The sequence below is a fragment of the Diaporthe citri genome, assembly GCF_014595645.1.
Source record: "Diaporthe citri strain NFHF-8-4 chromosome Unknown scaffold_9, whole genome shotgun sequence".
In the NCBI taxonomy this organism is placed as follows: domain Eukaryota; kingdom Fungi; phylum Ascomycota; class Sordariomycetes; order Diaporthales; family Diaporthaceae; genus Diaporthe; species Diaporthe citri.
In genome coordinates, this window is record NW_025064854.1 from 450,969 (window position 1) to 556,769 (window position 105,801).

At 43.5% G+C, this 105,801-nt stretch overlaps 16 protein-coding genes across 16 annotated transcripts; 6 read left to right on the plus strand and 10 right to left on the minus strand.

Annotated features, from left to right (window-relative positions):
- Positions 1–8,553: 8,553 nt before the first annotated feature.
- On the minus strand, positions 8,554–14,478 carry INS49_015285 (uncharacterized protein; the record flags this gene model as incomplete). The annotated part of the gene is made up of 6 exons (XM_043175967.1): positions 8,554–8,559; positions 11,204–11,224; positions 11,300–11,354; positions 12,580–12,836; positions 12,894–13,337; positions 13,414–14,478. The coding sequence occupies 6 exons, from the start codon at positions 14,476–14,478 to the stop codon at positions 8,554–8,556; spliced, it is 1,848 nt and encodes a 615-aa protein (XP_043019422.1).
- Positions 14,479–15,558: 1,080 nt separating this feature from the next.
- Positions 15,559–17,263, minus strand: INS49_015286 (uncharacterized protein; the record flags this gene model as incomplete). The annotated part of the gene is made up of 2 exons (XM_043175968.1): positions 15,559–16,424; positions 16,504–17,263. 2 exons carry the CDS (start codon positions 17,261–17,263, stop codon positions 15,559–15,561), a joined length of 1,626 nt encoding a protein of 541 aa, XP_043019423.1.
- A 3,616-nt stretch (positions 17,264–20,879) lies between these two features.
- INS49_015287 (uncharacterized protein) lies at positions 20,880–26,707 on the plus strand (the record flags this gene model as incomplete). The annotated part of the gene is made up of 2 exons (XM_043175969.1): positions 20,880–24,014; positions 24,071–26,707. 2 exons carry the CDS (start codon positions 20,880–20,882, stop codon positions 26,705–26,707), a joined length of 5,772 nt encoding a protein of 1,923 aa, XP_043019424.1.
- A 2,583-nt stretch (positions 26,708–29,290) lies between these two features.
- On the plus strand, positions 29,291–29,662 carry INS49_015288 (uncharacterized protein; the record flags this gene model as incomplete). The annotated part of the gene is made up of 2 exons (XM_043175970.1): positions 29,291–29,397; positions 29,449–29,662. The coding sequence occupies 2 exons, from the start codon at positions 29,291–29,293 to the stop codon at positions 29,660–29,662; spliced, it is 321 nt and encodes a 106-aa protein (XP_043019425.1).
- Positions 29,663–33,057: 3,395 nt separating this feature from the next.
- INS49_015289 (uncharacterized protein) lies at positions 33,058–33,687 on the plus strand (the record flags this gene model as incomplete). The annotated part of the gene is made up of 2 exons (XM_043175971.1): positions 33,058–33,226; positions 33,506–33,687. 2 exons carry the CDS (start codon positions 33,058–33,060, stop codon positions 33,685–33,687), a joined length of 351 nt encoding a protein of 116 aa, XP_043019426.1.
- A 6,106-nt stretch (positions 33,688–39,793) lies between these two features.
- Positions 39,794–41,735, plus strand: INS49_015290 (uncharacterized protein; the record flags this gene model as incomplete). Its single annotated transcript, XM_043175972.1, has 5 exons — positions 39,794–39,828; positions 39,889–40,254; positions 40,316–40,543; positions 40,608–40,644; positions 40,701–41,735. The coding sequence occupies 5 exons, from the start codon at positions 39,794–39,796 to the stop codon at positions 41,733–41,735; spliced, it is 1,701 nt and encodes a 566-aa protein (XP_043019427.1).
- A 5,536-nt stretch (positions 41,736–47,271) lies between these two features.
- On the minus strand, positions 47,272–48,663 carry INS49_015291 (uncharacterized protein; the record flags this gene model as incomplete). Its single annotated transcript, XM_043175973.1, has 1 exon — positions 47,272–48,663. The coding sequence occupies one exon, from the start codon at positions 48,661–48,663 to the stop codon at positions 47,272–47,274; it is 1,392 nt and encodes a 463-aa protein (XP_043019428.1).
- Positions 48,664–51,891: 3,228 nt separating this feature from the next.
- Positions 51,892–52,185, minus strand: INS49_015292 (uncharacterized protein; the record flags this gene model as incomplete). The annotated part of the gene is made up of 1 exon (XM_043175974.1): positions 51,892–52,185. The coding sequence occupies one exon, from the start codon at positions 52,183–52,185 to the stop codon at positions 51,892–51,894; it is 294 nt and encodes a 97-aa protein (XP_043019429.1).
- A 1,244-nt stretch (positions 52,186–53,429) lies between these two features.
- INS49_015293 (uncharacterized protein) lies at positions 53,430–55,809 on the minus strand (the record flags this gene model as incomplete). The annotated part of the gene is made up of 3 exons (XM_043175975.1): positions 53,430–53,460; positions 53,522–53,541; positions 53,611–55,809. The coding sequence occupies 3 exons, from the start codon at positions 55,807–55,809 to the stop codon at positions 53,430–53,432; spliced, it is 2,250 nt and encodes a 749-aa protein (XP_043019430.1).
- A 3,313-nt stretch (positions 55,810–59,122) lies between these two features.
- INS49_015294 (uncharacterized protein) lies at positions 59,123–60,062 on the minus strand (the record flags this gene model as incomplete). Its single annotated transcript, XM_043175976.1, has 2 exons — positions 59,123–59,895; positions 59,957–60,062. 2 exons carry the CDS (start codon positions 60,060–60,062, stop codon positions 59,123–59,125), a joined length of 879 nt encoding a protein of 292 aa, XP_043019431.1.
- A 12,173-nt stretch (positions 60,063–72,235) lies between these two features.
- Positions 72,236–73,012, minus strand: INS49_015295 (uncharacterized protein; the record flags this gene model as incomplete). Its single annotated transcript, XM_043175977.1, has 7 exons — positions 72,236–72,284; positions 72,335–72,490; positions 72,568–72,610; positions 72,676–72,756; positions 72,812–72,818; positions 72,887–72,907; positions 72,962–73,012. The coding sequence occupies 7 exons, from the start codon at positions 73,010–73,012 to the stop codon at positions 72,236–72,238; spliced, it is 408 nt and encodes a 135-aa protein (XP_043019432.1).
- Positions 73,013–73,324: 312 nt separating this feature from the next.
- INS49_015296 (uncharacterized protein) lies at positions 73,325–74,914 on the plus strand (the record flags this gene model as incomplete). Its single annotated transcript, XM_043175978.1, has 1 exon — positions 73,325–74,914. The coding sequence occupies one exon, from the start codon at positions 73,325–73,327 to the stop codon at positions 74,912–74,914; it is 1,590 nt and encodes a 529-aa protein (XP_043019433.1).
- A 451-nt stretch (positions 74,915–75,365) lies between these two features.
- INS49_015297 (uncharacterized protein) lies at positions 75,366–77,283 on the minus strand (the record flags this gene model as incomplete). Its single annotated transcript, XM_043175979.1, has 4 exons — positions 75,366–76,294; positions 76,484–76,816; positions 76,879–76,981; positions 77,047–77,283. The coding sequence occupies 4 exons, from the start codon at positions 77,281–77,283 to the stop codon at positions 75,366–75,368; spliced, it is 1,602 nt and encodes a 533-aa protein (XP_043019434.1).
- A 3,545-nt stretch (positions 77,284–80,828) lies between these two features.
- Positions 80,829–82,489, plus strand: INS49_015298 (uncharacterized protein; the record flags this gene model as incomplete). Its single annotated transcript, XM_043175980.1, has 4 exons — positions 80,829–81,179; positions 81,243–81,401; positions 81,454–81,700; positions 82,347–82,489. 4 exons carry the CDS (start codon positions 80,829–80,831, stop codon positions 82,487–82,489), a joined length of 900 nt encoding a protein of 299 aa, XP_043019435.1.
- Positions 82,490–92,204: 9,715 nt separating this feature from the next.
- INS49_015299 (uncharacterized protein) lies at positions 92,205–95,131 on the minus strand (the record flags this gene model as incomplete). Its single annotated transcript, XM_043175981.1, has 3 exons — positions 92,205–93,226; positions 93,264–94,557; positions 94,613–95,131. The coding sequence occupies 3 exons, from the start codon at positions 95,129–95,131 to the stop codon at positions 92,205–92,207; spliced, it is 2,835 nt and encodes a 944-aa protein (XP_043019436.1).
- Positions 95,132–96,178: 1,047 nt separating this feature from the next.
- Positions 96,179–98,809, minus strand: INS49_015300 (uncharacterized protein; the record flags this gene model as incomplete). The annotated part of the gene is made up of 5 exons (XM_043175982.1): positions 96,179–96,654; positions 96,745–97,252; positions 97,403–98,098; positions 98,328–98,523; positions 98,580–98,809. The coding sequence occupies 5 exons, from the start codon at positions 98,807–98,809 to the stop codon at positions 96,179–96,181; spliced, it is 2,106 nt and encodes a 701-aa protein (XP_043019437.1).
- Positions 98,810–105,801: the final 6,992 nt, after the last annotated feature.

Sequence of the window (105,801 nt, forward strand, 5' to 3'; positions counted from 1 at the left end):
GGTGCATGATGGGAGAGCGATGATGGTGACGAGCACGGACGACGGCAGGTTTATCTGATGGCTTGATAAGCCTGTCGAGTGCGGCAGCTGGGTGGAGCGGCCTCGCCAATTGCGCGTATGACAAAACCCCGTGATAGGCTTTCGGCCTGGGGTGGGAGAGTGAAACGAGCGAGAGGAGAGACGTGAGTGAGGACTCGCAGGGTGCAGGCTAGGTGCAGTTGCAGGTAGTTGCAGCTAGTTGCAGCTAGTTGCAGCTAGTTGCAGCTTGGTGCCGGTGCTGTGTGTGTGATGATGTGAGACAAGAGAGCAGCTCCGTCGTAGCTGCTGTGGCACACCACCCCCAACGCCCGTGGCGTTCCCTGCTTGCTGCCAGTTTCTCCCGGCAGGCATGAGGCCGATGATCATCACTCGCTAACCACAACACCACATGACCAGCCAGCACACCATCACCACCACCTAAGGGTGCCGCTTTATCTCTTGTTTCCGCGCAAGCCGTCCGCGAGAGGCGTCGTATTCTGACTCAAGGTTGCACACTTCGTCCAGCTTCGTCACAGTGCGGGTGCCAAAATGCAGGATGCGAACCTGCCCTCCCAGAGACACTCTGCTGTCCACCTGGCCATTGGACTCACCGGGCAGATCGGCAGGGTTCGGCGGAATCGTACCTGCATTATGCGTCTTCCGTGGCGCATCGGGCGAGTGACTCTTTCCCTCTGTCCTCGAGGCCCGTTTCGCCTCTGCCTGCCGGCTTCTCGGTGAGGACACATGCACCAACCACGAAGCTGTTGGTAGGACTCGAATCCCTCCAACCACTAACGCAGGGTGGCGTTCTGGCGTATGACAAGTCCAGCTTCCAACCAGCCATAATCTCGTCTGCCTGCCGCCTGCCTGCCCGTTCGCACGCTGGCGAGTCATACCTCGTCGCGTTGAGCCTCAGAAGCAGGTACGATGTGCATAAGACCGCATCCTGTGATGGTTGTGTCGCGAGAACGCCTCCATTTCGACTCGACGAGCCTCATCGGCCATGCTCGAAAGGGAATGCCGAGCCAGAGGCCTGGCGGCTGTCGAGGTTATTGAATAATTCCCAACAGCAACAGCGTCATGGTTCGTGGGGGTCTCGGTCTTGGTCCTGATCTTCGCGGGGTGCATGAGAAGTGGAATTGCCAGAACGGGAGATGTGCCTTGGGCTTGCACCTGGGCACGCTGCTCGAGCCTCGGGAGATGCCCAGGGCTCCACTGCCCCGGGTCCCGCCTTGATCGCCGACCCGGTCCGGCGGCGACCCACTTCGGCAGTCGACGCTTTCAGGACTCAGGCTGGTGGGACAGACAGAATACCAGTGGGCCTGTCTGGTCAAGATACAACTGACATAGAGAACCGGAGCCAACACCTTTCGTTTTCCGATCGTCTTTTCGTCGTACTCCATCCATCCAGATTACCATTTGGAATCGGCGCCATCGAAGAAGGATTCGACGAGAAGTCGGTGGCTAGACGTATGTAGTCGGCCCGTACTCTGCTGCTCACCTTCGGCCTTCGGACCGGCCGCCATGTGCGGCTCCCACCATGTCAAGTGCCCCAATCTCAAAAGTTGGTGCTGCCGTCAGCACAGCAACGCACACATTACATATCTGACATATACCTCCTAGCCACCCCTTTCTGGAAATTGGCGCATCCTCCCGTCATCTTGTGCTACGGTCAGCAGGTGAGCCTCCAAGCGCCGCCCGCAGTGTTGGCAAGTACGACCCTCATCACTTGGAAGGCTACTTTAGTTATCCCCTCCGGGACATATAGCCTCTCAGAACTTAGATAGAACAACACCAATACATAATTGCTTCCCATATAATTATCATATATACAAGAGATTTATTAATATTAATTAATAGTTATAAGTATTATAAATTAATAAGGTAAAAGAGGCAACTTTATAAGGATTTCCCTAACCTAAAAATTATATCCTCTTTATTAATAAGCGCTATATAGTAATAATTACTTTTTTAAGCCTTCTTATATTATTAAATTCCCTAAGTAAATATTGCAAAGATTAAATAAATTAAATAGCATTCCCTATAATATCTATATATATATTTATTATTATTTAAGAAATATATATTTATTATATATAAGACTTTATTAAAAATAAACCTATTTTTAAATCCTTTTTAAAACTTAATAAAACTTAATAAAGCTTTATTTTATTAAATAAATAAAGCTTATAATTATTATAATTATTAAATAAATAAAGCTTATAATTATTATAATTATTAAAGCTAATATAATATTATATTATAAATAAGCATAAGTTATATATTATACTTTTAGCTAATATAAAAAAACTTAATAATAAAAAAAAGCCTTAGCTTTTAAAACTTAAAGGAATTAATAACTTTTTCCTCTTAATAATTATAACTTACTTATTATTAAATTACCATTATTAATTTACTCTTAAATATTACCTATTTTATTAATAGCTTATTCCTTATAATATTTATTATAAAAACTTATAAATATAGCTAATAATGCTAAGAAATTACTAACTTTTATTAAAAGGTATATAATTAATAAAATGCTTATTTAAACTTTAATTAACTTAGCTTATTATAAATATATTAACTTAAAACTATAATTTATAGCCCTTATATAAAAAACATTAATAAAATACCTAATTACCTACTTAATAAGTATTTTAATAAGCTATATATAATAAAACCTTTATAATAATAATCTTTTTATTATTTATTATAAGAACTATATAATATAAATATAAATAATATTTAAAGCATTGCTAAATCCTTATTAATAATGCTTAAAAGTCTTTTTTTAAATGCAAAGCATTTATATAAAATATAATAATTAACTTATAGTATTATAATTAATTATTATAATTTAAGCTAAGGAAAGATTAAAATAAATTAATAATAAGCTTTATAATGCCTTATTAACCCCAAAATTAAGCATAAATAAATATTATATATAACTTTAAAAATAGTAATTATAAATATAGCCCTTATAAGCATTATAGGCAAGCTTTAAATAATAATAATTATTAAAAGGATAATCCTTAAGGCAATATTTATTATTATTATTAGCTTTAAGCATGCAATTATAAAACTTAAACTTAATAATATAATTTATTAAAAATTAATATAGCTAGCAAGGCTCATTATTATTAGCAAAAAGATAAAGATAAAGCTTATATTAAAGATATATATTATACTTAGCATAACCTTAAGCTATTTTAAGAATATCTTTGCTAAATAAAAAGTATAACCCATATAAAACTCTTTTTTTATAATATATTTTTAATAAATACTTAAATTTAATAAAGTTAATATAATTTATAAAAACCTTTAATAACTTTTATAAGTATATTAAGGACTTATATAATTTATTAAATAATAAGATAAAGATATTTTTTAATATTTATTATTATGCTAAAATTTAATTAAATTAATTTTATATAGTTTTTCCTTAAATGCTTAAAAATTAAGCTAAGGCTTATTACCTTTATTTTATAAATTAAACTAATATATTTATAATAACATACCTTAAAATTAAAATACATTTTAATATAAACCTTAATTATTAGCATTATTATATAAATTAAATAATAATAATATTTGCAAAAATAAGAATATAAAACTTAAATAAAAACCTATATAAGATTTTATATTTAATGCTTAATAAGCTATAACTTTATTAATAAATATTAAGTTAAAATTATATTAAAAAGGATAATTTAAGAATAATAATAATTAAAGCTTATAAAGGAGTTCTTAAGCTAAAAATAGCTCTTTTTAAATTAGCTTAATTATATAAAGAGTTATTTTTAAACTTAAAATTTATAGTAAAAATATAGCTTAGCTATATAATTATAATTTATATTATAAATAAAGTCTTAAATTAATATTATATTAATTATAAATATAATGGCTAAAAATTAAAAGGAAAATAATAATTATAATTTTAAGCATTTTAAGGAAATTAAAGGTTTAGCTAACTAAACTTAAGCTATTTAAGCTTTAGGCAGCTAAGATCCTATAATATTAGCTATAAAGCTTAAAGTAATAATGCTTATAAAGAAAGAAAAAAATAACCTTAAAAGAAAAGATATTATATTTATAAAAAGAAGAAATATTAATTAATTAAACATTTAGCTAATAAATAATATTTAATAAGAAAAAGCTATTTAATATAATATAAATATAAAGGTTATAATAATAACTTTAATACTTTTTTAAATAAATTTAAAAAATATAAAATAAATAATAAAGATAAATTTTATAAATATAAAGATAAATAAAATTAAAATAATAATTATAACGGCAATATTTATATTATAAAGATAGGATTTAATAAAGAGGTTTATTATATAAATATTAATTTCCTAGCCAATAAAGCGTTTATATATTAAATTATGGGAAATAATATCTTTTAAATAAAAATAATTATTATAGCTAATTAATTTATCTTAAAGAATAAATATAATTAAATTTATTTTTAAGGAATCCTACTAAATATAAAAGTATTATTAATATTTATAACTAAATATAAGCAATTTCTTATATTGCAATAAAAAAACCTAAAATATTAAATTAATATAACCATTATAAGAAAAGCTAAAGTTAAATTTAATAATGGGATAATTATTAATTTACTTAACATAATGAAAATTTCCACCCCAATTAATTATATTAACTTCCATATTATTTAAACATAAACCCCATTCTTACTTTACCTAATAAATATAAATAAGCTTTAAATATATTATAATAATATTATAAATAAAATAATTTCCTTTAATAATATAATTATTATATTAATACTTAGAAAATAAGGTTATTTATAGTTTTTTTTAAATTAAACTATTAATACTATATATTTCTTTTTAAAGATAAAAATAAAGAAACTTTATTATTGCTTTAAATACCTATTAATAAATTAATTATACTAAATACTTAAAAAAGCCAGTAATTTAAATATTAATAAATAAATAATAATAAAGATTAAAAAGATATATTATCATTATTAAATAAGCAAACCCATGCTTAGGTATTTTAAGTTTACGTTATATAATAATTATAAATTTAACTATAAAATCTTAATTAATATAATATATTTAAGCAAATATTTAATTCTTTACGTTATAAATTAAGCTATTGCTTTTTAAGGAGCGAAATTCTTAAAATTTATATTTATAAAGATTATATAGCAAATATTATAAATGCTTTAAATTAATATATATTAAGAATTATTAAATATCATTAAACATAATATAGGAATAAACTTTGCATCCTTAGAATTTTATTTAAAGGCATAAATAATAGAAATTAAATATAAATAAGTCCCCATAAAGATATATTAATTTATTAAGAAAGTTAAAAAATATCATTAAGCCCTTAAATAAGCATATAAAATCCTATACACTAAACTATATAATAGTATAAATAATAATGCTATTTTATAAATAGCTATAAAAGCTATTAATAATATTATTAAACTAAATAAATTAATTTTTATGCTTTTAATCTTTAATGCCTACTTATAAATATTATATAAATTACCATTATTACTATTAATATAAAAGTAAGTAAAAACTATTTTAAAGGCTATAAAGATGCTATAAAAAACTATAGCTAAATAATAAGTATAAAATATATTAAATATTAAGGTTAAACCTATCTCCAATATAAAATATTTACTATAATGCAAAGTTTATATATAGAAAGAAAGAAAGGAATAAAAGGGTTTATATAAGGTTATTATCATAAATAGCCATAATATAACCTTAAATATGCTAAATAAAGCCATAATATTTAAGTTAATAATTATTTAATTATATTATTAAGATAATAATAAAGAAATGCAACCCTTATAAATAAAAAACTTAACCATAAAACCTTAAATATAACTTATTATATAATTATCATTATTAAAAATAAAAAACTATATTATTATATTATATATCTTAAAAAAAGAAAATAAAAACTATAACTTAGCAATTAAACTAAAATAAAATAAAGTTATTATAATATTAAGCTTATTATTTAAAGAGTTTAATAAAATAGAAATTAATAATTTTATTATTAAAGGTGTTTTTTAAACTAAGAAATAGTTAGCAAAGCAATATAATAAATATTATTTCTTTAAATTTTATATAATATAAAAGGTAAAAAGTAAAATTATAAAACCTTATAAGAAATCTTAATTTATTATTTAAGGTTATAATAATAATAAAAAGAAATTAATTTTAATATAAAGCTTAATTATTTAAAGAATAAGCTAATAAATAATTCTTGCATTTACCCTTTTATTAATTTAAGAAAAAGGCATGATTTTTATACTTTAAAATATTACTTAAGCTTACCTTTAAATAAAGTTAAAATTATATAAGATAATCTTTATAAAGCTATTAAAGGAATTAAAGAATAAATACTCTTTAAGCATAATTATTTATATTATTTAACTCTTATATAGCATAGCAAAATCCAGCATTTATTAATTTAATATATATTAAAAATATTATTAATAAAAGCTTAAGATAAATTACTTTATATATAATCCTTGCTTAATAATTATAAAGCTTGCATAACTCTTTAAGATAATAAGTATATAAATAAATAATATATTAATTTTATTTATACTAAAATTTTAAGATAAAAAGAAAATTAAGATAAAGATTATAAAACTATAAAGAAAATTAAAATAAAAACTAATGCTTAAAAACTTAATAAATTATAATAAGGCTTATATAATTATAAATACTACCAGCTTAATTATTACTTAATAAAAGGAATAAGCTAATAAACTTACCCTTATTAATATAATAATTAAAGACGCTCCTTAAAAATACCTTAAATAAAGAGCTTGCAAAGCATATATAGCTTTAATTTATTAATTAAAAGCTTTATATAATCTTTTAATAGCTATATAAATATAAAACCTAAAGGCAAAAAATTATAAAAGCTTAAATATATAATTATTATAGCAAATAAATAACGCTATGCAAGGAATTAAGTATATACCTTTAAATCTTAAAATAGCGAAACTTTTTATATTTATAAATAAATTATTTATAAATAATTAAAACTTAATATTTTAACTTAAATATATTATTATTCTTATAAATAAAACTTATAAGAAAACTAAGGTATTTATAATAATAAGTAATATTCTTTATTAATTATTAATAAAGTATAAATATATTATTTAAAGCATATTAATAAGCAAAATTTATAGCATAATAAATAAAGTAAATATTAAAATTTCTTTAGCTATAATAATTAAGATAGCTATAAAATAACTTTTATTATTAAATATACTTTTAATTATTTATATAAATTTATATAGCTTATATAAATACCTTATAAAGCTAAGAATAATAAAGAAAAAGCACCTTATAATTAATATTATATTATTATAAAAATTATATAAGATAAAAAAGATTATTAAAGTAAGGTAAATAAATAGGAAAGATAACCCTGCTAATATAATAATAAAACTAACTTTAAATACTACATTATAAAAGCTTATTAATAATAATAAGCTTTATATATAGGTAAATAAATTAATTAAAAAACTTAAAGTAGCCCCTTCCTGCTAAGGAAGAAACAACTTGCTATTAATACCCTTTTCCTTTTAACCTTGCCATTACTAGCTATAAAACTTTATACCTTTTAAACTTAAACCCTTAATATAAACTTTAACCTTTTATATTTTAACTAAGACCTTCTTAATACCTTATTATATATAAGGATAACCTTATAATTATTAATATTATTAATAATTATTATTTTAAAGTTAATTTTATTATTATTATTACCTTTTGCTGCTATTTATTAGCAATAATATTAAAACTAACTTTTATTAAATTTATTTGCAACTTATTAACTTTTCTTATAATTAAAGAATAAATTAATAATTATTATATAATAATTATAAAGTTTTATATTATAAATATTTATTTTAATTACTAAATTCCTATAAAATCTTTTTCCTTTTTATTATAATAAAAAACATTAATAATAACTTATAAAAGTTATTTAATACTTTTATTAATATGCTTTATAAGAATAATAATGATAAGTAAAATTATTTAGCGAATATTGCATTTGCTTTTCGCATTAAAAATATACTTAATATAATCATTATTATAGCTGCCGTTAATATAGCTAGCATTAAAGGTAGCCTTATTATAATTCTTAATTAAAATTAAGATTTCCTTGCAAATATTATAATTACAACCTTAATTAATAAAATAAGCTTTGCAATTATAACCCTAATTAATAAAATAAGCTTTATAATTATAACCTTAATTAATAAAATAAATATTGCAATTATAACTTTAACTAATAAAATAAATATTGCAATTATATTCTTATTAAGCAATAAGATAAAGATTAAAATTATTATTAAGGTTATAAGAAGAGTTAAAATTACCTTAATTAATAAAGATAAAGATAAGCTTATTGATTTTGCTAATTCTTATAGCAAGGTTATTATTAATAATGCTTATTTAATAAATATTAATAAGGATATTAATAATAATAATTCTTATCCACTTAATACTAATAGTAATTTAATTATTGCTAATAATAAAAATAATTAAAATTAAGTTAATAAAACTTTAATAAAGATTGCAAAGATTGCCTTTAACTTTATTTTTATGCTAAGCATTAAAAAGAGTAAGCTGCTTATTAAGGTTAACTTCCATAAAATTATTAAAATTAATAAACTAAAGGCTATAGCTATAATTTAAGCTAAAACACTTTTCTTAAATAATGTTATTATAATAGCTATTATTTAAATTATTAATAACTTTTAATATTAAAATAAGTAAATATTTTTTAATAATATAATTAAAAAACTATATATTTATATTAAAAGCATTAAAACTCTTAATATAAGATTATATAGCATTCTTAATAATAAAAATTACTAAGGTAATTATTATCTTAAATATTAAATTATTATAATCTTTATAATAAATAACTTAATAAGAGTTTTAATTTTAAGTATTTTTTATATATATTAAATTAAAAAGATTTAGTTATTAAAGGATTAAATTGCTATGCTAACTTAACTTTAAAACTTTTTATATTAAATTATTAATAAATGCATATAAAGCTTATATATAAAGGAACTTATTAAGAAATATGCATTATTACTTAAGCAACTTAAGCAAAAGATAATTATTAAAAAGATTAAAAAAAATAATAAAAAGCAAGAGAAAAATTTAATAAATAATTAAGCTACTTGCAATGCTTAGTTTTAAGAAAATAAAAAGTAGCTAAAGGAAAATAATTTAAAGCAATATTAAGTGCGTTTTAATAATAAAAGTAAGAATAAAAATAATAATATTTATATTATAAAGGTATATAATAAAAATAAATATAAGCTAAAAGGTTTAGCATTAACTTTATAAGTATTAACTTCTCTTATAAAGAAGAGATTTAAAATTAAGGCCCTTATATAAAAGTTAATAATTTTTATAAAGAAATAACCTTAAAAGCTAAGTATTAAGAATAATAAGTATAATATTAAAAAATAATATAATAATAAAGGTTATAAGTTTAAAAAATAATATAATAATAAGGGTTGCTAAGACTTATTTTAAAACTTATAAGTTATAATTTTAAGCCTTTTTAATAATGCTTTTTTATAATAAAGGTTATATATACTTAATATATAATAAATTATAATTTTAAGGCTAATTATAATAAGAATTATATATACTTATTAAAAGAAAAGAAAAACTATAAGTATTAATAAGTATAATTCTTATTACTTAAAAGGCTACTTTAGTTATCCCCTCCGGGACACATAGCCTCTCAGAACTTAGATAGAATAACACTAATACATGATTGCTTCCCATATGATTATCATACGTACAAGAGACCTACCAACATGCAGGGTGCTGTATAATAACTGGTTCCATCGACGGCGCCGTTACACCGCCTCACAAGTCGACGGCATTCCAGATGCAGTTCAGGGTGTGCAACCTGAGTAATCGGGAAATTGACTTTCCGACAATTTGCGGAGCCCCCGAAAATCCACGGCGCCGAGGATAGACGCAATTGAGTGAAAATGTGACGAGTCGGCTTAATCCCTTCCAAAATTGGAAATATAGATCCAGGGTAGTTTCATACGTCGCCTTCAGGCTCTCAACGAAGGGGACATCGACACCTCAGACCTAATGGGCCACATACCAGGATTGGCCAAGAATAAGATGAGCGGAAGAAAGAGCCGCAATGCCATTATGACCGCACGGCAATTCGCCAAGTGGAACCTGTAACATCCCGGAAGCCAGAATCGTTAGCTGGATTATGCCATGATACCAGAGATTATTGATATTTCTGGGGAATTCGGCAAGTACTTGGATGAATTGTATCAAAGAAATTCTCTTGAGCAGCTGGCTCGTGAACGATGGGACCATTGGTAAACATCGAGGCAGGATGATGTCACTGATGTATCCTTCAAGTCTCCATAGTGGGTCTAGCGTCGTAAATGCTTTACTTTTGAGACGTTTGGTATGGCCGGAGACTTGCCGAACGCAATCGCCGTCCTTCCCTCAACCAAGCAGGTTCTGAAGCTGGCGGAAAAGGTAATTATTGTGCAGTTGAGACTACCAGCCTTTTTTACTGGGTCATTTAGCTTCAGCTGAAGGTGGGGTAGCGGCCTAATGTATTCTCATCTCCGTTTTCTGTGCACCGCATTCAACTTCTACAAAGTAGTGCGATGTCGTGATGCAAACCAAAGCTGTTTTGCTCTTGTGATGTACCTGCCCACTGTTTTCCAAATTGTCTCAGTGACTGACTTCATTCTTAGTCCAGTAGAGTGCCTATATGCTTGGCAGTTCTGGCACTACAGTCATTCGCCAAGCGAATGACTGTATGGGTAGGTATTAGTGAGTTTCGTATAGCACGTCCTTGTTTGCCTTTCCTATCATTCTAGCTAGTAATAGATGTCTTGTGCTATTCTATGAGCGAGCTTTTGTAATCGTTGAGCGTAGGGCGTGTTCCCCGTGTTAGTGCAACGGGACATGGGATGTCGGTCTACGACGTTGTCTATAGGCTCCGACGGAGGCTATCCTGGACGGAGCTATCTCAAGAATTCCAGACCCAGAGGACTCGAGGAGTCTATCCCAAGAAGACTTAAGTAAGTTATCCGAACGAAGAATCCGGAAAGACGAAGAAAATCCGAGAAACTTACCTTGACGAGTGCAGCTGCGTCCTACGGCCGGCAGTGTCAAGCACGAAGCTGTCAGAATCTGGAATTTGCTGGAAATCAGGTTTTGTTTTCTCATACGCCAATTCTGAATGGTGAATTGATGGGTTGCACCGGCGCTTTGGAACCAATCAAGCTGCTGAAAGGTGTCAGCTTTTACCTTCCGTCCGTGGTAAGCGACCTGTAGGCTTTACCTGTTTCGTAGCGGAGATGACGACGGCACACATAGTGCACTTTCCTACGTCACCGCATGAGATGTGCATGTTAATATTTTAAGATGGCCGTGTTACTCTATGAAGTTCGATTAATCAACAGCTTAGAACGAAACCATAACATTAACACTGCTCTCCCTCGCCACTACGTTGACCATCTAGCAGGTTGAAAATTGCTAAACACAGCGGCTGAGGACTAGTTTTAGCGGAAAATGTGCTTCGGTGTAAGTCACACCAAATCATGTCAAGCTTGATTCTTAGGCGCCGTTACTAACTCTCTGGCTGCCATTTGCATAGCGACTAGCAGTCTTATTGACACCTCGTAGGAAGCCAGGCTCTTTCTCAAGACCACCAGGTGAAGAAGCGGTTTCCCCTTCTACTCCAGGCACAGCGGACGGCGAGGGCGGCAAAGGGAAGAAGCACCGCCGTAAGCCTGGATGGTATCAAGCGAACACCATGGCGACCAATCTCAGCGGCGTGAACCCCTATGATAGGTCTAGGGACCCGGATAGACCTCAACACCACTACGGCGGAGGGTGTGGTCATGAAGGCCCACGCACCAGTTGCCCGGTCCACGGGGACAACTGCTGCTGGGGAGGAAACGAGAACACTCGGGTTGGTAAAAGCGATCATTGAGCGTCTGTATATAAGTGGACATGTCTTGAATGCTTTCTGTGACTCAGATGTTTGCTTTATTCAAGATGTCACGGTATTTGCGGCATGGAACAGCACCAGGAAATGATCGACTAAGTTCTGAGTTTGTTCAGGTGCGCAGCTTCTACATTTCCTCTGGCGAAATTCCATGGGCGGCGCATTCTATTGTCCATAGTGCTCCGAGATCAAGCTTTGCATGCAAGACGTAGAAGCAAGAATACAATCTCGATTCGAACACCTCAAAATGCCCTGTAATCGGTTACAAGCTCCAAATGACAGTACTATTGAGGTCAGTCCATTTTCTAATAGTCTATCTATCACCTTAATTCTGTATGGGCTCCCAGCCGCAATATGAACAGTATAAAGAAAGTTGTAAAAAGAGAGAGTGGCGCAAAGAGCGGCACAAATATTGAACCTAGGACCATTATAACGACAACCCAGCTCAGGATCTTGGGTATAGATAGGATTTGGCTGACATGAAAACCCCAACCGTACTAATTCAGCGCTTCCTTCTCGACGCCGACAGGTGTCCTCAGTTTCGGAATACCATCAAGTAAAGTCCTGGAACCGCGACCGATTTCGGGATATCGAAACCCCTCCAACAGTATGTGGGCGTATACACGCATGTGGATATCTATTGCTGCGCCCTCTGGGCACTTGTACTCGTATCCACCACAGAAATCTCGGAGGTCTGGCAGGCTGCTTATGTCTGTTTCTTCCACTTTGCCACTGTTACTGGATGGGAAACGGAACTATGCTGTAGTCAGTATTTCTGAACGCCGATCCGGATGTGTGGTCTCGAGACATACTCTGGCCAACACGTCTCGATGGTAAGACCATGGTAACAACTGGCGTATCCAACTTCCCTGTGCTTCGCCTAGGATGCGTCGAGCCTGGACAAATAGCTCGGAGTCATCCTGCATGCGCTCCAGGAATCTAAGGGTCAAAAGCTCGGTATCGTGCTTTGATGATGGGTGTTTCTCGATGCACAGATGGCTTTCCAACCGCCGTGCTGTGTCACTGTCATCGGGAGTGTTATGCGACCGACTATTTCTGAGACTTCCCGGACTTTGCCAAGACAAGGCCAGAATCCGAGCCCAAGCTGCGGCAAATGAGCTAGCTTTTCTGGCATAAACAATGGCCGGATTCCCTGAACGAAGCATAGGCTTGTTGGCCCTAGGTCTTCCGTGGACGTCTTCGAGATACCCACTGCATCGCTGTGTTTCGTCTTCGTTAAGGTAGACCGACATTGGCTATCCGTTATACTGTATCGAAGTCAGTTGCGGGCTTTTCTGTTCACTGCAATGAATGGATTTGCAATATACTCACCGTCCATACCAGCCGGGATTGCGAAAGCCTCACGGGTTGCTTGATTGGAGGCAAAGGATACCAATCAAGCTCCATCTCAAGTGCTCTCTCTAGCCAAAGTCGGATCTCATCAAAGGGTTCAGTTTTATAGTCCGGTCCTCTGACAATGGACATGGCCAGATCATCAAGAGCATGATCCTGATCACCCTGACTATGACTACGGAGCTCTGTCTCTTCTTCTGCATGAGGGTTCTCTTTATCCGACTTGTCTTCTCGTAGTATTGGGGCCGACTCTGCAATACTCGGACTGCTGACGGACTCGATCTCAATATCAGGTCTCGGGGGCTCAGGCGCGGCAATCATGGGAGCAGACCCGGTCGATGCAAACCTGCTTGCCGAGTGGGAAGAAGATCGGCCGGGCAAGATCAGCGGCGGCGGCGGCGGCGGCGGGGCACGCCTCGGGGCCCGGGGAGCAGAGACCTGAAGAGGCTGGATCCCAAGGGGTTCTTTGGAAAAGCTGAGATGGATGCCACCCATCTTGCTGTTCTTGAGCGGCCACCCATACAAATTCCGGAGCGCCTTCGCCGCGCTTGTGACGTCGTCGAACTCGACAAAGCACGAGGGCCCGTTTGCCCTCGCACGCAGGCTCATTCGTCTGTAGCCGGGCTGCGAGGAGGATATGCTCTCTAGCTCGTCCTCGGAGGTCTCCATGGGTAGGTTGCTAACATAGAGGACGTTGCAGCGCGGGTTATCGTCGCGGAGGATGGCTGGCAGAACATTCGCTCGTTGTGGGACGGCCCATGTGCCGTTTCGCCTCTCAGCATCTCTGAGAAACTTTGGAGATCTGGATGAAAACGTGTCGTATGTATAAGCTGAATGTGGTAGTCTTTCATAGGGGCTTTCATATTGTGGCGAGCGTGTATTATCGATTGGGCCAGTGGTCAGCGAGAGTGGAGGTCTGGTAGTTTTGGCGCTTCGTATTTCCAGAGGCATTGGGGCGGGGACCTTCCTGCGAGACTGTAACGGGGCTGAATCCCAGCCGCTGGCTTCAAAAGGTAACAAGTCGCCGGTCTGATGGATGTCCATCTTCGGATGAATTGTAGCCCCATCTGTCCTGTTGAAAGTTGCTGTCGTAGACATTTCTCTAGGAGACCTGAAGACGATCAAAGTTCAGATGATGAGGGATGTCGTCCGAAACTACAGGCGACAAGACAATTAATTTCAAAGTGTGAAATGGAGAAAGGCAAGATTGGAAGCTCACGGCCATAACTTGTACGATGCTTCAAACGTCTGATAAACGAGGTAGAGCACAGACCCAGTGCCAGAATCTCCGTCCCGTGGAGATTTGAGCCCGAAATGCCTGAGCCACGCTCACCCGGGTCGCCCATGTCGATACATGCACAAGAGTTGCTGATGCGAGCCTCTTGGTAGAATGTTGTTCACCTGGGTCGATGAACACCCATAAGCTCTATGCCAGGAGTTGCAGCTAATATAGACGCTATTTAGACAGGACGCATCTAGGTGCCAGAACCATCGGTACAGGTCATGTGTTCACCTGTGACTATGCGCGCTGCACTCTATTTGCAAAGAGCAGAAGAGAAGGGCAAAAGAGGATGAAGAGCGAATAATAATATTGATGTAGTCCTGTGACGTGATTTGATTTCTTATTAACAAACTGAACTTCTTTTTGAAATCATGCGTTGGCCCTACGTTACACACGCATTTTCAACACTTCAAGATACAATGATTTTTGCCACTGGTAGATTAATTTTGCCTCCTCGCTATCTCGCTTGTGAGTGCGTCCAAGCAATGTGCTGGGGTACTCGCACAGCAGCCTGGGGTCGGTGTTATTCCATGCGGTTGCAATCTGGCCGTGCAGTCTTCTCCCTTTTTCCGGCATCCTTTTTGCCCTGCCACAAACTAATCAGATCATGTCGAATTTATAGCTTCTTGAAGCTAGATAGTAAAAGAGGTGGTGGAGTTAAAGGACCTTGAATTCTTCAAGGTATATTTCCTTCAATTCATCATTTGCATTGATTCACTGATGGAACCAGACCGTACAATTTGGTTGTGAAAAACAAATTCTCACATATGCCTATGCCCAGGGCCTTCCATCAGAGGAAAGCTAAGAAATATAATCTACAAGAATTGCGCGATGTGCGCTACCTAGACACACTCGAACGAGGCAGCATCATCCGGGTCAGTGCCGACAAAGGTCAGCACCTTGGGGTACAAGCACAGGTTGACCGTCCTGGTGTCGGTGGCGTTCTTGGTCGCCGGCCCAGTGCCGGGCAGGAACTCAGGAGCGGTGCCGTTCTCGACCCAGTTGATCAGCGCGTTCAGGACCTCGCTGTTGGGGTCAAACCCGGGCCCGCCGCGGCAGTGGCCGACTCCAGGAGCGAGGAAGAAGCGGTAGTAGTCCTGGACATCCGGGTCCCAGGCCATGACGCGGTCATAGTAGTCGACGGTGCCGTTGTAAGGGATGAGGCCGTCGTGGGTCCCGTGCCAGGTGATGACCTTTGTGCCGCGGGCCTTGAGGTCCGTGAGGTCGACGTTGTTGGTGCCGATGGCGGACGTGTACTGGTCGACGGCCATGCGGTTCAGCCGGTCGAAGCGCTCCTGCGTCAGCCCGGCCGTCGAGAGCTTCCACGTCGAATTGCGCTCCAGGAACGCGCCGTACCAGTCGTCGGCGGCGGAGAAGGGCGTGTAGGTGCAGTCGTCGACCGTCGTGCAGTTGGGCTGGAACACGCTCGTGAAGGGGCCCTCGTGCCCGAAGCCGTACCAGACGAAGTCGCCCGCCCCCGTGCGGGGACCGTCCCAGAAGCCCTGTACGAACTGCGCCATCTTATCCGTGATGGTGACGGTGCCGTTCGGGTTGGTGCAGGCCACGTCCTGGCCGACTATGTCTGAGGCGTTGAAGGTGCACGAGCCCGGGAGGGCGATGATGCTGTCCTTGACGCCGTCTAGCTCGTCGCAGGCGTCGAGAGCGGCGTCGGAGAAGGCGTCGAGGACGCACTGGGGAGGCACAACATCTAAGTAGTCTCGGGTCAGTGATTGCTCATGTCTATCTGCTGTGCCAGATCGATGACCACGGAGTGATGATTAACTTACCTAGCAACTGGGCCAAGAAACTCGCGTAGCCCGAAGCCGCCTGGAGCTCCGGCCAGTTGAAGGCCGAGCACGACGCCAGGATGCCGTCAAAGTGCTCGGGGAACCGTTGAGCCATCATATGTCCCTGCCGGCCACCGGTGGAGCAGCCGTTCCAGTACGAGTAGACGGGGTCCTTCCCGTAATACAGCTTCGTCGCGGCCTTGCCCAGCTTGGCCGCCTCGTCGAGGGCCACGGACGCAAAGTCATTGAGGGCGGGCCAGTTGGTGTTGCCCTCGCTCACGAGGCCCCACTGCGCCTGTGTCGTGGTGGCATTGTGGCCGCCGTCGGTGGACGAGCTCGTGTAGCCCGACGCGACGGGCGCGAGGATCGAGCTGTCGCTGCCGGCCGTCCAGCCGCCGCCGCCCGTCATCATGAAGCGCGAGTTCCACGCCGTCGGGTCGAGGGGCAGGCCGACCCAGGTGTTGACGTTGTCGCCCTGCCCCGGGTGGGTGTACTGGATCGAGATCTTGCACAGGTCCACGGCCGAGACGGCCTCGCCGGTAGAGGCGGAGATGATCCCCACCCCGACGCCGGTGCTCCCGGATGAGCCCTCGGTCAGGGACTGGTTCCGGAAGGGGGTGACATCGAGGGAGAGGATGTTGATGTTGCCCAGCGTGAGGGCCGCGAAGGTATCGGCGTTGCAGGCGGTCGAGTTTGCGGCGGAGGCGGCGGTGGCGGCGCCGAGCACCAGAAGAGCTAATGGTGAAAGAGTGGCTGCCATGGTCGTGAATGTCTCCAGACCAGACTCGAAAGAATGAATGAACAAGTAGAGAGAGAGAGAGAGAGAGAGAGAGAGAGAGAGAGCGTGTGTGCGTGGCGCTGTGCTACAACATGATTCCCATCGCCGTTGAAGCCGGCGAGGGGCCTCACTTATATATCAGCATGGGCTTTTCGAGCCTAGATGCTTCCGCCCCCGGAGCCATTCTACCCCGTAGTCGATATCTGCTTGTGTATACGCGTAAAGGGGAGATCATTCCCACTTGCAATTTCCGCCCTGGGGCGATGCGGCCCTATTTTGAGGGCTGCCACTATGTGGGGAAGAGCATTTACCCAGCCCGTCTGCCCGTTTGGTAGACTGCGGAACTGTGTATTCCGAAAGATGGAGCCCGAGCGTTGATCGAGGAGATACAAGTGGATGGGGCCGCGCAATGCGTCTGTAGATGGAAGGGGCCCGTTCACTGCGAGTCAATAGTCATGCGACCTTTTAATACCTTTGGCACTATATATGGCCAGTTCGAGTGTTTATTTGGGAGAGCGATGCCGTCGTGCTTATAGGATGCTCCCTGTGCTCCTAGAACTGCTGTCCAGCAGGATGGACAGAAGCGCTCAGTATTGCAGGCTCGGCACATTTATGGATCGTATTTACCTACTCTAGAAGCTGAACAGTCGATCCTTTGACATTTTCCCTGGAGGACACCTGAGAGGTGCATTGTGGCCTCGAAAGTGGCAGGCTGATACCATCAAGTACGCATTCTCCTGATTGAACGAGCATCGTGAGGTCTGAAACAACTTCTTCCTATAATCGTTACCGCCGAGGTATTATACTCGATGGATTGTTGGACTTGTTCCCGTCATTGAGCGTCGTCTCTTTTCATGTCTAAATGAGACGAGTTGAGATCCCCTTCAACGCCTGTGCGGAAGCGGAAATGTTATTTATTGGGGTTGAACAATGTTGCCCTCTTGAACAACTCAATTCTTTTTCATTGGTAGCAGCCCATAACGCCCGCGGATAAATGTTTGCAAGTGGAATTGCCCAGGTGTACTGTACAATAGTAGAAAAGCTTGTCTTGCCCCTTTAAATGTTTGTCGGTCGTGGTGCTCGTTAGATCAGACCATTACCAAGAAAATCTTGTGGGGCTGATATATCGACTGGAGTCATTCCAGTACTTGTTTGCCAAAAGGGCAAAGGAAAAAGAGGCTGATCTTGAGGCTGGACCACAAGGGTTGGGACGCCTAATCATTTAAGCATACATAGGCACAGCAGGACCTGCGTATGGGTCCTGTCACCGGTCGTCACGCCCCACTTGATCTTCTGCCACGCTTATCTTATCTCTACTTGCCGTGGTTATATAAGGGGAGTCGTTGTCCCAACATGAGCCAGGACAATTCCTTTAATGTAAGTTCTGAAACATGGACGACCAGCAAGCATCGGAAAGCTAGGAAGCAGGGTGGTTAGAGATGACCGCGAGCTGTCTTGCCAGTGCTCCCTTATGCGGCCCGCGACTATTTGCATGCACAGGCGGGCCTCGATAGGAAGGTCGAGGGGGAGGGGCCTCTGAGAGCACTATTGTACAAATTTCAGCCATGGAAGCGATGGTGCCCCGACAAGCGCCATCGCAAATCATTGTCCGGCCTTGGAGGTGCTTACGCAGTGCAATGCGTGGTCCTACATAGTCAAAAGCCATTGGGGCGTGACCGGTCAGGAAAGGGTGCAGACGGCTCAGCCGCTCTTTTGCCAAGACGTGCTAATGCTGACTGACGATAAATGAATGGGCTTATCCTCTGCAGGAGGCGCTCGCAATGGTGGCCTGGGCAGGATATTCCAGGTTTTGCTATTGTCATGAGGGTGGGCGGACGGACAACGAAGTTGGCAGAACGCGACGACAATACGGTATGGTATTGCCAGGTTCGAAACATTATAGCGGCAAAGTGGAGAGGCTGGCTGGTTGTGGGCGACGAGGATGGCTTGTCCAAGGTCGAGGGCGGTTGTCCGGGCTTTATGCTTTCGCCGTACCAGACAAATGGATGCATGCATAACCCAACAACATTCGCATACCAAGGCAGCGTAGCACCCATAGGATGTCAGCTGTTGAGAACGGACTGAGCTGGCCTCATTGGAACATGGAAAAGCCTGCGACGGGTAGTCGCATCGCATCCCGCGCGCGCTGTGAAACCACAGATGCACTCGTCCTCGGACTGCCGGGAGGAGAGGGGAGGGAAGGAGTTGGAAGCAGAGAAGAGAAGGATGGGGGAGGGATGATGAATGAGGGGAGAGAGGATATGACAGCTCATCTCGTATTACTGTGCACAACAACAGGATGGCAGAGCATCACATCAGCATGGCAGACTGGCCGTCAGGATGGAGGACTCGACTATTCGGAAGGTTCCAAGATTGATATCTTGATAGAATCTCCCATGTCAAGCAAGCTTTGGGCTAGGTGATAAGCTTGGGATCATCGCCAGAAGTGCAAGCAGGGTTATGCCCTGGCCTAGCTGGGCATGCCGCGCAGGGCTGCTGCAACTTGGCCTGGATAAAATAGAGGCTGGTAGTGGAGCTGGGGCCAACTTTGGCATGTGTGGAAGCCCAGCTCTGGCCGGCGGGGCCCAGAATCGGATCTTTTGATGGAGCTACTGTAGGGATTGGCAGGGGCCACCCGGGCTCCATTTGTTTATTTTGCTGCCGTCTGCAGCCTGCACCGCGCCTCGTCATTGGCCAAAGCTCCCTCTGGAGTTGTTGTTTTGGGGACGCTGCCCTGCCAGCGGCCTGCCTAGCCTCCATTTTCAGGTTGCTGCAGCTGCAGCTGCCCTGTGCCAGGTTCGGGCCCGTCTGGCTTGGATCGCCCCGTCCAGGCTTCTCCTCCAACATGCGTCCACACCCTCGCACTCGCACTTGTACATACTCCTCGAGTCCGTCGCACCGTGTCGGATGGCATCTATTCGCTTGCCGTGAGCCGAGGACAGAGTGCGAGGTCGTTTCGTTCCCTCCTTCGCTCGTTCATTGGAGTATCGCTCGATCTGCTGTTCCTGCGATCTGCGCTGTCAAGTCCCGGCCTGGGCTGTCTGGCTGCCGGTCTCTCTCTGCCTGTCATTCTCGACAATCATTTTGTTACACACGTGCTGTGCCCACTTCGCAGCAGCCAATCGACCTATCCTTTTTGTTTGTCGGCTCCTGTCCCTGTCACGCTTTCTTCCGCCTGTCGATCCATTCCCTACCCCTTCGAGCATCGAAGTGGTAGACGGACGGACAGAGGGACAGACAGAAAGACACACTTGTTGATACCAGTACGCGGTAGTCTAGAGACTCCCTAGACCTTCACATGCAAGGCTGTCACCATAATTCCCTTCACTCTGCCCTTTACTGTTGTGGCCTCCGTTGCTCTGCCGCCCCGTTATGACAGCATGTGGTTCTTCTAGGTTCGTACAACCCTCAGAGTCCCTTCTAGATTAATTTCGGTGGGCCGACCCTCAACGTCATAACGCCCTGCTCAGCCGGTCCACTTCTCTCTCTTCACCGCGCATGCCGACCTCCCAAACGGGACATTGACGGCCCAAGGCATACATATACACTGCGAAGCAATGGGGGATCCAGGCGGTGCTGACAAGTTCAACTGTAGAAGATGGCCCCTGCGAAACCGTCAGCCGACGAGGGCAGCAAAGACAAGGACAAACAGCCCTTCACTCCGCGCCGCGCCTCAGCTGCCAGGAATCCGTCCCCAGGCAACAAACGATCCGGAAACAATGGCGTCGCCACTCCCCCAAACCGCAGAAACTCCGCCCAGACCCCGAAGAGTGCTCCTGCTGCGACTGGCGCCGCAGGTGGTACTGGGGGAGTCCGTAAGCCCTCTGTCAAGAAACCTGTCGAGCCCACTCTGCTGGGTGACTTCCTCCTCGGACGACCCTCGGCCGCCCGTGTCGCTGCTTCGAAGCGGAAGAGTCTCGACGCCGCTGCGGTGAGGGCCGAGTTGCACCAGCAGATGCGCCAAGATGCCGTTCGCCGCGTCCAACAGCCTGGTAAGGTTCAGGCTCGGGTCAAGGCATGGCAGAAGGCCAATGCTACCGCCATGGTGCAAGGAAACCCCGACGAGGCTGCCAGCGAGCCGACCGAGGTTGCTGTACATGTGGACGCCGACAGCGTGACCGAGGAAGATCGTGTGCGCATCAAATCCCGGCAAAAGCCCCGGCGGAAATCTGCAACCTCGCCCAAGGCGTCTCCTCTTGGGAAGGTTGAGAATAGGAAGGAGACAGCCGCAGAGCCGAAGGAAAAGGCGATACCCAAGGTGGCGATACCGGACGATCCTCGCATCAAAGGCCCTCCGAAGAAGAGAATAGTTAGCGATGAGCACTGGATGAAAAGAAATAGCGGTAACAACAATTCCAAGGCCACTGCAGCTGGCAACAAAGCGGGAGCAGCGGTGGGCCTGGGCCCGAGCCCGATCCCTAAGGACTTCCTGCAGAGGACGGCCGTACCGCCAAAAAAGCAGAACAAAATCAAGGATTGGGCAAGCAAAGTTGAGCTACCGGCTTCCCCGGAGCCTCCCGAGATTCCCAAGGTCGAGATTCCAAAAGCCTCCAGGCCGACGCAAAAGTACAACACCAGGTGTGGAGAGACAATCACAGTCGAGGAAGCTGCCAGCGGGCTATCAGGCACCACGAAGACCCAGAGCAGTAGGACAGAAGACGATGGAATCAGAATCAAGCCAATGCGTACGGCCAGTCCCCGAGCTGGCGGCGACGATGGAATCCGAGTCAGGCCCGTCAAGACGGCGGCGCAATTACCGGATGACGGGATCAGAGTGCGCCCCGTTGAATCAGATGGTGCGCCTGCTCAGTCAGCTTCTTCAAGGACAGCATCAAGAGAGAAGAGGGCTAGGGTTCCTAGCACAAGACGGGACCGAACGCCGTCAGCCAGGATCGAAGTTATCGAAGAGCCGGAAACAGATATTGAGACTACTCCTACGAGGAAGTCAAAGTCTCGAGTACCACCCAGAAGGATGCGTAGCGCTTCGGGCCCAGCTCTGACTGTGAACGAAACAGCCACCACACAGACTGGGAGCTTGTCCGAGGATGATCAGTCTTGGACAAGTGAGGATTCAGCGTCGCAGGATGACTCCGATCGGCCATCCAGTGCTCCCGCAAAATCTCTCGCAGAAGTGCCATTCGGCTACTCAGCCTTTAGCGAGCTTGACTTGCCGGTAGGGGCAGATCACCACCACATCAGGCGGCCAAAGGCGCAAAGGACCTCAAGCTTCAAGGCTGTGCCCAAGGCGTTCAAAAAGATTGTGACAGGGGCCAAGGAGATCGTACATGAGAGGGTCGACCCGCCTAAGCCGGTCACAAACCAGCCACCGAGCATCGAAAGCTGGCTCAATGGGACGGTTGACCCGTTCGTGGACAAATCTGCTCAGCCAGCGTCGGTCGAAAAGCCCGTCGAGAAGCCGGCACGGAGACAAGCATCTGCGGAGTTGCAGCCTAAGAAAGAAGCCGGCACGCCTCCGTCACAACAGACAATTCCCGAGGATCCGAGCAGGGACGACGACGACAGCCAAACTGAGGTGCCAGAGAAGCCCGCAGAGTCACGTTTTAGTCCCTCGGCAGGCCTGAAGAGGAGCAAGGCTACTAGGGGTGGTTCTTCTCCTTTGAAGCAAAGCCCTGTCAAGAGGCCTTTGCGCGAGACCCTGAACAACCTTTTCAGAGGAGAGTCCAGCGGACATAAACTCCCCACGAAGGCTTATTCCAGCTATCAGGACATGGGAACTGAATCGGACGTCAGCTATATGGATGAGGTTGACGAAAATGACGAGCACACAGGACATGATAGCCGCCATTATCCTGAGGAAAGCCGGAGGCGTTCCTTGTCGCCGGAATCATCGTACGTTTCCACAGATGTCAGCAGCAACACCGAGGGCCCATACATGACACCAGCTGTTCCCCGACGAAAACCACCACCGACAAGTGGGTTGCATGAGCTGTCAACTATCGCCTCAGAGGCGTCAGCGAGCACAGTCGGGTCCGAGACCATGTCGATGCTGTCAGAAACCACCGTAACGCAGACGACAGGACTTACTAGGTCCACTGCGGCCTCACGAAGAAGCAAAGGCTCGGGGTTGAAACGCCGTCTCACGAAGCACTCTGATCTCGTCTCGGTCCTATCTCTACCGGAGGAAGAAGATGTTCCGATACGGGCCAGAAGTATCAGATCTACGAGCAGCCTGCGGAGGCGGACAAGCAGGCTGGGAAAGGGTACCGTGGACGACCTCTTGAGAGAGTTTGCCGTCGACGAAGACTTCTATCAGCGGGAGTTAAAAACCCTGGTGGATGGAGCTATCCCAGTCCTCTTGAATCAAGTAGTCCATGGAAAGCAAGACTACGCCACCGATCTGTTCGGACCTTCAACAGATGGACAGGTGGACTCTGTGGGGAAGACAGTGGTCAACATGGGTATTGCCCTGGAGAAGCTCAGGAACCTGCACAAGTGGGCACCTCAGCACGATGTCAACAAAATCCTCAGCTGGCTCCTGACCGCTTACCCTGTATACGATAAATACCTGGATGTCTGGCGTCTTGGCTTTGAGGGGATTGTTGTGAATCTTGCCCTAGCCCCAGGGAGAGCTGACGACGAGGACTCCCTGGTCAATGCTATGCCTCGCAACGAGGATGGAGACGTCGTGGACACCAAGGGACAGCCTGTCGATCTTCAACATCTCCTGACCAGACCGGTGACACGGATCAGGGGCCTCTTGAAGCTCCTCAAGGTAACGTACTCTTGCAGTGGCATTCGTGGATGTGACGGAAACTGACAGTTGAACAGAGCGCGGAAGCTTTCGGGAATCAACATCCAGATCTACCAGCGGTGATCGATGACTTCTCAGCCCTCCAGGAAAAGGCACGCAGACGCCATCGTGAGGAGGTTGCTCGCAAGACGGACGAGGATGCAAACAATACTGACACAAGCCGATGCTGCGACCTGCGAACATTGAACGTCATGGACCGCATTCTCATTGATCCAAGCAGGCAAGTCAACGCCAAGGACTACTTCTCGTTGGATCTCACCCATTCTCATGGACAGAGACTTGAATGTCGGGTTGAGGTGATATACCGAGACAAGCCAAAAGACCCGCTCGACCGGGGCGACATCCTTATACGGGATCTTGGCCACGCACGATGCTGCCTCATGTTCCCTCCCATCCCAAAGACCGCGATCTCAGCTCGTCGGGGCGGGGAGCCTGGCGCTCTAGTTGTTATGGTCCGTGGCAGACACAATGGAAAAGAGTGGTATGAAGTGTTCACGCTATCCACCGATCTCGAAGACCAGGTCTTGGACTGGCTCGATATACTAGGCACAAACCCCTTGCCACCGGCCACAAACCGCACTCTGATCGAAGACGTCACCCCTGTCCCGTCGCCCAAATCAAATGTCTCTGTTCCATGGGGAGAGCGAACAGGCACGGGGCAGGCCGGACGGCGCAAGTCTCATGAGCCTCGCTTGACCTCATCGCAGGCATCTAATGAGACTGGGGATCGGCCAAAGGCCAAAACACCGAGCCGCTATCACTCACGCCACGCAAGCTCGCCTACTACTCCGACTACTCCGACATCAGTGGCATCGAACCCTCTGGGCAGCGAGTCCCCAGAGAGGACCCCGACTCGGAATTCTCTTCCTGCGAACACTCGGCCCCATTCTCTTCCAACGACACCGCTGCGGGAGGACATGCGACCTGAGCCCAGGAAACTTACCAAGTCGCCCCCGAATAACAAGCCGTTCCGTGAAGACGGGGCCCCTCCACCTCCGGTTCACCGCACTTTCTCTTCCGAGAAGTCTCCAACCCTGAGTCCGCCAGTGGACCTCAACCCCCCTGCGTCGAAGATCAGGCGCCGTGGCTCGTCGCCTCTTAAACACGAGTACCGCCCATCCGACGTCTCTTCTGACTCGTCGGAGACTGAGAGCGACTCGGCTTCGGAAGTCGAATCCTCCGGCGACGAACTTGATGAGGCCGACGTGCCAGACACTCAGCCGGCTATCAGTATCAAGCAAGAATCGGATATAACAGGCGCTGAAACCGTCGTCTCTGACAATAGCATCGCCCCTTCCCAATCGGCCTCTCAAGTTGGTCTGTATGGGCGACTTGGCCCAGGAGGTGCCAAGGATCCCGAGTACATTATCAAGACTATTGCGACCATCTCGTACTGGTCCAACAAGAAGGGCCAGTGGACAGAGGCACTGGATGAGCCGTGCTCCATCAACATCACCCCGGGCTTGATTGAGGCCTACCCGCTCGCTGTGCACTCAATCTCTGGCCCAGGAGCTCTCAATTCGTCCGGCTCATCTGAGCTAAATGATTCCGATCCTGCTCGCACGCAGCCTTTGATCGCCCTTGAGTTGACACCCATTGTGATGATACGCCAGAGTACGATTCTTGACCTCGAGATTCGCTCACCGGTTAGGCCATACTGCAAGCTCTCCAAGATCGACGGCAAGATCTTCCGCTTCCGTGCACCCTCTGCCAACGAGGGCACGGAACTTTACATGGCTGTACACAAAGCCCGCCTCAACAACGCGAAATACAGAGCTTTGGAAGAAGAATCCCGGTTCCGTGCCTTTGGACAACCCCAGGCAGTCCAGCAAGGTCCGGAGTCGCAGTCAAGCAGCAGTAACCGCCGTGGCTTGTTTGGTAGGAAGAACAGCTACCGTGCTTCGACTCGCGCTCCGTCTCAGTCCTTGTCTCAATCTCAGGGTACATCATCCAGTATCTCGGCGCCGTCCCTGCTCAAGCGCCTGACCGGCACCGGCAATCTTTCTTTCAACATCAACAAGTCATATGTCGACCGTTACAGCCGCCCCAACTCAGCGATGGGTGGGGCAGGAGGTTCCCTGTACACCAGCAGCTCCTCTTCAGCTGACGGTATCACGACCCCGCGATCCCCATCAGTGTCTCTGGCAGAGGCAAGCGGCCGCACCCAAGTCCTGGGCAGTGACAATCTACGAATCCGTTGCCATCTGCTCGTCACGTCCTCGAAATGGGAGGATCACGGCAACTGCAACCTACAAATCACACGGCCACCTCCTGGGATGAGGCAGGAACTGAGAATCAGGCACGGCATGGAGAAGCGCGTGATCGTAACCAAAATCCCTAAGAAGTCGTTTGGTTTCGGATCATCCAACCCGGAGAAAGACAAGCCCTTGATCGTGCTGGACGTCGTGCTGGGGTCCAAGTGCTTCAGCCGACTAGGAAGCCGGGGTATCATCCTCAACGTGTGGGAGGAGGTGCGCGACGAGGAAAACAACGTCGGCCTCGCGCCGAAGACGGGTGGCCTGTCCGGAAAGGTCACCAAGTGGTGCTTCCAGTGCAGCAGCGCGATGGAGGCGAACTGGATATTTGGGCTGGTGGCTCAGGAGGTAAACATCGGCCTCGGCGAACCTCTGCTCCCGGAAGGCCCGATGTGGTAAATAAGACACGCTCACGATACGCGGGTCTCCCTTTTCCTTTTCATATGTTTATTGGCTGCTTGTGTCTGTTTCAACGGTATAAGGGTCCGCATGGCGAGGTGTTTACAGGATGTTATGCATGGCAATGCATTGGTATTTCTTTGGTCCCTTCACTTGGAGGACAGGGGCTGTTCTGAGACAGCCAGCTGGGCCGAGAGATTCCTTCTACGTTCATCCTTTCTTTCTGTGCATTTAGACAACAGGCTAGACGGATGGCCGGCCGTCTTGTACGGGCGTGCTTCTTCGAAATAGGAGAGATGGAAGGAAAGCTGGTTGGTTGGTAGGTTGGTCGGTCGGTTGGGACAGCGAGGGTCTTTTGGGATGGAAAGACACGGGATCGGGACGGGCACGCGTTAATGCGTGATTTTGTACAAGACATGATATCCCAACGTTCATGAAGCTGGAGAAGAAGCCGTAGCGAGCAATACACGAAGCAAGCACACGCCGGATTAGCTGGGTTGGTGGGTGGTGATGTATTGATATTTTTGACTAGCGAGCGACTTTTTGGTCTTGCGAACAGAATAAAGTAACACCTACCACACAAAGCTGTCCGCTTCTTCCCGTTGGAACTGTTCGTGATGTTCATTTCGACACAGTGATATATGTTCGTTGCCGGTAATGCTCTTCCCACCACACCTGGCTCCATCCGGGGTTCTCGCATCCCTCTATCCTGAACACCCATTCTGAAGAACGCCATGGAGAAAGAGAACCGACATAACTCGGCTCTGACCTACACGCGAAGTACCGGGGCCTCGCCACCCGGGAGCAGCGAAAGCTGAGAGAACTGTGTGTCCAGGCACAAGCCCATGGTAAGTCCAGCCCTCCTCAGGTACAGCAAGAGAGACGAAGAAGCCCACCGTAGGAAGAAGCACCGTGGGGGTCAGCATGACACCCAAAGCCCGCCTCGGACAACGCATGTCCCCGTCCCCGTCCCCGTCCCCGTCTCTGGCCTCAATGATCCCTTTGTAACGGCATCGACGCCATCTCGATGCTGATCTGCGTCTGCTCCCTACCCCCGCCCCCCTCTCTCGCCTTCTTTCAGGATACAGGCTCACCGCAACCAACGGGGAGACCGCCACATTCTGCAGCAGGAGGATCGTCGCAGTGAGGAGGAGGAGGAGGAGCGCTCTCTCGACGGAGACATCGACACCACGTAGCATTCAAGGGATCAATCACGCACGTGGTGATGTTTCATTCACGCCTCGCCGGCTTACTGACCTGTCATCCAGGGACTAGGATAGCATGGCCAGCAGCTGCTTATGGCGCTATGGTATGACTGAGGCTCCTCTTAAGATCAGTCGACTATACCGATCAGTTAGGCTTGCCTCGATCAATCATGCCTCTAGTGACTAGGAGATGGGGACATCAATCTACGGATGACTGTAGCCAGCTGCACAATGTCAGCCAGTGTCTCAACAACATCAACAACAACAACACATGGGATTCACTTCATCGGCCAAAAGTAACGTTCTACGGATTCTGTAGATTCCCATATGGGACCATGGATCATATTCCCTGGCACCACACCTATATTCCAGTGTCTCTCGATGCCTCACGACACTCCACGTAGCCGGCCGAGCCACAACGTGAGCACGGAGCCGTCTGACCACTGGGTGGCTGACCACATAACAGATCCCAATCAGGAGGAGCACGCTCGTCCAACCCGCCCCAGCCAATCGGCCCGTAGGCGGCGTAACCTTGATTGGCACAAGCAGCGAGCTGAAACCCTTTGCACGAGGGGCCGGGAATGGAATCACACCCCAAATCGTCCAGGTTCAAGCTTCCTCGAGATGACGCCGGGGCGAGCAAAAGCGGTGAGAAGACGAAAGAAGGAAAGGACAGCAATTAAGACGTAGCCCGTTTGGGCGAACACGGCCACCCCCCCTCGTGCGCATGAAGTGCCGTCCGGCGGGCGAATAAGCACTCATTCCTGAGGATAACTTATCCGTCTGACATGCAGGCCAACTAAGGTGCCTGACGATCCGGATCCCGCATCCAGTGGGGCCAGTGCGAGCAACCTACCCAAATATAGAGCACACAGCTTTTGACAGGCAAACGTCGTTCATGCCCTTGGCGTACGAACTCCCTTGTCCGCCAGCGGCGGGCGGCGCCCCCAAGTTCCAATATGACGGTATACTATTGTGCGGTGAGAGGGAGGCACGACCCGATAGGACGGCAGCCCGGGGGGAAATGGCAAAAAGAAGCAAAACAATAAAAAAAGGGGGTTCTGACCAACCGGGCAAAAAAGAAAACTGACGGCATCAAAAGTACGCCGCAACGAACACCACACATTCCTGTGATGGGTTGGGTGACTTGTTTCCCCCCTCCGGTTGTCGAACCCGCGCGGGCCAGTTGAACGTGTGCTCCCGGATGACGCGGTCAGCTCAGCCGCGTCGTGGCTACGTTCTCGTCATGCCCCGATCTGGAAAGGTGCGAAGAATGCAATGCGACCACACGCTGGTGAAGGAGGGAGAGGGCAGGAATGCGGTTGTCAGCTTGGCTACCTTGGTAGCCTCGCAGGGCTGAGCCACCCAAGGGACCCCGATGTTGGACATATTGGACATATTGGACATGGGCCTGGGGTGGATGGGTGTCTCGCTGCCACGCTGTGAGCCGTTCGAGCAAACATCTGACAGTCACGCCGCAACAGAGTGAGTCACTATGAGTCTCCGAGAGAAACCCAGGAGGACTGACTGATCGAGGGGCGGGAATAGCCATCTCATCCCCACCCCGAACCCTCGGCGAAGCAGCCTGGCTGGCGCGCTCAACGGTCTGCCAAGGGTGCTTCTGGGGTCATATCCTGGGAGCAATGACATCGCCCGCGACTATGTCATGAAAAGCTTCCCAGAGAGAAAAACGGAAAGCAGAATCGAGGAGCAGGCGGCGGCGGCTTCCGTGCTACGTGGACCTGAGTGAAGTATGCGGCGGCAGCCCACGTCGGAGAATTCCTATCGTGTCGCGCTGCTTACCGGCGGCGCTTGCACAGAGATATTGGAAGCAGCTGTCCGCTTTGCGGAGGGAGAGGGGGCGAGGGTGGTGGATGCTCGAGATCAACCACGTTAATCTGCCGCGTCCCCACGAGAATGCCCAAGTCCACATGCGGGCGGTCTTTCAGCTTCGCTCTGCCTGCTGTTCATTGCCGCACGAGGTACGTGGGGAGAGAAGGGGGGTGCTGTACCTCACAGGGTGTCACCCGAAGAACGCCAGGAACAAACGGCGTGCTACTCAACAACCCAAAAGGTCACCCAACTCACCCTGGTATAGGTGGTTGGTTGTCCAATGGATCAACCCCTCCTCCTCCCCCCCCCCCTACTGGACCTGAAAGCTGCTGTGAAATGGTGATCGTAATATAGGCCACAGGAAAAGCGGTCAGTTCGTGGGCCTCTTTGTCTCACTATTGCGTCCCTTTGCTTGCGGGCAGCAGGCCGGCGGCTTCAACCTAGCGATAACGTCCTTGCAGTGCAGGCGGAAGGTTCCCTGGGGCCTGACCTGCCTGACCTGCCTGCCCTGACTGCCCGTCCTGCTGCCCGTCCACCTGTCCGTCGGGGACCGGAAACTCCAACCGAAGGGAAGGGAAGCAATCGTCGACACCGTAGATCTTTGACCAGAGGGCCATTACGCTAAGGATGCTGGCCCTCGTTGTGGTTTGCCCGATCCCCGGCCGCGTGATCAATCAATGCACATGAACCCGCATGAAAAGCTTAGATAGCCTCGGTGCTATGCTGCAGTGTCGTGGAAGTTGCATGCTCGCTGGCGTTCGGGTTCCTGAAGCTGGGCCGCTAATTGGACTGACACAAGGTTTGTCGTGCCTTTGATCCACAACCTTACTGAGGTCGGACGAGGGGCTTGCTGTCCGTCATGGACAGCCTGACAGGAGAGAGCCCAAGGGCAGTAGTGCGAAATGCGTGGCTGCGTGGCGGTCGTCCACAGCATACTGTGTGCTGTGCTCCTCTATCCCAGGAGTGGTGAAGGGCCACTGACCACCAGACTACCTGTGCGGTCAGCAAAAAAGCTGTCTGCGTGGGTCGGCTGCGGATGGCCAGCTTGGAAGTGCACGCTGATGCTGCTATATTTAGTAATCGGCTAACCACAGTTGCCATGAGCGAAGTTGGTCCCTGGTAGGATGGGGGGCTGGTTCGTCCATTGTTTCTTGGGAGTGGGGCGACCGCTCGCAGCACTCCGGTCCCTTTCCTAGGGCCTGTCGGTGCGGAGAGCGAGAGTCGAGTACGCCGAGAGGCGAAGGGTCTGGCGATGATCACTACTCGTCCAGGTTCCCGAGATTACTGTCGCAATAGATCTCACGATGTGCCCCCGTTGAGCCCGCGCCTCGTGGAAGGTGAAGGCGACCGATAGCCCGGGGATGTTCAAGCTTCCGCGACACCCACCGAGGCGAGGCGTCCGTGCCAGGTGCGCCATGTCCAATTAGCAGCCGCGCCGGTGTGCGAGACAGGTCTTGCGGACCCCTCTAATTTGGTGTGTCATGGCATGCTCTGCTTTAGCTGGGCGGCGCGATGCCATGCCATGCCCATGCCATCATGCTCGCCGGCCACGAGGTGACTCGGTACCGTCGGTAATAATTCTGTTTCGGGTGGATCGCCGCCGCACTCCAGTCGAGAGCAGCCACTTGCAAATGTGAAGCATGCCAGGCAAGGCGCCTCACCGCCCTTGGCTTGCAAGAGCGGCTCCCGCCGGCTGCGTCCATCCCCAAATCCCCAGACAAGAGCAGAATCAGGAAATCTGACATGCACAGGTGGCACGGCGCACAGCATTTGTTGTCGGATTTACCGGTGATGCTGCGAGGCTAATGCTTGTGATCTGCTGGTAAAGGGATTGGCGATGCTCATCCTCCTTCAACATGTTCGTCTCGCCCGTCGCCACTGAACGGCCGGTCCTGGGATCGTTACCACCGATCGTCACATCGACTGACGAGCTTATTGTGGCCAGGAAGGGCCCGGGCTTGGCTGTCGCTCTGTGGACTATGTGACATCGCCACGAAGTGAGATCACTTCAGGCAGACTAGGGCAGAAGCACAGTAGCTTAGTGCTTGACGGGCGCTACCAGGTTCAGCGATCAGATCCCGCAGCAACTCGCACCGCGCGTTGATATAGTCATCCTCAAAAAGCGCGAAAACAAACCCGCCGCGGATATCGCAAAGCACCAAACAGACGGTCTTGTTGTCCGTCGGGTCAGACGGCGCCGAGACAAAAGTCAACAAACACCAGCTCGCCTCACAACAACCTCGGCCCAAGACCTTAGAAGGCTGAGATCTTCAGTGACTGAGGTCATGGGATCAGCGAGCAGAGCTGCAAAACAGCAATTGCTCCGAGAGGTTGGCCGGCGCAAAGAAGGACCTGTCCTAGTCGGAACTCGGCCGATATTGACTGCGGTAGATCATGGATTGGTAATTAGTGCTGCTCGACAGTTGTTGCTGGACCTACCAGGCAGGCAATACCTGCCGTGCGCGAAAGGACGGTCTGTCGTTCGTTCGTCATTGTTCCCTGATGTTGAATGCCTCCGTCAATCGCTCTGACGAGAGAAGATGGCGATCGAGCGACCAGCAGGCTGACCCAAGGGCGTCATTTACACGCTGGTTGGCTGGTAAACGCGCTCGGCGCAAAAATGTCTGTCGAGAGACACCTGAATCAGCCCGTGCACCGCACCGCACGGTGACCATGAGGCGATAACCAGGACAAACCAGCACACCCAGGTACACAAGTACATGAAATACAATTCAGCGTCAATGCCAAGACGTCATCTGCAAGACACACCTCTGCTGCTGTTCTCAAGGACTGTGGCTGCAAGAGGCATGGAACGTTGCTTTTCGAGGGCGTGCCGGAGTTTCGGGCGGCACGGCCACAAACAAATGCCAGTGAAACGGGAGGAAAAGGGGACAGGGGGCAGGGCAGCCGCAGGGCAGAGCGAAATCAATCGGCCGACGGTGCAGTGGGAGGGAAAAGTGGAAAAGAGGAAACAGGACGCTAAAAAAGCAACCCAAAGAAGGTTAAGTTAAGAATAGAAACAAATTTTCCCCCAAGAGGCATAGCGTTGGAGCATCGCGGCATTGATTCCACAGCGAGCTGCTGGGATCTGCGAGTTGCCCCGAATGCCTGGCAGCACTGGAGTCCAGAAGTACACAGTGTGTATCTCGGCTGGGAGGGCTGCCCATGACATCTCGCGCCCGTCTCAGGCTTCAGGGCTTTCTTCCCCGTGGATGAGCTCCTTGCTCCTCTGCTAGCCGCCCGCTAGTCCCACGAGATCATCATCATAGTGCCCATGTCCACTACTGGACACAGCCCATACACCCACACAATATGACGAGCATTGCAAGCTTGGTGAATGCCTTGGACGGGCCGGTTGCTGGTGGAGATGGTTCCTCGTGGCTTGGACAAGGAAACCCGAGCAACACCACGTTGGACTCGGACAACAACCAGATGGAGAACCTCGGTCCTCTCGACAATTCCATTTCGGGCGACCGCGGCAGTGGGTATTTTTCCACACCCGCAAAAATTGGACTTTGGCAGGAGTTCGGGGTCCTCGGACGGACATTTGCATAATGAAATCATTGAACCCAGCGTGCGGTTTCCCTCTGCTGTCGCGGTCTTCGTGGGCTCCCTCTTGCCATAAGTCAACGGTGTCAATACCCAGTCACCGCACCGGGGAAAGTCGAAATTGCACTGCATTAGCCATGAGTCGCGCTGGCGAGCGGGCAATGCCAACGTGGGCACGAGGAGGGGAGCATCTTGATCCTTCTCCACGCAGTCGTTCGGTGGACAATTTTCCAGGACAACGATTTGGGGTTGCAGCAGCTGCCAGTTGTGGAACCCGATGAGGCCTCGCAAGACTCAGCGGCGGCCCAGAAGGCTCGCGGCATGTTTGAGGCTCGTCGGCGGCAATGGCACGTCTTAAACCTAATCCGACTACATCTCATCTCCGCTGAGTAAGGCTGGCACGATGCGGCACGCCCGGCCATTCCAGATCGGGCCAAGATTAGGCTCTTAGTCGTACGTAGTGGTCCAACTTTGGCGATGAGATCGAATCTCGCGGGGCTGCTGAAAAGTACCATGATGATCTTGAGGTCCCAGCGAAACCGATCCCGATGCGGATTCTCTGGTCCTGACCCACAAGGACAACCAGTGCAAAGTGCGTCAGTCTCAACTCATCCTTGCCCACATTGTCCTTGTCGACAAAACCAACGCCGTTGCTCGAAACCGCCGTCATGAATGGACACGAGAAATGAGTGTTTCACATCCCCTAACACCTACCCAGCCAGCCAGCAGACAACGGAGCCCCTTCTCCTTGACAAGGGACTGGAAGCCTGAAACAGGGCACCCTTGCGTGCCCGAGAACATCATAGCACACCGGGCGGAGTTGTTGAACGACCCGCGGCGACGAACTCGGCATCTGCCCCGTGAGGTAAGGGACTGGAAAATCTCCATCACCAAGTGCCAAAAACACATCTCGCTTGCTAAAAAGGGTCAAAAATCGAAGCTGAACCTCTGGCAGCTCCGGCAATAATGGCGACTTTATCGGGTCCCATAATCTCAAGGCAAGGCCCACCTGATGGCCATGGTAACGGAACCATAAATCTTTGGAACTCTGTCAGTCAGCTTGGACGCGCACATTACTGGAGTCAAGAAATAGCTATCGGGTAGCCAAAGATCGGCACCGGCCAAGCATTAAGCTTTTGGCTCCGGAGCTTTTTTACCCCAGGGCTTGAATTTTGGTACTCGCGGCCACCGCGGTGTCCTTGGAATAGACGACGAGGTCCCCTCCTGAGATTGATATATCATCGGAGTCAGAATCCTTGTCCCATTAATAGTCAAGGAGTTTTCAACATGGTAGCCACTTGTCAACGGCTCGGGTCTCCACAGCCGCTGTGGCTTCGTCGCCTGATGGCTCGCGTGGAAATGAATAGACTCCACGGCGCGTGGACCGCGGCTGCCCCTCGAAGGTTTGCCGCGCAGACCTTGGCTTGGGTTGCGCTGCGGCTTAGGTGCGCCCGGGCTTTGCCGGGTACTACTGTCGTGCCCCGTACTTCCTGGTCGACCCCCATACAGTTTGCTTCGATACTCTAAACCGGCGGATCATATCATGCCTCGCATCCCTGAATATTATATCTGTTCTGAGTTGGATTGACAGATTCCTGAACTATGGCCGAGGTCTGTCCGCAATGCCTCAACGCCAAAGGAGAGGGCGGGGGGGCTACCCCTTTTCCCGCCGGCTTGGTGTTGCTGGCATCGTTCGCTTGTCTTCGCACGCTTGACTCCGTCAATCTCAACTGTGGAACCATGAGCAAGTCGTAGTAACCATACGTAATCTGTGTCTGCGGAACGACAGAACAGTGACACGGAGAGGTCGTCGGATCAAACACAGTGGTATCGAATCCTTGCCGTCAAGTACACAATCAGGCGGCATGTGCAGTCACCACTCCACCGAATACAAGTTGGCTCGATGACGGATTGTGAGCTGGTCTCACGGCCACTTGATGCTCTGCATGACATGCCTCCCGAAGCTGCTGGTGTCCAAGCTGGAGCTAGGCACCCGGTTGGCCGTGACGCTATGTAGTGCAGTCATTTTCAAACGCTTACATTATGGACCGTTCGGTTGCCTCGAGGGGCTATCTCTAGAAGTCATGCTCCAAACATTGTATTTGGCAAGAATCTGCGGCTGGGAGCCACACGCGTGAAGGTCTTGTTCGGGTGGTTGCTCGCGCTGTTAAGGAGACAAGAGACGGGCACTGCTTTCTTTCAAACTGCTGCTTGTACCGAGGGTTTCGCACTCGGCTGGCTGTGTGATGGCTCGGGTGGATTAATACAGGCTTTGGATGCGAAGGGGTCGTAGCAGCTTGTCCAATCTCCGGTGATTGCGAGGTACCTGCCCAGAGACTCGCCGTTGCCGCGATTGGCTTGGTCCGAGTTAGGGTTGAAATCATTCAATAGGCGCATACCACCACACCAGTAGTAGTGGAGTCGGTGAAGCCATGCAAGGTGCTTAATGGGCATTGCCTGATGATCCAGGACAGGTACTCACCCAAAACGCGCGCGGACTGGGGTGGCATCTCAATGAGCTTTCCGCCGTGAGCGGCCGAAGGGGTGCAGACAGAGCATCGAGGATGTGACGTCGACAAATTCGTCAGGCCGGGCACCACCAGACGAGTGGAAGCTTGCCTCTCTCGGACACGATAGGGCTGGGAGCGAAAGGTGGCTGGAATGATTCCACTGCTGTCCTCTGCCGGGGTTGCTGGGATTCCCGTCTGCATGTTCGTTGATTTAAACGGAGGTAACGAGCCATCGAAAGTTGACGCCTTTGGGATGCTGCGCCTGTTTCCCATATGATGATTATGAGACGCTTGATGCTGCATTTTACACGGTACCATGTAAGCAAGCTGCGAGGCGGGTGACATGCTTGTGGTGTGAGTAGGCGATGCTCAGGCACCACGTCGACCAAGCGACAGGAGCTGGGTTGGCCTTGCACTGTGTACAGTGGAGCCAGCGTGCAGATGTCATGCAGGAAGAAGCGTTCCAGTAACGGTGAGTGGAGTTGGGCTTTTCTGCCTCTTCCACTTGGAGTTCTGTGCTTTTCTTTTCCTTTCTCTTGTTTGGGACAGGATTTTCAGGATCTGCCCACCCCTTTCCACAGGAGACTAGGATTCGAAACAACAAAATAATCCGAAGTGAGATCTTGTACTTGTAACGATGGGGTCGTTCGGAAACAAAGTTCGGGGAGGTGGCCGTCAGGCCTCAGGGGGAGGACGGGGATCGTGGGACTGCACAGCCTCAATTACCGGTCTCTGGAAGTGTGTGTGTGTGTCCGTGTGTGCGTAGGTGTGTGTGTGTATGTGCGCGCGTGGACGACGCTGCTGCGGGCGTGGTGTAAGCTTGGACGGCGTGACGCTGCTCTCCCCATTTCGTCTCGTGGCAGACACGATAGGGCGCCACCACGACTCGATTGGTGCTGATTCAATTCCATTGCTGTTCTGGGAGTCGGGTCACCGGCCATCTGTTGGTCTTTCCAGCCACATGGGCTTAGTTGAAAATGCAACCGAAGCCTGAGGTCTTTCTGGAAACTAGCCGGTTGAGTCAGTCAGTCAGCACGCTGGCTGGCTACTTGTATAGGGGGTGGGAGAAATACCTTGTCTGGGTACATTGCACGGTTCAGTCCAGTCCAGTGCATCTTGCTCATCGGCAGCATGACCAGACTGCTGCTCGGCCCTGTGCAGCTTGGCCCCCTGGGTGGGCAGGTGGAGTGGTGGATAGGCTGGCAGTCTGCAAAATAAGCCGACCGGGACCCCGTATCCCACCAAAACCCTTCACATTGCAACCCGAATTTCTCAACAACCAAATAGTGTGTGCTCGGTTCTAATTATATTCAAATGTTCAGAATCGGCGTCTGATTCTAATGATATAAAGACATTAGATAAGGTCCAGGGTTGTGGTTGATAAATAAATGGAAGTACTGAGAGGTATGTTTTCTGGTACTGAGGTACGGTCGGTTTATTTTGTAGACTGCCAGATAGGACGCTCGCCTGGTCTCGGGCGATGGTCAAGTCTGGGTGAGATGGAGAATGTGACGGTGCATTTTTGCAGCCCGACGACTGGACGTCTGTGTGGGGAGGAGCAGGAAGGAGCCAGGAGCCCCAGGAGCCCCAGCAGCCCAGCAACAGGGTTGGGAAAACACCTAGGTACTGTACAGTGTGGAGCTCGAGGCAGGGAGAACAGGGCTTCACTGTGTACCCTAGCATCGAGGTAGATCATGCTCAATGCTCATGCTGCTCCTGGGCAGTGCCCCATGCCCATGCCCGTCCCTGCCCCATGCCCATGCCCCGTGCCCAGGACGGGCTGCTCCCGCCGATTCCTGGTCGTCAATCGTCATCGCCACACTGTACCAGAATACCCAGTGTACCTAAGTACCTGGGTGTCCGCTGCCACACTGCCCACACATTGGCTCAGGCCACACCCAAGACGATCCATCAGTCACGGTACCAGACCAAGACTGACCGGGCATCTTCTCGCTCCTTGTCTACGGCTGATGCGTGGCCCCTGATGAGGACTGTGAGGGCTCGAGCGAGGCTGGTGTTGCCTCGCTTGATCGATGCAGGGAGCGATGGACTTTCAAGACGCGCAGCGCAGAAAGCGTAGGTCCAGGACTGAGCGAACATAGTTACCGAGTAGCCGGGTCCAACAACGAGAGAGAGAAAAAAAAAAGGGCATCGCCCTTGTCTAGTGGGGATCAAGTCCGCTCGACGAGTGAGGAGCGAGTAGTGAGGCGCGCGAGTACTCGACTTGTACCTCTGGGTCTTTGGGGCACTGTACTGTCCATTGCGGCACGGCTCTCACCCATCAACATCCTCGAGGCAGCCCTTTCCCTGCAGGGCCTCATCATGCGTCAAGGTCTAGGAAGAGGAAGGAAGCGACAGACACCATGTACAGACACAGGCGAAGCTCCTTCTGGGGAGGGGGCATGTTACCGTCACTGTCATTGTGCTGTTTCCCACGGTACAGTACCACTTGAGCAACTTGTGTCCCGAAGAAGAGCCGCTAAGCTCCTTCGGCTTTGCCCCCCCTCTCCTCTCCTTCCACTGGTGACCGGCACACCAGCACACACCAGCACGCCCGGGTACAGTGCGGCCTGTAACCTTTGGTGGTTTGGGGGTAGCTCCAACCTTCGAATGTGCTCCGTTGCGGAACGGTATGGCCTCGAGAGCGCGTCCGGCTGGTACCGGGAGTGCTCGGAGCACATACAGCAACTTAGCGACCAGCACATTATCATACATGCACCTGCCTACACACACCGTAGTGGAAGACTGGAGTACCGGAGGTGCCCAGAAATACCTGCGTGCGGTACTCGCTTCTCGCTGACAGCCTGCCCAGGTGGTACCTTCCCGAGGAATCAGGGCCAGGGGGGCGATGCAGTCGGGGAAGGAGGGCGGCAGGGGGTGAAGGAGGCTACGCCGGTGCCAGCCAGCCATCCAGCACAGCGTCCAGTGCCCACTGCCCAGTGCCAGAGCCAGCGCCAACGCGATCCGCGCTTTCCTGTTTCTGTGCTCAAGGTTTATTTAACACTGTCAGTCTCCCACCCTGCCCCTCGGCCCTTTCTGTTGATTCTATCATCTCCAAAACCTGTCACTGCGCCCAAATCCGTCTCAGCCGCTGTCGCTGCATCTAACCCACGTTCGCTTTTTGCAAACAACCTTAGGAAGTCCTCGTCGACTCCTGTCATTCGCTTTGTTTTTTTGTTTTCCTTCCGCCAACCTGTGTGATCCCGCTACTCTGATCCATCACAAAACCCAAGACTCCTCGACCCCGCGTGGCAACATCAACTAGCAGCCGTACCCGCAATTCTCACCTCGACTCTCGCATCCAGGGGCTCTCTATATCCACCCTGCATCGCCTAGTCTCTCTCATCGAAGGTCCCGGCTATCACCCACCGATCATCATATCTCCGTCAACCCAACCCAACACAGCGCAGACCTGGCTCAGATCATCTCTGTTCTCAAATCAGCTCATCTCACTCCAGGCTCACGCCCAACCTGATCCCGCTGTGCACAACGGGGCCCAGATGTTCCTGTAAACCCAAGACTCTTCGATCTTGCCCACACTCGCTTTTCAACAACAACCACCAACCCACCACGTTCGCTACCGCCCAGCAGGAAGCTTGGGGAGTAAGACCACGGGAATAGGATTTGTGACCAGAAGTCCTCGAGTAACAAACCTCTACCGCTTGTCTGCCAAATATTCTGTCTCGCTGTAGCTTCCGAGGCTCCACCTTGTCCTAGGCCGCCATCTGGAACATTCGAGTAGCTCTACGACACTCGAACATTGCAATCCGCTTGACTCTCCAAGTCCTGCTCCGGTTTTCCTTCTAGTGATTCACACGCTCTTCTCGCCCACAGATCACACGTAAATTTGCGTGTGATTTCTCAGAAAGTTAGTTGGACCTCGCTTCCTCCATGCTCGCACCCCGTCAGCCCGATGCGTATAGTCCGCGACCATGACACTGACGTGAAATAGAAGACACAAGCCGCCTATCCATCGACACATTGAAACAATGGCTGGTCCCGGCGGCGGTCCTCCCCGACGAAGGTTCGTTTGCGTTGAACGTGTTGACCTGCGATATGCGGCATGCTGACTTCCTTTCTGTAGCCACACCAAGTCTCGCAAGGGTTGCGAAACTTGCAAGAAGCGGCACATCAGATGTGACGAGAGTTTCCCTCAGTGCAAGAACTGCACCAAGCACAAGATCCGATGTCCTTACAACGACATTCCCGTCCAGGAGGCTCGCCCCAATGGCCCTCCGGATCTGATGTGGACGCCCGAGGTCGAGGCAGCCATCGAACAGTGGCGTCTGACAGGCATCTTTCCCTTTGACCTCGATGTCAACCCTGTCCCGGCACCGCAGTACTACACCTTCGAGGAGCTGCGCTTGATCCATCATGTCGCCTCCATCAGCTCCCAGTTGAGTGCTCTTGACGCCAACGGATTCACCCTGTGGACCTCCAAGATTCCAACGTAAGATTAGAGCACGATAGCACAGAATCGCACCTCCTCATCCTCGCTAACGCTCATTTAGTCTCATCGGAATCGGCACGACGCACCGTTTCGTCATGGACGCGCTCTTGGCATTCTCCGCAGAGCACCTCTCCAGTATCACCGGTTGCCCCATGGTCGGCAAGATGGCCTTCGAGCACCGCGGTAACGCTCTGACTGGGCTTTCGAAGGCCATCAACGCCTTTTCTCAGGCCAACTCTGATGCTGTACTGGGTGCAACTCTCGTGCTCTCTTGGCAAGCGACAGATTGGTAAGTGGTCGATTGCAGGTGAATCTGGTATGGGAGGCATTGGCATGACTAACACTCTCTTCAGGCGCAGCTGGACACATCACATGCAGGGTACCCGTGGCGTAAGTTCAAGGCTTCCGATCCTGGCGAACTCCGTGTGTGTGTTAACGTCTTCTAGATCATAGAATTGATGGAATCATGGAAGGACAAGTCTCAGTTCGCCGAGTTCATGGCCGAGACCACCACTTTCCCGACAGCTCCTCCGTCGCCTACGCCCGATCACAAGCCCAGACTGCCTTCGAAAGATGACGTCGAGCCTTCCCTGTCTCGCATGCTTCAGCACCTGCAGAAACTCGAGGCTCAGCTGAAGCAAAATCGAGAGGACACTAAGCTCGTCGCTCAACTGGTCAGCTTCCTCAAAGGAACTCGCAAAGTGGACCCCGCCTTGCAGGTAGCCGATCAATTCGAACGTCTCAAGCCGCTGAGGGACTGGCTTTTCTGGCTACCTGTCATGCAACTTCAGCAGACGCAGGCTTCCCCAAGCGCGCTGATTATCATCGCGCACTACTACGCCGTGGCTCTACTGATGGAGCGCATGTTTCCCGAGATCGGCGCTGCCTACTTCGGCAGTCTCTCCATCGGCCCTCTGGAAGACATTTCTCGGCGCCTTAAATCTATCAGCCTGACATACGGGGAGCATCATCCCGAGTTGCAGTCTCTGTTTCAGCTAATGGACTACGCCACCCAATTGGTACAGGAGTTCCGCAATCGGATGGGTTGGTACGCACCGGCACCTCCGTCTCCTTTTGGTATCTACGAAGACTTCAGCCTGCCCATGACAACAGCACCAATGCCAGATGGCCTTCGATACGCTGAGAACCCGATTTTCAGCTACAGCACCGAGAACTTGTCCATCAAGACTGAGGGCAGTGCCCCGGGGGTCCCCGTCAGCCCCATGGCCATGCCGTCTCCGTACAGCAACCAACAGTATCTGAACATTCCTGCTCCAATGAATGGATGTTACAGTCCTGTGTCAAGCACTTGCGAGGCCTCCAGCGTCGGGGATGACTTTTACGAGGCGTCTCCGGTCTTCTACAGCGACAACGAGGATTATGGCTCCTACGATATGGGTTTCGCCGGCACCCACTCCCACCTGGGCGGGCCTTACGGCGTTGGGTTCGTCACTCCACAACTCCAGCCTGTGTGGAACTAGGTCCATCTGGCCGCAACCGCTCGGAAAGCGAGAAAGTGAATTGACTGTTCGTGGACAGGACTCATTCGCCTTTCTTGAGCACAACCCCCACTCAACAAGTACCAGAGAACGCCTTGTTTCCCCCGGTTTCAGCAGGTCCACAGTCTCCCTTCCTGGCCCCCGGGGGTTTTTCGATGCTTCCGGTTCCCGAATCTCCTGTCGTCGCTTACTCGCATCCATACTCGCACCATCGACACATCTCCACGGCCTCCGCTCCACCAAGCTATCACCACCAGGCTGAGGAGAGAAGGAGTACCCCATGAGGATTCCCTACCACTTTGCTTTTGGAGGCCCTAGCCACGGACTCCTCGATATTCCCATAATATTTTAATCCTGTTCGAGCTGTCGCTCGACTTTCGTTTCCAACACAGCCGCAATTGCACAACACATTCCTTCAACCACAACGATCGATTGTCCTTCAGCAGGACTTCCGTCCTGAGGTGCGCATTGTCGCCCAGCCGCTCCTTCCGATCAGCATACGAACCTCGCCATGTATCACAAGATACATGGACACGCTCCTTTGTTCCGAGACTCGATTTTACGACATATCGCCAGATACGTCCCGACACTCCTTTGTTCGACCACGATGATACCCACTCTAGACGTTCCTTTTTCACACATCGGCATGGATGAAAGCATATTTAGACACTCCTTTAGCTGCTCAACAATTATGGCGGATTCTTTCGACATAGACGACACTCCTTACGGATAATGATCATGATACCCGACTGCATAAGCGACTGTTGTTTTTGGATTGCACACTACGGAGGCAGGCTCGGATTCGGTGGGGTGGGGATGTCCACCGAGAGCCGGAAAGATGGTAATCTTGCATGGCGTGGCGTTTTTGGTTTGCCCTTCGGCTTGTCCTGATTTTCTGGTTCACGGAGGAGGATACGGTTCCCAGCAGATTGTGACCTGCTATCACGTGGAAGGGGAATCATGGCGTTTTGGGCGTAAAGCAGCCCTTGATCAAAAAGAAGATCTCAGACAGTGCGTGAAATAGTTGTTGTTTAAGCTTGTTTATGAAAAAAGGACCCCCGGTCGATGAGGGCGACGCCAGGAAAAAAGTGTGCAGCACATCGCGATTCGTATAGGGTCAGTTCAATTCACGGGCACTGTCATCGCCAAGGTTCCTGTGTTGTTGCCGTGCTCGGGTCGACTAGCGGCCTGAGTTTTTGCAGGGGACCTAATAATTAATGATAATCTCATGTTCAGCATCTGTTGGGAACAAGGTGATTTCGCATGTCTCGCTCACGAATCTCACGTCAGGTTTTCTGTTAGCTAGGTACCTTGGGTATGTTGTGAGGCTGTCCCGCTACCGACTAAGGCATGTCGCGTCAACGTCCGTGTGGCTTCTTGGGCTTGACGTTCTGCCCCATGGCATATAGAGGACCTCTCAACAACCATGCCACCCCGTTAATCTGCCAGTCTCCGTAATAGCCCAGTAGCTCACCCGGCCCTCGTCTCTGGTTGCCCTTAGTTCCCGAGTGTCTCCGGGGTCAGTCGGGTGGATAAGCAGGCAGGCCAGCAGGCATGGATGGGGGGGTGAATACGAGGAGCGCGGCCCCCTGGGACCACCCACCCAGCCACTACGCGGCCGTTCTCTCCCTCCTGACTCCCCCCGTCTTACAGGTGCGCTAATAGATAGTCTCGGTGAGGCATTGTCTGAGGTTTATTTTTAAAAATAGCAGCACGGTTTACGGATGTAGGCCGAAAACGTGTCTAAATATATTCCGATCGCCCATATTGTCTCTGTTTCTCCCGCTTCCCTTACCTAGTGTAGGTAGGAGCTGGAGGACCGGGACACAAATGACAGGGGGAAAGAGACAGAAGGGCAAAAAGAAAATCCCAAGGGAACCGTTGGCTCTGAGGCGCCGTTGAGATCTACTGCAACTCTGGGTACGATGTGATACCCCAGATCCATTCTTGAACGTGCTCTTGTCGATCGGACAACAACACCTTTCCTCGTCTTGGCTGGTCAGAGCCCGACCGACATTGCCCCTGAACACTGCTTGATACCACTGCTACTGCTGCTGCTGCTGCTGCTGCTGCTGCTCCATGAGGGAGGGGATGGGGCAGAAGCTGGGCTGCCTCTGGCCCTTGTGGGCCCTTCCGACGCGGTCGGTCAACACTGACCATGCCTCGTGCGCAGATAACGTTACCTCCCCTCGAGCCGCCCTTCGAAATTATATCTAACGCAGTCTTGTCTCGAATGGGGCGGGGATCGTCTTGAGGACCCTCCTCACCCCCATAACGAAAGATTCGCGAAAGAGGAGAGAGAGGGAGACAGTTTGTGGGATGTGACTGGCCTTTTCCTCCCGGTAGATCCGGCGCTTTCCTTGCTTGTCCCTTCTGTCCGGACTCGGACCACACTTGTGCTCGACAGAGGCACCATCCTGATGTCACCGGCCAGTTGGACCTTGCTATTTGGGCCTAGTGGCGCCGATGAAGCTGCCAGCGTGGTCGAGTGTCCCCGGTGCTGCTGCCTGGCTTGGGTGGCCGATCGCCCGCTGTAGCCGCCGTGAGAAGAGGGTATCTCCATCGGCCCTGAGGAGGTGACTTCATGGGTTTCGTTCTAGTTTATGTGCAAGATGGCCAAGGAGGATCACTCGGGTGGAGAGACTGTGCATGTCCATATCTGTCGGAAATACATGTGCGCGCTCGACATTTCGAGACCCCGATCCACCGCCCTCGCAAATATTTCGCTCAGTGGCGACTCATGTTTGATCCAGTTTATTTGCTCTCCTTGTCGATGTCTGGCCAATTGTGCGCTGGTTGATGTCAGGCTTTGTACTTGAAACACCGGACGCCCAGACATTCTTAGTGTTCTGGGAGCGTCGTTATTCACATCGTTCGCGGAAGGCACTTTGGATGTTCCTCATTGATTATGTAGCCTGTCGCCAGGTTACCTACCCGTTGCTATCAAGTGGTGACGAGGCCCGCCAGTGTTAGGCTTCTTAACGTGTTGTGTACAGCTCCTTGCTGCCAAGCAAAAGTGTCGTGCCCACTCTCTCTACATGAAATATCGCTATCGAAGTTCATGATGGTACGGAAGAGTATCCAGAATAATGTAATCAGCACAGGCGCTAGCTAAATAGTTTTGCCGCGCGATCGTCAAATACGCTCATCGTGGCCTAAGTACAGTGGCTCATGGAAAAGGCATACTGCTGCAACCGGCACACGCATCTTCCTGCTCACAGGCCTCGCCACACGCTGGTAGCTTCACTGTGTAATTTCGAGGGCTGCCCCGGAGACCAGATGAATTTTGACTTCGGATGATTTTCGTCGGATGCCATTGCTACATACTGTGCGAACCTCTCCTTGGACTGCGGTGGGGACCTCCGAATAGATGCCAGTGTTATGCGGTGGCCTGTTTGCCTCGTTGATCTTCCAGACAACGCGAGCGTGCAAGAGTAATTCATAGCGTCGCCATCTCACGATGGTAATGCATTCCCTCGGATACATCCTGCACTCATGTAAAGCACCTCTTCTATACTGATATCGTCTGAAATGATTTGGGAAGACCGGCTTTCTAAAACCTGAGTTCAGGCTCATATATGAAGACACAAAACTTTAGAATCGGTTGTTAATCCTCAAGCCCATTGTACTCGTTGAACAATTGGCCGAAGCCCTGCTCTCACCGTGTCTATAATTCAAGAAAGGCGTCTGCTGTCTCCAGAAATGACGCCCGACAAACAGATTCAAATGTTCTCAAAGTATTTAGATTACTGAAATTTAGAAGCTACTAACGAATACTGCTTGCCTTTAATTAATGGAGTACTTCAAGGCAACTAAAACTACCTGAATCGACTATGTCCTCAGACCTTCTCCTAACTGATAATAGCACAAGTTTTGTTTACGGCTATGTCCACGCATTCGTTGTGCCAATTTTAAAAGCGCCGAGAGGATTGCTTGACACTGAGGTTCAGTAGTCACCATATGCACAAAATGTTGCCACAGCTCGCATTTGACCCGTGGAATCCAAGTGTTTGAGGGTCCGATGAGATCATTTAGCACATCCTGCAGAGTTCTATGAAGGCATACGGTTCTGCTTGGGTGTGTCTAGAGATATAATTATCATATCGTCTCTCGGGTGCTTGGTACAATTCCAGCTTCAGAAGCCAGCTGCGGGTTTTTCTTTCTAACCAAATTACAGTCCACTGTATCATTGTGCTCGTCTTAGTACGATAGTGGTTCATACTTTACGAGTGTATTCGCTAAGCTGTTTGAGGCTCGACTTCGGGGTATTGTCACTATCCTCTACGTACATCAAGACGAGTCTGAAATGCCGCCACAACCACGTCATGTCTCAGCACCTAGAGATTAAGTTCATTCCGATAGTGACTCTTTGAATTTCCACTTCCGAATGGTCTTATCCAGAGACACAAGAACATTGACGAATTCAACCCCACGCTGCTGGCTAACGGTGCATTTCAGGCTCGTCTTGGCGCTTGAAGAGTGAAATTATTCGGAGGGGCAGAAAAGCTATTAGCACTCTGATACGTTATTGACAGCATAGATCTCCTCAACATATGTTGCTATGCGTCAGTAGTACGTGGTTATTGGACCTCACAACTAACAGGCGATGAAGAGGCTGTTCAGTTTGGTTGCGCACAGACAGACTAAACGTGTTCACAATCACACCTAGTACCAGTGTAATTCGTGAAGTGGATTCATTCCATTCAGGTATTACCATCTGTCTAAATCTATGAACTTGGACGATTGACAGGATCTGATATCTAAGAAGCCGGGTCTAGATGTGGAGTGGGAGGGCGAGCAGGCAACTCTCAGCGAGCTGGTCAACCCGCGCCTCCCTATCAGCGGCAGCCATCGGTATCATCACTCCGAACATCCAAGGCTAGTGATAATTCGAGCAACTTGCACCTGAAAGATCAGACATCCTCAGAGGCTTGGCTTGGGCGTATCGAAGAGAGCCAGCAGAGGCACTGCAACTGCCGACGAGATCAGCGAGCAGTGGGAACTACGAGCTCCGGCTACTGCAGATCCATCCCCTCATACTAATACGTACTCGGTGGCACGCCGAGTGACATTCTGCGTCGACTCTCTGCCTTTGTTACATAATCATCTGGACCGAACTTGGAGAACTGTAACCGCATGCTCGGTTGGAAGCGGCTCAAAAGTAGATCATTAAGTCTAAATACATTCCAGGAAGTGGTACCGAGGCCAGTGGATTAGTGGTTCGAGACATAGACTTGATCCCAATTTCTTCATTGATAGGCGTGTGCTGTGGAGGTGCCCGGGTCCGCGCTCCGCTCGCACTGGGGTAGCAGCAGGACTATGGAGGGACCAAGGATCATCATAGAATCTTCTAAATGTATCTTCAAAAACGGATGACTCTGGTCAGTCTATCTACCTCTTATAGAGAGCTGCAAAGCATTCCAGCAATAGCACGGAAGACAGGCCCCGGAAATGACGGATTTTGACCCTTTACAAAAAGAATGTTCTATTGTTCACCAAGACGTCACTTGGCAATGTTCTAACCAATGGTGTGATGAACCCAGTGCATCCAGCCATCGTCCTGTAAAAGCGCCGACATCGACATCTCAGGAATTTGGACCGATATCTCGTAGACTTCCGATTCCGAATTCAGCGGCAGGATAAGCACATTTCCAAGGCTCACCTCGCCTTGGACCCTACGTACAGAGTCCGGTTTCTTTGTGCCCACACCTGGCAATTTCCAGACGTCGTTTCCTCCAAAATATCGCCAAGAGTTGAATTGCAATTGTCCGGGGATTCTCCGGTCCTGGCTGAGCGCGAGACGGCGGTAGTCAGTGATCCTCTTGAACAGCGCCTCGCGGCGGAGAATAGCTGTTTGATCAACGTTCGAGAACGTGGTGGTGATCCGAGCAACAATTTTTGCGAGGGCCATCACGTCTTGGCCCTCACATGCCGAATCAAGGTCTTCGACTGAAGTCTCTGTCGGAACAGTGACATTTGCGTTGCCGAAGTATTCCTCCGTTTCGTCGTGAAATCGGCGGCGGAAGTCGACTAAAGTGAAAAGCTTCGCGATGTTAGCATTCTCACTCGGAGGCGCAATGCCTGGCTCGCTTGCAATTCTCGCTTTCGTAACGTGGGCCCATGTCAGAGCCGCCATACAAGTGAATGCAGAAGGCTTTCGGGCTACGGGCCCCCACACGTCACGCACCTTGTTGCGAAGCTGCTCTATGTCGTCAATCTTTAGCGCGAAGATTTTACTGACACCAGGGATCTCCTCGCTCGGAATTCCTCCAGGAAGTATGTCGGGCAAACTTGGGCCTGAATTTGAGTTTAATAAAACCTCGTACTCAGGTGTGTGCCTAGACAAGGTCAATAGAGTGCTAGAAGATATATCTTCGTCCTGGGGAAGATGTAGCTCTGGAGATGAAGACTCGACTGCGATCCGCTCCCCACGAGTTGCGGCCGCAAATGCTTGTGCGAAAAGCCCAAGACAATATGCATCGCCGAGCGTGTGATGAAGAGACAGGAATAGGAGGAAGCCGCCGTCAATAAGCTTGACTCGCACGTGGGCCACAGGAACGGGGCCCTCGTTAAGATTGAGAGTGTTGTTTAAGTCCAAGTCGGGGTGAATAAAATTCTGGGCTGGGAACCCGCGCGCGGCGAGGTCGGCGTAGTTTGTATCGCTGATCTCAGTCCATAAGGGAATGCCTGACGATGAGGGTGGTAGGATGAATGCCTCCTCACCAAACCGTGACTTTTTCAGATGCACTTCAGAGGCCAGCAGTGGGAAGGAATTCCCAAGACGGGTCAAAGAGGCTCTAAGGTGTTGATAGATGGTCGAGGCTGGGGCTCTCCCAGAGAGCGGAAAGGCGAGGACAATTTGCGTGTAAGTTCGAAGCGACGCTTGGCCGAATTCCGAGAGGCGCTGCATGTTGTGATAAAAGCTGATTCTCTGAAGGCAGACGTAGACGTTGGTATAAGATAATGTGGATGTCCAGTTATGTCCAGGTATGTCCAGGTATGTCCAGGTATGTCCGTATGCTCTAACCAGTGCCTAAGTTAGAAGTATTATCTTGCATAAATACTCAAGCCCAGCACTGGACTACGGGAAAGCAGCCACAATGCAATTGTTTTCATGCCGTGGATAGAACAAGGGTCTTTCAGGAACTCAATTTAGCAGCATTGTGGGATTCCAAAGAAAGACTCGAGCGGGACCTACCCTTTGGCACCAAGACAATGCCTTTGTTAAGCACCAAACAAACATGCAATATTATAATTGTGTGGTCTGGTAAGTCAATGGCAACTCATTGCGATTCAACTTAGTATTCAATCACCCCTAAGACCAGCCTTTTGTCTCCTGAAACACAGTCTTCGTTTGCCTCACCACACTCTTATCTATCGCACATGTTGCCTGGTACAGCTCTGTGAGATCTCGTATTATCACCTGAAAACGTGTCCGCCTCTATGACCAACGACACATGTTGCTTGGGCGAGATGACTTATTTGTGCTCGCTGATGTGTTTTAAAGTTTTGACGTGCCTCATATCTTCAGCGCCAGGAACGACCAGAGAAGCCCTTTTTGAGCCAAGAAGTATCAGAAAACGCAGGTTCCAAGACCAGAGCCGATGTCTCCGACTCCTCAGAGTCAGTACCGTCTGCGACTGTCGTTTCCAAGTCATCAGCATCTTCAGCCACGATGTTGTCGCTCCCCTCCTGAGACGTAATTCCTCTTCTTGTAACGTGAACAAAAACCTAGGTCGCTTTGAATATTTCCAGATGATTCAATTGCGATGCGGTATTAGACGACTTGGGACGGCCATTCACACCAGGGTCGGCGACAGTAGATGGGTCCGGGAGCCAGACATGCGCTACCGTTCCTCGGGGAACATTGATGAGTACAGAGCGTATGATCATTAGACACACCCCATGCCGCGGTTTTCCCTGGGGAATGGATGAAATGTAAGGACTTCGTAAGCCCATGGGAGGAGTTGCACCGTCCCTTGCTGACTGCATGTCCCCAAGGCTGACAGCGGATTCTTCACTGTTTCGCTGATAGATCCCAAACAACGAGTCCTGACTCCGGAACTACTGAAATTTCTTTACAACTGCGTTGGCGATAAGCAGGGTAATAATGCTGGCGCACTGTTGCGTGGCATTGGCTGGGGCTTGGTGAATGTGGCCACGGCTTCAACCTCAGCTAAGGTGATTTTCAAGTCATGATGAGCACAGCCAAGGCTATCTCCCTTACACCGTTTTGTGCCAGACAGCTCTACGGCTGAGATCAGGTCATTGATCTCAGAGACTCGAATATCATTCATCGGTCAAGCATGTCGTCCATCCTCGGGCCTGGATTGTTGTCCAACGCAGCGATCTGAGCGTCATCTATCTTATGCCTGCTCTAGCCCAAGCCGGGGTATGTGATCGCCTGCAAAAGAGGCAGATTCGTACGATGATACAAAGTGCGGGACGAATGATGTCGCATCTGCGCTCAGGTCTTCGGATGTTCCAGTGTAGCATCCAATCTGGGACACAATCGAACCACCAGCCTCGCTACCTGAATTACAAGCCTAGCTGCCGATAGAGGATGTTTCGATATTGCGCGGCTGATCCCTGAACCATTTCATGATCCTGTGTCCTGCGTCGCCACAATGGACTTCCTCTCCCGAGGCTACTGTCATTTTCCTGTTCGTTCTAGAAATCCACCTGTGAACACATCGTCTTCCCTTGAGTCGCTTAGCTGCATGCTTGTGAGGTGAACCTTTTCGTAAAAAGAAAGCACCCTTCATCAGGCCGAAGACACGGCCTATCAGTAGCCAACGTGACGTTCGTGACACAGTCGCGGCCGAGTGTTGCCCGGACTCTGGCGCGTTCTCGTGACTAACAGCAATTGTGCCTTGTCTAAATATGATCATTCGTGCCAACCGAGGCTGTGTTAAAGATGCTGGCGTGCCAGCAATTGTTAAGCCTTCAGATCAGGGAGGAAGACCACGACTTGTGGAGACACGTGCTTCTTCGTCGCCACTGGTGATGGAATCACGTCTCTCTCTGTGTCTTCTTCGTAATTTTCATGCGCCTTAAATTCCTTACTGAGCGCGTGGGTTGTCGAGCCGGCCGTCCACTTTGGGACGGCACCTATGACAGATCTGGTTCCTCCAGGAGCCTGCAGCCGAACCCTGGGGCCTTATTGGAACTATTTGGATTAATTTGGATGTATTGTTATGAATGACACTTCCAAGTTGTTCCTGGGATGAACATAGTTGAAATTCTTGAATAGCTGGTCGTGGAAGATGTCGACACGGATGTAGTCGTCATCGCCGTCCTTGACTTTGTAGGTAGTGGCGAGTAAGGTCCGAGTCTCGTCAAGTTCACTGCTATCAATATCACCAGTGAGCAGCAGACGCTTGCTGCCCTGTAGGGCCCGCTTCCCGATGGTCAGAGCCATGTCAAATGAGGGGCGGAGAAGATGAGCCAATGCTAAGGCATGCAGAAATGTGCATATCACCGCGTCGCGGTTATTGCTTGCCCTCGAAAGACGGTACATGGAGGCTTGAGTCTGTTCCTAGTGCTTTTAGAGGAAATGATAAAGCGTGAGCTGATCTTGTAGTTGTGGACGTTCGGCTTCAGTAGTAGCCGTGAAAGCCCTCACCGGAGAGCTTTGTGGAGGACGTCGATAGCGTTTCGGTGACCATGTCTTCTGATTATGTCTTTAGCAAGATGCTTTTGCAATTAATCAATCAATCTAACATGAATACACATTATGCGCAACGCCTCAGTGACGCAGGCAATTTGTTCGGAACTTGCGCGGAGGTCTAGCATCAACGAGAATCCGGGAACAGTTTTCCCTATGCATGATCGAGCAAAGTTAAAGTAGGTCACAGGCATCCGCCTGGTGTTGCTGCGACCAAGCTGGATTACAACAGCGCCTTCACTGTGAATAACTGGCCTTCATAACAATCGAATCAGAAGATTACACCTCAGATCACATCTCCGTGATACACCGCGCCATCAGGTACACATGAAAACTCCAGTAACATTCCACGACCCACCCCTTGCCTCCCTTCCCTTCCCTTCCCTTCCCGTCCATCTCCAAGAGATAGTCTCACTCACGGCCCGGCATTCAAATGACTTCCATACTCCCCCAATCCGCAGTCGCACCAGGTCAGACCGCGGTGCCACCCCCCACCGGCGGCGCGCCGCCCCGAGCAGCAGCAGCAGCCGCGGTCTTGGAGCGTGTCCCGTGGTGGTGGCCTATCGTGTCGTCGGCGCTGGCGAGCTGCCGCTTGCCCTTCTCCTTGATGGCCTGGTTCTCGGCCTCGCTGACCCGGGCCTGCGGGTGGTCCAGGTTGCGGTCTAGCAGCTCGTCCGTGGCCTCCATGGCGCCGCCGCGGACCGCCTCGCCCGCGCCTCGGATCCCCTTCAGCCCGGCCTTGACGTCGTCGGCGACTTTGGACATTTTGAGGGGGGTTTGTTGGGCAGAAGTACGTGGGATTTTTCTTTGTGCACCTTGTCGTGTTTAACGCTGTGCTTGGGTTTGTTCAACATAGCTGGGAGGTGTGTGAGACCCTGTACTATGAAGAAGTGAAGGGGCTTTGCGATGTGCTTGCGACCGTACTCAGAGGTGAGATTTTTGGGTGAGGGAATCCAAAGACTGGTTGGGGCTGTTACGGTAGGGGAGATGTGTATTTACACTAGATACATGCCATCAAGCGCATCGTCAACATGACGTCCGCGCTTTGCTCGCAAGCGTCTGTATCACTGCCGGGACGAGCCGGGGGATCTGCACGGTGGCGACGCTGAGACGCTTCCCAGGACTTCACAATTCCACGTCTCTGGAAATAAGCAGGACTTGGTTCGTAGACAAGTTATCGGAAGTGATGATGAAGTCGTTTCTAGGTAGGGGCCAATTTGTCCGAGCCTAGACACTACATTGCGCTCTGGCTCATCTGCTTTGCCACGGACTCTTTACATGGGATATCCTGCTCTGGGAGAACCTGCTCTGGGAGAACCTGCTCTGGGAGAACCTGCTCTGGGAGAACCTGCTCTGGGAGAACCTGCTCTGGGTCAACCTGCTATGGGATAACTTACCATGGGTTAACCTGCTGTGGACTAACCTGCTCTGTACCTCTTGATGAATAAGTAGGTGCCTGCCTATCCAGTACCTACCTGCAAGCTCGACCAAATCGGCGAAATACCACGGATGCCAAAAACCACAGCGACGCCATACAGGTTAACGATCCAATCAATAATTACACATTCAGACAGTGCCATTTTTTTTTTTTTCAGTCGACATGAACCCATCCGTACTACGCAATGGTACCCATTCAAGCAAGGTAATCCAAGATCTCGAGAAGAATGAATGTGATTGTACGGTACAACCTATGTACGCGACACGCCTCCCAAGCCCACCGTCAGAGATTGTCCAAAATCTAACTTTCCCAGCCATTTTCCTCCCGATTAAACAAAAAGAAGCCTCCCTCCCTCCAAACTCCGTCAGGTAATCATCAGAACGAGCTCGGAAATACACAAATAGATCCGACCTCCGATATTTTGCCCAGTGTTTGTAAGGCATATAGATGTGTGATGCGGGCCGGGCATATTACCAATTATGTCCACCCAGTTTCTGCTGAAACGCCCTCACGCTTATATTATGTTCAAACGTTACAATATATCCATAGCTTTGGTTGAACAGTTCATAAATCAGTCGTAGCCAAGGCCGCGTTGCCATGGTCTGCCAGAAATTGTCAGAAAAGATCGTCAGGTGGGATCATACGCATTGTCATCGCACTCACCCTGTGTGATCCCCGGCCCTCTGCGCCGACATGGCGCTATGTGGCTGGTGGGCTCCATTTGAGCCAACTCCACTAGCCAATGGGCTTACTGGGACAGGTGCGCGATTCATATCTCTCAGGCTGGCCGAGTCTGTTGTGCTTGGAATCGACACCGGCCGTTGGACCATGGCGTCCTTTTCATTAACCTCCTCCGACGGTACCAGACTCGCACCGCTGCGCCTGTCCCCATGACCTCGTGTGTGAGGGACGCCATTGTGATGAGGCAGGCCCGACCGGGACGACCCAGTGTCCTCGTCGTCCTCATCTTCGATGCGAGCTTTGATGTACCCACCCTCGTGGTCTCCGCGTGCGGTAGCCGCCAACGCGTCAAGTTGTGTTGTGGTGTTGAGAACGGACCGCGACTTGATGAAGGAGGTGCGGTCGTCGGCCATCTGGTAGCGGCCATCTGGGTTTGTCTTGAAGAAGATGATCACGGTTGTGATAATCAGGATCAGCAGCAGGATCAGCGTAACGGCCGCGTTCAAAATCCACAGCAAGATGCCCACGATGCCGGTCATCAGACCAGGCTGGTCGAAGACATCAGTGAAGATGAGCAGGAAAATGGCGTTGAGGAAATTGACGACGCAGATAGTGATGTTGAAGGCGTTGGTCGACTTGTCCATATAGGGCCGCAGAACGCTGGTAGCAATCAATGCGGTGACTTCGATGATAATCAGAGCGACGGCCTGTGCGACACCGGACTCCTGGGCGAAGGCGATGAAAATGGCCTTTACAAGAGTGTGGATAAGCACTGGCACAATAAAGTAGTACGCCGAGGCGCGATACTGAATGTACAAGAAGCCCCACTTGTTGAGTGCGTGAGCGTCCGAGTATAGAGCATAGGCCGGGTTCTTATGCAGCGAGATGGAACGCCTGGCCATGCGGATGACGTTAAAGGCCGCCCAGCTCAGTGACACCAAAATGCCCAAGAAGAAGAAGACGGCCAAAACCATCTCGGCTGGTGAATCTCCCTGCGTCAGCTCCCAGAGGCAGAGAACAGACATTGGAAGGAAGCCAACCAGGCTGATTCGGAACAGAATGCCCTTCATGTGGGTACGCCAGTCCCGCCTGAAGTCGGAGAAGGCATCTGACTTGACCCAGCCGGCTTTTGCGCAGCCCTCACAGATGTACTTGAACGCAACCACGGCCAGGGCGCTCAGGATCAGGAATATGCAGAACCAGACAAGCCCCGTCAAGAAAAAGTTGGTGGTCTCGATGCCTGCCTGGTATGCGTACCGCTGGACGCCTGTGACGACGTAGTCACCGGATGGGCTCTTATAATTACCCGCCCGCTTTGTGATTCTGGCAAGGTGGCGCGCCGCTTTCGCCGTGACTTCGCTTCTCGGCATCATCGCAACGGCCCTCCTGTACAGGCCTTTGACGGGTGGCACCTCCTGCAGGGCCAACGAGCGCTTCTGCACCTGAACCGAGTACTTGGTCAGGGAATCGAATAGCGAGGCGGGAGTGCCGCCAGTGGCACGCTGATACCAGGTGAATATGTTTTGCATAAACTTGACCTTGATAATTCCCAAGCTCCACTGGAAGTCCTGGGTCCATGCCTGGACGGAGGGCGGCAGCGGGATCGCGACGAGGCCAATGACGGCCTGGGACTGGAAGTAACCACATAGCGACAGGGCGCTGGCAGCCACATGAGCGGCAGCGTTCTGGTGGCCCAGGCCGGACATGAAGGCGGAGGACGCAAGGGCCAGCCCGGCAATGACGGCAGAGGCCCACTTGACCCCGACCAGATCGACGGTCTTGCCGTTGGATACCGCAGCCTGGACGCAGGCGACAGGACTACCATCGGTCTTGTTGATATAGACACGGACCTTCGCATCGATATCCGGAAAAGTGTAGGCGATGCCAGGAATCTGGGACTTCGCGCTCGGGTCGATCTGGATGTTGAAGGGGTTGTTCAGGTTGCCGGGGCTCATGGGACAGAAGCCCTTGAAGCCATCGCCGGCAGAGCAGGGATCGATGGTCTTGTGCATAATCTCGTAGCCGTAGGCGGTGATAGAAATGTCGAAAGTCACATAGCCTTCGACAGTGGAGGTCGCGGTCATGTCGACGGCGACGGAGTCGTTATTTGGCGTGAAGACGACATCGAACAGGCTGGCGGAGAAGCCGGAGTTTGCCTGGCAGGTGCTGAGCGATGTTGTCTGGAGGACATATTCGGCGTTGACGGAGAGGGAGAGGCGGAGGAGGCAGAGGAGGAATAACGGAAGTCGCTGTGCTTGTGGGAAGCGCATGATGACTGGCGGTGTCGGCGTCGGTGGTGACGATTGCACGAAAGTCGGCAAGGCGTGCGACGGTCGGATGGTCGGTCGGTCGGGTCGGTCGGTCGCACGCGGGCGGGTTGTGGAGAGTCGGTGGGTTGGGCACAAGGCCTATATATTGTTGCCCTGGTCGGGACTTGTTCTCTTGTGGTCTCTTTTTCGATGTTTCAGTCAGGTCCTCGACGGGAATGACTAGCGAGCGGATGCCAGAGGCCAGCCAGAGAGAGTTGGCACATGTGAGGCGAGACCGAAGCCAAATCCGAATCCTGAGCCGAGCCAGAGCCCGAGTTAGAAATCGGACGGATGGTAAAAAGCGAGTGACGAGCAAGCCGTGCCCCCAGCTGCGTGTGAGTGCCCGTTGCCCTTTTGTCTGCCACGTTTTGGCCCGTCCTTGACACGCGAGGCGGGATTGTATGAGGGTGGTGGTGAGATTATTTGGAGGTGGGAAGGCGGGAGGTCGGGAAGCAAAAGCAGAAGTAGGTAGCTGGACGACGTCAAGGACTGAGCAAGGCAAGGTCGATCGGGTGTTTGTTGGGGTGTGCCCAGGAAGTGCCAGGTGCCCAGACGGTCACTAGAGCCTAGAGCCAACCAAACCGAGGCCGGCTGGGCGCTAAAACGCCAAAAACGTTCACCTCTAGACCTGGCGTTGCTGCCGTGCTGGCGTGCTGGCCCGTCGCTGGCCCGTCATCAGCGTCCGTCCAAGAGCCAGGACCCAGAACCCAGCCTCCTCCCACTGTCTTGCTCCCGGCCCGGGGCCCTGGACCAGACCGCTACACTAGAAGCGCCAGGGAACAGCAGGAACTCAGGCTCAGGGCACTCCCCTACCCCTCCCCCTCCTCCTCATCCTGCCCCAGAAACAGAAACAGACAGCTCCGTTTCCGACCCGGTTCTGGGCAGTCCGAGGACCCGCCTAGGACGGAAATGGGCAGAACAGGCGGGATCTCGTTCCAAGGCCTTCCCAGCTGGGAAGGGCAGCTGTTGTGATCGTCCTCTCGATCAACAGCGGGCCGCCGCTGAGGACCCACTGCCCAGACAATCCTTACCCTGCTTCGTCCTGCGCGCAACAAAACAGGACTTTGTACGCTATGTGTACAGCAGTAGCTTGTAGTCTGCTATGTCATGATCTCCCTCCAGCAGCCCAAGGCTACGGGTCCGCTGACCGCCAAAGTCCATTCCAGTGGTCCGTGGTCACTCGTCTTTGTCTCTGGGCAGCTGCGCAGTACTGGCAGTCAGTCAGTCTATCGTGTAATCCGTAGCTTCTGTCAGGCAGACTCAGACTACGGCGAGTCGCCCTGGCCAATCGAGGGTGCGGTGGCGTGGCAGTGCAGACCTCGTATCGCCCACAGGAACGACGGCAGGGCCAACTTGGCTCGCTCATTTGTCTCCCAAGGGTTGCTGGGCCGAATCCCAGGCCATGCCAGCGTCTTATTATTATTACTGGTAGACCAGGCACCCGAGAAGCCACGGACAAATTGCTGCGATCGGTAAACACAATGTCATGTCTGATTGCAATCTCTAAGAGAGTGTTTCTCCACCACCGAGAATTCGCTCTTCGTTGACATCTTGTGGATGGATTCGCGTCGCTAGCCCATCCACTACCTAAACTTAACTTGACCAGAGGCAAACGGCGAGCACGGCTTACTGTAACAACCTGGTTGTGTCATGGCTGTGATGACTGTACGGATTAATGAATGCAACACAACAAGATTGCATCAGAGGCTGCCGTTTCCAGTCTGCAAGATTCAAGAAAATCTTGGTATGAACTCGCCTAGACCCGAAAAGGGCTGCCTCACCCGTACCGTCAAGGGTTGCTCGTATTCGAGTAAGAATGGCTAGAGGGGGATGAGGGGACGGCGAGCAATAGCGGCACCACCTTGGCTGGCAGTGACGCGGCCAAAACAATTCCTGGAGTCAGTCAGGCCTGACCGAAAAGCCGTTTTGGCTGCTATCATCAGCTTATCGTGGGCTCATATACCCGGGTACATGACTCTCGCAGTGACTTTGGTACCGTGTCACGGTACAGAGTACATAATCTATTTCCACTCCACGCCCCCCATACCTCGCACATCCACCCGACAAAAGCACAACCAAGATGAAGCAACATTTCACCTCTCGTACACTGTAAGCTGCCGTTACAATGTCCCGTCACTCACACGTGCGACACGCATGGCACTGGCACCACACGGCAGTCAAGGTGGAGATGGCAGCAAGCACGTCCTCCCGCTGCCAGACTCCTCCCCACCCGAGTCTCAGATCCCATCGCAAACACGACAAACTCCATCCACCCGCCGTCTCATTGCGATCGGTCTTGTGTGTCCTGAAACACAAGACACAGCCACGCGCAATCTTCCCTCTGTGCACTCTCAACCCGGGTTTCCCGTCACGCCGTGCTTCCTTCGGTGACGCGGGCGACGGTTACGGCCGTTCTGCCCAAGTGAATCGAACAGAAGGAACATTTGAGATACCGATCAGCATGCACAGCCTGCGCCGTCTCCACGCCCGACTGCGGGGAGACACCTTGGAGCTCTGGCTGCCCCGTGAGGGTGAGCGCGAGGAACTGGCCTAGAACCAGGCGACAAAGTGCTGGCCCGCCGCTGCCCACGCGTTCCTGAATCAGGGTCCAGTTTTCTTCGCAGTCGCGCGCCTGAAGTCGCGCATTGTATCATATTCAAGCGGATGAGTGCGTCCGGTGTTGGAAGGGGTCGCTGACGAACTCCCAATCTGACAGCTTCTATTCATGGGATGATCAGGGCCGCTGTCACTTGTCATCGCGACGGGCAGAAAACGGGACCGGCCTTGGACACCCGGGACCGCTTGATCCGGGCGGCAACCCACTGTCTGCACGGTTTCGGCGGTGGAGATGGGCGCAGGGACGAGACTTGCGGATCCGGATGCCACCGGAAATTCTGTTCGCGGTCGTAATTTATTACGAAAAAAAGTTCTAACCTGAGGGCGTCAGCTTCAAGCTGGCCCGGCCCATACATGAATGGCATCTAGCCTCGCAGATAACCAGATCGCAGGGTGGAAGAAACAAATGGCGCCCCTCCAGGGCAACCTCGTCAGGCCGTTCAAAGGCGGATTGCCTTCTGCTTCCCAGCCAAAGCATCATTTCGGATGTCTGGGCATAGGAAGTGCATTTTGGGTCCCAAGTTACTATGCAATCCTTCAACAGCCTCTCCTCCACTTGACCTAAACCGGCCCGTCTTCCACGGGCATGATCTCCGATTGACTTCGCAACCTAGATCCTTCTCTGGGCAATCTCCTCTCTGGCAGCGGCACTTCCGGCTTACCGCTTCACAGCAGCCTCCTTGCCTTGCCCTACCTCAGCTGGTGCGGCAGCCGTCGCATTGCCTCCGGCTCCGGCTTCGGCAGTGACGTTCTGGCAGTTGCTCGGAAGAGTGAAGGTCTGGCCGACAGCCAGGTTGAAGCGGTCGATACCCGGGTTCAGGCCCAGGATCTGACCCGTGGTCGACCCTGCGGCGGCTGCGATCTTATCGAAGATATCGCCCTGCTTCACCGTTCCCTGGCTGATGGTGCACTGCGAGTTAGGGCACACAGGTACCTGCATCACGGTGCCCCCGCCCAGCTTCTCGCTGCTGTTTCCCTGGACGGCAGCCTGGTTCGCGGCGACGAAGGCGTCCTGCGTGATGTTGAGGAACTTGGCGGCCTGCTCCACCGTGATGCCGTCCGACGGGATCGTCAAGCGGTCTGGCCCGCCGAGCACGCAGCGTTCCGTGGCAGGCGGCGGCGGCGGCGGGAGGCAGGATGTGTTGTCCGGCGTTGCGGTCGGGGGAGGGATCGTGAGGGTCTGGCCTACCTCGACGAGGTTCGGGTCGGCGAGGTTGCTGGCCTTTGCGATGTCACAGATTCCGGTACCGAATTGCTTCGCGATCGCGCCGAGGGTCTGGCCCTGCTCTACCACAACGGTCGTGTTGCCGGCTGCTGCTCCTCCTGCTGCTGCTCCCCCTGCTGCTGCTCCCTCTCCTCCAGCGCTGGCTGTCTCGCCAGGGGCAGCTTCAGCGGGCTTGGCGGCCGAGTCGACCGGCGTTGCTGCGTTCTCTGTATGGTGTCAGTATTACTGAGCACGTCTCTAGTGTCGTTCAGGATCGTGACGACTGACCTATCGTCCGAGGTAGGAGCCCTTTCCCCCGCCTCTCGTTGACTGGAGACCCAGCTGCGATACACACAATGGCCGTGGCCGCGGACAGGAGCTGAACAAGTCGCATTGTGACGGAAAGGACTGGAAATTACTATTTATCACAAAAGATGAAAAGCCTCACAGAGGATATGCGGTACTGCCCTGGAAGACTACAAAGTGAGTATTAAACGAATGAATCCGTCCCGAAGTGCGATGAGGTACCTCATCCCACACGATGTCAGACAAGGGGCAGCAGTCACCATTTATGTCTCCATACTCTTCCTTCCTACGTCCAGCCTGGGGCAGATGGAGGGCAGATTGGGAGGGTGCATGACAAATTGGCCTCGCCCTTTCTCCTGTTTCCCCCATCTTGGGGTTTGAGCTTGGAAACCAAAAGCCCCGAGTTCAGCCATGGCGAATCATGGTCAACGTACGCAGATGGGAGCTTTAAGGTTTTGGTATGGAACCCCCGGTCTGAAAGAGGTGGGTCTCGCGCAGCCATAATAGGTGCCGAACATTCCACTTGGCGATGAAGCCTCATCAATAGACGCTCAATGGCAGCAACATTTGCTCTATTAATCTACTGCAACGGCTGTTGAATACTGCGTGTGTCTCGAGCGCAGTTTTGGGTGGTGGTCGTCTGATGTTAGGTTTGGACAACAACCCTAATTCGCAGTACGTGCCTCCGTATTCACCTGCACACATGGCGATATAGACGACATCGACATTGACGTAGGCAGCTTTTCAGAGCATTGAGGCTCTTTCGGTGGCAGTTCTCTTTTCCAACGGCGCGCGGGCTAGAGAGACGGGAGCTAGTCCTTTGGGCCTGTCCCAAACACCAAATGTCGGACAACTGACTCTCCAAGTCAGAGCACACGGCAAGCCCAGGAGATTGACTTCGTTCCCGGCACACGCCAAGGTCAGATCGTGTGCAACCCAGCCACGCGGGAACACATCAGACCGAAGGGATAATAGAATCAGCCCTTGTGCTTGGCCCATAAATTGTACATGACCACCTGGCTGCCTGAATCATGACCACTATTTTCGAGATGCGCAGGTGATCCGCTGATCCGCCCACGATGCGTTCTTTCAAGGTGAGAAAGTAAGCTTCAGGTCCACTGATGCTTGTTTGACCCCTAAAGGTCCCGAACGATCTTTGAAGAGGGGATTGGTTGGGATTAAGGTTTACCTCCGTGGTGGTACCCGTCACAGTTCGGGAAGGACATTGCAGAGTTGGGACGGAGTCAGTCCGCACCGAAGGCTTCCCAAGACCGGCATCAACCGCTGCACAGCGTCATGGCTCTGCTTGTTTTTGGATGTTTGGGCGGCCTGCTACACCATAACTACTGTCGAGAACCATTGCATGCCCTGAAACACCAGGCACCAATGAACAGCCCACACACGCGCTTGTTACACAGAAATGTCGAAACGTCGCGGTGCTCAGGCGGTTGATACTGTTGGTAGGTCTCTCGTACGTATAATAATCGTATGGGAAGCAATCGTGTATTGGTGTTGTTCTATCTAAGTTCTAAGAGGCTACGTGCCCCGGAGGGGATAACTAAAGTAGTCTTTTAAGTAATAAGGGTTATATTTATTAATACTTATAGTTTTTCTCTTCTTTTAATAAGTATATATAATCCTTATTATAATTAATAATTCTTATTATAATTAGCCCTAAAATTATAATTTATTATATATTAAGTATATATAATCTTTATTATAAGAAAGTATTATTAAAAAGGCTTAAAATTATAATTTATAAGTTTTAAAGTAAGTTTTAATAATTTTTATTATTACATTACTTTTTAAACTTATAATTTTTATTATTATATTATTTCTTAAATATTATATTTATTATTCTTAATACTTAGCTTTTAAGGTTGCTTTTTTATAAAGATTATTAACTTTTATGCAAAGGCCTTGGTTTTAAATTTCTTCTTTATAAAGGAAGTTAATATTTATAAAGCTAATGCTAAATCTTTTAGCTTATATTTATTTTTATTATATACCTTTATAATATAAATATTATTATTTTTATCCTTACTTTTATTATTAAAATATACTTAATATTGCTTTAAATTATTTTTCTTTAGCTACTTTTTATTTTTTTAAAACTAAGCATTATAAGCAACTTAATTATTTATTAAGTCCTTTTCTTATTTTTTATTATTTTTTTTAATCTTCTTAATAATTATCTTTTATTTAAGTTATTTAAGTAATAATATATATTTTTTAATAAGTTTTTTTATATATAAGCTTTATATATATTTATTAATAATTTAATATAAAAAGTTTTAAAGCTAAGTTAATATAGCAATTTAATTCTTTAATAGCTAAATCTTTTTAATTTAATATATATAAAAAATACTTAAAATTAAAATTCTTATTAAGTTATTTATTATAAAGATTATAATAATTTAATATTTAAGATAATAATTACCTTAATAGTTTTTATTATTAAAAATATTATATAATCTTATATTAAAAGTTTTAATGCTTTTAATATAAATATATAGCTTTTTAATTATATTATTAAAAGATATTTACTTATTTTAATATTAAAAGTTATTAATAATTTAAATAATAGCTATTATAATAATATTATTTAAGAAAAGTATTTTAATTTAAATTATAGCCATAACCTTTAGCTTATTAATTTTAATAATTCTATAAAAGTTAATTTTAATAAATAGCTTGCTTTTTTTAATGCTTAGCATAAAAGTAAAGTTAAAGGTAGTTTTTATAATTTTTATTAAAGTTTTATTAACCTAATTTTAATTATCTTTATTATTAATAATAATTAAATTATTATTAATATTAAGTAAATAAAAATCATTATTATTAATTTCCTTATTAATATTTATTAAATAAGCAAGCAAATAAAAGTTATTATTATTAATATCCTTATTAATATTTATTAAATAAATATTATTAATAATAATCTTGCTATAAAAATTAATAAAATTAATAAGCTTATTTTTATTCTTATTAATTAAGATAATTTTAGCCCTTTTTGCAACTTTAATAATAATTTTAATCTTTATCTTATTGCTTAATAAAAATATAATTATAATACTTATTTTATTAATTAAGGTTATAATTATAATATTTATTTTATTAATTAAAGTTATAATTACAATATTTATTTTATTAATTAAGGTTATAATTATAATATTTATAAGGAAATCCTAATTTTAATTAAGGATTATAATAAGTTTACCTTTAATATTAATTATATTAATAATAGTTATAATAATAATTATATTAAATATATTTTTAATATAAAAAGCAAATATAATGTTTATTAAATAATTTTACTTATTATTATTATCCTTATAAGGCATATTAATAAAAGTATTAAATAATTTTTATAAATTATTATTAATATTTTTCATTATAATAAAAAGAAAAAAGATTTTATAGAAATTTAGTAATTAAAATAAATATTTATAATGCAAAACTTTATAATTATTATATAATAATTATTAATTTATTCTTTAATTATAAAAAAAGTTAATAAGTTATAAATAAATTTAATAAAAGTTAATTTTAATATTATTATTAATAAATAATAATAAAAGGTAATAATAATAATAAAGTTAACTTTAAAATAATAATTATTAATAATATTAATAATTATAAGGTTATTTTTATATATAATAAGGTATTAAAAAGGTTTTAATTAAAGTATAAAAGGTTAAAGTTTATATTAAAGGTTTAAGTTTAAAAGGTATAAGGTTTTATAGCTAATAATAACAAGGTTAAAAGGAAAAGGTATTAGCAATAAATTGCTTCTTCTTTAGTAAAAAGGAGCTACTTTAAGTCTTTTAATTAACCCATTTACTTATATATAAAGCTTATTATTATTAATAAGCTTTTATAATATAATATTTAAAGTTAATTTTATTATTATATTAACAGGGTTATCTTTCTTATTTATTTACCTTATTTTAGCAATTTCTTTTATTTTATATAACTTTTATAATAATATAATATTAATTATAAAGTACTTTTCCTTTATTATTTTTAGCTTTATAAGGTATTTATATAAGCTATATAAATTTATATAAATAATTAAAGGTATATTTAATAATAAGAATTATTTTATAACTATTCTAATTATTATAGCTAAGGAGATTTTAATATTTACTTTATTTATTATGCTATAAATTTTGCTTATTAGCATGCTTTAAATAATATATTTATACTTTATTAATAATTAATAAAAAATATTACTTATTATTATAAATCCCTTAATTTCCTTATAAGTTTTATTTATAAAAATAATAATATATTTAAATTAAAATATTAAGTTTTAATTATTTATAAATAATTTATTTATAAATATAAAAAGTTTTGCTATTTTAAAATTAAGGGGTATATATTTAATTTCTTACATAACGTTATTTATTTATTATAATAATTATATATTTAGGCTCTTATAATTTCTTACCTTTAAGTTTTGCACTTATATAGCTATTAAAAGATTATATAAAGCTTTTAATTAATAAATTAAAGCTATATATACTTCTTAGGCTTTTTATTTAAGGTATTTTTAAAGAGTATTTTTAATTATTGTATTAATAAAAGTAAGTTTATTAATTTATTCCTTTTATTAAGTAATAATTAAGCTAATAATATTTATAGTTATATAAGCTTTATTATAATTTATTAAGTTTTTAAGTATTAGCTCTTATTTTAATTTTCCTTACAATTTCATAGCTTTTATCTTAATTTCCTCCTTATTTTAAAATTTTAACATAAATAAAATTAATATATTATTTATTTATATACTTATTATTTTAAAGGGTTATATAAGCTTTATAATTATTAAGTAAAAATTATATATAAAGCAATTTATCTTAAGCTTTTATTAATAATATTTTTAATATATATTAAATTAATAAACGTTAAATTTTGCTATACTATATAGGAATTAAATAATATAAATAATTATGCTTAAAAGTTATTTATTCTTTAATTCTTTTAATAGCTTTGCAAGAATTATTTTATATAATTTTAACTTTGCTTAAAGATAAGCTTAAGTAATATCTTAAAATATAAAAATTATGCCTTTTTTTTAAATTAATAAGGGGGTAAATATAAGGATTATTTATTAGCTTATTCTTTAAATAATTAGGCTTTGCATTAAGATTAATTCCTTTTTATTATTATTATAACTTTAAATAATAAATTAGGATTTTTTATAAGGTTTTATAATTTTATCTTTTACCTTTTATATTATGCAAGATTTAAAGAAATAATATTTACTATATTACTTTATTAATTATTTTTTAATTTAAAAAATACCTTTAGCAATAAAGTTATTAATTTTTATTTTATTAAACTCTTTAAATAATAAGCTTAATATATATAATAACTTTATCTTATTTTAATTTAATTACTAAGTTATAATTTTTATTTTTTTTCTTTAAGATATATAATATAATAATATAGTTTTTTATTTTTAGTAATAATAATTATATAATAGGTTGCATTTAAGGTTTTATAGCTAAGTCTTTTGCTTATAAGGGTTGCATTTCCTTATTATTATTTTAATAGTATGATTAAATAATCGTTAACTTAAATATCGTGATTTTATTTAGTATATTTAAAGTTATATTATAGTTATTTACGGTAATAATCTTATATAAACCCTTTCATCTCTTTCTTTCTTTCTATATACAAACTTTGCATTGCAATGAATATTTTATATTAAAGATAGGTTTAATCTTAATATTTAATGCATTTTATACTTATCATTTAGCTATGGTTTTTTGCAATATTTTTATAGCCTTTAAAATAGCTTTTACTTATTTTTATATTAATAATAATAATAATAACTTATATAATATTTATAAGTAAGCATTAAAAACCAAAAGCATAAAGATTAATTTATTTAATTTAGCAATATTATTAATAGCTTTTATAATTATTTATAAAATAGCATTATTATTTACATTATTATATAGTTTAATATATAAGATTTTATATGCTTATTTAAGAGCTTAATAATATCTTTTAACTTTCTTAATAAATTAATATACCTTTATAAGGATTTATTTATATTTAATTCCTATTATTTATGCCTTTAAATAAAATTTTAAGAATATAAAGTTTATTCTTATATTATATTTAATAATATTTAATAATTCTTAATATATATTAATTTAAAGCATTTGCAGTATTTATTATGCAGTCTTTATAAATATAAATTTTAAGAATTTCACTTCCTAAAAAGTAATAGCTTAGTTTATAATATAAAGAATTAAGCATTTACTTAAATACATTATATTAATTAAGATTTTATAGTTAAATTCATAATTATTGCATAATATAAACTTAAAACGCTTAGGCATAAGTTTATTTATTTAATAATAATAATATGTCTTCTTAATTTTTACTATTGCTTATTTATTAATATTTAAATTGCTGGCTTTTTTAAGCATTTAGTATAGTTAATTTATTAATAAGTATTTAAAGCAATAATAAAGTCTCCTTATTTCTATTTTTAAAAGGAAATATATAATATTAATAATTTAATTTAGGAAAAACCATAGGTAACTTTATTTTTTAAGTATTAATATAATAATTGCATTATTAAAAGAAATTATTTTATTTATAATATTATTATAATATACTTAAAGCTTATTTATATTTACTAAGCAAAGCAAGAATAAAGTTTATGTTTAAATAATATAGAAGTTAATATAATTAATTAAGGTAAAAACTTTTACTATATTAAGCAAATTAATAATTATCCCATTATTAAATTTAACTTTAGCTTTTCTTACGGCAATTATATTAATTTAATACTTTAGGTTTTCTTATTATAGTATAAGAAATTGCTTATATTTAATTATAAATATTAATAATACTCTTATATTTAGCAAGATTTCTTAAAAATAAGTTTAATTATATTTATCCTTTAAAATAAATTAATTAGCTATAATAATTATTTTTATTTAAAAGACATTATCTTTAGTAATTTAATGCATAAATGCTTTATTAGCTAAGAAATTAATATTTATATAATAAACCTTTTTATTAAGTTTTATTTTTATAACATAAGTATTATTATTGCAATTATTATTTTAATCTTATTTATCTTTATATTTATAAAATTTATCTTTATTATTTATTTTATATCCTTTAAACTTACTTAAAAAAATATTAAAGTTATTCTTATAACCTTTATATTTATATTATATTAAATAGCTTCTTTTTATTAAATATTGCTTATTAGCTAAATATTTAATTAATTAACATTCCTTTTTCTTATAAATATAATATCTTTTCTTTTAAGGTTATTCTTTTTCTTTTTTATAAGCATTATTACTTTAAGCTTTATAGCTAATATTATAAGATTTTAGCTAATTAAAGCTTAAATAGCTTAAATTTAATTAATTAAACCTTTAATTTCCTTAAAATGCTTAAAACTATAATTATTATTCTTTTCTTAACTTTTAGCTATTATATTTATAATTAATATAATATTAATTTAAAACTTTATTTATAATATAAATTATAATTATATAGCTAAGCTATATTTTTATTATAAATCTTAAATTTAAAAATAATTCTTTATATAGTTAAGCTAGCTTAAAAAGAGCTATTTTTAACTTAAGAACTCCTTTATAAGCTTTAATTATTATTATTCTTAAGTTATTCTTTTTAGCATAATCTTAGCTTAATGCTTATTAATAAAGTTATAACTTATTAAGCATTAAATATAAAACCTTATATAAGTTTTTATTTAAGTTTTATACTTTTATTTTTATAAATATTATTATTATTTAATTTATATAATAATGCTAATAATTAAGGTTTATATTAAAATGTATTTTAATTTTAAAGTATATTATTATAAATATATTAATTTAATTTATAAAATAAAGATAATAAGCCTTAATTTAATCTTTAAGCATTTAAGGAAAAATTGCATAAAATTAATTTAACTAAATTTTAATATAATAATAAATATTAAAAAACATTTTTATTTTATTATTTAGCAAGTTATATAGATTCTTAATATACTTATAAGAATTATTAAAGATTTTTATAAATTATATTAACTTTATTAAATTTAAGTATTTATTAAGAATATATTATAAGGGAAGAGTTTTATATAGGTTATACTTCTTATTTAGCGGAAAAGGCATTCCTAGGGTAGCTTAAGGTTATATTAAATATAATATATATCTTTAATATAAGCTTTATTTTTATCTTTCCGCTAATAATAATAAGCCTTGCTAACTATATTAATTTTTAATAAATTATATTACTAGGTTTAAGTTTTATAATTACGCGCTTAAAGCTAGCGGTAATAATAAATATTATCCTAGGGATTATCCTTTTAGCAATTATTATTATTTAAAGCTTACCTATAGCTCTTATAAGGGCTATACTTATAATTATTATTTTTAAAATTATATATAATATTTATTTATATTTAATTTTAAGGCTAATAAAGCATTATAAAGCTTATTATTAATTTATTTTAATCTTTCCTTAGCTTAAGCTATAATAATTAACTATAATGCTATAAGTTAATTATTATATCTTATATAAATACCTTACATTTAAAAAAAGACTTTTAAGCATTATTAATAAGGATTTAATAATGCTTTAAATATTGCTTATATTTATATTATATAGTTTTTATAATAAGTAATAAAAAAGTTATTATTATAAAGATTTTATTATATATAACTTGCTAAAGTACTTATTAAGTAGGTAATTAAGTATTTTATTAATACTTTTTATATAAGGGCTATAAATTATAGTTTTAAATTAATATATTTATAATAAATTAAGTTAATTAAAGTTTAAGCAAGCATTTTATTAATTATATATTTTTTAATAAAAGCTAATAGCTTTTTAATATTATTAGCTATGCTTATAAGTTTTTATAGCAAATATTATAAAAAGTAAAATTAATAAAATAAAGAAATATTAATAAAATAAGTAATATTTAAAAGTAAGTTAATAATAATAGTTTAATAATAAGTAAGTTATAATTATTAAAAGGAAAAAATTATTAATTCCTTTAAGCTTTAAAAGCTAGGGCTTTTTTTTATTATTAAATCCTTTTATATTAATTAAAAGTATAATGCATAATTTACGCTTATTTATAATATAGCATTGCATTAGCTTTAATAATTATAATAATTATAAGCTTTATTTATTTAGTAATTATAATAATTATAAGCTTTATTTATTAATAAAATAAAGCTTTATTAAGTTTTGCTAAATCTTAAAAAGGATTTAAAAATAGGTTTATTTTTAATAAAGTTTTATATATAATAAATATATATTTCTTAAATAATAATAAATATATATATAAATATTATAAGAAATGCTACTTAGTTTATTTAATCTTTATAATATCTGCTTAGGGAGTTTAATAATGCAAGGAGGCTTAAAAAAGTAGTTATTATTATATAGTGCTTATTAATAAGAAGAATATAATTTTTAAGTTAGGGAAATCCTTATAAAGTTGCCTTTTTTATTTTATTAATTTATAATACTTATAATTATTAATTAATATTAATAAGTTTCTTATACATATAATAATTATATGGGAAGCAATTATGTATTAATGTTGTTCTATCTAAGTTTTAAAAGGCTATGTGCCCTAGAGGGGATAACTAAAGTAGCCTCCCAAGTGACGAGGGTCGTACTTGCCAACAGATACGTTACCACGTGGAAAATCATGGGAGCCAATTTGGGATTGAGGCTGCCTCTTTTGCAACTGTCATGTCTTGACTTTAGTGGTTTATAGACATTTCGTAATCGTAACAAGGAACGAGCGACGTTCCCCTGCAGCTAACGGGCCAGAATCACCAACGAGACTTTCTAGGTATTGGAGCATAGATGATCCATCGCACTCTGTATCACCTGCTCCTCGTCCGCCACATCTTGTGTCGACTCAGCCTCCCTATTCTTCAACTTTTCTTCTCCCACTAACTCCTAGACCTGATGGCCATCCCTTGAACCTGCATATACATACAAAAATTCTCTGCTTGACACTCCATGCCACCGCGTCCTACATCTCGAGGTCAGTCGAGTATCTCGACCCAAGTCACATTTCTTCTGAGATACTTGACCTTTCGCGTAAGCCGGGCTGTGTCTGTGGAGAGTTGAACCGTGAATAGGCAAGGAGTCACGACAAGTGTACGACGGAGAAGTTCCGGAGTGGTATGACTGTGCAGTACATTTGCATTATATAGTGTACAGGGCAGTCGTACTTTTTCCTTCTCACTCTCAAAGCAACAGAGTTTGGTTTTCACCCACAGTTGCGTTGTCTAGCGTGGGCATGGCCGCCGTGCCACCATAAGTTCACGTTGGGGGAGAGTATTTGCTGTTAGAAACTTGTAGGAGATTGGTCCAGGTAGCCGATTAGGAGCCAAGTAAATGTATATACAAATGCTGGTTGATGATCGCGTCGGGAAGCAGAGAAGAGAACGTTGGCGTGGAAATATGATAAAGATGATTTGGTACTTGAATCGGTTCCAATACCACGATGAACAATTTTCCCAGACATTCCACATCTTGTATTGTTCAAGGAGACGTAGTCCTTAGCTCACATGGCTTCTTCTGGTTGCCCAACCCCGACAGAGCCAGAACATCGGGCTTCCAAGCTACTATGCCGTCGCCGCCAATGAGAATACCCAGCTAGGTGTTAAAGTATCACTGGCAGGGTTCCGGGACAACACGAGAAGGGAAGTTGGCTTTGTAAGCCGTCATAACTTTGACATTCGGCCCCTCTCCTCCTGCATTTGCAAGGAAGGCCATTCCGAACGGCGACTGACCTTGCCCTCGAGATCAGTGACGGTTGATAAAGGCTCGTGAAGGCAGCTCTCTGGCACCTTCTACAGGACAGGGACGTTCATAATAAGCTGGTTTTGCAAGAACGCATAGCTTCCTGCACTGGTAGTCATGCCTAGATCCGGATGAGTGGCGAAACAGTCCTGGCCAAGAATCGTCAAGAGACAACTGAAAAGAAATGTGATTCACTACCAGCACGAACCTTGACGACTATCGCGATTCCATATAGGGGACCACGAGGCTTTTTTTCTGCCAAGTCTCTACCCAGCTGCTCGGCAAGTTCCAGCATCTTTGCTTCGGACGCAACAGAGATGATGGCAGGCAATGAGGTGGAGGCCATAGCTTTTGTGCTCTTGGATCCTCTGGATTTTCGCCTTGATGAAATCGACCACACTTAGAATGGGGTTCCTGAGCATCTTCCCAATCTTACCTGAAGTAAGAGCAAGTATTTGCTGCTGATAAAGTGAGGAACTCATTATCGCTGTCGAACGAAGGAGCAATATGAGAATCCCCTTGTTCTCAGATAAGAGTTATCGATTTGAGCTGGCAAGGCCAGATCGGAAGCGTTCATAGTCAAGCGAAAGAGCACGGTGATTAAGGAGTTGGCAACAGAGATCGGATGGAGGTGAGGGACGGGGCGATGCCATTGGTTGGTGACTGCCCACAATCGTACCACACTTGAGCAAGAACAGTCACGAGTGGCGGCGAAGAAAATTTGTTCATCATTTGCACATGCATCTTGAGATGGTTGGTGGCACAAGAACAGCATGTGTAAGGCTCTCCATCCTAACTTCGCAGGTGAGTACTTCCATCACTGTTTTCCACTCCTGGTGTGACAATTGAGGCCCCAAATTATTACGAGGTCTGTCTACTTTGGCCGCCAGCATCTATCCTCCTAAATGAAAATCGGGTACACTGAAATTCCCCGGAGACACTGTGGTAGTTGAGATTTCGGCTGACCCGGCTGGGAGCCCTCTCGCTGGGTCAAGGTCAGCACTCCTATGAGTGAGATTGAGCCAGCAATGAGGGCTGAGATTGAGCTATTACACAGCAAGATGACTACTGGTAGTACCTTATGGCTTCACGGTATCGGCTGAGGAGCACGTAGTTGCGATGCTAAGACCTTGGGCTGCTCCAACCCATCCCCCAGGTGCCTTTTCACTGTGTAATGAGACACTAGTCTCGCCAGAATACACACTGACACATCTCAGCCTCGATGTTCATTGTCATCACGAAGCCGAGACTCGTCCTAGTTGGCCAGACCTTCGAAGCTTGTCCGGCAGCTGCAGCATTCAATGAATGAGGCGGTGGAGAGGCGCAAATGTGGAACACTGTCAAGTGTATCCTTGCAACGGATTCAATAAAATGCTTTCCGAGATCGCCTCTATTGTCCTATGTACAGGTGCCTACTCCCTGCAGGTGCGCGCTTCCTCATCGCGCGATGGCCTTGGGCTGCCAGGCATCGATCTTCGGCTTCGTCCTATGTACGATCAGTATCATTCGTCAATATACCCCTTCGACTCAACATACGTGTTGTATGGCTTGTAGGCGCCTCTCGTGGCAGTGTAGTTCGGGATGTGGTAAGGCTTCGCCCAGCTACGGGCTACCTTGGCAATGGGGTCCTCCGTTGGGGGCTTGTCGACGGCGTAGGAGATCCATGCGTGCCAGAAGGGCTCGATCTGGGCGCTGTTTTCGCCGACAGAGGTCAGCTGGCGTCTCTTGTCTCCAATTCCTGCAGAGGGGAGGGATGCTCTTCGACATACGGGTCAAAGTCGTGCTTCTTGTAGTCCACCCATCGTGTACGCACTATCGGCCATTTTGATCAGCAGCCTGCTCGCAAGATCATGTCGGAGGTATTTTGGGGGCCATACAAGGCAGCTCATCTGTCCAGTTCTCGTAGTACTTGTTGCCGAACTTGTCGGTGCCGACCAGAGTGCCAGCCTTCGTGTCGCCTGCTCCAGCATCAGCAACCATGAAACCCCTATGTATCTGCCGTGCGCATCATACCGATGTACTATTGTGGAGAATCGGATGTCAGTCGCCATCTGAAGCCAGCGAGGGATCGAACGGGGCAGGACGTACCTGGAGTTGGTGCCAGTATTCCTGCAATTGAACGCGTTAGCAGAGACTCGGATGCGAGGGTGGCGGGGCACCTACCTTGAGGCCGATCCGGCGGATGTTGCCAAGCGTCCTGGTAATGGTCGACATCTTGACTGCTATTCAATGGGCGTCAAGTTGTCAAGGGCTGTGGGACGAGGTCGGAGTCGTGCTGCGATTGAACGAGGTTCGACCGCCGCCGTCCTGACGCAGGTCCCAAGCCGAAGGTGGGTGGGCCAACCCCAACCAATCACGAAGCTCCAGTATCTAAGGGTACGTACCTCGGCCTCCCTGCCCAGAGCTCCTTTACTCTTCAACCTCCCGACCTCGACCCCTTCCAATCTGTACCGCCACCGAGTCCCTCCATCTTGTGCTCCCGAGAAGCGCAATATCGCGAAAGAAGGCCCGGCTTCCGATGCGGCAATGCTCGCCCGGAGTGCCGTGACAAGATGTGGCATCGGTAGGGTGCGAAAGCCCTTTTCCTTCACGCCCAACTTCCGATTCTCGAGGGTCCCAGCTCGACGCCAGTATGCCACGGCCGGCGCGGCTCCTGCATCGAGCACCATGAGCTCTGCAGGCATGCTCGCTCCTTTTATGAGCGAGCTCGACAAGATCGCACCATCGTTCCCCATCAATGGCTCGCAAATTCGGATCCTGCAGACGCCGGCCGAGTTCTACGAGACGCTGAAGGACAAGATCTCCAAAGCGGAACGGCGCATCTTCCTGTCGACTCTGTACATTGGCAAGACAGAGCGGGAGTTAATAAAGACGCTGCAAGATGCTCTGCGGAGGAAACCAGAGCTCAAGCTGAGCATTTTGACGGACGCCCTGCGTGGCACAAGGGAAGCACCACAACCGTCTTGCGCCTCGCTCCTGGCGCCTCTTGTCGACGAGTTTGGACCAGACAGGGTCGAGATCCGGATGTACCACACGCCGAACCTGACCGGTCTGCGGAAAAAGTACATACCTAAGAGAATAAATGAGGGTTGGGGACTGCAGCACATGAAATTGTACGGGTTCGATGACGAGATACTTCTGTCTGGGGCGAATCTCTCGACGGATTATTTTACGAACCGGCAGGATCGATACCATCTTTTCTCCTCAAAAGACGTCACTGATTTCTTCTGTGGACTACACAATGCCGTGTCGTCTCTGAGCTTCAGGATAGAACCGTCGAGCTCTGCAGCTGGCTTCGAAAAGGTCTGGCCGGTCGAGAATGCTGCGCCTTCTCCTCTCGACAGCCCGAAGCAATTCGTATCTCAGTCCACTTCCTTGATCAAAGGATTGATCAAACCTGATAAAACCCCGTCAGGCGAGTCGAAAGGTGACTTTGACACAAGTGTCTATCCCTTGGCACAAATGACACAGCTATTGTCGCCAGATACGTCGACGGAGTTACCTGCCCTCACGCATGTTCTGAAGACTCTTGCATCTCCCGAGTACTCCAATTCATCCTGGACCTTCACCGCCGGATACTTCAACCCAGCGCCATCACTCACCAAGCTCCTACTTGCCACGGCATCACACCACAACGTTGTCATCACCGCGTCCCCCTTCGCGAACGGCTTTTATCAATCCAAAGGTGTTTCCGGCATGTTACCAGATGCGTACACGTTGCTCGCGAGGAATTTCCTCCACGACGTGCACCATCGCAAGAAGGACCTAGCCATCACGCTCAAGGAGTGGAGAAAGGGCAGCGTCAACGAGCCAGGCGGCTGGACGTACCACGCCAAAGGCATCTGGGTGACCTTGCCTTCAGACTCGAATCCCTCGCTGAGCCTGGTAGGGAGTTCGAATTATACGAAACGAAGTTACTCCCTGGATATCGAGGCCAACGCGATGATCCTGACGAGGAACGAAGATCTGAAAAAGAGGCTTGGTGACGAGCAGCGCTGGCTACAGGAACACGCCACTCAAGTCACGAGGGATGACTTTGCCAGGACGGAGCGCAGAGTCAGTCTGAAGGTGCGGCTTGCAATGTGGATCGTTTCGCTGGTCGGCGGTGCGCTGTAAGCGCAGGCAGGTGGTTGCTTCGCAACGTTTTTGTCGTGCAGCGAATCGACAGGTAGTCCAGCTGCCCTGCCAAGAACGAGCACCCGGATGCAATGGAATCGCATCTGCAAAGACTGCACTGGGTGATAAAATGGTCGCACAGCAATTGAGATGCCGCATCTCTCGCAAAATCCTGGATCCTATATTCCCCCATGCCACGGCGTTGAAATTGGTCTCTGCGCGTTTGACCTCAAGCGACCCGCAGGTCGCAAAAGACCGCAATCGTGCCTAGTTCGCTTGCTGGGCTGAGTTAGTACGAAACATGATACCCTCACATCAAGAATCAAATGGGCATTTCGAGGCTGAACGACCTCGTGATCTCAAATAGGGATGTCTTTCTATGTGTGCTCCGTTGCATGATGCTATTACTCGACGAGGAGAGACTGCTCGTCCCGGTCAAAGCCCTCGTGCGTCACAGCTGGTACAGGAAGTACTTGTTCTCCAAGTCCGTCAGGTCCAGCAGAGAAACGTCTGCCTCAACCTGTACTGTGGCCCCATCCCTTTCGACTTGGACCATGCCGACGGGCCGGTATCCTAACGCCTCCTGTTCCGCAATCCACTTCCTTCGCTCCTTGTTCCTCCGCGACAGGATGAAGTGAATCGCACCCATGCACAGCGGAGCTCCGATCCAGCTGACCACAATCTGCGCAATCCACGCCCCATAGTAGCGCGGCCCGTCCTTCACGGCCCAGATTTGGGGGCTTACTAGGTTCGCCACGCTGTACCCGACCATCCACATCATGTTCCGCATGAGCTTCTTGGTGTACCCGCCCGCCGTCGCCGTGTTCCACCCGAGCGCGACAATGTACGTGATGCCAAAGGTCGACCCGGCAAGGAGCATGCAGGCGAGGAGCGGCAGCCTCTCGGTCCATCGGATCGCAACCATGCCGATGCCGCCCGCGACGGCGAACATGGACCAGAAGGCGCCCCAGAAGGCGGTGTGGCCGGGGAAGAACCGCAGGAAGAGGAAGGCGCAGACAGAGCACACGACGGCGAAGGCGCCGCCCGCGGCGGAGACGAGCGTCGACCCGAGTGTGTCCACGCCAATGGCCAGGAAGAGCAGATTCTGCTGGTACGCGAGGTTGTTGGCGAGCTGGTTGGCCAGGGCGGTCAGGAAGAAGAGCCAGGAGACGGGGTCGCGGAGGGTCTCGCTGATCTGGGACCGCTTCACCATCTTCTGCTCGATGGACGACTTGGTCGCCGCGTGGATGCGGCGGATCGTGTGGACGCGCTCGTCGAGGGTGAGGAAGCCGGCCTTGGCGGGGTTGTCCGGGTAGAAGAAGAAGGTGTATACCGCGATGAGGAGGGTGATGCCCCCGGTGATGACCATGAAAAATTTCCCTGCAGGAAAAGGAGTCAGCCAACAAAGACCTGAGGAGGAAGTTTCATCTAGATATAGGGAGGACCAGGCCACAGTATGGCCGTGGCTTGTTTCCAAACCTGCAGCCTAACAATACCTTTGAGGTACAGGCTACAGATAGGAAATTGATTTTCCAGAGAGGGTCAAAATTGTATCCTGAAGCTGCTTACACGGCAGGACGTCCTTTGACTGGATATGCAGGAGACCGTACGCGATGAACCCGGCTGGGATGGGGGATGCCAGGCACGAGGTCCAGAACAGTGGTTGGTAGCGCACGGCTTCGACTGGGGTGAAGAACATGCCCATAGTGACCTCCATCGCTGGAACCAGGCAAGACTCGAAGAACCCGAGGAAGAATCGCAGGGGGATGAGGCCGCCATAACTCTTGGCCGTGCAGTGGAGGAAGACCACTACCGACCAGAGGAATACGGAAATGGTGACGAACCGGCCCAGCGGGAGTTTCTGCATCAGGTAATGGCCTGGGATCTGGGCGACCATATAACCTGGAAGGAGATCACGTGTCAATGGTTTGAAGCGATCCTGGATGAATAAAGAAACATCTTACCAGCGTAGAAAAGCGTGTTGAGATTGTTGTATTGGGTGTCATCGATTCCAGTCTCCTCGTATATACCTAGGAGGGCTGCATAGGACAGAGTCGACTTGTCGATCTATTGGGAAGGCCGTAGCCATGTAAGTTAAAGGCTCCCCTTCGAAGGTATGCGGGTCAACATACATAGAGCATGAGATCAATGATGATGACGAGGACCAGAATATGATTGCGAATCTTCGCCTTCAGCCTCCCTTCGGCCTCGGCCGTCAACTCGCCTACATTGGAGCCATGCTCCTCGAGCAGTTGCAAAGTCTCATCCGTGCCTCTTTCGGATACGACCTTGGCCAGTCTTATCGAGGCCTTGTCCGAGGACACAGATGGCTGTTCCTTGGCGACTTGAACGTTGTCGTCGTTCTCCATGGCGGATGTCTGGAGGCTTACGGATCGGATTCCGAAGGACTGGTCCCACGACGCGCAAAGGGGGATCCAACTCGTCCTACCTGGGCACGACGCTCCATCGCTTTTGACTTATAAGTCAGATTCATTGTCTTACAAACGGCACTGCGGCTTATTACTGCCACGCAAGCCTGGGAAACCCTATATCGTTATCCATTTGTGGAAAAGTTTGTGATCGCGTTTTCTGTTCCACGAAGCACGCAAGGCGTTGATAACAACCAACGGCGCGTTTAGAAAGTGGGTTATGATTCCATCTCGTCGCACAGGAAGGTGCTTATCGCTATTGCGCTGGGACATAGTCTTTTGGGCGCATCGAATGTCCTGCAGGGGCCATGAGTCGCATGTCTCGTGCAGCCGAGTGGTGCCGACATTTTTTGGTGACGGGCCGGATGAGCGGAATCCAGTTTGGATGGGCTTCCCAAGCGCCAGGCTGACGAATATCACCATGCTTGCAAACTCGGACTCATGCTGCGAGCCGAGAATTAGAGCGAGCGTGTTGTCCTATGGATATTTAATCTGCCAAGGCAAGGTCTTCTGACGACCTCACTAGTCTACTCAAAACCACAAAAACTAGCCACAGTTCTACGACAGCCTTGCACCAGCCTTAATCAAATAAACACTTCTGGACTGGAATTGTGTTACATCTCTTAAATCCTGGTGTGCCTTAGGACATTTCACTTTTACTTAATCAGAGAAGCCAGTGCTGGAAGAATAACCTGCTTTGAGGGGCAAGGGTGCAGAGGAAGGATTGACGAGATACGTAAAAGTATCCCTCAAAGCCGATCATCTATCCACTCCGGTGCTCGAGAGTGCCTTAGATACATAACCTAAACGCTGAGCATGGTCACCAATCTGACTCGCATCTGATAACCAGATTACTGGTATGCAAATTCTTTTACGCCTTGTCATTCGACCTAAAGCAGATGAGATGAACTAGAACAGGGGAACCACGTGCAACTCGAGTCTGTTCCTCTCCATATAATGGACTTGACGTCCAAGGTTGACCATGTTAGACGTCATCCGAATATTCATCATCAATCCTACCAGATTTTTCATTCTTGTCTATCGCAATCCAGTTGCACCATCGCCTACCCGGTGACAAGGTTTGGCTCTCGAGTATGCATACATGCGGTAATTTCATAAGAGGGCCAGCCTTCTCAACACATTGATAGGTACCATAGTGTGTCAATAGTACTAATGGATAGAAACTATGCATAAAATGAGGCGGCAAGTTGATCTACACAGCTGCCTGTCCCATACTACCATTGAATCGTCTTCTGCCACAAGTTCAAGAGAGCCTCAGCATGATACCCATATCGCATTGCTTTTTGTAACTATGTTTTTATAGAAAGCGTTCAATAGACAAGGCTGACCATAATTAGCACGGTCGATGCCGACTTGTGCCCTTGTGGCCATGTGTAAATGGGAACTGTATCCTGGACCATCCAACCACAATCACCACTGAGTATGAAACCACGGTATTGGATGTGCACTACGATTGGTGGGATGAGCGATAAGTCTTGACTTTACAAATATCCCTGTTCCTGTCCACCGAACCCGAGTCTGATTCCATGTGTTCATGTGTGCATACTATGGAGGATGAGGCCCAAGCCGAGTTTCCCAACCCAGCATTGTCTTTTCGTGAGTCCCTGAGTAGGGTGCACCTGCAAGTAACGAATGGCCAACAATGGACTCGTTGGCTTGTTACTCTCACAGCCCCGGGTGATATCGATGGATGTTGAAACATTGACCTATCAAGACTGGTCTCGTTGGCCGTGGCTTGCAGGCATCCCATGGCAGTGGTGATCTTCAGGGTTTCCGCAACGTTTACCTGGTAATTCATCCCGCAAATAAATGAGTGACGTCTTATGTGCCAGCACCGATGTGAATGATTTAGCTGTAGTCTTGCCGAGTATTGCATGTGCCGGTTTTGACTTTGTGATGATAAACCTTGTGGTTGTCAGCTAAACCCGGAGTGCAGGTGCGCAGCACTTCCATTCCGGGAGAGGTATCGGCCGAGAGAGACCACACTCGGCCTGGACTGATCCCCCTTTTGTGCCACCTTCCGGAACGTGTGTATCCTTAATTTATCCATCACATGTTGATGCCTTGTTTGCGGGGGATCTGCCACATGCACACACACACACAAACACACACACACACGGCAGTCTTTACATGCCAGTGAATGGTCCTTTAAGCGCATTCCTCAGCTCAGATGGGCTTTGTTGGAACAAGATCACCACTTAACTAACCCTAATAATATGTGCCTGCCAGGGGCTGGGAATCAAAGTTTCAATATTCCCCGTCCGCGAGGCCGGAACACAGAGGTTCCGGCCGCCCCCCCCTCCCCCCTCCCCCGCAGAGGCCGGCCACCGGGGGGCCACGGGTCCCGCGCAACCCCCAACACGGGAGCGCAGGACAAGCTCGGTACTGCGACAGCAGTCGATTCAACCCACGCCAAGTTGTTGCGGCCGCTCGTCTGATGAGATGACTCGGGCGCTGGGAACGATTGCACGATGAGACCGAGTGACGTGTCATTCGTACGGGGGCGAACTATCATGGTTGACCATCACATCACACTGCGGCATATGCGCCCTGCATGTGCACACCGAGCGTGATGGACCGCTTGCGTCTTTGTTAGACAATTCGGTCCGCGCTCGAACCCAACCTGCCCGAGGTCACTCGCTAGCTCTGCCGGCTCTTTATTGGAAGCAGGCTAGGTGATGTGGTCGCGCGTCCTCGTGCCGGTAAACATGGCTTCCGCGCCATCAGGCCGGCCTAGCAGACCGCCCCTCCTCCCCCCCCTCTTATTAGAGAACAATGCACATCACCTAGGTGAGTATCGGAAATGTGAACAATCTGCAGTCAGCTGGCGCTGTCGTCCTGCGAGCCCGCCCATCCCACCTTCGGGAAGGGCAGAAGCCGTTCTGTTTACTCTCCTTTGTCCGCTGGCACCTCAGGCTTGCCCTTCCCGACGGAAGCGCGGGGTCTGGCGGTGATGTTTGGGCTCCTGTCAGGGACGTTTCAGCCAATGGCCGGACCGCCCGTTGAGCAGCGCTTCAACAATTCTTCTCGGAAACCACCCTTCCCGTCTCTTCGGATCCTCCTTTTATGACCAGATCTGCACGGCCTAGCATGTTTGGAATCCCACCTTCTCTCCTCCCCACATGACAACCTCTGCCTTGCACGCCCGGCGCTCATCCGGTACTTAGCATCCGGGAGCCAAGACGCCGATTGTTTTCCTCGTTTTTTGTTTCATAAACAACATGACAGCGCGGCCCGAGTAGGGTTGCTTCTGTGCAGCCTCGTGCCCACATGGTCCCGGGCTTTCTTTGTGTGCCGCCGCCCCAGCCATCCTTTTGCCCTTGCAGCAGCGCCCGAGCATAAGATGACATGGCCGTTTAAAAGCCATGCTGACCCGTCCATCTCCGTCCCTCACCGTCCACTTTCCTTGGATGCCCCCCGGTCTATACACATGGGCTCACCCAAACCGCACCCTCTGGCCCAAGATGCCCGGTATCAAGGTCTTCCACGTCACAGCGCTGGCAACGCTCCTCCTCTCGTCCGTGCTGTTGAGCATAGCCGCCCAGGACACATGCACCACCGCCAGCCAGCCAAACCCCATCGCCCAACAATATGCAGACACGCCGACGGGGACCCTTAACACAACAATGGCAATAGTGCCGATCCCTCTCGACACCGCGAGGAGGATCGTACCTGCGCAGCATGCCATCCTCGAGGGCGCATACAGGGCCTTGATGCCCGACTTCCCGGCCGACATGTACCCCGTGCTCGTGACAGCCGCGCTGGACCACGACATCCAATTAGCCGCTCTCAGCATTAATGTACAGGACTTCCAGGTAAGCAATTCTCATAGTCCAAGATCGAAGATACACCACCGATTTTCTAACAATCACCAACAGCGTTTCGGCTGGTCATTCCCCTTTATAGACCTGCTCGGCGACGGCTACTCATCATTCACAATGGCGATGGCCCAGATGATCAGCGCCGACAACGAGATCGCCATCAACGGCTCCCGGGACTACGGCACCGTCGTGCACCCGACCAAGTTCGAGCCGGGGGTGCGACGCCTACGCGCGGCTGCCCAGCGGCCCGACCTACTTCAAGGGCCAGGCCACGGACGACTCGGGCAAGTACGTCATGCTGGAGTTCTCGGAGCTCGACGAGGGGGACTCGAACCCGTTCCCCATCGAGGTCTACCGGAACATCACGAACCAGCCCATCTTCGCCAACGGCACGCGGTGCGACAGGATGGTGCGGCTGTTCAACTCGACTATTAATGAGGGCCAGTGGGCGCCGGTGCCGGTGAAAGGCACCGTCTTCTCGAACCTGGAGCCGATGGAGGATACGGAAGGGTTGGGTGAGGTTTACGGAGTTCTTGTTGATACCCCTTTTATTGAGTATAACATGCAGGATTGCGCATCGTTGAAAGGATATTCTGGCACTGGGCCCGGAGACTAGACTGAGGGCATAAGGTCTTGCATCTCCCCATTTTCATTATAACATTGCATAATACATCTTGATGACTTGAAGAAGACATTATCAAGACCCAAGACTGCAGCCATTGATGAAAGTTGCCACGTGCTCAAGAACGGGATCTGACACATGATAACATGCGAATAATCAACACTAGTAAATGCGGCATTCCTGTATCTGCTTATTGCACTTGGTAAGCTGATGATGTTTTAATCCTGTGCCGGTTGTGTCGATGATGAGCCATTCAGAGGGAGCCCGTCCTAAGTATTCCCCATCTTATTTGGCAGGTTGCCAACCTCTGCTAACAGACAGCTGACATAGCGTGTGACTCATGGCGGTTCTTAGTATACCGTGGATTATATAATTCTAGCGAGTTGGGTGCGACGGTGAGGGCCTTCGAGACTCCGCTGGCGGCGGAGGCGACAAGTCTGGTGATCTTGTGCGTCTTGTTGGGAAACTCATCAGCAGCGAGCCTTCCCAAGCTTGGGTCGTCGACACAAGGTGCTATTTACGTTTCGCCCGAGTTAAAGGTATAAGCGACGAGGGTGGCAACGCCACTGCTCTCCTGGAAGCTGGCGGTGGGCTTACGGCCATCAGAATCGTTGACGATCAGATCGCAGCAGTTTGTCACAGAGCCGACCGCTTCCACAGGCGTGCATCTCCTGGTAGTTGATATGGCTTAATTGGTTGTCTGACTGTGGGATACCCTCCTCCGGCACACCCTCCTGTGGGATACCCTCCTTTGTGACAACCTCTTAATTCCTGTGGGGTACTCTTCTGTGGAATAACCTCTTGTAGAATACCGTCTTCTCGGATATCCACCTGTGGGATACTCTTCTATGGGATACCCTCTTGTGGGATAACCTTCTAAGGATGACCTCTTAGTTTGATACATAATTCTCATTTCTACCCAATGACACATGGTAATGTGGGGCTAGAGCAGCACGCGATGTCCTACATAATACTGTAGCATCGGCTAGCTCTGTTGCTGGCACCACTAGTAGTGTACGAGAGCCATACCGAATCATGTAGAAGTCAGTAGAGAGGAACATCATGAGCCTGTGGGGTGATCAAATGCAACAGCGAGGCTAAATCAGGGGGGTTGCTAAATGGGATGCGCCCACGTTACTGTCGGCGGCGGTCCAATCTCTCCAGCCCACGGCTTCTGTCACCCACCTGTCCGGGATGGGCTGTCTTTACACAGCTTTCCAATCGCGCATCGATGCGGCAATGCAAATGTGGATAGCGGTTGAAGGCAAGGCTAGCATCATCACCTGCTGTCCTATAGGCCCTAATGGCTGCTCGCCGTTTGTCCAGCGGCTTAGAAAAACATACTACTTAGAAGAAGGTGCACCTATTCATGCGGAAATTTGACTCTCCGTATGTGATTGCAAAAAAAGTGTGGATTACATTTGGAGATTTCTTGACTCGAGGTGGAGCGGCTGGACCAAGCTGTGGAAGGCTACAAGTGTCGTGAGGGGTTTGAAAGTATGATTGTAAAAGCGTTTATCTCTTAAGAGTAGTTTAAAAGGGGGAAATAAAAGAAATTTAGCTATTTAAGCATTTTAAAAAGTAATTATAAATTAAAGTTAAGAATATATATATAATATATTCCTTAATTAAAAGGTAATTCTTACCTTATTAATTATTTTACTTTTTTAAGTAATTAATTTATACTTAAAAATATTAGCTATAGCTTGCTAAGTAGTTAATTATTTAACCTTTCTTATAATATATATACTTTATTACTTAAACTTTAATTATTTATAGCCTTATAATGCAGCTTATAATTAATAATTAAATCTTTTTTTTAAACTTTTTAATTAAATTTATATTTAAAAATACTTACTTTTATTAATTTTAAGTATTTTTTTAATTATATTAAAAATAGCTAAAAGTAATAAAAAATAAGCTTTTAAGCTTTAAGTTATTTTACTTTTTTATATTTTTAAAATTTAAAAAAAGAAATATAAATGCGCTTAAATTAATAAAAAGCTTATTAATAAAAATAATAAAAGTTTTAATACTTTTATTAAAATATTATTAAATAATATACTTAAAAGTAAGTTTCTTAATTAATTTAAAAATTAGTTTTAAAGCATATATTAATTCTTAATATAATTTTAAAAAACCTTTAAGTATATATAAATAGCTTAAAGCTTAAAATAAAACTCTTTTTTAAAGAAAAGGCTAAAATAAAGTATAAGAAAAAAAAGGAAGATATAAAAAAGCTTAAGAAAATTAATAAACATTATATTCCTTATTTTCTTTGCATTAAAAGTTTTATATATAATTATAATAATAATTTTTATATAAATTATAATAATAAAGGTAATTATTATTATTATTGCATTTAAGGTAATTCTTATAAGCTGCTTTTAATATCCTTTTTATTATTTATATTTTATCTTTATTATGCTTAATTTAGCAATTTCTTAACGCTTAAAAAGTTTTAATATACTTAAAAGAAGGCCTTAAATATATATAAGTATAAGCAGTTTAATTTTACTTATATTAATTACATTTTTATAATTCCTTTTAATACTTAAAAGATTTTTATTTTATAATAATAGCTTATAAAAGCTATAAAAAATAGGTATAAAAATATAATAAAGCATTTTAAAGCTTAAATTATAATTATTTTAAAGTAATATAATAAGGTTAATATAAAGGCTTAAAAGCTTTAAAATTAAGTTATTAATAATATAAAAATTATAAAAAAATATAGGAATTATATTATTATTATAATTAAGCGTTTTAATTTTAAGGGTAATATTAAGGAATAAATATTATTAAATCTTAATTTAAAATTATAATTAAGAATTTAATTAAAAATTAAAAGAATTTTTTAAAAAAGTTAAAAGGTTATTATAATAATTAAAAAAAGGTTTTAAATTAATTAATATATTATTATAAAGATTAAAAGGTAGTTTTTAATTATAAAAAAGTTTTTATATAAGGGTTATATTATAATTTTTAGGAAGTATAGTTTTTAAGATTTTTAATAAAAACTTAATAATAAGAATAATTAATAAATAAATTAATTTCTTTTTATTACTTTCCTTATATCTTAAAGATTTAAGAAAGCTTTAAAATATTTAAATTAAATATATAATAAAACTTTAATAAATTTATTTATTAGTATTTTTTTAATTTTTAAATATATAATATTAAAGGTATTTCTTTTAAATTCTTATTTTAATTATATTTATTAAATATTTATATATTTAAGCCTTATTTTTAGCTATTTATATTTACTAATAATTAAGTATATAATTATTTAATTATTATAATAAATAATTTAAGGCTTATTTAAATTTAAGGTTATATCTTTAAATAGGTATTTTAAAGCTATTATTTCTTTAATTATAAGCTTTAAAGCTAATAATTTAGCTTTAATGGTTAAAATAAAAATAATTACTTATTTATATATTTTTTAATATATAGGGTCCTTGAAAAGGGTTATTATATACCTTTAGGAAGATTTTTAGTTCTCTTTATTATTAGTAAATAAAGCGTTTTTAGCTATTAAGAGCGCTTAGGCTTTTTAATTCCCTTTAAATTATAATTTAAGAAATTAAGTAATATATAAATATTAAATTGCATAGTTTATTGCCTTAAGGTAACTTAAACCTAGGTTTATAAGAAATCTTAATAATATAAAGTAAGGAAATGTTATATTTAAGTGTATTATAATTATTATATAAAGAATGAAATTAACTTTTTTTTAAAACTTTTAAATTTTTTATTTTAAGGCTTATTTAAAAAAAGGCTTAAGCTTTTTTTTAAGTATTAAAGTAAATAATAAAAAGTTTTCGCTTTTTAATAAGTTATATTTATTTGCTATCTTTTTAATATATAAATTATAAAGGAGCGTTATAATATGCTTTTCTTAATTTTTAAGAATTTATATGCTTAAGAATTATTAAGCTTTCCTTTAATCTTTTATTTTATATATAAACTTAATTCCGTTTTTAATCCTTATAAAAAATTTATATTTATTCTTAAAATATATAATTAAAATATTATTTATATAAAAGAGGATTGCTACCTTATAGGTTAGGCTAATAAAAAGGTATGGCTTTTTTAATAAGGATTTTAAGCTTAAATTTTGCAATATATGGCTAAAATCCTTATATTAAAGAAATAAGGAGTTTTTAAGTTTATAAAGTACTCTTAAAAGCACTTTATATTTCCTTAATTCCTTAAATTTATTAAGTAATTTATAATAAATTTAATTTAACTCTTTTTAATTAATATTTAGAAATATAATTATAATATTAAATTATTAAATCTTTAAATTAAAGTGCGTAATAATTGCCATTATTATGCAAAATGATTTTATAGCTAGGATTGCAATATATATACTTTTTATAATGGAATAAGGTTATAGGTTTCCTTAGATATAAATTTATATCTTAAAAAATTTAATTATTCTATCTTTATTAAGTTTATATTTATATATTTATTTTAAGGGTAGCGGCATTAATTCTGCTTTTTAGCGCTTAATAGTCCTTTAAATACTAAGCTTAATAAAGCTTTGCATTTCTTAATGCATTATCTTAAGCTATTTATTTTAAAAAGGGCTTTTTTAAGCCTTTTTCCATATAATTAGTTTTAAAGGGAGATTTTTATAATATTGCTACATTAAGTAAGGCCTAAACTTAATCTTAAAGGCTTAAATAATAGCTATTATTATATTATTTAAGGTTAAAAAATATAAGTTTTTAAGTATTTTTTATTTTTATCTTTTAAGCTAATTAAATAAAAAAGTAATTGCAAAGTTATTTTAAAAAGTTATATTAAAGTAAAATATAATTGCATTTATTAAATATAATAATTAATTAAAGGATTCTTAAGAATGTTTATTTTAATTATATACTTAAGAAGATCTTTTTATAAATTTAAACCCTTAAATTTATTCCTATATCTTCCTTATTTATATTAATTAAAAGAATTCCTAATTTCTTATAACTTTAAATATATACAATTCTTAAAAGAAAGGTTTAGGTTTATTAATTCTTGCTTTATTAATAAAAGTATATTTCCCTTTATAAAAGCTTTATTTTAATATATTTAGGGTTTTCTTAGGAATTAAAAGTCCTTATTCTTAATTTCTTAAGCTTTTTAAGAAGGTAGTGCATGGCTAACTTTGCCTTTTAAATTTAAAAGTTCTTACTTTTAAGTTTTAACTAAAAATGCTAGTTTTATTCTTTCTTAATATAAAATAGGTATTAAATTTATTATTTAAATTAATTAAGTTATCTTTTGCATAAGGTATTAAGGGTATAATATAAATATAATCTTAAATTTTCTTAATATTAATAATTTTAATATTTAATAATTTTACTTTAAAAATTAAAAGGCTATTTTTTACTTTATTTATTATTAATTTATAAAATATATCCTTATTAAATTATATATTCCTTATAAAGATTATTTACTTAAGCAAAGGAATTTAAATTTAAAAGATATTAAACGCTATATAATTAATTAAATACTTAATATAAGCCCTTAATTCTTCCTTTATAAGGCATTTCTTTATATTATTTTTATATTCTTTTTTAAATATATATGCTTTGCATTTATAAGCATAAATATTACCTTAATAAGGCAATAAATAAGCTATAAAATAGTGAATTTATGTTAATTTAAATTATTAAAAATAATAGGAAAACTATATATATAAAAAAGTATTTAAAGCGCGTCTCTTTTTCCTTAAAGTAAGTAATATATTATGTAATTAAGCTATAATTTATATTGCTTTTAGCTAAAGGTTAAAAGGTAAATTAGCCCTTAATAATATAGCTAAAGCATATTTAATTATTACTTTATTAGCCCTTTTTATAATGCTGTTTGCTTTTAAGGTTTAAGGGGAAGTAAGTTTTAAATTAATATCCTTTCGTTTTATTTATTTAATATATTTAATATTTATAAGTTAGCTAATTATTATAACCTTAGCATCCTATTTAAGTTTATAAATATTTAAATTATATTATTATTTTACTTAGCTTTTATAAGCTTAAAAAGTATTAAATACTTATTCTTAAGTCTTTAATATAAAAGGGAAAATATAAATAAATCTTAAGAATTTATTTATTACTATAAGCTTATAATTTAATTCATTTAGTATTTATAAATAGTAAAAAAGATTTTATAAAATTTAAAAAAAAAGTTTTAAGCTCTTGCCTTTTAACGGCCCGCATTAAACTACCTTTTTAATAAAAGCTTTAAAGCAATTCTTATAATTAATTTATTTAATTTCCTTAAATTTTATGCCTTAAATATATTAAATTAATAATTTAAGAGCGTTAATCCTTAAGTATTTAAATTAAAAATATTAAAAGGTTATTAAGTTCTTTTAATCCTTATTTAAATACTAAAAGAGCTTAAAAGGTTTTATTAAGTTTATTAAAAAAATTATAGGCTTATATATATTTATAATGCTTATAAGTATTTATAATAAAAAATAAAAATAAGGAAATTATAATAATATATATTTAAGAAAAACTAAATTATATTATTAAATAAGTTTAAGAAGAATAATGCTTTATTTAAATAATTTAAAGCATAACGTTAAATTAATTTTATAATATTAAACGCTTAATTTTTATAAAAGCGCTTTTAATATTATATTAATATAAAATTTATTTATAATTATTATATTTTCTAAGATTAAATTCTTAATTCTTTTTTTATTTACTTTATATAATATATTTTTAAAGCGCCTTATCTTATAGCTTAAAACCTTTAAGAATAAAGTTCTTGCTTTAATAATATTTATTTTAATAGCTTTTTTAAAAATGCTTAAAATTAAATAATTAATAAAGTTAATAAAGTAAATAATGCTATAATTATTTAAAATTATACTTAAGGATAAAGAATATAATATAAAATTTAAAGTTATATATATTTTTAGGAAATTAATTATAATTAATAATTATAATAAATTAATTAAAGCATAAATAAATTAATAAAAAGTTAATAAAAATATAATAAAAGTATTATTAATTAATTAATTTTTTAAAATTAAGGTTTAAAAAAGCATAAATTTACTTTACAAGGAAAAGTAAAATAAAAAGAGAAAATTAAAATATTATTTCTTAATAGCTCTTAAAAATGCGCTTAAGAAAGTTTTTAATATTTTTAATAAGCTTTACATTTAATTTTTAAGTAAAAGGTTCTTTTAAGTAAGCTTTTAAATTAAGTTCTGTGATGGGCTTGGGCTATTGCCCAAGCCTTATATAGTGTGGCTAGATAATCTAAGGGAGCTTGGATTATTACGTACCTTTTGGCTTAATTGGTTGCTGCTTTTGCAGCTTATGGAAGAAGGCGCTAGCCAGCCTGCAGCCCCTTTGGGGCTAGCCCATAACAAATAATCCAAGCTTTAGGGTCGAGGGTTTAAGTTATGTTTGCCGCAACTACGCGGGCATCCCTTTCGTAAAGAAGATTCCTAGCTTAAAAAGGCGATATCGCGGGTAAGCCTTAGGGATAATTATACTACTATATTAAGGGGGTCTTAGGGGAAGGGGCTATATAATGGGCTTAAGCTATTGCCCAAGCCTTATATAATGTGGCTAGATAATCCAAGGGAGCTTAAATTATTACATACCTTTTGGCTTAATTAGTTGCTGCTTTTGCAGCTTATGGAAGAAGGCGCTAGCCAGCCTGCAGCCCCTTTGGGGCCAGCCCATAACAAGTTCTTATAATAGTTTTTTTATAATTATATTTTAATTTTATTATATTTAAGTTTTCTTAAAGATATTTTTAGCTTTAAGATTTATTTCCTTAAAAATATAAAATAAAGGTAGTAATAATTAATAAAAAGCTAAGTATATTTTTTTTATTAATTAAGTTTTTAATAAAAGCATTTATATATTTTATTTTATTAATGCAATTAAGATAATGCATTTTTATTTCTTAATTACTTTCTTAATTAATTATTTTTTATTTTAAAAGATACTTTTAATTTTAATATAATAAATATTATAATATTCCTAAAAGCTAATATAAATTTATTATAATATAAAAGTATTGCTAATTTTTTAAATAAGGTTTTTAAGAAATAAATAGGATTTCTTAATATATTTTATTTAATAAATTCTTAGCGCTTAGAAATTATTTAATTAAGGGTAATATATATTATAATTACTTATAAGAAGTTATTTAAATTAATAAATCCCTTAATCTTAAGTAATTTATAAATATAAACTTATAAATATAAGTTTATAAAGTCTTAATATTATTATTATAGTTTAATACTTAATTTTTTTGCTTTTTTTAAATATTATTAATATTAAGTTTAAAGGGTATTTATTATACTTAATTTAAAGGGTATAAAGTTATTTTTAATATTTTAAATTACTTATTAAATAAAGAATTATTTTATATTTATTATTTTAATTAAATATAAGGAGAGAATTAAGCTAAATATTATTTTTTATATTTATTTTTAAATTTTTTATTTTTTATTAAATTTAATTACTTTATTAAGAGCTAAAGTAACTTATTATTAAAGATATTAATTATATTCCTTTTTTAATTTATTAAAGGATAAGGGAGAAAATAAAGTAAATATTATTTTATCTTTTAAAAGCTTATTATTATTTAAATGCTCTTAATACTTATTATATAAAGCCTTTTAAATATTTCTTTTCTTTTTTTTATATTATATAAATTAAGAATTTAATTTTAAGATTATATTTAATTATTTAATAAGAGCTATATTTAATGCATTAAAATTTATAAATTCTTAATACTCTTTAATTTAATAATAAGATTATAATATAATAAACTAAGTAGGAAAGGAATAAATATTTAAATAAATTACTTAATTAATAAGGTTTAAAGAAGCGTTTATAATTATTATATAAATATATATTTAAAAATAAAAGGAAATAAATAATATAAAATAAATATAATTAAAATGCACTTTATATAACTTATTTATAACTTATAAAAAGAAAAGATTATTTTATATAAATTAAGCTTATAATTATGGAAGGCTATAAGTATTATAAGGGGTTTAAAAGCATAATTATAAAAGCATTGATTTCTTAAGAGTATTTTAAAAGGGGGAAATAAAAGAAATTTAGCTATTTAAGCATTTCAGAAAGTGGTTGCAAACCAGGGTTAGGGATGTGCGTGCAACACAAGCAGGTCCTACCGAACCTGCTTCTCTGGATAAGCAACGCCCCAACAGCATCAATTAGATCATATGAGATTCACATTCAGTACTTGAGAGGAAATAAGTCCCTTGCAGAAAAATCGTCGGTCCTGGCCCTTATGCGTGCCATCTTCTCTTATTTATCTCGTAGTCATTCGAGGAGGTACAACTCAACAAGCGGAAGCAGAGAAATTTAAGAGGGACTCATCTCATGAGAATAATTGCATTGTTATGGCTAAAAAATGCGAAACCATGAAGTGTATTAATGATCTGTTGAAGCATCTTTGTTGTAAGTCCATCTGTTACTTGGGGGCAGGGCCCTCGTAGAGCATTTCGCTTAACGACTCTGCAGTTACCTCACAGGAGATCTCTGCATAATCTGGCTACGTGACAGAAATTATGACGGGTTCCTGTAACTGAATGGACAGCGCTACATGAGTTCACATCGCTGCCTAAATCTCTCACCAATTCTATTGGACGGACATACCAGGTATTGTTGAGCATTCTGATGCGTGGCAAATAGGAGAACCGCCAGGTACTGCGGTACAAATTCAATCAGGTCTATCCATTTATCACTATGTTTCCAACAATTGGATTCCATTCTTAGGGTTTGACTTTCAGACGGGGGACTGCCCAGAGGCTGTCAAGGTAGGTTAAGGCTCCATGCAAGCACCGAGGTTATGTAAGGTCAATTTCGCCAATTGCATCACCAATAAACTCTGGATAGCTCAGGTTAGTTTCATCTTGCATGCAAACACCGCAAGGTCTTCACACTAACCCCGTCACAGTTGGAAGAGCGATGGACTGTAATTGTTGTAATAGCCATCCACAGGTCGCGTGTTCAAGTCACGCTCCGGAGACTTTTCTTTTGGTTTTCCCCTTTTTTTCCCTTTTGAATTTTAGCGTTGAGTTTTTTTTTTTTTTTTTTTTTTTTTCCTTTTTTTTTTGTCCTTTTTTTTTTTTTGGTCCTTTTTTTTTTTTTTAAAAAAAAAAAGGATATAACTATGATATACAGATTGTATTAAATAAAGCTTGTACTTGAATTTATAAATTGTGCTTAGTTAATGCTTATGGCACAGTTGTGGGCGGAAGTGAAAGCAATATTGTGGAACTCTGGCTTTGATCCTAAATTTATACAGACTAAATAAGACAGTGTTTACTGATATTGAGACTGCATTATCTGGCAGCGGGATACTCAACACCATGTCTACAGAATAGCTACTCATTTTCCAATATCCGGCTTTAGAGGCGCGATCTTTATCGCAAATCCTGGGAAGTGCTCCCCAATACCTTGGTCAAGGGCCTTCACACCCATCGGCTTAACGTAAAAGGCGTCTACGCCAGCTGCAAAAGATCGGGCCTTGTCTTGGGCAGAGTCCTGGCCCGTGATCATCAAGATGCGACTGGGCGGGAGCGCCGGCCCGTTCTTCCCCTCCACCTCGCGGATCTGCCGCGTCGCTTCTATGCCGTCGCAGACGGGCATCTGTAGGTCCATGAGGACGAGGTTGATGGGCCGGCCCTCCTCCAGCGACTTTTCGAACCGTTCGACCGCCTCCTGGCCGTTGATTGCCGTACTGTATGTGATGTTGCGCTTCTCGCAATACATCTTGAGGATGCGTAGGTTCACGAAGTTGTCGTCAACTAGCAATGCGATCGGGTCGGCCTCGGGCGGAGGCGTGGGCGGCGTCACAATCTCGAGCTCGGCGATCTGGCGGAGGTCGATTTCAAGCCCTGGGCGGGCTTCTGGCAGTACCATCGAATCTTTGAGATTCTGTCTCTGGTATGCTCTATCGGTCCCTGTGAGTATGTCCTGGAGGCGTGCTGACACGAATGGCCCAGAAAAAAAGTCAACTTTGTCTCCGAACAGTCTCATTATCCGTGTTCCAACGGGTGCCAAGCAGATTGAGCGTTGCCCCGGCTCGAGAGAATCGACGAGCTTCTGGAATTCGCCCGTGTCTGGTGTGTACGCGATGATAACGAAGGAACTATTGGGGGCGCTGGCTCGTTTGAACCCTTGGTATTCCAGGAAGCTTGCGAAGTGTGAGACCAACTCAAGACGTTGGCCAGGAGCGTGAGCGATGTAAAACTCGCGCGGTATGTGGTGGAGTGATGCTGATAATGGTGAATGGTTGAGGCTTCTATGCGTGAAAACGGGTTTGTAAAACTCGGCGCGAAAGTGAGAGCCGTGGTTGCCCGGGTCCTGCGACGACGCAACTAGGGAGACATTTCCATCCATCGAGGCAGCTATCTTTGCCGCGAGTCAGTCCGAGCCCTGCTCCACGGCTGTGAGGGTTGATCTTCTCGAACGCTTCGAAGATGCGGCCTTGATCAGCTGGTGCGATACCGCAGCCGGCATCCAAGATATCGAATGTCAGGCGCGAGTTGTCGGGTGGTGCCGCAATCACAATGATGACAGCGCCATCATTGTCATTAGACAAGGCATTCAAAATCAAAGACTGAATACATTCCTTCAGCAAAGACGGATCCACGATCGTGATGTACCCATCGTTGGCGAGGCGATTTTCGAACAGGATTGGTATCCTGGAAAGGTCGTGCTGTGAAACGACCTGTTTCATTTCGCGCATGATGTCGTCTTCCAAATGAGCGAGAGACTGAAGCCCAAACTGTTGCCTGGACGCGACAGTCTCTTCCCAACGGTTGAGCTTCAGAATATTATTTACTGTTGTCATCAGCTCCTTTGCCGAGTCTCTGATGGTGTCGATGATGGACGAGGGGCTTGTTGCTGATGCGTCTGGCCCGCCGGCAGGCGAGTTGCGGGCAGCTAGCTCTTCGGTAAGCAACTCGCAAGATGCTAGCACACCGTGAATAGGTGTCCGCAGCTGATGTGTGATTCCTCTGAGGAACATGTCTTTTGCCCTGGTGGCCTCCCTCAGGCTGCCTTCCTGGGCAATGTTGGCTAGGGATGTAGCGCACTTTTCCACGAACCAAGAATCGACGTTGTCGAAGACGGTCTGGACGTGACTCGAGGCAACGATGAGGAATTTCTGATGAGGATGACTCTGGCAAGGATGGATGATAGCTCGGACGGTCCTCGATGTGCTGATCTTGGTGAAATTGGCCGTCCTGATGAGTTCATCGATGTACTCGGTATCTTCCCACAACCCGTCCTGGACGCTGCCGGCATTGATGGGATGGTGGTTCGGCAGCGGGATTGTGTCGTCAGAAGCCTCATAAACCTCCACAAAAGCGGAGGGATACACTTGGCGGATGAGGTCCAATATGTGTGTCTCGGCGTCTTCGAGGTCATCAAGACGGCATTCTGCAAGGCGACGGGCGAGGATGTTGCGCTGCCGCCGGCGCTCTTGTCGCGAGTGGCTGACAATTTCGGCGACGAGCATGTCTGCGAAGCGGATGAGAGCGCCTTCCTGAGTGGGAGTAAGGGGTGCGTGCTCTGAGTTCGAGGCAACACAAAGAGATCCAAGGGCAACGTATTCACCCGTCGGGGTCTGACACCGCAGCTGTACTCCGGCGTAACTTCGGAGGCCGCCCTGGGCCACGGGTGGTGAACCTCTGAAGCGCCAGTCGTTGGCCATGTTAGGTAACATGAAGACTGTCTGACTCGAGGTTCAGCGTGCATGGCCAATGGAATCTCAGATATAGGGCACCTACATTAGGTTCCTGGTTGATTGTGTGGGAGCAGGTGCTCTCACGACGAGGAAGTACCGCCAAGGGCAACCCGGAGGCAGCCAGACGCGTGAAGGTATCTTCACTGACCAGGCCCAATAGCGCGAATTCCCACCCCATGAAGGTCTGCACAAGGTCCAGCTTCTCTTGCAGCAGCTGCAGGAATTCTCCATCTTCATAGAGGCCGCGGGTGTAGTACCAGAACATGGTCAGCCTCAGGCGCTCGTTCCTCGCCAGGGAGGGCATCAGATATGGGTCGCTGAAGCCATCAGGTTGGTCTGTGGGACTGCCACTGCCGTCTGGACGTGGGTTAAAATTGGCCTCGTGCAGCTGCTCATCAAATACAAGAAGAGGTTTTCTGCATAACTCCTCGTCGAGGATACACAGTGGCCGTTCCGGCAGAGGCGGCCGCTCGAGTGCATCCGCCTCGCACTTGGGATAGTAGGGAGCAAAAGCAGTGGTGAGGGGCGCAGAGGGCGGAGATGAAGGTGTCTTGGGAGGCATCACGGCCCTTTCATGAGCTGTGCGCTGTACGCCCCAGCTCGCGAACACAATGTGCAGCCACGAAGAGGATTCACAGAGGATTGCCAAACGACTGGGCTACAATCACGATGTAGACGAGGTGCTGTGGTGCGGTGAGGCCCAGTCGAGCCTGAGTCGAGCAGAGCGGGCGGACGGGCTGGTAGTCTAACGCTCGGGTTTGGACAGGACGGGTCTCTCCTCACGAGAAAGAACACTTGCCCACGTCTCCCTCCGTGTCTGAGCCTAGTCTTCCGCAACGGGACAAGCAGGTTTGTTAGAGTTTGCCCCAACGGCGACCGACTAACTGACCAGCACCGGGGTTGCGGGTAGATGCGCAGGGCAGAAGCAAGCCCGGCCCAGGCCGGTCTAGACCTTCTCGCCTTCGTTCTTTTCTCGCCATCAGCATTGCGAAGGCCGAACGCAGGTGGCAAAGAGGCCTCAATACCGTGGGAAGACATTCGTTGTGACCAAGGACCTGCATTGCAAGCGTTCAAGGGCTGCTCACTTACAAAATCTTGTGCAATCTGGCCCACTTACAAGGTCACATAGCCAAGCAGCTTGCTGCATACGCAGAAGCAACCAGACAGCCAGACTACACCTGCATGTGGGCTCGGTACTTGTCTGCACACTTACCCCCACACGCCCCAGTCGTTGCTCATTGGCCTCCAGAAGTCTTAGGCTGGACCCCAATCTACTTCGTTCTTTTAGTTCTGCCTCGGTAAATTAACGTTGACATGCACGTCGGCTCTCACTTGTTCACGAAGGTGGGAGGAGCGGTGGGAAATATATCGAGCCTTACCAGGATACATCAAATTCTCTGTCTTCTCTTTGTAAGTAGCTGGTATTGCCCAGCTTACACGCTCCCTCTTCGCAATTCGTGGGACTGCTTCAGCTGACGGCCCCAGCCCTAGGGCCTCCTCTCTACTTGACCGGGAAATCCGAGGTAGCTAGCTTCCTATACGATTGCCCCCAGCCTATTCTTCTGGCTCCCTTGGGCCTTGCATGTGACATCTACACCGTTCTCATCTTCTAAATCAAAATGGACACAGCCGTATCAACAGGCTGCAACACGTCGTACGGCAGCTCCTTGTTGTCCAGAGCCTCACTGATCTTGGAGAACACACCCGGAATGACGTTGCCCACGTTGTCCTTCGTGTCGCCTAGCTCGATCAGATCATCCACCAGCGCCTTCGCCGCACCTTGGATGTGCGTCTCGCCGCTGCCGGTCCCGGGGGCACTCAGGTGGTACAGGGAGACGGCGTAGTTGAGGATGTTCTGGTCCTCCGCGACGCGGAAGTTCAGCAGGTGAACCAGGTGCGACGCGAGAAGCCACTCCTGGGGGCGGTTGATCGGCAGCGAGTTCATGAGGTCCTTTTCCTTGAAGCCCTTGAGCTGTTGCAGGGAGGTCGGCAGTGGCGCGCAGACTGCGGGTGCCCGGTTGACGACGAAGGACTGGTAGTACTCCTGAAGGTAGTTGACAGCCGTGTGCAGGGGCGAGGCGATATCTGTGGCGTATTAGCCTGACTGCTCGAAACCAAGGTGGTGTCTTTGGGTGAACGAATTCCCAGCAGCGAGGGAACCCATATTATACGTACGGACACACATGGTGACACAGTCAACGAGCTGATCGACAGTCTCTATGACTGGCCAACTCTTCATCTGGCCTCCATCGTCGCTGCGCATCTCGTCGCACCAGCGCTTGATGCCAGCATCCCCGGCCACCTTCTCGTCCATGTCGAAGCCCTGGCCCCCGTTGGCGAGGAAACTAGCAACGAACTTGCGCAGAACCTGCCACATCAACAGCACCTGCTTACCGTAGGCGTAGTTGTGGAACTTGACGTTGTTTTGGTCCAGGAGGTCCTTCACCGGGAAGCCGCGCCGCTCGAGGTCAGCTGGGACATAGTTGGCCTGCCAGTCGAAGTTGTGATAGGCCTTCTGGATGAAGCTGTACGTCTGAGACCCTGACAAGCCCACGATTGGTATGATGACGCTTGGTACGAGGGTCGCGCGGGCGGCGGCGTTCAATGAGAGCGTCTTGAGCCAGTGTGGCTGGAGGCATCGGTAAACGAGGTGGTTCGTTGCAAATGCCCGCTTGCTGGCGACCTGGTTCACATCAGCATGGTGTTCGCAAATCATTGAATCATGAAAGCGTATTGAGAGCAGTAAAAGAACTTGTGAGATTGGAAAGCCTCTCGTATAAGAGCAGCCGCTCTTGAGGCCAAGGAGCGCGGGATTATTTCCAAAGCCACTTACGATGGTGGCCTCCTCAACGAGGTGGCAATTTGTCAAATGGACGGTGAGCTCGTGTTGCAGCCAGTCCGAGCTCTGAGCAACTGACTTCGCGTATCGCCACGGCCAGTCGTTTGCCTGGTCTGTCTGCTCATCCGGGCTCTTGCGTGTGTTGAAGATAGTGACGGACTTCTCGATAGATCCCTTGAAGTCGACCACAATTGCGAGAGGGTGCAGCTTGCCCGAATCTGTAAGATGGAACAGCGTCACTGAGGAGGAGGCATAGCGAGGTTTGTCCTTTGGGGTGTTATCGGCCTTGAACTCTGCATTTGCGGACACGCCTAGGACAGAACGGTAGTATCCGCAGTCTTGGACGTACAGCGACGAGGTCTTGCTGGCGCTGTCGAGAAGTGCGACATGCTCAGTCAGCTTTTGGCTGGTCGCGGCTTCGGTGAAACCTTGGACCCATGCGGCGCTCGCGACCTGGATGGTGACTGGATTGGTTCCTGTGAACTGCTGTTGGGCAAAGATCTCATCAGTATACCATTTGTGGATCTTGAGATCGCCAATGTTGGGCTCGCTGAGGATGTTCTTCTTCTCGGCCCTGAGCGTGGCGTTGCGCTTGTCAATGTCGGCCATCGTGGCGCCTTGGTCAGGATAGCTGTACGTGAAGTCCTTGATCGAGTCTGGAACCACGGAGAGCAGCACGAATCCCGTATCCTGTTGAGTTTCAGTTAGCTACAGCTCAAAGAGAAATTTGATTCAGTGGAAGGTGCTGTGTTAATTGTGCTCTACTGAATGCCTGGACTCCGACTGTCTTGGTTGCTTCAATCAGATAGCCTCACCAGGTCGAAAAAGTTATGGAGGTAGTCCATTCAGCAGAGCACCAAGAAATGCATTTTTAATACAATACCAATTTCAGGAAGTAGACATAGAAAATATAGCTCACAAGGAGACGCATAGCGTCAAAGATCTTGTAGATGGGCACCTCATCGGTCGACGGGATCAGGTCCAGATGGGGTGGATAGCGGTCGGCCTTTGTGCCATCCTTGGGAGACCAGTTATAGATGCTCACGGCATCCTCACGGTTCGTTCCTTGCGGAATGGATGGCTCAATGCCAGTGACATCAAAATAAGAGTGGAATCTCCGAATTGTCAGTCTCAGACCGGAATCAGGAGCTTGACGTTGTTCTGCACTCACCTGTCTTCGATGCTCTTGAAGACCTGGGTCAAGGCCTTGGATGTTCCTGAGAAGGTGCCCGTTGAGAGTTTGCTCTCCGGGGTGGTGTTGGGGACGACGAGACCCTGTGCAGCTTTCACAGCCTCTGGAGATAACTTCCGCGGAATGAGCTTGTGCTTGCTGAGCTCCTGCGCGATCAGACCTTGGTCCCAAGAGCGGAGAAGAAGTTTTCCTCGATCCATAGAAGACATTATTGTGGTTGCCACTTGGGAGTGGGAAGACGTAGGGTGAGTAATTACTTTCTGAATTTGTTTTAAGATGGAAAGTATTCTCGATGAGAGCTGCGTGTTGTGCAAGCAAAGAGAAAGGAAACACCACCTCATATATATACTGCTTGCTTTGCTAGCTGCACGGTACATATCATGGCGGTCTACATTACTACGGTGAAGAGCCTTGTCTCACGAATGGAATTATACAGCGTATAGATCACATGTGACCTAAACGACGGTCCGATAGCTTGCATTTGAGCTGTTCTCGCTTATCAAATTGAGGCCTTATGGCACAGGGTTAGTAAAAGCCACCGAGATGTGGCTTCCAATAAGACAAGACTCGATACTAATTGCCGAGCTCCAGAACAAAGTAGGGTGTAATTTGTGTCATCATGAAGAGGTTGCATGGCTTGCCAGGAGAAGTATGTTTCAGTGCACACCGTTCTTCTCAGTCTTGGCGGAGGCTTCGTTTCGAAGCGGCGTTCCCGCTGCTTATACTCCCGACGTGTAGCAATATGTGCGTTGTCAATTCTTGCCTGTTTTGGTGAGCTGAAGTCATCTTCTCTTGTGCTCAGTAAGCCATCGTGGTCGTACTCCCAAGGCTTGGGCGGGGCTTTGCCGACCCTATCAGCGGCCCGCTGTCTGATGCGTCTGAGTGGTTGCTAGTTGGAATGTGGTTGCACAGCGGAAACAGAGCACGTAGACGACTGGCCCCGTTACCGCGGTGAGTGCCATGCATTGCCCACAGTTGAGAGATGCAAACATCAGTGAGCTATTCTGATGTTGATCTGCTCGACGTAGGCACACAAGATGCAGCCAACCTAGAATCGCCAGCTGAGTTTCAACAGTCTCACCCCTGAATCCCCCAAGAAACGCAGATTGGCACGCAGTCATGCTAAATCACTCTTGATGGCTTTTGAGTAGCAAATTTTGCATCAAATCTGGTCATCTTGACTATCGTGAGAAGGCCAGATGGTGAAATACATCCGTGTTCCCTCTATCATGTGAATACATGCAAATCAATATCCTCATGAGAAGTTATTCAGTTTAACACGGAAGAGAGAGTGAATAGCAACGTATACTCGGATTTGTGAATCGTTGGAGCATTTATCATCTGTCTGCTTTTGTCAGGATAATGGGCTGAACCCCTCTTTTATCTCTGTCAAATCTTCACACATGCTTGGCTCCACTGCAGTACTCTTTTACTAGAGCCAAACGCATTGTAATATTTGGCCGCCATAGTATCATCTATCATAGCTCACTACCACGGCCAAAATGTCGGCACTTCCTCATTCATCACCACTGAGCGGTGCACACGGAGCCAAGGGCCCGGAGACGGATTTTGCAACAGGGAAAGTCTCTCTGTTGGCAAGTACGACCCTCGCTATTAGGAGGCTACTTTAGTTATTCCCTACGGGGCACGTAGCCTCTCAGAACTTAGATAGAATAACACTAATACACAATTGCTTCCCATATAATTATCATATGTATAAGAAACCTATTAATACTAATTAGTAGTTATAAGCACTATAGATTAACAAGGTAAAAAAAGCAACCCCATGAGGATTTCCTTAACTTGAAAATTATATCCTCTTTATTAGTAAGCGTTATATAGCAATAATTGCTTCTTTAAGCCTCCTTGCATTATTAAACTCCCTAAGCAAATATTGCAAAGATTAAATAAATTAAGTGGCATTCCCTGCAATATTTATATGCATATTCATCGCCATCTGGGAGATACGCATCTATAATGCATAAAATTCTATTAAAAATAAACTTATTATAAACTTATCTTTAATTCCTCTTTAAAACTTAGCAGAACTTAATAAAGCTCCGTTTTATTAATAAATAAAGCTTGCAATTATTATAATTACTAGAGTTAATATAATATTATGTTATAAGCAAGCGCAAGTTATATATTATACTTTTAATTAATATGGAAGGACTTAATAATGGGAGAAAGCCCTAGCTTCCAAGGCTTAAAGGAGCCGATAATTTCTTCTTCTTAATAACTATAACTTGTTTTTTATTAAATTATTATTATTAACTTGCTCCTAAATATTATCTATTTTATTAACATTTCTTTGTTTTATTAATCTCATTTCTTACAATATTTGCTATAAAAATCTGTAAGAATGGTTAATAACGTTAAGGAGCTATTGGCTTTTATTAAAGGGTATATGGTTAATAAAATGCTTGCTTAAACTCTGATTAATTTGGCCTATTATGGATATATTAACCTAAAATTGTAGTTTATAGCCCTTATATAGGGAGCATTAATAAAATATTTAATTACTTACTTAACAAGTACTTTAGCAAGCTATATATAATAAAATCTTTATAATAATGATCTTTTCATTACTTATTGCGAGGATTATATAATGTAAATATAGGCAATATTTAAAGCATTACTAAATTCTTATTAATAATGCTTAAAAGTTTTTCTTTAAATGCAAGGTATTTATATAAAATGCAATAATTAACTTATAATATTATAATTAATTACCATAGCTTAAGTTAAGGAAAGATTAAAATAAATTAATAATAAGCTTTGCAATACCTTATTAGCCCTAGAATTAAGCATAAATAAATATTATATATAATTTTAAAGATAGCAATTATAAGTATAGCCTTTATAAGAATTATAAGTAAGCTTTAAATAATAATAATTGCTAAAAGGGTAATTTCTAGGATAATATTTACCGCCGCTATTAACTTTAAGTGCATAATTATAAAACTTAAACTTAATAATATAATTCATTAAAAACTAATATAGCTAATAAGGCTTATTATTATTAACGGAAAAATGGAAATAAAGCTTATATTAAAAATATATATTATACTTAGCATAACCTTAAGCTGCCTTAAAAATATCTTTGCTAAATAAAAAGTATAACTTATATAAAACTCTTTCCTTATAATATATTTTTAATAAATGCTTAAATTTAATAAAATTAATATAGTTTATAAAAACCTTTAATAACTTTTATAAGTATATTAAGGATTTATATAACTTGCTAAATAATAAGATAAAGATATTTTTTAATATTTATTATTATATTAAAATTTAGCTAAGTTAATTTTATATAGTTTTTTTTTAAATGCTTAAAGATTAAGCTAAGGCTTATTATCTTTATTTTATAAATTAAATTAATATATTTATAATAACGTATTTTAAAATTAAAATATATTTTAATATAAATCTTAATTATTAATATTATTATATAAATTAAATAATAATAATATTTATAAAGATAAGAATATAAAATTTAAATAAAGACTTATATAAGGTTTTATATTTAATATTTAATAAGCTATAACTTTATTAATGGGTATTAAGCTAAAATTATGCTAAGAAGGATAACTTAAGAATAATAATAATTAAAGCTTATAAAGAAGTTCCTAAGCTAAAAATAGCTTTTTTTAAGCTAGCTTAATTATATAAAGAATTATTTTTAAATTTAAGATTTGCAATAAAAATATAACTTAGTTATATAATTATAATTTATATTATAAATAAAGTCTTAAATTAATATTATATTAATTATAAGTATAATAATTAAAAGCTAAAAAAAGGATAATAATTATAGTTTTAAGCGTTTTAAGAAAATTAAAGATTTAGCTAATTAAATTTAAGCTATTTAAGCTTTAAGTAATTAAGATCTTATGACATTAATTATAAAGCTTAAAGTAATAATGCTTACAAAAAAGGAGGAGGAGAATAATTCTAAAAGAAAAGATATTATATTTATAAAAAGGAAGGATGCTAATTAACTAAACATTTAACTAATAAATAATATTTAATAAAAAGAAGCTACTTAATATAATATAAATATAAAGATTATAATAATAACTTTAATACTTTTTTAAATAAGTTTAAAGAATATAAGATAAATAATAAAAATAAATTTTATAAATATAAAAATAAATAGGATTAAGATAATAATTATAATAATAATACTTATATTATAAAGGTAGGACTTAATAAAAAGGTTTATTATATAAATATTAATTTCCTGGCTAATAAAGTATTTATACACTAAATTATAAAAAACAATGTTTTTTAAATAAAGATAATTATTATAATTAGTTAATTCATCTTAAAAAATAAATATAATTAAACTTATTTTTAAGAAATCCTATTAAATATAAGAGCATTATTAGTATTTATAGCTAAATATAAGCAATTTCTTACATTATAATAAAAAAACTTAAAGTATTAAATTAATATAATTGCTATAAGAAAAGCTAAAGTTAAATTTAGTAATAAAATAATTATTAATTTACTTAGCATAATGAAAATTTCCACCTTAATTAATTATATTAACTTTTATATTATTTAAGTATAAACCTTATTCCTACTTTACTTAATAAATATGGATAGACTTTAAGTATATTATAATAATATTATAAATAAAATAATTTCCTTTAATAGTGTAATTATTATATTAATACTTAAAAAATAAGGTTACCCATGGTTTTTCTTAAATTAAACTATTAATACTATATATTTCCTTTTAAAGATAAAAATAAGGAAACTTTACCATTGTTTTAAATATTTATTAATAGATTAATTATGTTAAATACTTAAAAAAGCCGGTAATTTAAATATTAATAAATAAGTAATAATAAAGATTAAGAAAATATATTATTATTATTAAATAAATAAATTTGCACTTAGGCGTTTTAAGTTTATGTTATATAATAATTATAAATTTAATTATGAAATTTTAATTAATATAATATATTTAAGTAAATGTTTAGTTCTTTATATTATGAATTAAGTTATTGCTTTTTAAGGAGTGAAATTTTTAAAATTTATATTTATAAAGATTGTATAGTAAATACTATAAATACTTTAAATTAATATATATTAAGGATTACTAAATATTATTAAATATAATGCAAAAATAAACTTTATATTTTTAAAATTTCATTTAAAAGTATAAATGATGGGAATTAAATATAAATAGGTTTTTATAAAGGCATATTAGTTTATTAAGAAAGTTAAGAAATATTATTAAGCTTTTAAATAAGTATATAAAATCTTATATATTAAATTGCATAATAATATAAATAATAATGTTATTTTGCAAATGGTTATAAAAGTTATTAATAATATTATTAAATTAAATAAATTGGTCCTTATGCTTTTGGTTTTTGGCGCCTATTTATAAGTATTGCATAAGTTATTATTATTATTATTAATATAAAAGTAAGTAAAAGTTATTTTAAAGGTTATAAAGATGTTATAAAAAACTATAGTTAAACGGTAAGTATAAGATGTATTAAATATTAAGGTTGGACTTATTTTTAATATAGAATATTTATTATAATGTAAAGTTTATATATAGAGAGAGAAAGAGGGATGGAAGGGTTTATATAAGGTTATTGCTATGGATGGCTATAATATAACCTTGGATATGCTAAATGAAGCCATAATATTTAGGTTAATAATTATTTAATTATACTATTAAGATAATAATAAAGAAATGCAATTCTTATAAATAAAAGACCTAGTTATGAAACCTTAAATGCAATTTATTATATAATTATTATTATTAAAGATAAAAAACTATATTATTATATTATATATTTTAAAGAAAGAAAATAAAAACTATAACTTAGTAATTAAATTAAAATAAGATGGAGTTATTATAATATTGGGCTTATTATTTAAAGAGTTTAATAAAAATGAAAATTAATAATCTTATTGCTAAAGGTATTTTTTAAATTAAGAAATAATTAGCAAAGTAATATGGTAAATATTATTTTTTTAAGTTTTGCATAGTATAAGAAGTGAAAGGTAAAATCATGAAATTATATAAAAAATCTTAATTTATTATTTAAGGTTATAATAATAATAAAAAGGGATTAATCTTAATGCAAAGCTTAATTATTTAAAGAATAAGTTAATAAATAATCTTTATATTTGCTTTCTTATTAATTTAAGAAAAAGGCATAATTTTTATACTTTAAGATATTACCTAAGTTTACTTTTAAGTAAAGTTGGAATTATATAAAATAATTCTTATAAAGCTATTAAAGGAATTAAAGAATAAATACCTTTTAAGTATAATTATTTATATTATTTAACCCTTATATGGCATAGCAAAATTTAATATTTATTAATTTAATATATATTAAAAATATTACTAATAAAAGCTTAAGATGGATTGCTTTATATATAATTCTTGCTTAATAATTATAAAGCCTGCATAACTTTTTAGGATAATAGGCATATAAATGGATAATATATTAATTCTATTTATATTAAAATTCTAAGATAAGGAGAAAATTAAAATAAAGGCTATAAAATTGCAAGGAAAATTAAAATAAAAGCTAATGCCTAAAAACTCAATGGATTATAATAAGGCTTATATAATTATAAATATTATTAGCTTAATTATTACTTAATAAAAAGGATAGGCTAATAAACTTACCCTTATTAATGTAATAATTAAAAATGCTTTTTAGAAATATCTTAAATAAAGAGCTTATAAAGTATATATAGCTTTAATTTGCTAATTAAAAGCCTTATATAATCTTTTAATAGCTATATAGGTATAAAACCCAGAGGTAAGAGATTATAAAAGCTTAAATATATAATTATTATAATAAATAAATAACGTTATATAAGGAATTAAATATATATCCCTTAATCTTAAAATAGCAAAACTTTTTATATTTATAAATAAATTATTTATAAATAACTAGGACTTAATATTTTAACTTAAATATATTGTTATTCTTGTAAATAAGACTTATAAGGAAATTAAGGGATTTATAATAATAGGTAATATTTTCCATTAATTGTTAATAAAGTATAAATGTGTTATTTAAAGCATGTTAATAAGTAAAATTTATGGTATAATAAATAAAGTGGATATTAAAATCTTTTTAGCTATAATAATTAAAATAGTTATAAAATGATTTTTATTGCTAAATATACCTTTAATTATTTATATAAACTT